General features: G+C 38.0%; 1 protein-coding gene and 1 long non-coding RNA gene across 2 annotated transcripts; one reads left to right on the top strand and one right to left on the bottom strand.

Annotated features, from left to right (window-relative positions):
- Positions 1-6,619: 6,619 nt before the first annotated feature.
- Positions 6,620-68,696, top strand: PROS1 (protein S). The gene is made up of 15 exons (XM_055567858.1): positions 6,620-6,942; positions 21,642-21,799; positions 24,894-24,918; positions 29,120-29,206; positions 32,022-32,144; positions 32,263-32,394; positions 40,543-40,668; positions 44,052-44,173; positions 47,065-47,180; positions 50,887-51,076; positions 56,569-56,736; positions 58,192-58,360; positions 60,422-60,570; positions 63,576-63,801; positions 68,218-68,696. Exons 1-15 carry the CDS (start codon positions 6,867-6,869, stop codon positions 68,376-68,378), a joined length of 2,028 nt encoding a protein of 675 aa, XP_055423833.1. The 5' UTR covers positions 6,620-6,866; the 3' UTR covers positions 68,379-68,696.
- Positions 68,697-73,343: 4,647 nt separating this feature from the next.
- On the bottom strand, positions 73,344-108,314 carry LOC129644782 (uncharacterized). Its single transcript, XR_008710987.1, has 3 exons — positions 108,215-108,314; positions 92,046-92,178; positions 73,344-74,203 (listed from the first exon to the last, which is right to left on the bottom strand). It is a non-coding gene; the product is annotated as an uncharacterized LOC129644782 (long non-coding RNA).
- Positions 108,315-113,149: the final 4,835 nt, after the last annotated feature.

The raw sequence follows: 113,149 nt of genomic DNA, 5'->3' as shown, positions 1-113,149 counted from the left end.
TCTCTTCCACCCATGGACTACAGGACCCCTGACTTTCCTGTCCTTCACTATCTTCCTGAGTTTGTTCAAACTCATGTCCATTGATTTGGTGATGCCATCCAAACATCTCATCCTCTGTCGTCCCCTTCTCTTCCTGACTTGAATCTCTCCCAGCATCAAGGTCTTTTCCAACAAGTCAGCTTATTCACATCAGGTGCCAAAGTATCGGAGCTTCAGCTTCAGCATCAGTCATGCCAGTGAATATTCAGGATCGATTCCCTTTAAGACTGATTGGTTTAATCTCCTGGCAGTTCAAGGGATTCTCAAGAGTCTTCTACAGCACCACAGTTCAAAAGCATCAATTCTTTGAATCTCAACTTTCTTTATGGTCCAAATCTCACATCCGTACATCACTATTTGAAAAACCGTAGCTTTGACTAGACAGACCTTTCTCAGCAAAGTGACATCTCTGCTTTTTAATACGCTATCTAGGTTTTTGCTGCACTCAATATGCCAGCAAATTTGGAAAACTCAGCAGTGGCCACAGGACTGGAAAAGGTCAGTTTTCATTCCAATCCCAAAGATAGGTAATGCCAAAGAATGTTCAAACTACTGCACAATTGCACTCATCTCACACACTAGTAAAGTAATGCTTAAAATTCTCCAAGCCAGGCTTCAGCAATATGTGAACCATGAACTTCCTGATGTTCAAGCTGGTTTTAGAAAAGGCAGAGGAACCAGAGATCAAATTGCCAACATCTGCTGGATCATTGAAAAAGCAAGAGAGTTCCAGAAAAACATCTATTTCTGCTTTATTGACTATGCCAAAGCCTTTGACTGTGTGGATCACAATAAACTGTGGGAAATTCTGAAAGAGATGGGAATACCAGACCACCTGACCTGCCTCTTGAGAAACCTGTATACAGATCAGGAAGGAACAGTTAGAACTGGACAAAGAGCAACAGACTGGTTTCAAATAGGAAGGGAGTATGCCAAAGCTGTATATTGTCACCCTGCTTATTTAATTTATATGCAGAGTACATCATGAGAAATGCTGGGCTGGAAGAAGCACAAGCTGGAATCAAAATTGCCAGGAGAAATATCAATAACCTCAGATATGCAGATGACACCACCCTTATGGCAGAAAGTGAAGAAGAACTAAAGAGCCTCTTGATGAACGTGAAAGAGGAGAATGAAAAAATTGGCTTAAAGCTCAACATTCAGAAAACTAAGATCATGGCAACCGGTCCATTACTTCACGGCAAATAGATTGGGAAACAGTGGCTGACTTTATTTTGGGGAACTCCAAAATCACTGGAGATGGTGACCGCAGCCATGAAATTAAAAGACGCTTACTCCTTGGAAGGAAAGTTATAACCAACCTAGATAGCATATTGAAAAGCAGAGACATTTCTTTGCCAACAAAGGTCCATCTAGTCAAGGCTATGGTTTTTCCAGTGGTCATGTATGGATGTGAGAGTTGGACTATAAAGAAAGCTGAGTGCTGAAGAATTGATGCTTTTGAACTGTGGTGTTGGAGAAGACTCTTGAGAGTCCCTTGGACTTCAAGGAGATCCAACCAGTCCATCCTAAAGCAGATCAGTCCTGGTTGTTCATTGGAAGGACTGATGTTGAAGCTGAAACTCCAATACTTTGGCCACCTGATGCGAAGAGCTGACTCATTAGAAAAGACCCTGATGCTGGGAAGGATTGAGGGCAGGAGGAGAAGGAGACAACAGAGGATGAGTTGGTTGGATGGCGTCACCGACTCGATGGACTCCGGGAGTTGGTGATGGACAGAAAGTCCTGGCGTGCTGCAGTTCATGGGGTCGCAGAGTCAGACATGACTGAGAGACTGAACTGAACTGAACTAGGTTTGTCATAGCTTTTCTTCCAAGGAGCAAGCATCTTTTAATTTCATGGCTGCAGTCACTGTCTGCAGTGATTTAGGAGTCCCCTAAAATAAAGTCTGTCAATGTTTCCATTGTTTCCCCATCCATTTGCCATGAAGTGATGGGACTAGGTGCCATGATCTTAGTTTTTTGAGTGTTGAGTTTTAAACCAGCTCTTTCACTCTCCTCTTTCACCTTCATCAACAGGCTACTGCTATTTTGTGACATTGTATTTTATTTAAAGAAATATGTAATATCTACTTTTCTGTTATATTCTTTGGAAATAAGTAAATGGCAGGTACATTTCTATAGAAAGAAATGAATGCATTATATGTAGGGATCCATGTGTCCATTCAGTCTCCAGTTACATATACTTATTTTCAAATTCTAGTAAAAGAAAGAGAGGGCCCTAGGAAGTTCAGTGTATCCAAGAGAAAATAATGATTTGGGATTAAGGTACCTCTAGTTTTAAAATTAACTTCTGTCTTTTACTCATTGATGAAACCCTAATCCCAACTCATATAGCTTACTGGCTCTGAACTCAAATAACCTCATCTGTGAAATGGGAATCACAATACCCACTTTGCAGGGCTGCTAAGATGATGAAATGAGAAAAATAAAGCTCAGGTGCAACTTTTAGCAAATAACAGCAGATGTCTGAAGTTGGTGATAACTGTCCCATAAATATTTACAATATATCTCCTCCTAGCTCTGTCTCCAAACTGTTAGGTATCTTGTTCTCTGTTCACATTGTCCTATTTTAATAACTTCAGTTTTCTTTCCAGTTTCTCCAGAGTGTATGACCTCTACTGGCTTTCCTAACTGAACCAGCCATTCCTCCTCAGTGCTAGACTGCCTCTGCCCAGAGTGCCCTTCCAGATACTGTAACACATCTGTAACTACAATTAATATGGTTAGCACTTCTAAAATTCTTACCTTCCTCAGTTTCCACAATTGTATACTATTTTGGTTATCTTCTGATTTCACTGATTATTCCTGTATCAGCTTCCTATTTATATTCCTTAAAATCTGACTTTGTTCCTCTACTTTTTCTTAAAAAATATGTTCTCTTGGAGAATCTAATAACTATTAGACTTCTGTACCTGAAGAGCTGTACTATACTTACTGTCCTTGAGCATTTCTGGAACTATGCTTAACCCCTGCTGTACTTCATGTCAGGCTAATTCTGGTAGTGGTACATTACCAAACATTTCTGATACCAATATACAGTTGGTCAGTTAGTTAACTAGCTGACTGTTAGTTTTTCATTATATTAAATGGTTTGGTGGACATGTGCTGCTCACTATTTCTAGTTCTCTTTTACTTTTACAAGCACATGAGATAGATACTCCCACTGTCTTGAAGACATAAGACCTCCTTTGTTCAGTGAAATATGAGTGTGGAGGATGTATTACCTTTTGGTGAAGGCATTTAAGAGCTGGTCCACAATTCTTCATGTTCTATCTTCTTGTGCAATGCTAACTATGGAAACCTACTTTACCTCTGAAGTACTACAACATAAAAATAGCATGGAATGATGAGGCAACACATGGAAGACAGCTGCCTACAAAGTCCTGTAGTAGACTGCCTGTAACCAAGAAATAAACACTTATTTTAAGCCACTGTAATTTTGTGGCTGTTTTGCCACAGTACAAACCTATTTGTTCTAAGTGAAAAAACAGTCTTGCTGTCATCACTCTAATTAAGACTCTTGCTTCATTTTCCAGACACTGTTGAATTTGCATCCTAAATGTTACCTGGTTTCTTTTATTTCTCTCCAGTTTTACTGAGCTAAAATTAACAAATAAACCTGTAATATATGTGATGTGTACAATCTGATGATTTGATGTATGTATACATTGTGAAATGACTTCCACAATCAAGTTAATTAACACATCCACAGCCTCACATTCCTTCTTTTTTTTTTTTTCTTTCTTCTTTCTTTTGGGGGAGGGGTAAGACTTTGCTACAGTCTTAGCAAATTTCAAGTATACAATACAGCACAATTAACTTTAGTCACCATGCCGTAAGTTAGATCCTCAAAATGTATTCATCCTATAACTGAAAGTTCGTACCCTTTATCAGCTTCTCCTCATTTCCCCACCTCAAAACCACCATTTGACTCTCTATTTCAATGAATTTAACTTTTTAAAAATTGTACACGTAAGTGATTACATCCAGCATTTGTCTTTCTCTGTCTGGTTAATTTAACTTCACATAATACCCAGGTATAAATGTGAAATATACATAGATAGGTAGATTTGGGTATAAATGTTACCAGACTTATACTGTTAAATTGAATTTAGGTGAATATTTATGTACCAGTCACTGTTCTAGGCACTAGGAAAATAGTTGTGAACAAAACATTTAAAAATTCCTGGCCCTGTGGTTGTATTTTACATTCTAGTAGTTGTGGACTAAAAAAAATGAACAACATGAGAGTTGCAAGTTAGATTTTTATTGGGGGCAAAATGAGGACTACAGTTGGGGAGAGAACATCTCAAATAACGCTAATAAACTCTTCTAAAGAGGTAGCAGAAAGGTCAGTATTGTATGATTTTTGTCAAGGGAGGGTATATGCAAGCAAGCACAAATTTTGGCAGAGGCTTACTGCTAGTAACACAGAGCGTCTATCACTGTTAACAGTTTTAGTGGTTTTCTAGATATGAGAAGATGCAAGAATTTGGCATCATAAAATCTGAAAATATGTAACTTTCTGAAGGTCCATTCTGTCAATTTTTCCCAGAGCACAGAGTGCCTCATTCCTGATCTCCACCCTGAACTCTGTTCAGGGTGTGTTGAAGGTCAGCAGCTTCAGTGGCTAATGACTTAATCTTTGTAGAGGCAGATGACCAGTACCAACTTTTAGTAGACATGGTAGAGAGTAAAGAGGATGTAGATAATAGATATAATAAGTGGAAAAATATATTAGTAGAAGATTATATGGAGAAATGTAAAACTGGGTGAGGGAATGGGATTAGAACCAGGAAAAGGGATTAGTTTGCCAGTCAAATTTTGGATAAGATTTAATTACAAATTTAGAAGTGTACTGAAAACAAATTTTGACTAATTGAAATTGACCAAATGCTAATCAATATCGAGCTAAAGGTGAAATTATCCTCACAGAGTGAATTCATGCAATAAATTAAAAACCTGAAAAATTTCTCCAAAGATGTATTATTAAATTTTAAAGCATTTCAGGATATAATTTTTCAAAATTCAACATTACAGTGTAGGTAGGACACACAATTTTTCACCATTGACAACCAATCCTAGGACTGTGATGTACATTTGTGGTCTTAAAATGACTTAAAAGTTTCACATTCGGTTGAACTTTTTTAAAGATCAAGATTTTTTTTAGGTCCCTTGCATTTCGCTAACATTTCTTTCTTCATACTCTATATTTTTTAATGTCTATATGGGTGATGCTTTGTTATGATTGCTGTTGATTCATGATATTTGAAGTCTTCCCTTCTGAAATATTGATATCTCAAAGCCGATATTCTACTCTTAATTCTTCCTCACGAATGAGCAATGCTGTGGCTTAAATGCATTTAAATATTCAGTAATTAAATATAATACTTAAAGGTCATTTTGTTTTATGTTCTGATTGTTAGCACACCAAACAATTCTACAGAGATTATACATATTTTTAATTAAATCGCCTGGGTTTGGAATAAATCTTTATAGACTGACATGGTAGAGTCAGACATAGCAAGAAGGAAGTTAAAAGAGGGAAGAATATGGATATGTTCAACAACTCCTTTGCACATTTTCAGAAATAGTGACACATATAAACTTCCATCCAGCTGGATCACAGAACCACAGAAAGCTAGAGCTGGGAAACACCCTTGGGAGAGCATAAGCCTACTGACTTTGACACACATAGAAAATCAGTTGATATATTCACTAGGTAGAAATACTGGAAGTGATACTAGGAAGTGTGCCTTAAGTACGTGCTACCTTTTAACACACTAATTGCCTCACGTGTTCTCTCTCTAAATTCTTTCCTCAAAACTGTAAAAACTTACTATTATCTCCATTTTACAGATACTACAACTAGTAAACCACAGAGCATGGCCACTCTAATCTAGGCGGTTCAGCTCTAAACGCAGTCTTAAATATTAATAACATGTTTCAAATGTGCATGCCTAAACACAAAAAGCAGAGGTAATATGCAAAAACCGATAGAATGATATATGATAGAATATATGATATGATAGATATGATAGAATATGATAAAATATGATAGAATCCGATACATTCTTTTCTCCTCAGAACATTTTTTTTTTTTGCTATACTTTCTTTACACTATAAATGCAAGAACAAAATTAAAACGTAGATGACCAAAACTATCACTCTAGCTTTCATTAGCTCTGTTCTCCGTAGCCAACTTAGAATTCTCATTTGCTTCCAGATTTTGGTTAACATCTTCACCGCCAACATCAGATTTTTTCCTTTTAAGTTTTAAGCCTGTATACTCCGATCTTTAAGAGTCAGACACGATGAGCGACTGAACTGAACTGACTGAACCCTGATCTTTGAGTCCTCAGTTTTCTGGGCGACTCAGTCTTCCACTCCAGCTCGCTGGAGGTGCTGGAGATGGTCGTTTTAAACGCTTTTGCTTCCCCTTCTTGGCAAACTTCATATTCCGGAGACTGGAACAAAGCGCTGGAGTCTGGAAAGGGCCAGGAAGAATGTCTCAACAGTGTTTACCAGGCCTCCAGTTCTCTCCCTGAGCCCTGCCCCCAGCTCTGAAACGAAAAGCTTCCAGGAAATGTCCCTGTTATCACTTCCCCGCCTGCTGGGGGGCTGGGAGCGGGCGGTCCCCTCCGCCCCCGGCTCCGCTGCTCCGCTGGCGCGCTGGCTCGCAGGCGCCCCCGCGCCGCAGTCCTTAACTAGCGGCGCCCGGGTGGTAGCTCCGCCGCGCGCCGGGCGCAGGGGTCCCCGCCGCGACGCGCCGCCGCTTCTGCCCGCGCCTCCGCCCGTTTCGCCATGAGGGTCCTGGGTGGGCGCACGGGGACGCTGCTGGCGTGCCTCGCCCTAGTGCTTCCCGTCTTGGAGGCGAACTGTAAGTAATCAATAGCGTCTTGTCTTCTTTCCTCAGCGGTGCCAACTGAACTACGAGCCCTGTTGGACGGGTTTTCTTTTCTGGGGCTGCAGCCTCCCAGAAAGTTTCCAGTAAATGCTTCCATCAGCAGTGTATCTAGCGGGCGTTGTAATGGTGGGGCAGGGTCAATTGGGAGTCGTGTTGCCTACGGGACAGATTTCTAAAACAAGAGTGATACTAAACATCAATGAAGGAGTTAGAACACCTACCTACCAATTGCCCCTAACAGTTGAAGTTCTCAGTCAGATGACAAGGATGAGCACACTGCAGTATAAAAGAAGGGAGGAAAGGCAACCCACTCTGTCTTCCATTTGTACAAGCGCCTGACCCCAACCGGCACCCCCTGGCTGCAGCCTACCTCCCTTCTGCAATTTCTGGACTTTGATCTTGCTTTGCTTATCTCAACATTGACAAACGAATTGTTAGGAGATGACTGCGCGTTTGCATAGCAGATGTCATTTTTTTTAACCTTGAAGTTAAAAGGACTATTAAATAATGTAGTTTTCAGATCGTTTTTTACTGACAGTTTTTGGCACTGAGTGCCACTCTTCCGAGATCATCGCAGGAATTCTTTTTAGTTTATCTTCGTGTGTCCTGTTCTTTATGTGTCCATGCCTCGATTCAAGGCAGGATGTTGAGTTTTCTCTAAAAGAATATAGTCATATCAAGGTATTTAGTACGTTTTAGTTGCCACTTAGTTTGTTCTCTAAAGTTTAAGCACATTCACTGGTCAAAAATGCTTTCTTGTGATATGTTTTATTCTCAGGAAATGGCATGATAAACTGAATTACACCATAAATGGTTAAAGCTCCATTGTAAGCTTCACAAAGATATAATTTCAGGAGAATTAAATAGGAATTTACTGACATTCCTTGGTGTTTCAGCGGTAAAGAATCTGCCTGCCAGCGCAGGAAACACGGGTTCCATCTCTGGGTTAAGAAGATCCCTTGGAGGAGAGAAGGACAACCTTCTTCATTTAAAAAGTGCCCTAACTAGTCAGCCAGTCACCAAGTAACTGATTGGATTTTGTAATCTGTCCCATTTCCAACAGCTGAATGAATAGCAATTCTGCTAACAGATTTGGTGGGTCTTTTTTAGGAGCAAGAGTCTGGTCTGGTGGCCCTCTGTGAAGGAAAATCTATGTAATTGAGTCTATATGTAGTCTTCACCCTTGCCACCATGGCTGCTTTTTTTATGAGTATTGAACAGACCACTAACCTGAGAGAACAAAGCAACAGCCAGAAGCCCATATGTACCCACAGATTCTCCAGGCTGGAGGGACAAGTGGAATAAGGGTGATTTACCCACATAGATTCTGAACCTTTAACCTTTCTACAATGGAGTGAAGCAATAGGGACAGGCTCTTACTGGTTCTAGTCTATTAGCATAATTCTTGTTAGTCCTCTGGTCCATTTTTTGGAATGGACTTTAAAAGGACACATTCAAGAACACTGGCTTTTAAATCTTCATAGAAGTGGTAAAACTGTAACTTTCTGCAATTATATGATATTTTCCATCTTTCAAAATAGCCTACTTGGCATTTTCTCATGAGTTTCACAGCGATTCCGTGATGCACTTTCCCAACTTGAGGAAAACATTACGCTTCCTCTCCGCCTCTATTAAAGTTATTAGCCATTCTTTCACTTCCTATTCTCACTTGATCTTCTTGAAGAAACAGTTGGTTCCGTAGGTCCCCTCTCTTCTCACCATCCCATGGGTATTGGGGACAGAAAATGTTAATGGTGATCCTATTGTTAAGCCAACTGTATACATTTTGACACTGTTGAAACTTATCCTTTTGAAATTGACCTCCTTTTATGTCTAGAAGCATTATCTTCAAATTTTCTTTCTCTCTCTACATAAGTGTTACTAGTTCTGTTTCTGTTGTTTTGATGATTTCTGCTTTTCTTTAAATGTTAGAGTTTCCTGGGGTTCCATTTTGACCTTCTGTCCCTATTGGACATCTTTTCCCAACTTAAACCACTGGCTATATCCTACTATCTCTTTATATTTTTAAACCATGCTTAATATAATGTGCTTAAAAAAATACACCTATAGCTTCACTAGCAAGAGACCATATTTTGCTTTATATTTTTCTAATCCCTTTTTTCTATAGGTACATTCTTAGAAATTAAAATATGTAAGTGAAAGAATGGAATTTTGCCCTTAAGAGTATTTGTAACATGTTATTTCACCTAAGAATGATGATTGTTTTTATATCAATAAATTAAAATCTATGTCACACTTTAAAACAGATTTACAATTTTCCTTTACAAATGTTCATCATAATATATTTAAACAAAATCATATTTTTGGACATTTATATTATTTCCAGTGTTTTGCTTATATCAACAGTATTATGAGGAACATATTCATATATATTTCTTTACATATGTCCATGTTCATTTTCTCAGTTTAATGTCCTAGAAATGGAATTGTTAGTTGAATATCCAAAGAGTGCACCTTTTTTTTTTTACTGGTGGAAAATCTTACTCTCTAATGTAATGAAAAATTCTGAAAATATCTACCCAGGGGAAAAGCAGAATAATGATAACAAAGTACAGAAAACAACCAAAGGGAAAAGTTAGTTTGGCCTGTGGTAGACAGCCTCCAAGGTGGCCCCCAATTACTCTTTTTTTTTTTAATTGTATTGGAGTATAGTTGATTCACAGTGGTATGTTGGTTTCTGGTGTACAGCAGAGTGGTTGGGCTATATATACATTTACAATATTCTTTTTCATTTTGGTTTATTACAGGATATTGAATATAGTTCCCTGTGCTATATAGTAGGACCTTGTTGTTTATCCATCCTATATATATTAGTTTAAGAGTGTGACTATTAAATGGTTTTAGACACATATTGTTATTATTTTGGTTGGTGCAAAAGTAATTACATTTCAGACTCTGAATTTTAATCATTGTAACTAGAAGGCAATGGCACCCCACTCCAGTACTCTTGCCTGGAAAATCCCACGGACGGAGAAGCTTGGTGGGCTGCAGTCCATGGGGTCGCTAAGAGTCGGACACAACTGAGCGACTTCACTTTCACTTTTCACTTTCATGCATTGGAGAAGGAAATGACAACCCGCTCCAGTGTTCTTGCCTGGAGAATCCCAGGGACAGGGCAGCCTGGTGGACTGCCGTCTATGGGGTTGCATAGAGTCGGACACGACTGAAGCGACTTAGCACCTTAGGCTCAAGCATATCTTCATTAATCAAAATAGGAGCGATTACAATCAATACAATATTGCCAATGAGAAATAAGTTTGTTTATTCCTGTAGCATAAAAATCCGGGCTTCAGGATTCAATGAACTCTTGGAAAGCAATTTCTGTGTCCTTGTGGTTGTGGAAGCATTTTTCCTGCCAAATGTTGTTGAGATGCTTGAAGAAGTGGTAGTCGGTTGGCGAGAGGCCAGGCGAACATGGCAGATGAGGTAAAGCTTCGTAGCCCAATTCGTTCAACTTCTGAAGCATTGGTTGTGAGATGTGTGGTGGGTATTGTCACTGAGAAGAATTGGCACTTTCTGTTGACCCGTGCTGGCTTCAGGCATTTCAGTTTTTGGTGCATCTCATCAATTTGCTGAGCATACTTCTCTTATGTAATGGTTTCATAGGGATTCAGAAAACTGTAGCGGGTTGGACCAGCAGCAGACCACCAAAGAGTGATCGTGACCTTTTTGGGGGGTGCAAGTTTGGCTTTGGAAAGTGTTTTGGAGTGTTTTCTTGGTCCAGCCACTGAGCTGGTTGTCCCTGGTTGTATAAAATCCACTTTACGTCACAGGCCACAATCTCATTGAGAAATGCTTTGTTGTTGTTGGGTAGTATAAGACACTTCAAAATGATTTTTTTTTAATTTGATTTCAGCTCATGAGGCAGTCACTTATCAAGTTTTTTCACCTTTCCAGTTTGCTTCAAATACCAAATGACCGTAGAATGGTTGACATTGAGTTCTTTGTAGCTTCTCATTTAGTTGTAAGAGGAACAGCTTCAGTGATGGCTTGCAACTGATTATTGTCAACACCCAATGGCCATCCATTGTGCTCCTCATCTTCAAGGCTCTGGTCTCCTTTGCAAAACTTCACTGCACTGCATGTTCATTAGCAGTTCCTGGGCCAATTGCATTATTGATGTTGAGAATGGCTCTGCTGCTTTATGGACCATTTTGAACTCAAATAAGAAAATGGCTTGATTTTGCTTTTTATCTAACATCATTTCCATAATGTAAAATATATATAAAATAAACAAGTAATAATTCATTAGCAAAAAGTATAAAGCAAGAAATGCACATTAAAATGATGTAAAACATAACTACATTGATTTCAGAATTTATTCCAATATCAAATGGCAAAGTTCAATAATGCAAAACTGCAATTACTTAATAATAGATATCCTTTGGAAATCTGATTTCAAAAGTAGATTTTAAGAGTACCTAATTCCTTTCATCTTTGCCAACATCGGATTTTAACTTCTTTTAAAATCTTTGTCAAAGCAATAGGTATAAAAAACGACTGACTTTTTGAGGTGTGAGGAGTAGTCCATACTATTTTTTAATTCATCCTTTAACTTTTTTGGTTGGGAAGATCCCCTGGAGAAGGGAAAGTCTACCCACTCCAGTATTCTGACCTGGAGAATTGCAAAGAGTCGGACATGACTGAGCGAATTTCACTTTCACTTTTTTATTTCTATATCATATTTTAGTTCTCTACTTCTTTATCATGACATACTTTCATTTTATAGATGCCAGATTTTCTCAATTTATTTAGGATATTATTTATAGATTTTTGGAAGTTATCTACTATGTCTCCAGTTACCTCTATTTCCTTTTGGGTCTATTATGTTCCTCTTGCCCTTCTCTTTCATGCTACTAATTTTATGCAATTATCTAGTGATTTTTAGCTGTTATTTCATAATTTTTGAAGACAGTCCTAAGTTGATTACATTGACTAGGTAGCTGGTTTAGAGTTCTTCTATGGTTGTTCAGTTCAGTTCAGTCATTCAGTTGTGTCCTTCTCTGCGACTCCATGCACACCAGGCTTCCCTGTTCATCACCAACTCCGAAAGCTTGCTCAAATTCATGTCCATTGAGTCGGTGATGCCATCCAACCATCTCATTCTCTATCGTCCCATTCTCCTCCTGCCTTCAATCTTTCCCAGCATCAGGGTCTTTTCAAAAGAGTCAGCGCTTTGCATCAGGTGGCCAAAGTATTGGAGTTTCAGCTTCAACATCAGTCCTTCCAATGAATATTCCGGACTGAGGTCCTTTAGGATGGACTGGTTAGATCTCCTTGCAGTCCAGGGGACTCTTAACAGTCTTCTCCAACACCACAGTTCAAAAGCATCAATTCTTCGGCCCTCAGCTTTCTTTATAGTCCAACTCTTACATCCATACATGACTACTGGAAAAACCATAGCTTTGACTAGACAGACCTTTGTCAGCAAAGTAATGTCTCTGCTTTTTAATACGCTGTCTAGGTTGGTCATAACTTTCCTTCCAAGGAGCAAGCATCTTTTAATTTCAAGGCTGCAGTCACTGTCTGCAGTGATTTTGGAGCCCCACGAAATAGTCTGTCACTGTTTCCATTGTTTCCCCATCTATTTGCCGTGAAATGATGGAACTGGATGCCATGATCTTAGTTTTCTGAATGTTAAGTATTAAGCCAACTTTTCGATTCTCTTCTTTCACTTTCATCAAGAGGCTCTTTAGTTCTTTGCTTTCTGCCATAAGGGTGGTGTCATCTGCATATCTGAAGTTATTGATATTTCTCCCGGCAATCTTGATTACAGCTTGTGCTTCATCCAGACCAGCATTTCTCATGATGTACTCTGCATATAAGTTAAATAAGCAGGGTGACAATATACAGCCTCTGTGGTTGTTGAAGGAAATGGCAACCCACTCCAGTGTTCTTGCCTGGAGAATCCCAGGGACGGGGAAGCCTGGTGGGCTGCCGTCTATGGTGTTGCACAGAGTCAAACACGACTGAAGCAACTTAGCAGCAGCAGCAGCAGCGGTTGTTAAGGTCTATGTTTCTAAAGGGACAATGTTTTTGGGAAATTTATGAGTTCTAGGTACTTGGGCAGGCTTCTGTTTAAGCCTTTGTGGGTATTGGTCGAGGGTGAATTGATGCTTTTGAACTGTGGTGTTGGAGAAGACTCTTGAGAGTCCCTTAGACTGCAAGGAGATCCAACCAATCCATTCTGAAGGAGATCAGCCCTGGGATTTCTTTGGAAGGAATGATGCTAAAGCTGAAACTCCAGTACTTTGGCCACCTCATGCGAAGAGCTGACTCATTGGAAAAGACTCTGATGCTGGGAGGGATTGGGGGCAGGAGGAGAAGGGGACAGCAGAGGATGAGATGGCTGGATGGCATCACTGACTCAATGGACGTGAGTCTGAGTGAACTCCGGGAGTTGGTGATGGACAGGGAGGCCTGGCGTGCTGCGATTCATGGGGTTGCAAAGAGTTGGACGCGACTGAGTGACTGAACTGGACTGAACTGAATTGTCAAGGTAAAGAGGACATTACTCTTTGAAATAACTCTTTCTAGTTACACTACTTGATCCCACACAATATATGTTAAATGTATCTTTCCTTATTACTTGTTTTATTTTCCTTCTTTTCCTCGATTTCTTATCCCAATCATTTTTTCTCCTTTCCAAGGTTATCATTTTACTCCACTATTATTTAGACTGTGTCTTACAGCCTTTTAGAAAGTCCACAGGGAGTTCTGAAAGGTTGGCAGAAATTATGTTGAATTATAAACATAGTCAATGCTAGTCAATGCTTTACCAACATTCCAAATAATCTTATTTCTACATCAGCACTTAAAAAATAGTAATATCCTAAGAGTCTCCCTGGTGGGACTCCCTGGTGGCTCAGATGGTAAAGAATTCACCTGCAATGTGGGAGATCTGGGTTCTATCCCTGAGTTGGGTAGACCCCTGGAGGAAGGCATGGCAACTCACTCCAGTATTCTTGCCTGGAGAATCCCATGGACAGAGGAGCCTGGTGGGCAATAGTCCGTGGGGTTGCAAAATGTCGACACTACTGAGTGACTAAGCACAGCACAAGAGTCAAAATGGAAGCCTTGAGATCTAGTCTTCCTCAAGTTTCTAAGCATGAGGAATACTTATTGCTTATTGGGGAGGTCTGGGAGATGGTGCAGGAAGAGGGGTATTGCAGAATTAGGCCAGCTCTCTTATTGTTGCCTTTTGCTTTTCCAAACATAAATACAGACACAGGCCACTGAACTAATAATATTAATTGACGCCACCCTAACAAAATAGGTCAAATAGAACAAAAACAAAACATTTACTGGGCTGTAACCTCTTGTTACATGACATCAAATCAGATGGTGTTTTGGTGCCCTAATGTGTAGGAGGTAAAAAAGACAAAGCAAGCTGACTACATAAATATCTTGCTGCACATCCTAAAAAGAGACCTCTTGTTGTAGCCTCAGAAAGTATAACCAATTTACAGTATAGTTGTTTAGAGGAGAAAAGAAAAGGCTATAGAAATTTCCTCTTTAGACCTTGCCAAACTCTAAATTCTGAGTTCCTTCAAAAATACCTTAATTTATCACTTGCTGAGAGCAAACACATGAAAAATAGCAGAAATGGACAATATATTTTATTTCAAGGTAATAAGCTGCCTGTTCTGTCTTTTGGGTAGTTTTGGAAGGAGTAACTAATATGTACCCCTGTCTTTGTCTAGGGCTAAAGCAAAGGTTTAATCTTGGGGATAATTGGCAGAGTGTTCGATTTACTCTTTTTTCCTAGACTAGGGGCTGTAAATTAGTTACAATTAAATCTTCAAGTAAGGAGAGGTTCATTTCACTTCTGTTGTGACTAAACAGTTCAAGCATTGTTTTCCTACTCATTTGATCTGTTCTAGAAGGCGGGGTGGGGGGGGTGGTCAATGATCACATTTTTTAAAATGCCACTGCTTTCCTACTTCTAAATGCCAACCCTCATTTCTCCTAATCCAAATGTTATAAAACTCACCTTTATATGTATACTATATATTTCACAGGTTGTCTCCTCTTCTTTCCTAGATTTAAACCTTATCCAGACCTACCTCTTATGGTTTCCCTTATAGCTCAGTTGGTAAAGAATCCACCTGCAATGCAGGAGACCCCGGTTCGATTCCGGGTCGGGAAGATATGCTGGAGAAGGGATAGGCTACCCTCTTCAGTCATTCTTGGGCTTCCCTTGTGACTCAGATGGTAAAGAATCCACCCGCAATGCAGGAGACCTAGGTTCGATCCCTCGGTTGGGAATATCCCTTGGAGATGGGAAAGGATACCCACTCCAGTATTCTGGCCTGGAGAATCCATGGACTGTATAGTCCATGGGGTCGCAAAGAGTCGGACATACCTGAGTGACTTTCACTTGCTCACAGACCTACCTCTTACAGTATTTGATTCTCTTAAATTGTTTCTTGTCAGCCTTTTCATTGCTTAGTCCTCTTGAAAGACAGAGGCATCGTTCACCTTTACAGAATACTTTTTAAAATGTTTTCCCAATCCTTAATGTAATAAATGAGAAGAATCAGTTGCTCAGCAGTGTAGTCAAGGCTATGGTTTTTCTGGTAGTGGTGTACAGATATGGGAGTTGGACCTCAATAAGAAACAAATGTGAAATGTAGAGAAGTGTATTAGCTAGTATTTTAGCTCTCTTTTAAAAAAAATAAACTTTACTTTAAAAGAATGGATGTATAACATATGTACAGACATAACATTTGTTTCTTAAGGCTAACACAAGCTTTTCTGAAGTTGTAATAATGATGTAGCCTGATGAATGCCTAATTAAAAATATATCTTTGGTTTTTTTCTTAGTCCTTGCAACCTTCATATTTTTTAATACCCCTCCTCAACTGTAAATATTCTATTGTATAAATCTTTATAATAAAAATCAAAGATTTTTACATTTAATATGTGATGATTAATTTTTTCAGTCTTTAAACTTTTTATGTTGTATTGGAGTATTGGCCACCTCATGCGAAGAGTTGACTCATTGGAAAAGACTCTGATGCTGGGAGGGATTGGGGGCAGGAGGAGAAGGGGACGACAGAGGATGAGATGGCTGGATGGTATCACTGACTCGATGGACGTGAGTCTGGGTAAACTCCGGGAGTTGGTGTTGGACAGGGAGGCCTGGCGTGCTGTGATTCATGGGGTTGCAAAGAGTCGGACACGACTGAGCGACTGATCCGATCTGATCTGATCTGATAGCTGATTAACAATGTTGCAGTAGTTTCAGGTGAACAGCAAAGGGACTCAGCCATACATATACATGTATCCTTTCTCCCTCAAATATGTGATTATTTAAAATAAAATTTGTAAAATAAAATTTCCAATTATTATTAACTAATGATTTTTCTATATCATTTGGAAAATAACAATAGTAACTTCCTATATCAATCAAAAATAGCAATTCTATTTTTACCAGTCTTTGTGTAAGCAAAGCATGCCATTTCAGCAGTTGAAAGATAGGAGAAGGCAATGGCACCCCACTTCAGTACTCTTGCCTGGAAAATGTCATGGACAGAGGAGTCTGGAAGGCTGCAGTCCATGGGGTCGCTGAGGGTCGGACACGACTGAGCGACTTCACTTTCACTTTCACTTTTCACTTTCACGCATTGGAGAAGGAAATGGCAACCCACTCCAGTGTTCTTGCCTGGAGAATCCTAGGGACAGTGGAGCCTGGTGGGCTGCCGTCTATGGGGTCGCACAGAGTTGGACACGACTGAAGCGACTTAGCAGCAGCAGTGGCAGAGAGATAAGAAGCACAATTACATCTCAAAGTGTTATCTAATTGTTCTGTTTATGCATTGGATGCCATTTCCCTGACCCTGTCCCACAATGAAGAAGAAACAAAGATTCAAACACTCTGCGAAACCAAACACTAGCCTAAAATTCCCTTCTCACATACATTCTTTTAGGGACAGTTTTTCATTCTTGGGATGCCAAGAGGGGCTAAAAGAAGAGACAGAAAGCAGAATTTAAAAAGATGAGTTTTAGGAGAGAGAAATGTGAGAACTATCTCTGCAAAGGTAAGAGATTCAGAGGATGAACTAGCCTAAAGTTTGGGTCTCCTCCATCTGCTACCTCACCTGCATCTGACTGATTGGTTTTGGACAACCTGCAGTTCTGACCCCTCTGAACAGAACATAGCAGGCTTGAACACCTAAGTGGGAAAGGGGCTTTTAACGTTTTTCTTTAACTCTTGATGGAGGTCAAACTGAATTGAACAGTGAGGGAATTTTCCTGTGAGAAGAGTCAATGATGAGCTTCCCTGATGGCTCAGCTGTGAAAGAATTTGCCTGCACTGCAGGAGATGCAGTTCTGTGGGTGTGACCCCTGGGTGGGGAAGATCCCGTGGAGAAGCAAATGGCAACCCACTCCAATATTCTTATCCCATGGACAGAGGAGCCTGGTGGGCTATGATCCATGGGGTCACAAAGAACTGGACATGGCTTAGAAACTAAACCACCACCACCACAGAAGCAATGCTAACTCCACTATCCTTATGACAGGTGTTAAATGAAGTATGTACCAACAACAATAAATTATTTTTTGTTGTTTAATCAAATTTATGCTGAAAAAAATTTTTGCTCCCACAGAAAACATTGAGGGAGTCAGTGGTTATGTTATTGACATAATTGTTCAGCTTTTGTGGTCGTTATTTTGAAGAAGGGATAACTCAGATAAGGTAAAAAAATCAAGCAAATTCAGTCATGTTTCCAATCTCGGACTACTCATAACTAAATATAACCTAAATTTTTTAATCTGAATGTAACACTTTTCAAGCATGTTAGTTGGCTTTTCACAAGGATTTTCTTGAAAAACTTCTTAATCTAAAAGAAGTGAAACAAATGATTAGAGACAATGTGATGATGCCAAAAGAGAATGGGTTTTGGAGCCAGGCTTGATGAACTTTGTTCTCAGTTATGTGAATTTGGTAAGATTAAACTCCACTTCTCTTGAGTTGTAGTTTGTTATGTGTTTAACAGCGAGATAAGGTTAATAGGAGATAATACAAAAAGAGCATGTATGTGCTTACGGTGCCATATTTAATATTATGATAAATAATGAAATTTTTTAGACACTCGTACATGCAACCAGGATAGATATCTGGGGACAGATAGACCCTGAGCCAGTGATAAGAACACTTCAGAACATATATTTGTCTCATCCTACAGTTCTGTAGTTTTAGTTTAGATCTGTGATGTCACATTTATATGTTTTTGACAAGGAATGGTAGATAACTTTGAAAACACATTCTGTTAGATGAGTGGGTTTATTTTATAACAGACAATATGTGTCTTATTTAAGATACCAAGTATGTCCACTACACAACCACATAATTTATATTTTTTTAATCAAGTACATTGTGGCATTTAAGTGGTAGAATACATAGAAGAAAGAGCACTGGAGGATAGGTATATTTAAATTCTTGTCCCCATGTCCATCAACAGATGAGTGGATAAATAAACTGTGGGACATATATACAATGGAATGTTACTCAGCCATAAAAAGGAACACATTTGAGTCCATTTTGATGAGGTGGATAAACCTAAAGCCTACTATGCAGAATGAAGTCAGAGAGAGAAAAACAAATATCATATATTAATGCATATGTATGGAATCTAGAGAGATTGTATTGATGAACCTATTTGCAGAGCAGCAGTGGAGATGCAGACAGAACAGACTTATGGACACAGTGGGGAAAGGAGCTGCTGCTGCTGCTGCTAAGTCACTTCAGTTGTGTCCAACTCTGTGTGATCCCACAGACGGCAGCCACCAGGCTCCCCCGTCCCTGGGATTCTCCAGGCAAGAACACTGGAGCGGGTTGCCATTTCCTTCTCCAATGCATGAAAGTGAAAAGAGAAAGGGAAGTCGCTCAGTCGTGCCTGACTCCTAGCAACCCCATGGACTGCAGCCTACCAGGCTCCTCCATCCACGGGACCCTCCAGGCAAAGTACTGGAGTGGGGTGCCATTGCCTTCTCCGAGGGGAAGGAGAGGGTATGACAAATGGAAAGAGTAGCATGGAAACATATGTACCACCATATGTAAAACAGTGGGAATTTGCTGTATGATTCAGGGAACTCAAACTGAGGCTCTGTGACAACCTAGAGGGGTGGCTTGGCGTGGGAGGGTGATTCAAGACGGAGGTTCAAGAGGGAAGGGATGTATGTGTACTTAAGGCTGATGCACGTTGATGTATGGTATTAACAAACACAATATTGTAAAGTAATTATCCTCCAATTAAAAATAAATAAATTAAAAAAATTCCTGTCTCCTTAGCACCACTTTGTAGTTCTATGATCTTGAAAAATACATGTAACTTCTTTCAGCTCCAATTTCTTCAATAAGAAAATGGAAATGATAATTCTATCCTGTAGCATATTTCTTTATTTGTGTAGGATCAAATGAAATCACTAATATGCACTTTGAAAGTTGTTATACACCATCCCAGTTGAAAGTAGTATTGGGTTGAACCTAGGTAAACTAAAACAAACTTTCAAATTCACACAAAATTTATTTAGACAGAATCATTTTTTAAATTATTAGCTTTGTTATCCTTTAGGTCAGAGGTGTAACAATTTTCATTTTTAATATTCCTCTCATTATCAGAGATAATGACACTTTTCCCTCTTTTCTGAGAAGCAGTAGCAAATAGTAGTGGATGGTTGCAGGTCTGAGCATTGGGGTGCCTGTGATCTAAGTTGTGCTTTTGTTGTTTATAAACTTAATAACTTAGAGCAAATATCTTGTATGCTCTGGATTTTCATCATCTCTGTAGTAATGGAGTTTACTGTGTTTTCTTCTGATTTTATAAATTTATGTGAGCATTTTTTAAAACTATCACTTTAGTTCTCCCTGACAATTGACAACTTCCCCAAAGATAAGTATAATATGTGTTACTACACAAGGTCTGTGTCATGCAATGAGGCTCTTATAGGGAAAGAGATATACTTAAATATCAATATTAACCTCTGAATTCTAAAGTTTGATATTCTGTAAGGAAGAAATGCTAAGGAGTGATGTTTATGGTTTGTTTTCTAATTGCATCTGACCTTGATTATTCTGTTATTACATCAGTATATTCATCTTTAATACAAAGTGTTACTGTTTTCCTCAGAAAGGCTAACATATTTTCTTCGACATTCAGAAAGGCTTCCCTGGTGGCTCAGATGGTAAAGAATCTGTCTGCAATGCAGGAGACCTGGGTTTGATCCCTGGGTTGGGAAGATCCCCTGGAGAAGGAAATGGCAACCCGCTCTAGTATTCTTGCCTGGAGAATCCCCATGGACAGAGGAACCTGGTGGGCTATAGTCCATGGGGCCACAAAGAGTCGGATATGACTGAATGACTAAAGCTTTCTTCTTTTCAGAAGGGCCAAGTTTTTGCTATATTTATTATCAGGTAGCATGCTTAAAACTATTTCAAATAAATGAGATAATTTTAATCTCAGACCCTTTCATTGTTGGTCGGGCTGCCATTTTTCAGTTAGCAATGCACTTGGTGGCTGGCATGCTCACAGAATAGCATCTTTTAGATGCACACAGCCTTAATTTATCTTGAGCTCGAGCAGCAATAAAAATGGTGAGTGATATATGGGAAATAGATGGGGAAACAGTGTCAGATTTTATTTTGGGGGGCTCCAAAATCACTGCAGATGGTGATTGCAGCCATGAAATTAAAAGACACTTACTCCTTGGAAGGAAAGTTATGACCAACCTAGATAGCATATTCAAAAGCAGAGGCATTACTTTGCCAACAAAGGTCTGTCTAGTCAAGGCTATGGTTTTTCCAGTGGTCACGTATGGATGTGAGAGTTGGATTATAAAGAAAGCTGAGCACTGACGAATTGATGCTTTTGAACTGTGGTGTTGGCGAAGACTCTTGTCTTCTTGTAATACTCATGTAAGGTATTACATGTACACTGTACACATACCTGTATTGGTTGCCGTATTGTATTATTTTTTATTTAATTTGCAAAAGTTGTTTATAAATTCTAGATGTCAATCTGTTGCTTGATTTTGAACTTTGTTATTTTTATCATTATTTGTCAACTGCTTAAAATTTTTTATATACTCAAAGTTACCATTTTTTTTTCTCTTTGCCTTCTGTATTTTGTGCTTTGCATATGGTTTTCCTTCTGCCATGGGTTTTTATTTTCTCATTTGTATAGATAACCAGGTGTTTTAGCCTATCAAGTATCTTTCAAATAGTTGATTGAACTGTACTCCTACATTTCTCAGAGATCACACAAGTTTTCCATTAAAACTGAGAAAGTTTGTTACTCTAAAGATGCTGTGGCTATGACTTTTGACAATCATTTCAGCATGATGTTTTTCCCAACATTGTCATAATGAGGTAAACGTTGAATTTTCGTTAGTTATGTTTGACCTCAAGCACAAAGTTGAATACTTTGTGCAAATCATTAGACAAGTGCTATAGCTATACACCAAACTGCTCTTTGGGTTGTTAACCAAGGGGCATATGTATCTGCATTCCCCCCCGCCTCAGTTTAACACTACTTTGAATGCCATGCAATTTACAGACAAAAAATGATTTAAATTCTCACGTTTAAAAAATATTTTAGGTGGAGAAATGAAAGATTTGTTCATGTAAACATATTTTTTTCCTTCAGTTTTGTCGAGGCAACATGCTTCACAAGTCCTGATTAGGAGACGCCGTGCAAATACATTGCTTGAAGAAACGAAAAAGGGCAATCTTGAAAGAGAATGCATTGAAGAACTGTGCAATAAAGAAGAAGCCAGGGAAATCTTTGAAAATAACCCAGAAACGGTAAGAACTCATGAAAAGTGGTCAGTTAGTATACCTAGACATATAGTTACAGACAGAACATTTCTAGCTTTAGTCTCTGTTCCCTCGTGTTCCTTTTTAAAGTTAATGATTGTGTATATCACTTTCTGTGGGCTCAATCCACCCACCAGTGCAGGAGACACAGGAGATGTGGGTTTGATCCCTGGTTCGGGAAGATCCCCTGGAGAAGAAAATGGCAACCACTTCAGTAATCTTGCCTGGAAAATCACATGGACAGAGGAGCCTGGTGGGCTGCAGTCCATGGGCTCCCAAAGAGTTGAACACAGCTTAGCAACTGAACAATGACAACAGTATCACCTTCTGCATTTTCCCACTGAAGCATTTCAGGAGGAAGTGCCTTCAAGGGTGGGCATGTTAGGGAAATATTATTTGCCGAAAGCAATGTGCTCTGACCAAACTATAATTCAGTTATACCTAATTATCACAAATAGTATGAATTTCATGGTTTGTAATTACTTTCTCTCAACCAGTATTTTGTACTGTTGGGTGAGGGGAAGGCATCTCTAGTGTGCGTGTGTGTGTGTGTGTGTGTGTGTGTATGACTACATTGTTATCACTATGCCTTATTAATTCTCTCCATTGGCATTTTTAACTAAGCTTTAGAAAACAGGACCTCTAATTCAAAGCTTGGTACATAATAGGTATTCAGTGAATGCTTACTGAAGAATTCATTTCAATACCGTGTTTCCTAAGAACACTTTTAATTTATTCCATAAACTCTTGGGAAGTTTCCTAAGGCCACTTTAAATCATCGATAATCCCAGGGGGTAGAATGTATATCTTTAGTGCATACATTTTTCCAAGTTAGTCTAGAAAACTATAAAGATATTTGTCTTACACAAATAAGAGACCCTTAGAGCTGATCTTTAGCCCCCCAATTCTCCTAGAGAAGCCTTTCTCTAACTTGTTCTGTGGGTAGCAAGAATATAAATAGTGCCTCTAAGAATCAGGATGAGGGTGACTTTGAGAATTAAAATTTGATGACCTTTGGGGTTACCCTAGATTTTTTTCCTGGATGAACTGTATATCCAAAAGGAAACAAGGGAAGCATATGTATCTGCATATGTATCTTCAAAATACCTCCTTTACTTCTGACTTAGCTCCTGGGACCATGAAACTAGATAAGCAGTAACAAGCAGGAACTATTTGTCTATAGTGAGAGAACTTGTCCAGGACAGCAATAACTTGTGTTTTCTGGAATTACCCTTTAATCCTCTTACCTCCACATACTCTAATAGGTTCAAAGGGAGTTTTTCCCAAGGTACCCATTTTTAACACTCTCCAAGATTAAAACCAAATGTTTCTCTTAGTTTTGCTGTCTTTTGTGGAAAAACAATTGACAAGGCAAAAATACTTTATTTCATACAAGGTAACAGTGTACTCTTATTGTGTAAGAAGCAAATACACACACCACACACATATACATAAATGTTTCTTTTTATTATGGAAATTGAAACTATATCCCAAAGTAGAGACTCCTCTTTTCAGTGATTATCAACCACCTGCTATTCTTGTTCTGCCTATTCTGTACCCCATTCACTCTAATTTTTGTTTTGTTTTGCCGGAATATTTTAAGACAAGCCTGCATGCACAAGATTTCATTTTATTATATCCCCCATCAGTACTTAAGCATGTATTTCTAACACTAAATGTATTCTCATAGTTTAGCCTCTGAGTAGCAAATGGGGAATGAGACAGAAGACATGTGGAGGGGAGGGGAAGAGTGGAGAAAAGAAACTCATTTATGTGCTTCCTCTCCTCCACTCATTCTGATAATGGTGTTATGGATCGAAGAAAAAGAGATGATGGTGAGAGTGAGGAAGAAGTGGGAGAAATGAAAGAAAAAGCATTTGTTATTGTTTCCCACTTTCTTTCCTTTCCCAAACACTCCTTGTCTACATCCCTCATACCCTGATCCACACTCCCAGTCACCACCTTATTGCTTATCTCCCCATTGTCCCTAATACAGTCCTTTCCCCATTACATTATCTCGTGTTGAACCCATTCATCATTACCTATGTCCTGGCTTTTGTTCTGTAGAACAGGGGTTCCCCAACCTCTGGGATCTAATGCCTGATGATCTGAGGTAGAACTGAAGTAATGATAATGGAAATAAAATGCACAATAAACATAATACATTTGAATCATCCTGAAACTATCCCCATTCTCTTGGTCTGGAAGAAAAATTGTCTTCCATGAAACCAGTCCCTGGTGCCAAAAAGATTGGGGACCGCTGCTATAGAGGACAATATCAATGTCTGAATTGCCTAGTGGTTGGATCTCATTCTTAGAAATTAGTAGATAAGTGTTGTGTAGGTTTACATGTGAGAGGAGGAAGGAATAAGGACTTTAATTGTATCCTGGATGAAAGTTATGCTCTGTACTTGAGGTTGTTTTTGTGTAGAAACGTTGGTTTCTCATGAGGAGTTCTTATGCTATTAGTGCTGCGCATTAGATATTTTATGGCTTAAAAAGGCTTTTGTGAACCAGCCTGGGGACCTTTCCATCAGAAAATCATTGTTAACGTTTTTCTCTTTTTGGTCAAGTGTGTTCCTTAGTCCAAATTACTGATTAACAGAAAAATTTCTTGGTACATCACCAGTTTATAAGTAAGGTATTACATGTACATAAGATGCTAAAAGATAAATGCCCACTTCAAATTATGTTATTCAGCAGTTAATCTAGTGTGTGTGTAATCAACATGATGTCAAATATATCAAATGGGTATCTAATCATCATGGAAAAATGAAAGGATTTACAAAAAGGGGGCATATGTAGTCACATTTAACATCTTCAATGGAATCTGTTTTCAGTTTAGAAGTCTTTGAAGCATGATTTAATTGATCAGTATTGCTTTAAGCCTAAAAACATTTTATTGGCTTAATGCTTCTGGTGTACCTTTTACTATAGAAAAAATGTTATATTGTAATGTGAAAATGACAGTTATATGTAATTTATTGCATCTTTAATATAAAACATGTTTTAAAATTAAATGTTAACTTTATAGTGAAATTTACCTTTGTTAAGATATATTTTTTCTTTTCTTTTTTTCTAGGAATATTTTTATCCAAAATATTTAGGTAAGTTTAAAGGATCTCAATCATATAATCTTAGAAATGATAGAAACTTAAATATGATGAAGTCCAATCCTCTGTTTATATATATTCCACCCCATACAATTTCATTAGTCTTGGGAGTAATTTGCTATCCTTGCTGTCCTTTTATTTAAAGACATGTTCCCAACTTTCACTTTTCTTTGCCAATCTTATTTGGCAGTGTAATAGAAAAGCTGAAGTCCTAAGAAAAATAATAATATGGTGTGGGCTCTAGTCTCAGACCTAAAAGTTCCTGCTATGTCAGATTAGGCAACTTATTTAACTGTTTAGTTTCTGTATTATATTATGTTATAACTTTATTTTCTATCTTCAGAGCTATTGGGAATATCAAATAAACACATGAATTAGATAGATTTTTAAAAATTATGTCGAACTTTCTTCAAATGTAAAGTATAATTCAACTGATTTATATAGTTGAAAAAAAAGTATGACCTTTTTTATTATGACTTATTTTTGATTCACATTTTATATTTTGGTCTTTATTTAGTTATATGTGATGAATTCCACTGTTGAGTACAGAAATGCTCTACCTTAATTAAAACCTTTTTGTCATTTGATGTGTATATTTTGTAGGCCAGTGTTCCTAACTGGGAAAAAGAAATGTTTATAATCCTGTCTCTGGTAAACTTAATAGTAATTTCACTAATTACCACAGCTCATGCTGGGGGCTCCTTACAGTGAGATAATGTTACCCAAGAAATTAGATCACTATTACATATTTTTTGGACAGTGTTTGGATTTAGAGTTGTAAGAGTTCAGGAAACATGTTAGTCTATCCACATCCTCCGTGCAGTGCACTGAAAACATGAAATTTGGGCAAAAATACTCAGGGCTTCATTATATAAAGGTAAGTTTTTAAATTGTGTTCTTTTCCTTAGAAAATAGAGTAAACAACTCTGCCATCTGTGTAGGCCTGTAAAATATCACCGGATAAAATGGATGATTAAATTTATGAGAGGAAAACTTCTTGGGAAGAATGCTACATTCTGAGCCAAGATGTAAACATCAGAAATAGCTTTTAGTTTTTAGTTCTTGCCCAACTGGTGGATTAGTTCAGACTGCTGACTTCTCTTAAAATCATCTCAGAAGAAGCAATAGCTATTCCAGGTGCTAATAATAACAAAATATAATGAAAAAAAAGGTCAAGGAATGTGAGCAGTCCACAGATAGACTGAAGGCGGCCTGACCCACTGTGTGTGTGGAGACCTGGGGTGCTGACTTCTGAGGCAGCAGTAAGAAGACACATTGGGTATTTTTAAAATACTGAGCATTCAAATCGAGCAAATTTTTAAAAGTACTATAGAGAAAACCCTGAGCAACAAAATAAGGAAGTAACAAAAATAGGGATAGAAGTAAATGGAAAACAAACAGAGGATTAACAGTAGAAAATCTCACTTTGAAAATGAAACGTAAGGAAAGTAAGTTAGATGAACCTCTGGCAAGAATAAACAAGGAAAAAGAAAAAAAGGGAAAGAAGGAATACCAAAACACAAAACGTAGGTTAAAGGGAGGAACTACTATAAACCCAACATAGATTGGATTTATAATCATTAAATAAAAATTATAAAATAAAATATAATCATAATATGTTACAAAAGATAATCGTATGGCAATATGGGTATAGTAGCGTCATATTCTAGAACCAAGATTTCTTTCTAGTGTGTTCTGTCCTGACCACTGGAACTTCTCCTGAAAGTGCCTCTCTCTCCGGCTTTCTTCCATGATGGTCCAAGTTTCTATTCCTAATTCCAATTCTTGGGAGAGCTTCTGCTTCAGGCTACAAAAGCTAAGATCTCTCTCTAGTTCTCCCCTTTGTACTCATTCATTCTCTCCCACTTCCTGCATTCCTGTTGGACAACAAGAAAGAGAATTGGGAAAGTAAGGGATAGGATTACACTGCTTTGAGTAACCATGCAGCTCACTCTTCACAGTGTACTTCTAAAAAAATTAGAAAAAAAATTCCAAAAAAATGTTTTCAGTGTATTAGTATGGACTCGTATATAAGGTGGTTTATGGGTTAAGCGTACTTTGTAGTCTAGCCTGGGGTCATAATCACCATATGAAGCATTTCACCTGAACCTCTAGCTTAAGGGTTTTGAATTTTGGCTGTCAGATTTGTCCAGAACTGCAAACGAGGCTTTCTTACAAGCCAGAATCCTGATGAAACGTTCACACTAGAGTAAGATAATTCTGGGAGTGGGAGATTCAAGAGGAGGAACAAATGAATTCAGGGAAAGAATACTCAAGACCTAAGATTGCCTAGGTCTCATTGGGTCTCCAGGAAGAGTACAGTGTAAGTATAAACTATTGTTTTTGTGGGAAAATATTATACCCTACCTTGGTAGGCTAAATAGTGACCACCCCCCTCCAAAGATGTTCATGTCCTATCCTTAGAACCTCTGAATGTTACCTTAATTGTTGTCTTTGAAGATTTAAGTTAAGGATTTTGAGATGAGAACATTATTCAGTGTAGTTATAAATGTTCTTATGTAAGGGAGGCAGGAGATCAGAGTTTGTAGTAAGATATATGACAATAAAGCAAGACTTGAGAATGATACGAGGTTGGAGCCATGAGCCAAGGAATACTGGTAGCTTGTGAAATCTGAAGAAACAGAGGAAATAGATTCTCCGTTAGAGTCTTTAGAAGGAACGCAGCCCTACTAACACCTTAATTTTAGACTTCTGATCCCTGTAACTGTAAGAGAATAAATTTGGGTTATTTTGAGCTGGTGAGATTGTGATGATTTGTCACAGAAGCAGTAGGGAAGGAATATACACACAGACTTCAAATGAGCCTTTGCACCCATCTGTAATAAACTGTGTTCTCCAAAGATGACTGCAAAAATATTTCCTATCTCACATATTCTTCTGCAATGTCATCTTGCCACTTTCCGTCACTAAGTGGAGTCTATCCTTTTCCCCCTCCCCCAAATCTGAGTGGACCCTGAGACTGCTTTGATTAATAGACTATGATAGAAGTGACGCGGTGCCTCTTAATTGGCCTGGCAGCTTCTTTCTTCTTCCTCTTGGAAGCTAAATACCACGAAAGCAGTGCCACTTTAGGACTCTGTACTCAGGGAAACACAAACATGTGGAGAAGCCCTGAAGCATGGCATATACTGCGTGGAGACAGATGCCAAGAAGCCTGCGCTGTTAAACATGTGAGTGAAAAGTCATCCAGAAAGTGGATCTTTGAGCCCCAGCCACCCTGACTGGTCCCGAGTGCAGCAGAGACAAACAGTTTAAATAAACCCTTTCTAAATATTTGATACATAGATCATAAGTAATATAAAATGATTATTTTATAAGCCACTAATTTTAGGAGTCTTTACTCAGCAAAAGATAACCAAAACACCTCCTTTTTAGTGGGTTAGTGACTGTCCCGGGAAATCCTATGGACAGGAGGCTGGTGGGCAACAGTCCATGTGGTTGCAAAGAGTTAGACGCAACTTAGCAACTAAGCACTTACAACTGTCTGTACAATGAACTGATATATACAATGTTGTCTTCAGTGGCTGTTAAGACATGTTATGTTGTTGGTCTTAAATGACCTTTGGTTAAAGTCCATACGTATTTTATTTCTGTTTTTCATCTTATTTCTGCCAGATTGCTGAATCTAATTTCACAAAGTTGTGTTGAGAAATAAAATGAATAAAGTAAACCTGCTTTGTAATATTGAGGCATTATACAAACATTATTTTATTAATCTCTATGCAACATTGGAAGAATTGGAAGTTGCCTACAACAACCAGAAACACTAACTCATTCTATTCACTTAATAATAGACAATTTCTAAATTAGGCTCTGGTCTACAGATTTAAGGGTACTTTAGGTTTCTGCTACAGAATTAAGAACATAGATTTATGTGGCAATAAATTTCTTTTTGCTAATCCAAGATATTTTCCCCTTCTGGCTTTAAGGCTCTTTTCCAAAGAGAAGCTTCTATAAATATGTTTTTCATGATGGTGTATATATTGCAATCTTGCTTGTAGATTTTTGATTTTTCAAAAAGGTGGATGGAGACATTTAGGGTTGACATTTTGATTGCTGAATCATGTCAATACATAGAAGCATAAATACCCTACTGCTCTGGATAATTTCTACCATGATTTCAGATCAAGTTTAGTGTATCAGCTCTAAGATGACACTTGTTTGTGTTTTACAGCTTGTCTTGGCTCTTTCAGAGCTGGATTATTCACTACTGCTCGTCTGTCAACTAATGCTTACCCTGACCTGAGGAGCTGTGTCAATGGTAAACACCTCTACCATCAGTTTAAAAAACAAAACGACAAAAGCTTGCAAGTAAAGTACACCCATATAAATATAACTACTGTTTAAAAATCAACAAATGAGTCCTTGAAGGGCTGGCTGTAGGCCAAGTTAGGGAGTTTTCTCAAAATACATTTGAGGAATAGTGTTTTTTGGGGGTAGGGGGTATGCCACATGGTTCTAGCACTGGGTCAAATTGGCCAAATAATTATTTCTTTCAGTGTTTGTTTATTATTTACTTAGTTTAAACTTTTAAGTATCATATAACATTTGTATGTATCAGAAATGTACAAGATGAGTTCTTCTTTTTGGCCATGTTGCACAGCTTGTGGGATCTGAGTTCCCCCATCAGGGATTGAACCCAGGCCACAGCAAGGAAGATCCCTAACCACTGGACTGCCAGGGAACTCCCTGAAGGAATGTGTTTTTAGATGTAAAGACTGCTTAAAATGAATTTTCTAGCTAACTTTTAAATTGAAGTTGTCCTTATTTGCCAAGCTTTACATCGTTGGCTCCAGAATTTTATTCCCAAGAGCTTTTTGACTGTTGTTACATAATCATGTACTTATGAGCAAATGTTACAGTTGACTAATATATTACAGGGGAGCCACATTTATTTTTCTGACTTTTGGTATAAATGTGGAAATGTGGAATTATTGGTATATTATTGGTATACCACATTTGGTATAAATGTGGATATAAATGTGTAAAATATTGTGATATCAAATTAGCCTTTTCCCTCTGAAGTTCACATAAGGCCTAGTGATAAATCTGGTAGATTATTTGTCTCTAGTTTATCAGTTTCCTGACATGCAGAGACAAAGGTGAAATTGAAACATGTAAATTGGAATGTTTGTCCAGTGACTATTTTACATGCAGCATTGGTACTATTGAGATATTCACTTATCTGCACTTTCTATAATTCAAAATTAGCTGTAACTTCACAAGTAAAACAGTTTGCTTGAACATGTATATTTAATTCATACTTTATTTTTTTAATTTACCCAAGGACAGAAAAATAATTTTATAATTTCTTGATTAACCTGTTTTCTATTCTTTTAACTAGTATCTGGACTTCCTAGATATCCCAGTGGTACAGAATCTGCCTGCCTATGCAGGAGATGCAAGAGATGTGGGTTTGATCCCTGGGTTGGGAAGATCCCCTGGAGTAGGAAATGGCAATGCACTCCAGTATTCTTGCCTGGAGAATTCCCATGGACAGAGAAGCCTGGTAGGCTATAATCCATGGGGTCACAAAGAATCAGACACGACTGAGCAGCTAAGCACACACACATAACTGCTGCTGCTAAGTCGCTTCAGTTGTGTCCGACTCTGTGCAACCACATAGACGGCAACCCATCAGGCTCCCCTGTCCCTGGGATTCTCCAGGCAAGAACACTGGAGTGGGTACACACATAACCAATACCTAATAAATTGCTAATTTTCAGAAAACTTGCTTTTAGGAGGACATTTTTTGAAAAGTTCAGTGATTAGATTTTAGTTAAATTTTAAAAAAGTGTTTTTTTGCAGTTAACAGTTTGCTTTGCTAACTTAAGGAAAATGTCAAGGAAAGATGAAAGGAATTTTCAGAGTTGGCTAGGAAGGCTGGAAAAACAGGTGCGGGAATACGCAGGAGCCAGGAACCATTGCAGTGTCTAGTGAGGTGAGAGAGACCCTAAATAAATCAAGAAATAAATGGGCATATCATTTAAGATAGTGATAAAGTGCTGTGACATTTTATGAAAGAAATATCCTTGCCTTAAAAAATCACAGTATTCTGCTGCCTGTTGCCCAATGTCTGAAAACCATTTGACTAGAGTTCTGTTTATTTAAAGCAGGAGAATAAATCTGGTCCCTGTTATTCCGTGCTGTGCTTAGTCGCTCAGTTGTGTCTGACTCTTTGAGACCCCATGGTCTGTAGCCCACCAGGCTCCTCTTTCCATGGAGATTCTCCAGACAAGAATACTGGCGTGGGTTACCATTCCCTACTCCAGGGGATCTTCCCAACCCAAGGATCAAACCCAGGTCTCCTGCATTGCGGGTGGATTCTTTACAGTCTGAGCCATCAGGGAAGGCCCTCTGTTATTCTATGTTATCCCAAATTGGAAGTCTCAAATTTTTCTGTTGGTACTGAATAATTTCATTGTTCTGCCTACCTCATGAAATTGTATTAAGACTCAAATAAGGTAATATATAAAAAGAATATTAAATTGCAATTATTGACTATTGTGTATATTTGCAAGCATAAAAGTAGTTGTGGGGCTTCCCTGGTGGCTCGGTGGTAAAGAATCCGCCTGCCAATGCTAGAGATAAAGGTTCGATCCCTGATCCAGAAGGATCCCACATGCAAGAAGCAGCTAAGCCTGGGCACCACAACTATTGAGTTTGTGCTCTAGAGCCTGGGAACTGCAACTGCTGAAGCCCACAGTAGAGTCTCTGCCCTGCAGCTAGAGAAGCCACTGCAATGAGAAGCCCGGGCGGCACAACTAGAGACTAGCCGCTGCTCCCAGCAACTAGAAAAAGGTCCGAGCTCAGCACGAAGATCCAGCAGAACCAAAAATAAATAAATAAAATTATTTAAAAAAAGAGTGGATTTAAACAAAAAGTAGCTTCCTTTTTCAGAAATAATTATAAAAGTTTAATAGATCCACTTTTCTTCTTGAAAAAGTATTTGAAGGACTCAGTAGTATTTTTTCCCATATACCATAGACTTTGTTCATGAGATTTCTATTAAAGGACATAATTTCTATTGTACTGTGGTGTGTTATAAAAATTAAATAGATATGTATTTCCTTTAGCCATTCCGGACCAGTGTAATCCTCTGCCATGCAGTGAAGATGGATTTATGACCTGCAAAGATGGCCAAGCGACATTCACTTGCATTTGTAAATCAGGTTGGCAAGGAGAAATGTGTGAATCTGGTGCGTATAACATACCCAGCTGGTATGGGTATGTATAACATACCCAATCTGAATTGACTTCCTGGAAAGTTCTCAGAAGGCTTTATTACTTTGAAAGTACTCTGTTTTTTCCCTTTAGATATAAATGAATGCAAAGATCCTGTAAATATAAATGGAGGTTGCAGCCAGATTTGTGAAAACACACCTGGAAGTTACCACTGTTCCTGTAAAAATGGTTTTGTTATGCTTTCAAATAAAAAGGACTGCAAAGGTAAGAGTAAAAAAAGGCATTTACTGTGTAAGTGCAAAAATTCAGTTAGAGGAATTTCCCCAGGAAATTCATGGAAAACTCTTGAGTTTTAAGTGTTTATAATAAGTATGCATTATTATCCACCTTGAAGCCTGTGATTCTGTGGGACTGCCTTTAGTTTATTGTTGATTGGGTATTTTTTATTTCAGAGTATTTTGTTGTTTTCTTATTGTGTATGTATGTGTGTATTGATACATGCACATGCATATGTTCTAATGAAGAATTTCATTATATGGTGATAAAGTGAAGTTTTAATTCAAGTCTTCGCATATTACAGTATTTGCAAAATCATTGTTGATCCTATTTCTTGTTATTATATTCTTTATTTCAATAAGATCTACAGTTTACAAATAAATCACCACAATCCTTAGTAACTTCTTTCATTGTATTTTATATTTCCTTGTCAGAAATAGCTTTCTAATTTCCAATATAAACCCTCCATCCTGCACCTCATTTCCTGTTTTGTTTCTGAAAAAGATGAAACTCTGGTTTTTCTTTTTCTTTATACATTTACGATCACATCACTGGTCATAACTTTTTTTTTTTAATTTAAAACTTAAATAATTCCTGTCAGTTAATTTAGCTTTTTAAGTCATTTTGCTAGTGTGTTTCTTTTTAAATTTATTTATAGGGCAACAATGGAGAAACAGACATAGAGAATAGACTTATGGACATGGGGAGAGGGGAGGAGAGGGTAAGATGTATGGAAAGAATTACATGGAAACTTACATTACGATATGTAAAATAGATAGCCAATGGGAATTTGCTGTTTGGCTCAGGAAACTCAAACAAGGGCTCTGTATCAATCTAGAGGGGTGGGATGGGGAGGGAGATGGCAGGGAGTTTCAGAAGGGAGGGGATATATGTATACCTATGTCTGATTCATGTTGAGGTTTGACAGAAAACAGCAAAATTCTATAAAGTAATTATCCTTCAATAAAAAGTAGATAAATTAAAAAAAAAAACAACTAAAAAAAACCAAGAAATATTTTTCCCCCAAATTTTGCCTTTCTTTTTTCTGCATGATATCTTTTCCATTAGGTTGCTTAACTGTCTTTTACTAAATCTTCAGATATAAGTGCTAGGTATGCGGGTAACTAAACATGACATTTTCCAGCCTGGAGTTGCTTTTAGAAAATGGGAGCAAGTTTTTCTCTCTTCTTTCTTCCTTCCCTTTTTTTCTTCTTTCCTTTCTTTTCTTTCTTCATCCCTCTCTTCCTCCCTACCCCTTCCCCATCGTCTTCTCTTTTTGTGATGAGGTGAAAAAATTTAGTAAGTTAAAATGTAAAGTTGTCTTGTTCAGCTCTATTCATAGTCTGCTTTCATAAATCCTTAAATTGAATTCATATTCAATGAGTGGTCTGTCCTTCACTGCACTGCAGTGTTTGGCATAGTTCACTATTGTTCTTCAGTCGCTCAGTCATGGCCGACATTTTGCGACCCCATGGACTGCAGCACACTTGCAGTCCTAGACAGGCTTCCCTGTCTGTTATCTCCCAGAGTGTGCTCAAACTCATGTCCATTGAGTCGATGATGCCATCCAACCACCTCATCCTCTGTCACCCTCTTCTCCTCCTGCCCTCAGTCTTTCCCAGCATCAGGGTCTTTTCCAATGAATTGGATTTTCACATCAGGTAGCCAAAGTATTGGAGCTTCAGCTTCACCATCAGTTCTTCCAGTGAATATTCAGGATTGATTTCCTTTAGGATTTACTGGTGTGATCACCTTGCAGTCCAAGGGACTCTCAAGAGTCTTCTCCAACACCAGAGTTCAAAAACATCATTTCTTAAATGCTCAGCCTTCATGGTCCAACTCTCACATCCATTCATGACTACTGGGAAAACCATAACTTTGACTAGACGACCTTTGTCAGCAAAGTGATGTCTCTGCTTTTTAATACACTGTCTAGGTTTGTCATAGCTTTCCTTCCAAGGAGCAAGTGTCTTTTAACTTCATGGCTACAGTCACCATCCGAAGTGATTTTGGAGCGCAAGAAAATAAAGCCTGTCACTGTTTCCATCGTTTCCCCATCTGTTGGCCATGAGTGTTGGGAATGCATGCCATAATCTTTATTTTTTGAATGTTGAGTTTTAAGCCGGTTTTTTCACTCTCCTCTTTCACCTTCATCAAGTAGTAGTAGTAGTTTAGTCACTAACTCGTGTCCAACTCTTTGGACCCCACAGACTCTAGCCTGCCAGGCTCCTCTGTCCATGGGATTCTCTAGGCAGGAATCCTGGAGTGGGTTGCCATTTCCTTCTCCAGGGGATCTTCCCAACCCAGGAATCAGACCCAGGTCTCCTGCATTGCAGGCAGATTCTTTACTGACAAAGCTATGAGGGAAGCCCAGTGAAAATCACTCAGGCGTGTCTGACTCTTTGGGACCCCATGGACTGACTATACAGTACAAGGAATTCTCCAGGCCAGAATACTGGAGTGGGTAGCCTTTCCCTTCTCCAGGGGATCTTCCCAACCCAGCGATCGAATCCAGGTCTCTTGCATCACAGGCAGATTCTTTACCACCAGAGCCACAAGGGAAGCCCCACCTTCATCAGGAGACTCTTTAATTCCTCTTGGCTTTCTGCCATTAGGGTGGTGTCATTTGCATATCTGAGGTTGATATTTTCCCCTGTTATCTTGATCCAGCTTGAGCTTCATCCAGCCCAGCATTTCCTATGATGTACTCTGCATGTAAGTTAAGTAAGCAGGGTGACAATATATAGCCTTAATGTACTCCTTTCCCAATTTGGAACCAGTCTGTTGTCCTATGTCTGATTCTGATTGTTGCTTCTTGACTTGCATACAGGTTTCTCAAGAGGCAACTAAGATGATCTGGTATTCCCATTTCTTTAAGAATTTTCCACAGTTTGTTGTGATCCACACAGTCAAAGGCTTTAGCATAGTCAATGAAGCAGAAATAGATGTTTTTCTGGAATTCCTTTGTTTTTTCTATGATTCAGTGGATGTTGGCAACTTGATCTCTGGTTCCTCCAAATGGTGGTTTAGTCACTGAGTTGTGTCCGACTCTCTGTGACCCCGTGGATGTCAGGGAATGTTTAACAGGAGGATTCCTACATGCTGTTTCTCATAAATCTTCCGTTTCTTATTAGTTTCTGTTATCAGAAGCCAGTGGAGGGGCACGCTGCTCCCAGGACTGAGGTCATAGGATGAAACAGGCTTGAATCTCCTTCAGTAAACATTCTCCTTTGGACAAAACTGCTTAGTCTCGATCCTCTTTCTTAAGATATGGATTGTCTCCTGACCTTGTGACCATTATTAATCCCTTGTTCCCTTGGTAACGGTTGCTGTAGGTTTGGTTTTGAAAGGTTGTTGCTGAATCACGCAAAGATGCCGGGATTCTTGGCCCCCGGAGGAGAAGAATTCAATCCGGGGCCAGAGACGAGGCTTGATCGCTCAGAGCTTGTGTAATAAAGTTTTATTAAAGTATAAAGGAGATAGAGAAATCTTCTGACATAGGCATCAGAAGAGGGCAAAAAGAGTACCCCCTGCTAGTCTTCAGCTGGATGTTATATAGTCACTAGCAGTCTGTTAATGAAAGAAAGGAATGTCTTAAAACTCAGAATGGCACCAGGCCCCTCACCCATAAGATGCATTTTGGGATAATCTTGGCACCAAATGGTTCATCCTGGGCCGTAAAATGATTAACTTGAATCTTGTAGAAGGACAGATTACCATACAAATAGTTTTGTTTACATAGATCAGAGCAACAATATCTAAGTATAACATACTGGTTTTTCAAGTAGGTTCTGAGCCATTAGGCAGGACCCACTTGAAGACAGAGTTTGGGGTAAATGCATAGTGTATTAGCATAGCTTAAGACAAACATTTCCATAAAAAATGCATTGGTTATCTCAAAGTTTGAGAATAGTTAACTTCAGGTGAAACCAGGTGTCATGGCAACACAGTATTTTAAGAGAAACCTCCTTTTACATTTGTATAGAGAAGGAAAAAAATCGCTAGTTTGTTTCCTCCTGCTGCTTAAGAGAGATAAAAATGTCTAACACTTGCAGGCTATTTCCTCTTTTTGGAGACCCCTGGCCTTCCTGCCTGTTACCCTCTCAGTTTTCTGATCTTTATCATTGTCAAAAGAAATTTCTTGTACAACAGCCTATATATACTCACAGAAAGATCATTAAAGCACCTTTGCTCCATCAGAGCTTGGATCCCCGTGTCTGTCTGTCTTTCTTTCTCTCTCTCCCTCCGGCTCTCTCTTTCACTTTCTTATCGTCAGCTCCGGACCGCCAGGTCCTAGTCCATTAAAGGACCCCAACACATGGACTGTAACCCACCAGGCTCTTCTGTCTATAGGATTCTCCAGGCAAGAAAACTGGAGTGAGCTGCCATTCAAGAAAACTGGAGTGAGCTGCCATTTCCTCCTCCATGGGGTCGTCCGACCCAGGGATTGAACCCAGGTCTCCTGCATTGTAGGCAGATTCTTTATCAACTGAGCTACAAGGGAAGCCCTCTGGTTCTTCTGCCTTTTCTAAATCCAGCTTGTACATCTGGAAGTTCTCAGTTCATATTCTGTTGGAGCCTAGCTTGAAGGATTTTGAGCATTACCTCGCTAGCAAGTACAATGAGTGCAGTTGTGTACAGTTTGAACATTCTTTGGCATTTCCCTTTTTGGGGATGAAATGAAAGCTAACCTTTTCCAATCCTATGGCCACTGCCAAGTTTCCCAAATTTGCTGGCATATTGAGTGCAGCACTTTCACAGCATCATCTTTTAGGATTTGAAATAGCTCAGCCGGAGTTCCATCACCTCCACTAGCTTTGTTCGTAGTAATGCTTCCCAAGGCCCACTTGACTTCACTGTCCCAGATGCCTGGCTCTAGGTGAGTTGATCACCCTATCATGGTTATCCTGGTAATTAAGACCTTTCTTGTACAGTTCTTCTGTGTATTCTTGCCACCTCTTCTTAATATATTTTGCTTTTGTTAGGTCCATACTGTTTCTGTCCTTTATTGTGCCCATCTTTGCATGAAATATTCCCAAGGTATCTCTAATTTTCTTGAAGAGATCTCTTGTCTTTCCCATTCTATTGTTTTCCTCTATTTCTTTAAATTGTTCACTTAAGAAGGCTTTTTTAAAAATCTCTCCTTGCTATTCTTTGGAGCTCTGCAATCAGATAGGTATATTTTTCCTTTTTTCCTTTTCCTTTCACTTCTCTTCTTTGCTCAGCTACTTGTAAGGCCTCCTCAGACAACCATTTTGTCTTTTTGCCTTTCTTTTTCTTGAGGATGCTTTTGATCACTACATCCTGTATAGTGTTACAAACCTCCATCCATAGTACTTCAGGCACTCTGTCTATCAAATCTAATCCCTTGAATCTATTTGTCACTTCCACTGTATAATCAAATGGAATTTGATTTAGGCCATACCTGAATGGCCATGGGGTTTTCCCTACTTTTTTCAATTTAAGTCTGAATTTTGCAATAAGGAGTTCATGGTCATTTGCTGGCCTTGTTTTTGCTGACCGTATAGAGCTTCTTCATCTTCAGCTGCAAAGAATATGACCAGTCTGATTTTTGTATTGACCTTCTGGTTATGTCCACCTGTAGAGTCGTCTCTTGGGTTGTTGGCAAAGGGTGTTTGCTATTACCAGTGAGTTCTCTTGGTAAACCTCTGTTAACTTTTGCACTGATTCATTTTGTGCTCAAGGCCATACTTGCCTGTTACTCCAGATATCGCTTGACTTCCTACTTTTGCATTCTTGTCCACTATGATGAAAAGGACATATTTTTTTTTTTTTTGCTGTTAGTTCTAAAAGGTCTTGTAGGTCTTCATAGAACTGTTCAACTTCATCTACTTCAGTATTAGTGGTTGGAGCATAGACCTGGATTACTGTGATTTGAATGGTTTGCCTTGGAAATGAACCAAGATCATTCTGTCATTTACTATGATATCAGTTAAAGTGTAGTTAAGTGACTTTAGGGTGAACTGCATAAACTTACAATTTCTTATCAGCAATTATACAGTTTTAGATTATATATCTTTCTTGTTTGCCTATTTGGAGGTGTTTGAGGGTAGATAATTAGAATACCAGTATCATTAGAACACTAGTTACAGAAAATCATCATAATGAAAGGATACCATGTGCATTCCATAAGCAAATAATACCCATTTGTACTTGAACATCTAAATACTTGAAAGAATTTGTGCTGCTAAAGAATTTATGATTTACATTTAATTAAGAGCAATTTAATCCTTAGCCATTGAGTTAATACACATTAACCAAAAGTTCTCTTAGAAATGAGTGTCTCTGTTGATCAGTACATATGTTTTTGTATGGTTCATTTACATAGTGTTTTGTTCACAATGCATAAGCAATAAAGTACAAAATTAGTAGAAGAATATATATACAATTGTTACAACAGGGCCTTTACTTAAAATGTGAATTTGGTTGGGATTAAGTTGCCAGTAAATTTCCAAAAATGCAAGAATAAAACTTTTCATCAGACATTAGAAGTCAGTGTAGAGTCATAAAATATATATACTATAACCCACACTCATATAATTTAAAGGAGTTCTTGTAATATGCCTCAAATCAAATAAATTTAGTCATGTTTTTACATCCTGTTGAAAATATGGATTTTATAGCTCTTTTTTAAAAATTAAGTATTTTTTGAAGTAATTATAGATTCACATGCGGTTGTAAGGAGTAATAAAAGACATCCCATGTACCCTTTACCCAATTTCCCCAGACAAGAATACTTGCAAAACTATAGTACCTCATAACATACAGAATATTGACATTGATACAAGCAAGATACAGGAAAATTTACTTGCCACAGTAAATTGATTCATTTTTTTTTGTGCAGGTTATTTATTTAATTTTTTTGTGTGTGCAGGTTATTTTAAATAGAGAAATGTCTGAAAATTTGGCCAATTTTTGGAAAAATTAAACTATCAGCTTTTTAGAGTAGAAAATCTAGATTTTATTCTGAGCTTGTCTTTCCTCAGAGAGTACAGATGAGAAAGTTCGTTCAGTCACTCAGTCCTGTCCAACTCTTTGCTACCCCGTGGACTGCAGCACGCCAGGCCTCCCTGTCAATCACCAGCTCCCAGAGTTTGCTCAAACTCATGTCCATTGAGTCGGTGATGCCCCACAACCATCTCCTCCTCTGTCGTCCCCTTCTCCTCTCACCTTCAATCTTTCCCAGCTTCAGGGTCTTTTCAAATGAGTCAGTTTTTCAAATCAGGGTGGCCAAAGTATTGGAGTTTCAGCTTCAGCATCAGTCCTTCCAATGAATATTCAGGACTGATATCCTTTAGGATGGACTGGTTGGATCTCCTTGCTGTCCAAGAGACTCTCAAGTCTTCTCCAACACTGCAGTTCAAAAGCATCAATTCTTCAGTGCTCAGCTTTCTTTACAGATGAGAAAATTTCACTATAATAATTATATCACTATTGAACTATTTCTATCACTTGTTTTTTTCACAGGCACTTATTCAGTAACTAGTTGCAATTTGAAATTTCTGAAATATTAATTTAATGTTAAAATTTATCCTGGATTAGCTGTGGCTTCATAAATAGTTTAAGACCTTACCCAATCCCATTTTAAATTTGAATCACTTGAATAATTTACGCCGTAATAGTAGTATGCAGATTTAGCTATTGTCCATTTCCAAAGGAAAGGTGTAAGAGTGATGAGCTATCTCATTTTTATCCCATTTTTTATATTTGTGATAATACAGAGTAAGTAAGCTTTTTTTTTTTTCAGTGTAGATAAGCTTTTAAGACTGTATTTCAGAAACATGTGTTTAGGAATATATGTTAAGAATATGATGAGTCTCTTCAATTTATTTTCATACTGTAACCTGGTAGATAAGAAAATAACTAAAGCCTTTTTTTTCTTTTACGTGATTACAAGGAAATAGCAGACACCAATCAAACTCCCTATGCATTTGTGGAAAGAAACTGTATTAACTGAACTAAAATGTGATGATAGATTTAATATTTTGCTATTTCCAGTCCACTTTGTTGTCTTAGATATATGAAACTAGAACCAGGAAACACAAATCAAGTGTTCTTTGCTAGTGTCTAATGGTATGGAAAAAAATTTTTTTAATACACTTGTTTCATTTGTAGATGTGGATGAATGCGTTTTAAAGCCAAGCATTTGTGGCACAGCTGTGTGCAAGAACATCCCAGGAGACTTTGAATGTGAATGTGCTGAAGGCTACAAATACAATCCCGTATCAAAGTCTTGTGACGGTAAAGTTCTGTTGGTATTATTGGTGGTGGAGGGGGTGAGTTGGCACCCTGATTTGAAATGAGAAGCATTGGTTCTCCTTGATATCAGTAATCAGATGTTCTCAGCTGGTAAAATCCATGCTATAATTTGATCAGTGGGGTAGTGATGACTTCCTTCCAGATTAAAAGTATGGACCCATGCATGATCTTCAGTGCTGTGCAATCTGATGGCCCTCTAAGCTGTATTTGAATTGCAGACCTCCCATATATGATAGAAGCAAAAGAAACACATAATATTCAAAAATAAAAAGAAACTGAAAGGAAACACACACACACACACACACACACACACACACACACAGAAAGGAAGACAAGTTTAAAACAAGGTGGTTAGAAATGTTTGGTTTTATGCCAGGCTTTTCAGTGATTTTCTCTGTGTGTTTAAGTGTGTCATTTTATTGTAAAATAGTAAATGATCTAATTCCATTATAATTAAATGTATGTAAAAAGAAAATCTCATCATAACCAGATGAGAGCCAAGCTCTAAAACCATAAGAAGCAGTGATTAGTGATGTCTGGATTTGGGAGAGCTCCTTGAAGCTTGTGATTATTTCATTTCACTCCAGTGCTGCTGCCCAGGTAGCTTAGATGTGTCATAGGGTTATTTTTTTTTTAATCATGGATATGTACAAATTATCTCACATCCTCCTCTGATTTTTTTAAAAATTTTAAAGTGAGTTTAATATCATGACTGAAAGTGAAAGTGAAAATTTCTCAGTCATGTCAGACTCTTTGCAACCCCATGGACTATACGGCCCATGGAATTCTCCAGGCCAGAATACTGAAGTGGGTATCCTTTCCCTTCTCCAGGGAACATTCCCAACCCATGGATCGAACCCTGGTCTCCCCCATTGCAGGTGGATTCTTTACCACCAGGGAAGCCCAATATCATAACTAAAACTAATCAAATTAATAGTAATTTTAAGTGTACAATTCAGTGATATTAATTACAGTCACAGTTATGCAGCCATTACCATTATCTGTTCCAAAATTTTTCCAAACAGAACTCTGTAGCTGTCAAGCAATAAATTCCCCCTCCTCCCTTTCCCAATCACTAACAACCTCCAAACCCTACTTATCTCTCTGTGAATTTGCTTAAATTGATAATAGTCTTAGAATAGATTTTTTCAACTATTTATACTCCTTTTGAGATTTTGATGTCTTATATCCTCACGTACTCAATAAACAATATCTCCTCCCACACATCATTTCTACTCTCCCACCCTTCCAGATAGAAATTACCATGGTCAGCCCTAAGCATTTGCAGATTTATTATTAGCCAACTTCATCACATTGTATTGTATTGTAGTTATATTCATTGTATATGTTGAATAACTACAAATTGTCATGAGGTGGCCAAAGTATTGGAGTTTCAGCTTCAACATCAGTCCTTCCAAAGAACACCCAGGACTGATCTCCTTTAAGATGGACCGGTTGGATGTCCTTGCAGTCCAAGGAACTCTCAAAAGTCTTCTCCAACACCACAGTTCAAAAGCATCAATTCTTTGGCACTCAGCTTTCTTCACAGTCCAACTCTCACATCCATACATGACCACTGGAAAAACCATAGCCTTGACTAGACAGACCTTTGTTGACAAAGTAATGTCTCTGCTTTTTAATATGCTATCTAGGTTGGTCATACCTTTCCTGCCAAGGAGTAAGCGTCTTTCAATTTCATGGCTGCCGTCACCATCTGCAGTGATTTTTTGGAGCCCCCCAAAATAAAGTTTGCCACTGTTTCCACGTTTCCCCATCTAGTTGCCATGAAGTGATGGGACCAGATGCCATGATCTTAGTTTTCTGAATGTTGAGCTTTAAGCCAGCTTTTTCACTGTCCTCTTTCACTTTGATCAAGAGGCTCTTTAGTTCTTCACTTTCTGCCATAAGGTTGGTGTCATCTGCATATCTGAGGTTATTGATATTTTTCTTGGCAATCTTGATTCCAGCTTGTATTTCATCCAGCCCAGCATTTCTCATAATGTACTGTGCATATAAGTTAAATAATCAGGGTGGCAATAAACATTCTTGACGTACTCCTTTTCCTATTTGGAACCAGTGTGTTGTTCCATGTCCATTTCTAACTGTTGCTTCCTGACCTGCATACAGATTTCTCAAGAGGCAGGTCAGGTGGTCTGGTATTCCCATCTCTTTCAGAATTTTCCACAGTTTATTGTGATCCACACAGTCAAAGTCTTTGGCATAGTCAATAAAGCAGAAATAGATGTGACATACATTTATACAATATTTTATTACTTTAGTCATGCTATTCAATTTCAATAGTATTGAGGGCTCACTAATTTTGGGGTTCTATTTTAAGACATTCAAAGGGGTTCTCATTTTAAGGGGAAACTATGCTATAGCAGTGTTTGAGTTTTGGAATTTTCAAAGATCACAGGGTATATTCATCTAAAAGTTCAAGGATCTTACATATTTCTAAAGTGTATCTAAGCTGAAGCATCTTATTACAACTTTTCAAGAATGATTTTCTTAAAGTATGGATTGGGACAGGGACCATAGAGAAGATTTCACGAAATGGGAGGTAGTAGCACAGTGATATTTTTTGTTTTTTTATATATTTGATAAGTTAAGAAATAAATGTATGCCCTTAAATTTATTGCCACCATAAATCATTGCATTATGGAAAGTGATATTTTCTTGATATAGTCATTTAATCTCCAACTACATTGTTGTTTAGTTGCTAAGTTGCATCCAGCTCTTTTGTGACTCCATGGACTATAGCCAACCAGGGTCCCCTGTCCATGGGATTTCCCAGACAAGAATACTGGAGTAAGTTGCCATTTCCTTCTCCAGGGGATCCTCCAGACTCAGGAACTGAACCCACATCTCTGGCTTGGCAGGTGGATTCTGTCTCTGTGAATCACATTAACCTTCATTTAAAAGGGATCTTTTCTTCCCTTCCCTTCCTTGTCTTCCTGTCCTCACCTCCACTCCTTCTTTTCCTCTTCCTTTTCTTTTCTTCAAAGCAAAGAGTTAAGAAGAAAGTGTCAATGGAATTTATATGATCAGATTCGACAGTTACATTGAGATTCTTGTTTTTTCCTTCAAAATCAGAAAATTGGCATAGTTGTTATATCTTTATTAATTATTAATTACTGAAAGTTAATCATTAAATTTGTTGATTCAGGTATATAAACAAATTGAAACTATATTTGTGACTCATTTAAATTTCTGTGGCAAGTGTATAAAGGTGATTTGATGTCAAAGAATTTCTTTCACTAAGGATTTATTATCACTGAGTATCTTATACTAAAATCAGAATAGTCCTTCTTCTGTTGGGTTGGACATTTAGGAGACATTAAAATTTATTTTCTCTTTTCCCCCAGATGTGGATGAATGCGCTGAGAACTTGTGTGCTCAACTTTGTGTCAATTACCCTGGAGGTTACTCTTGTTACTGTGACGGAAAGAAAGGATTTAAACTTGCCCAAGATCAGAAGAGCTGTGAGGTAACACTTTGCAATACTAACCTTCGCATCCCTTTTTAAAATTGAGATCCAGTTACTTATTTCCACATAGTTGAGGTAAATAAGAAGACAGATTTCTACTATAGTTGCTATAGTTCAAAACAGGCTATGAGTCACAATCTATATACTAATTTTGACCACGTAATTTGGTAAACATTGTGAGGGACTTCCCAGGTGGTGCTAGTGGTAAAGAACCTGCCTGCAGAAACAGGAGACATAAGAGATGCAGGCTCATTCCCTTGGTCAGGAAGATCCCCTGGAGGAGGGCATGGCAATCCACTCCAGTATTCTTGCCTGGAGAATCCCAGGGACAGCGGATACTGATGGGCTGCAGTCCACAGTGGGTGACAAAGAGTTGGGCACAACTGAAGCGATATAGCATGCATGTGGATAATTAGTGACTGGATTAAGAAAAAGCTGCAGGGCCACAGTTCAGAGAGTGCTCATCTGTATAGCCTGTACTTTTATAAAATGCAATGTGTATGTTTACTTAAAAAACTATAAAAAGCTAAGGGTTACACTTCTCTTTGTGAGAAAAAATCTTCCATAGAAATTTCAGTGGAAACACTTTTCAGTGTCTACTTTTGTTTATCACACTCTGACAAGTTTGATCATGGCTTAGACATGTTAGTACTTGCAAGAGTGTGCATAAAATCTCAGGTGGAAACAATTTTGTCAGAGTAGGATTTAGTTGAGGTTTAAGTATATCGAAATTCAGAGGGGTCAATTTTGTTATTATCTCTCCAACTTCTAGGTTACTCAAATTCAATTCATAATTGATCCAGAAATTGAATGTTGCGGGGTAGGTTCTAATATTTCTTCCACTGAAGAAATTTTAAGCTCTTTTTTTTTCCCCCTAAGTAAGGATCACATTAGTGATATTTAGTCCAATTCATGAATCTCTTTTAATTTTTAAAAGTGAAAGTGAAATGTCATGCTTATGAAGTAGACATTAAAAAAAAGAAATACCCTTAACTGATTATTTAATAGTCATTGATTTACACGTACTCTCTATCTGCTACCAAGAGAAGCTGTATGTGTTTTAAAAATGTCAACATTTCATATTATGCTACCTATTTGGTAAAGGAAGGTAAGGAAAGCTAGTTGGTATATGTAGTAACTCTGTTAGTGCTTCATTGAAATGTATTATGTACATGTCTATTTTGTAATTTGATATCCTATTATTTCAGTATTTTTTGTAGTTACACATTGCCATCCTCCTTGGAATAGATTTACTGAAGTTCTAAGAGGAAATGAGATATTATTTTAGGACCTAGATTTAATACAGTGCTGTTTGCACCGTTCTCCCCAGAATATCCCTAGAAATATGCCCAAGAACTTCTCCTTAAAAAACTTTACGTTTAAATGTTTGTTTTTACTCTTAAAAGAAAAAAAAAAAAAAAAACCCTAATAATAGTTCATTCATGTGTGCTAAGTCACTTCAGTAATGCCTGGCTCTTTGTGACCCTGTGGGCTGTAGCCTGCCAGGCACCTCTATCTATGGGATTCTCCAGGCAAGAATGCTGGAGTGGGTTGCCATGCCCTCCTCCAGGGGATCTTCCTGACCCAAGGATCGAACCTTCGTCCTTTATGTCTCCTGCACTGACAGATGGGTTCTTTACCACCAGAGCCACCTGGGAAGCCCTGATAGTAAATCCTCTGACTCTAAATTTTTTTTTTTTTGGTAAATTCCTTGAAGATTATGATGATCTCTTACTTTATATTTATCCTGTTCAGGTTTTTCAGCATTTCCTTTGATATATAGAGAGCACACTTTTGCTCAGAAAAAATTTGGCTTAATAAGACTTTAAAACAAATGGAGGGTGCGTGGGAGGGAGGCTCAAGAGGGAGGAGATTTATGTATAGATATAGCTTATTCTGCTATAAAGAAGATGCCTGCAATGCAGGAGACTTGAGTTCACTCCCTGGGTGGGGAAGATCCCCTGGAGAAGGGCATGGCAACCCACTCCAGGATTCTTGCCTGGAGAATTCCATGGGCAGAGGAGCCTGGTGAGCTACAGTCCATGGGGTCACAAAGAGTCAAATGCGACTGAGCGACTAACAACATCATAGCTTATTCACTCTATTTTACAGCAGAAACTAACACAACATTGTAAAGCAATGGTACTCCAAAGAAAAACAAATAAGCTAGGTACAAATAAATAAAACTGGCTCAGTGGTAGGGAATCCACCTGCCATGCAGGAGCCCGCAGGAGACACAGGTTTGATCCCTGGGTCAGGAAAATCTCCTGGAGGAGGGCATGGCAACCCACTCCAGTATTCTTACCTGGAGAATCCCATGGACAGAGGAGGCTGGCGGGCTACAGTCCATAGGGTCAGAAAGAATCAGACATGACTGAGGTGACTTAGTATGCATTCTTGGAGATTACACTGATGGACTATACAAGGAAGTAAAAGATATTGCTTTGTTATTACCGTGGGTATTCTGCATTTATTTTATTGTATCAGAGAGGATATGTTTGACAAGAACACTGCTGCTGCTGCTTCTGCTAAGTCGCTTCAGTCGTGTCTGACTCTGTGCGACCGACCGCATAGACGGCAGCCCACCAGGCTCCCCCGTCCCTGGGATTCTCCAGGCAAGAACACTGGAGTGGGTTGCCATTTCCTTCTCCAATTCATGAAAGTGAAAAGTGAAAGTGAAGTCGCTCAGTCGTGTCCAACTCCTAGCGACCCCATGGACTGCAGCCTACCAGGTTCCCCCTTCCGTGGGATTTTCCAGGCAAGAGTACTGGAGTGGGTTGCCATTGCCTTCTCCAGACAAGAACACTAGGAACCAGAGAAAGCATGATATCCTGACACATACAACCAAGCAGTAACCAATGCTTTTTCTTATTTTTTTGCCTTTTCTCTAGGCTGTTCCAGTGTGCCTTCCTTTGGACCTTGACAAAAATTATGAATTGCTTTACTTGGCAGAGCAGTTTGTAGGGGTCGTTTTGTATTTAAAATTTCGTTTGCCAGAAACTACCAGGTGAGGTACCAATGTCAGTGATAATTATAGAAATAGGCAGGTCAGGACAGAAAGGAGTCACTGAAAGGTTTTAAATCCATGGAATTTTATTAACAATCATATAATTTAGGTTCATTATCAATCAGATGATATTGGGCACCCTAAATTTCTTTTTTTCCTTCACATATATTTTTCACGCTTGAATCATTTGGGGTTGTTCTAGGCTGATCTTCCCTAGTGATCATTTTACCTGAAGCCAGAGTTCTTCCTATTCTAATGAATACATATTTTTAAGAAGCTGGAAAAGAGGATTTAATGTATTTGTGAAATTTTCATTCTTTTTTATGCTTTCTAAGTAATGGGAATAATTCAAGAAACTGCTTTTAGAATATAATTATATTCATAATTATTAAGGAAACTATGATAAGATTGCTGAAGTAGTATATTAAAGAAATGTGTCACATGATTTTAGTTGACTGAGTACTTTATCTCCTCTTCCTGTAGTTGGGTTGACTTTGGAGAGTGAGTAATTGCTTCTGTTTTTGAGTCATGATGCTACTTTATCAAATTTTCTCAGAGCCATACATTGTTGGAACTAGGGGAAAAAAATTGGAATTTTGTTGGAATAATGGAAAGGAAACATTTGAGACTGATTATAGAATCCAAATTTTAAAATATTTTAATTAGATAAGCATGTATATTTAGAATTTAATCCATTAGATATATGAGTGAATACTCATTAAATAATTCAACTCAATTCATAGAAATTTTATTATTAAGGAACACTGAAATTTATTCACTGATATAATTGTGCCCTTTTAGCACTCTAATTTCCCCCAAAATGTGGTTTTCCCCTTTAACATCTGAGAGCAAAGAATATCTTCTAGTGATATAGATTGGAGACAGCCTTTCCTTGCTATGAGAATAATTATGAGAGAGAAGAATTAATTATCTCAGACGCTTTCAGAGGTATTCATTTCTCACCGTTCACAAAAGCTTGGGCTGTAACATCAGATAAAATTGGTCAAACAATTGTTTTCTTTCAGTATTTATTATTTAGTTTAAACTTTTTATTGAGGTATTATATGTGTTTGTATATACACACACATATACACACAGAGAAATATATACATGTAATATACATATATCTTACATATACAGCTTGATGAACTTTTATAAGCTGCCACCTGTATAAAAGACACAAAGAACAGCTAATGCTTTTTGCTTCTTTTTTCGCAAATTTCTTCAACTCTGTTTCCCAGGATCAAATACTTATGCTGCCCCAAAGTTAACAAGTTCACTTTTTTCACTCTACAATACTTCTGAAAGAGAATGAATTGTTCCCCAATGTACTGAATCAGTATGCTGATGTATTCCAGACAGAAAATATGCAGAACACAACTCTTTGAATTACTGGTTTAGCATGTTTTTACAAAGAGAAGGAAATTATCTCCATAATAGGATCAACTTCTAGAAGATCCTGACCATACACAGATTCAGGTTTTGGCAAGATAATATATGCTTCACATCAGCAAAATGTGATGAATATGAAAGAGAATAGAAGTCCTTACTCAGAGCAAAATGGTTCTTTTTAAATATAATTGGAGTTCCTTAAATTCCTAGTATATTGTGATCTACCCAACAAGCTTTACTCCACGTTTACCTCTTTATAATATTTCCTTGGAATTCTCAAGGCTAGAAAGTTCATTCTATCACTTTTTCTTTGTTCTATTTGAGGTAGGTTTGTGCCCGTTACAAATGATGCCTCTGTTACTATTACTATTGTATACAGAAAAGGAAAGAGTCTGGGATTCTTTCTTGCCATATTTGATAATTATCTGAAATCTTAATTTTTTAATTTAAATTACCTTTATTTTAACTTAACTCAGATGACTGGTAGTTATACAACTATTTTTCCTGTTTCCTGTTTACCTTTTTTCAGTCACTTTGCTTTACTGGTCCCTTGGAAACTTTAATGCTGATTTTCATTAAAGTATCGTAAGGCCATGAATTGATATATGTTATTTTTCAGTCCAGCATTCTTAAGATTTTTATCCTTCCCTGTAGTAGCTATATCTATGTTCAATGTCTTAATAGCAGCAGGCATTGTCAGAGCTCAGTTCAGTTCAGTTCAGTCGCTCAGTCGTGTCCGACTCTTTGCAACCCCATGAATCGCAGCACGCCAGGCCTCCCTGTCCATCACCAACTCCCGGAGTTCACTCAGACTCACGTCCATCGAGTCAGTGATGCCATCCAGCCATCTCATCCTCTGTCGTCCCCTTCTCCTCCTGCCCCCAATCCCTCCCAGCATCAGAGTCTTTTCCAATGAGTCAACTCTTCGCATGAGGTGGCCAGAGTACTGGAGTTTCAGCTTCAGCATCATTCCTTCCAAAGAAATCCCAGGGCTGATCTCCTTCAGAATGGACTGGTTGGATCTCCTTGCAGTCCAAGGGACCCTCAAGAGTCTTCTCCAACACCACAGTTCAAAAGCATCAATTCCTCAGCGCTCAGCCTTCTTCACAGTCCAACTCTCACATCCATACATGACCACAGGAAAAACCATAGCCTTGACTAGATGGACCTTTGTTGGCAAAGTAATGTCTCTGCTTTTGAATATGCTATCTAGGTTGGTCATAACTTTCCTTCCAAGGAGTAAGCGTCTTTTAATTTCATGGCTGCAGTCACCATCTGCAGTGATTTTGGAGCCCCCCAAAATAAAGTCTGACACTGTTTCCACTGTTTTCCCATCTATTTCCCATGAAGTGGTGGGACCGGATGCCATGATCTTCGTTTTCTGAATGTTGAGCTTTAAGCCAACTTTTTCACTCTCCACTTTCACTTTCATCAAGAGGCTTTTGAGTTCCTCTTCACTTTCTGCCATAAGGGTGGTGTCATCTGCATATCTGAGGTTATTGATATTTCTCCCAGCAATCTTGATTCCAGCTTGTGTTTCTTCCAGTCCAGCGTTTCTCAGATTGCCTCAAACACATGGCTATATCTTTTAAACTCTCCTTCTGTGTATTCCAGTATAGTGATTTGTGCAATTAGAGTTTTGGAGAGCTTTTAAAATTAAACTAACAGATACATTTAAAAGTTTTTGATTTTACCTTCCTTTACCACACATGAAGACTTAATTATGTTAGAAATCATTCAGATACTATCTTGTATATCTCTGTGAGTGATTCCTTCCTGACATATATGAAATCATAGGGAAAATTTGCTCTTTGATGGATGAACCAATCATGGATTAAACATCTTTTTTTATCATATATGGATCAGATCAGATCAGTCGTTCAGTCATGTCCGACTCTTTGCGACCCCATGAATCGCAGCACGCCAGGCCATACAGAAGAAAAAAAAAGAATCTTCATGTTAGATTATATAGTATATAAAAGGCTCTGAGACAATATGCCCAATATTTGTACATGTGTATTCCAGCATTTAAAAGAGTGTTCAAAACAAATGCCAAAAGATGAAAAATTTATCAAAGCATATGCTCATTTGGAAAAAAGTTTCCACGAATAAGCAAGAAAGTAAAACAGCTTGATTTTAAGTACACATGGAGCCAGAGATAACACAAGAAGAGCTTAATCCTGCCCTTTTTTATTTTTTCTAGTGAAAGAGTTGTCTCTTTCAATATACTGCTATTTGCCAGTTCAAGAGTAAAAGAAAAACATGATCTTCAATATTTCTCACTATTCAGGCTCTCTCTTTGTCCATTGTTCAGATTTTCAGCTGAATTTGATTTCCGGACATATGATTCAGAAGGTGTTATCCTGTATGCAGAATCTTCTGATCACTCAGCTTGGTTCCTGATTGCGCTTCGTGAGGGAAAGATTGAAATTCAGTTTAAGAATGAAAAGACAACCAAAATGACAACTGGAGGCAAAGTTATTAATGATGGTTTATGGCATATGGTACGTTTTGCAGAACTCATAAAGAATCATTCCATTCTGATGCAGTTTGTATAAAATCATTAATCATTACTTTAATAGTGATACCAAACCAAAATAAGTTTGGGTTTATCTGATGTTGTGTGAAGTGTATTCTACACACTGTAAATACCTGAAATGGTCTGAGAAGTTATTCTCTCTCAACAGTATGGATTTCCCATAACTGAAGTTGTTTTCAGTTATTAGCTTTGTTAAAAACAACTATTTTGTCTTTAACTTTTTACCTTTTTTAGTGGCTGTCACTGGTGAACTGTGATATTGCACCTATAAGGTCAAGGGTTGATCTGGGACAACTACACTGGATAGCCATCAATATTTTTAATGTCAAAGAGAAATACATGTAGTAACAAAATTAAAAATTTAATTTAATTTTAAATATTATCATATAGATTAATGGATTTGTACAAATAAGATGCACTAGCTGAAACCAATTAGAATGCTTAGAAACTAGCATTTTTAGATAATCCCTAAAAGTGAGTCTTTATTTGAATAATCAAGACTAGAACTTTAATCTACTATATTCAAATGGAACTTATCTTGGAGAAGGGATTACTGTTAGTCTACAGAGGGGAGAATGTCAATTAAATCAATGCTACTTTCAGTAGAGAAGATCTGAGAAGATCAGCTTCACCTTAGAATGTGGTGCCCCAAAGAGACACTTTCTTCTTTTTTTTTTTTTAATTTTATTTTATTTTTAAACTTTACATAATTGTATTAGTTTTGCCAAATATCAAAATCAATCCGCCACAGGTATACGTGTGTTCCCCATCCTGAACCCTCCTCCCTCCTCCCTCCCCATTCCATCCCTCTGGGTCGTCCCAGTGCACCAGCCCCAAGCATCCAGTATCGTGCATTGAACCTGGACTGGCAATTCGTTTCATACATGCTATTTTACATGTTTCAATGCCATTCTCCCAAATCTTCCCACCCTCTCCCTCTCTCACAGAGTCCATAAGACTGTTCTATACATCAGTGTCTCTTTTGCTGTCTTGTACACAGGGTTATTGTTACCATCTTTCTAAATTCCATATATATAAGTCTATGGGAACTGACAAGAAAGGTCCATGTTAAGCAGCCATGTAAAGTCATCGCTAAATTATTTCATTATATCTATTCACTCTTGCAATCATATATTCAATAAGGATTTAGTAAGCATGTTTAAAATGCTATATTCCTGAGTCCAAGGGGCTGAAACCATAGTAAGAGATTGTCCATGTTCTTTGAGGTTAGACTCTCACAGTTTAATAGTAGATGTGGCGTTGTGAACCAATATGGTGTAATGTGAAATATGTTACAGGAAAGTGTAATAAATAGTTGGGTGCAGATGTGGTTCACCAAAAAGGGGGCTATCTATTGATTGGCAGCCATGGATTTTGGGCTCCTAACTTTGAAAGAATTGTGGCTTCACAGGATCAAATGCAACTGTCAGAGAAGTTGTTAAAATTCTTTGACTTATGTTGCTTATTACTATAGCTTTTTTACCACCTCTCCTACTACATCTGTATCTGTAATATTTCATGCATACAGCTATTCCTCCAGTATACACTTTCATGCCAGATGTCCCTAAATCACCTATCTAAAACCACTAAAATCACTTTTGCAGTAAAAGAGAGTAAACAGAACTCTTTTTCCAATGAGTTTATACAAATTGAAAATATCAGCTGTTTGAAGGTGAATTTAAATACATTTCTAGGTAGGATATAATGTCTATAAAGAAGGTAAATATTTGTCTGTGAAGTGATCATGAGTTGCAAGTAGTATTTATTGAAGAATTGTTCATGAGCTATATCCTGTTAAAGACAGAATACGGGTTGAATGGAAGGCAGCTGTTCAGTTTCATTCATCTCCTATATTTATTATTCTTATTAAAAAGAAACTATTATTTAATGATATGCCCATGTTTTAGCTAAGCATTTAAATTAAAATCTCCCTCTATAAACTGAATACAAGTTTTATAGAAAAAATAAAATTTAAGAACATTAGCAAGTCAGAGAGAAACTTTGGTAATAAATTTGGTGCTGTTGTTTTTTTCTTTAAATTGTAATTCAATATTTTAACAATTTTTGCATTTTCCACCCCACTGATAAATAGGATTTCTTTTTTCACTCCATACCGTTTATATTTAAAAGATAGTATGGTAGCATGGTAGTCCTACTAACTTATAATCCTGATGAATTGTTAATGAATTATACTGTTTCAAACAAATTTATGCAGCACAGGAATTATTTAAAATAAATATTTTAAATAAGTATTTTAATTTTAATTAATGACAAAGTGATTAAATTAAACTAACCTATAAACTGGACTATTCACTTATAGCAGTTGTTTCACTAATTTTAAATTATTTTAAAATTTTAAATAAAATATGTTAAAAATAAGAAATTAAAATGTATAACTTAGAATTGTTTTATAATTCAGGTAAATAAAATTGAATGTGTAATGATTGTCGTTAGAATGGCTATAACCTGTAGGAATATTTATTCTTATAAGTGATTATTGATAAGTGATTATTATATTTCATAGCTGGGTATAATCCTAATATTGGTGGAAAATGTATAATTTGTATAATTTCATTTATCCAACAAAATATTTTATGAGCACTTTCTGTGCTATTCCTTCTTCTAGGTGATGGGGATGCAATAGTGAATAAAACAAAAGTCCTTGCTCTTATGGAGCTTGCGTTTTGGTGATGAGATGAAAACCACAAATGTGTCAACAAATAGCTATGTCAGATAGTGATTAATGCTATGAGGAAAAAGAAAAGCAAGGCCAGGCAGTAGAGAATGATGATGGTGAGTTTGCATATGGAATCAGAAAAGCCATCTCTGATGGGATTACATTAAATCAGAGACTTGAGGGCACATGACATCAGACATTTTGGAAAGAAGATAATTCTGTGTCACATGAACAGCAAATACAGTCTTAGGCTAGAGGATGTGTTTATTTTTATTTGAGCAGCTACATGAAAGTGAGTGTAGATGCAGTGGAGTGAAAGAGGGAGAGAGTAGTAAAAACTGAGGTCAGAACTGTGGTCTGGAATAAGACCTTGAATTTTATGTTAAGTAGAAAGACCTTAGATGATTTTGAGAAGTGATATGATCTAATTTGCATGTTAAAAGATGATCCTGGTTAGGACCTAATGACTTTGTGGAAACTGTAGAGAGTAAAGATAGTGGCTCAGTGGTAAACAATCTGCCTGCCAATGCAGAAGACATGGGTTCAATCCCTCAGTTCAGTTCAGTCACTCAGTCATGTCTAACTCTTTGCGACCCCATGGACTGCAGCGCACCATGCTTCCCTGTCCATCACTAACTCCTGGAGTTTGCTCAAACTCATGTGCATTGAGCTGGTGATGCCATCCAACCCCCTTCTCCTCCTGCCTTCAATCTTTGCCAGCATCAAGGTCTTTTCCAAGAATCAGTTCTTCGCATCAGGTGGCCAAAGTATTGGAGCTTCAGCTTCAGCATCAGTCCTTTCAATGAATATTTAAGACTGATTTCCTTTAGGATGGACTGGTTGGATCTCCTTGCTGTCCATGGGACTCTCAAGAGTCTTCTCCAAAACCACAATTCAAAAGCATCAATTCTTCAACGCTCCACTTTCTTTATAGTCCAACTCTCACATCCATACTTGAGTACAGGAAAAACCATAGCTTTGACTAGATGGACCTTTGTTGGCAAAGTAAGGTCTCTGCTTTATAATATGTTGGGGTTGATCATAGCTTTTCTTCCAAAGAGCAAGTGTCTTTTAATTTCATGGCTGCAGTCACCATCTGCAGTGATTTTGGAGCCCCAAAAAGTAAAGTCTGGCACTGTTTCCATTGTTTCCCCATCTGAAGTGATGGGACCAGATGCCATGATCTTAGTTTTCTGAATGTTGTTTTAAGCCCAGTTTTCCACTCTCCTCTTTAATTTTCGTTAAGAAGCTCTTTTTAGTTCTTCTTTGCTTTCTGCCATAAGGGTGCTGTCAACTGCATATTTGAGGTTATTGATATCTGAGGTCCAGTCCCTGGTCTGGGAAGATCCCACGTGCCTCGGAACAGCTATGCCCGTGGGCCACAACTATGGGCTTCCCTGGTGGCTCAGACAGTAAAGAATCTGCCTGCAGACCCGGCTTATATACCTAGGTCAGGAAGATCCCCTGGAGAAGGGAATGACTACCCAGTCAGGTATTCTTGCCTGGAGAATTCCATAGACAGAGGAGGCTGGCAGGCTACAGTCTGTGGGGTTGCAGAGTCAGACGTGACTGGGTGACTAACACTTGCACTTTCACAAGGATAAAACAGGATATGGGATTCGGAGACTGTTGCAATAACACAGTGAAAAGATGACAGCTTTGACTGCGGTGTTGATAGTAGGAGTGCTGAGAAGTGGTCAGATTCGGGGTATATTTTTAAGATCCAGCCTTTAATTTAAGATAGACTGAAAGCTTTTGGAAATTCAGCATAAAGGGGGCCATAAAGACACCAAGATGAGTTATTGTCAGTCTGTGGTTTTAAACTCTATCACATCCAGTATACTGCTCTAAATATTATATTAAAAAGAATATAATTTATTAAAAAATATGTTTCAATATGTAAATACTTAAATTCAAGTATAATATTTGTCAAAACTTGCTCCTATACATAGAATAACATAAAAGCTACAAATGAAGGCTTATGCTGGGGTGTTATTTTACTTTAGAGGATAATTTTTCCTTTCCTGTAGTAGTGCTTTGCTATGCCTATTGTCTCGTTACCCCGATTGATAAGTAAATGCAGAGTTTGCATTTTGAGTCCTACAGTTTTACATGAGGAAATTGCAGCAATGGTTCTTCAAATTGCCTTTATAAGAAAAAAAATTTTATTGTTTACCACTACTTCCAATTTTTTTAGAAACCCAAACTACTTTCAAAATTGGAAAAGCCCAATTTAATTTAATGTATTATGCTTTCTTATGACCTCAACTACATGTGAATTTTGAAACAAAATATAATTTGTGTTTAATAAACATAATACTGAATGTACTAGCTTCTCTTAATTTATATTAAAATTTATTTACATTATTGATTTCATATTTATACTATCAGACAAATGCAAAATAAGGGCACTTAAAATTTTCCCAAGATTCTGTAGAGTGACTCTCTTTTTTTTAAACTGTTAATTTTATGGCACACTGGGATTGAAAGATATATATTATAAATGAATGTTTAAATGTGATAGAAAAATACTGATTTTTAAACTTTAAAATAAGGTGTTGATTTAGTTTTGATCAAGAATTATCACACTAAAATGCATTTTTATCACCTTTATACTAATTTGACATGTGAAATGTATTGGAACAAATTAACAAGTGCATTAAAATGATTACTTTGGAAATTTATGTACTGGAATAATAACAGGATTTTTCAGTCTTAGTGTTTCGTATGAAATGAAGTAATGTTTGGTTGTTTGATAATTTTTGTCTTTTTAATTGTAGGTCTCTGTGGAAGAATTAGAACAGAGTATTAGTGTAAAAATAGCTAAAGAAGCTGTAATGAATATAAATAAGCCTGGAAGCCTTTTTAAGCCCACCAATGGGTTTCTAGAAACCAAAGTATACTTTGCAGGAGTACCTCGGAAAATGGAAAATGCACTCATTAGACCGGTAATGATCCAAGCTTGTATCATTCATCATGGATGAAATCTTTCATCTGTAATAGATTTGAAAATGTATTTTTCTGAGAGTCAAATGAAGCTATTTTGTTGAACACACCAACTGTGAAAACTTGAATTGAACATGGAAAAATAACATTATCAGCCTTTGAAATTATAGTAAGGAAATAAGAAAATGAATGTAGTGTTTTTAAGCCTGTTTAAATTCCCAGTATTACTCATGGAGAAGTAGATTTTTAAAAATTCTTCAAGCATCAGTTAAATATTACCATCATAATAGTCCATACTCAGCCATTAGACATATAAATGCATATATTTGAGTCCAAAAGTACATTATTTTCTAGAAGCCAGTCAAAGTAAGACTTCCTTAGGTCTGTTTTAGGACTAAAATTTGGGAGACAAGTATAGCATGTAAGGTGGAATTTTTAAAAGAAAATCTTTGATGGGAAATAAAACTGCCGCCTGTCATAAATTGAAGCTAGATATAATAGATGATTTTTCTATATGTGTTGGAGAAGGAAATGGCAACCCACTCCAGTGTTCTTGCCTGGAGAATCCCAGGGACGGGAAGGCCTGGTGGGCTGCCATCTCAGGGGTCGCGCAGAGTCGGATACGACTGAAGTGACTTAGCAAGAGCAGCAGCAACCTCTGTGGAAAAGGTTTCATGAAGGAGACCGATCACTGACCTTGAGGAGTTTAAAATTTTTCATTTGAAGTCATGGATCTGCCAATTTCACACTTACTGATTTAATTTAAATATTTACTATTTTATATATATTTCAGTTGCCTTAGCTTTTAAAAGATTTGTGATATGATATAAAATCTGAGTTAGTTAACTCATGTTAGAGTGAATATATCTGTCCTTTGAAATTGATAAAATCAAGACATTTTAAAAGTAAAATAAATTATTCAAAAAGAATCAACTATTTATGAAATGGCTACATGTCTGAGTGTGGCAGGATGCTTTGGTGAGACTGAAGAATGCAAAACACTTTTGTTCCTGAAGAGGCTTGGTGTTTGACGGCAAAACAAACCTATGTTGTAAATACAGTTAATGAAAAACAAAAGCAGCTGAGAACCCAGAGCCACAGGTAAAAGTGTACATGGAACTAGAAAGCAGAAAAGTTAGTGCCAGATGATACAGGAGAGGCAGGTGGGGCTTAAAGGTGTTAAAAATCATTAAGATCCCAGTGAAGGTCTCTAATGTTATAAATGCACTTTTACTGGAAAAGATTGTCATCTGCAGGAGACCTTGAAAAAAATTTAGATAAAATTCTAAATATTTTAAAATGTTATCAAAGAAAGAATTTTGCCCTTAAATGAAAACCTGTATCCAGTAATATAATCAATAAATATAGTAATATCAATAGATATAGTAATATAATCAATAAAGCCCCCCTTTTCTAAGTTTAAAATGCATTCATTGGTCTATATTTTATATTGTTAGATTAACCCTCGTCTAGATGGATGTATTCGAGGCTGGAATTTGATGAATCAAGGAACTTCAGGAGTAAAGGAAATCATTCAAGAAAAACAAAATAAGCATTGTCTTGTCAATGTGGAGAAGGGTTCCTACTATCCTGGTACTGGAGTTGCTCAGTTTAGCATAAATTATAGTAAGTGATCTCCTATTGTATCTTTCTCTTCTCACTAATGTTTAAATTTGTTCATTAACAAATAGCAAAAATTCCTTGCTGTTTTGAATTGAAACTAAATCTGCGTCATATCTAAAACTGGTCATATTAATTGCTTTTTCTCTTGACTATGGGTTATTTTTCTGCTGTATTTAATAATGTTTGGCTTAAATGTGGGTGTCAGATAAAACAGTAGAGACTGAGATAAATCATATTAACATTTGGAGATAAGCATATCTGTCCATTTGCTAGACTCTTAATGAGAGGGCTTGAATCAATCTAGTCAAGAGTTAAACTGCTTAGATTTTCTTGTTTTCATGACTACCCTTCAAATTCCTTTAATATACATTGTGCTTAGGGTAATGGCTGGTTTGCCAGAGGACCTCTCTTTATCAATTTATACTTTTACCAACAGAAGAAAGTTTATGCTCAAGTTTTGTTTCTAATTAGAGAGTTGAAAAAGTAAATCTTGTAGTTTTAATTATCCCAGTTTCTATTGAAATTGAATATTTCACCATATTTTTACTAGGTATTTGTGTATCTTAATTATTTTGTTGGCTTCTGTGTCATTTTCTGTTTTATGAGTTCATTATTTGAGCTACTAACAGTATTTAGTATGAATTTAGGGTTAATTTGAATATCTCTCATTTAAGAAAAAGTCATATTTTAACTTTATTTGCAGCCTTAAAAGTATTGCTACAGTTTTAAGGAAGCATCTTACTATTGCTCTCTGTTTTCTTAATGTAAATTAATACAATGTCATTAACTTTAGCTCTGTTCTGAATATAAACATTTAAAAAAAAATATGTTAATTGAGTTGATGATTGAATATAGAAAAAAACTAGGCCCATGATAATTTGTTCCAATGGAAAAAAAGCTCTGAAAAGAAAATGAAGATAGTTTTATTGTACCTGAATTTACTTTCATAAGTAACTAACTAGTTGTTTCACAGATAACATAAACGTGGCCTACTTTATAATTAATATTTAATGCTACATTATAATTTCTCCATATCTGCATGTTCATTTTGAGTTTGTTAATGTCCTACAGTAAATTTACTTACTTCAAAATGATTATACAGGTTTTTTTTTTCCTCTTGGGTGGACTTTAAAGGATTATAGTGGAAAATGTAATAGTATTAGATGTGGCTAAATGGAAGAATATCTTGTCAAAGGAGAATTATTTTCTCCATTCACATTCACCCTTTTAAAGCCTCAAAGTGGTATTTGGACTATTGTTATACATTTATTTGTATTAAATGGGGAAGACTTCATTCAGATCTTAAGCTAATATTTTCAGATTATTAGTTTACAAATTATTTCAAATTATTAGAAATCAAAACTGTTTTGAAATCATATTAGTTCAGCAAATATTTGTTAAGTGACTACTGAGGAAAGCAGTAATGATAGAGACTTGCAGAGCTTGCCCTCTAGTTGTATCGACTATTGACCTAGTAATTAAGAAAAGAATGTTAAGCATTATGATAAGAGAATGACAGAAGAGTTCCTATTAGAATTTCAAAGCTAACTGTTGACTTCAGAATATTTCTCTCTTATCAAACCATCCCAAACCCCTATGTATAGAGATCAGACTTTTCTTTCCCACTGCTCTAACCTGACTCCTATAAGGAAGAGAAGTACTGGGCTGGGGTTGGCAGCTGCACTCAGATTTTCCCTCAGAAATATTACAATAAATTTGTTGAACTTTCTTGTATTTTATAATACAACCACTCTGAGATTTGAGCATTGGAGAGTATGTAAGACAGAAGGGAGAACTGTTAAAGAGCAACTGGAAAATTCATAATAATTCTAAACACCACAATTCAGTTAAGGAAGAACTAAAGGATGAGGTTCCATATGAGTGTTTCTTGCCTGCATTAAAAACTGTTTTCTTTTGCTCTGTTTTGCCTAGGTTATATAGATCATTGGGAAAGAACTAAATTCTTTAATATCACTCAAAGATGGCTTTGAATATTAATAAGATTAATTCCTCTGGTGCACTTAGGAGTACATTGATCCTGCTTCTGTTTCATTGTTTAAACAGAGAATGAATCCAATCCTGAAGCTTGGCAAATCAATGTGTCCTTGAATATTCGCCCATCAGCGGGCACCGGTGTTATGTTGGCCTTGGTTTCCGATAACACAGTGCCCTTTGCCTTGTCCTTGGTCGATTCCACCACTGAAAAGCTTCAGGTAACTTTACTCTGAACCTTTATGATCCTTATTTTTTAATTTTTAAAAAATCAGTAACATGGATAGAATAACTGTGTTTACCTCGAAGTGGTGTTTTGAAAATGAAATAACTTACATAAATTATTTGGCATGTCATTAAAGATTGAATAAATATTCATTATTGTTAGCTTTTTGCTGGCTTATTTCCACAGTTTGAACTGAGTGGTTAAGGGGATAGGGGAGAATGGAAAAACCTATGTATTGTATCTATAGTTTAGATTAGGCAGACTCACTGGAGCCTTCTCTGAGTACATAGAGATCCACCCTTATTCAGAATCTTTGAAGTATCATGGGAATTTATCTGTACTAACAGAACAGAAGTCAGTCTGATTGCAATCCACTCTGAAATATTCAGTGTCTAATTATAATTTTTTGTGCTTTCTGGTACTCTTAATCTTTTCTTCCCATAAGTAAATTAGGAAAGACTAGGGAAAACTAAAACCAGTCTGCTTGGCTTCCCACTGGCAACTCTGCCTTGAAATTAGAAGGAAGAGCAGGAAACACTCTCGGATAAAATAAAACATGAGAGTTATCAGAAGGTCTGTATTATTCAGCCTTCTGTTAGAGGCTCATGATTCTGTCCTTGTGTCTTCCACAGTGGATTCCAGCAAGTTACAGCAAGTAGCTTTCGTGTGTGCCATGGTTGACTTGGATGTTCTCTGGGGCTTTTAGAAAGAGACATATAATTGAATAATGCCTGTAGTGATAAAAAGAGATGCTGTTTGCAACTTCAGGGTTGGTTATGGAGAGTTTCTGATGGTTAACTGTAAGCAACCTGAACAAATCCTGTTAAGTTTTGTCTCCAGTTGACTACAGGAGCTTGCTACATGTGGGTTTCAGCTAATTTGTTTTTTTTAAAAAGCAAAGCGGAAATCCTGCCTTCAACACTAAATTCAGATAGTAGAGGAGGTTAACACGTGCCGTGTCCTTGATATTTATTTTATCTTGTCTATGTTTTTTGTGTTTCTGTAAATACTTCAGACTGTCTTTCTGCTATCTGGAAAGCATCATAACACCCACCTCCTTAGTTTTGATTTTATTTTCTCTCCCTTTTTATATTTCCTCTATATGCTAGTAAGCTATCTGCATAGATGACTCTTGGCAAGGTGGGTAATATAGTGTATCAGCAGTTTAAACATTCAGAAAGTAAATAAATAAACAAACACACATATATATGTATGTATATAACGCTCGAAATTCTCCAAGCCAGGCTTCAGCAATATGTGAACCATGAACTTCCTGATGTTCAGGCTGGTTTTAGAAAAGGCAGAGGAACCAGAGATCAAATTGCCAACATCCACTGGATCATAGAAAAAGCAAGAGAGTTCCAGAAAAACATCTATTTCTGCTTTATTGACTATGCCAAAGCCTTTGACTGTGTGGATCACAATAAACTGTGGAAAATTCTGAAAGAGATGGGAATACCAGACCACCTGACCTGCCTCTTGAGAAATTTGTATGCAGGTCAGGAAGCAACAGTTAGAACTGGACATGGAACAACAGACTGGTTCCAAATAGGAAAAGGAGTTCGTCAAGGCTGTATATTGTCACCTTGTTTATTTAACTTATGTGCAGAGTACATCATGAGAAACGCTGGACTGGAAGAAACACAAACTGGAATCAAGATTGCCAGGAGAAATATCAATAACGTCAGATATGCAGATGACACCACCCTTATGGCAGAAAGTGAAGAGGAACTCAAAAGCCTCTTGTGAGTGAAAGTGGAGAGTGAAAAAGTTGGCTTAAAGCTCAACATTCAGAAAACGAAGATCATGGCATCCGGTCCCATCACTTCATGGGAAATAGATGGGGAAACAGTGGAAACAGTGTCAGACTTTATTTTTCTGGGCTCCAAAATCACTGCAGATGGTGACTGCAGCCATGAAATTAAAAGGCGCTTACTCCTTGGAAGGAAAGTTATGACCAACCTAGATAGCATATTAAAAAGCAGAGACATTACTTTGCCAACAAAGGTTCGTCTAGTCAAGGCTATGGTTTTTCCTGTGGTCATGTATGGATGTGAGAGTTGGACTGTGAAGAAGGCTGAGTGCTGAAGAATTGATGCTTTTGAACTGTGGTGTTGGAGAAGACTCTTGAGAGTCCCTTGGACTGCAAGGAGATTCAACCAGTCCATTCTGAAGGAGATCAGCCCTGGGATTTCTTTGGAAGGAATGATGCTAAAGCTGAAACTCCAGTACTTTGGCCACCTCATGGGAAGAGTTGACTCATTGGAAAAGACTCTGATGCTGGGAGGGATTGGGGGCAAGAGGAGAAGGGGACGACAGAGGATGAGATGGCTGGATGGCATCGCTGACTCCATGGATGTGAGTCTCAGTGAACTCCGGGAGTTGGTGATGGACAGGGAGGCCTGGCGTGCTGCGATTCATGGGGTCGCAAAGAGTCAGACACAACTGAGCGACTGATCTGATCTGATCTGATATATATTTGACAACCTCTGATAAATACTCTGTAACTTACAGTCCTGGTTTTTCTTTCTCAGAGACTTCACTCAGTTTGTCCCAAGTCTGCAGGATTTCTTGTGTGGCACAAATAAACCTTTCAGTCTTGCTGGATGTGCTTACTATAAAGCACTTTAAGTTTTCTAAGTCTTTTTCCCAACAAAGAATAATTCAACTCCTTCCTTTTCCATATGTAAGTTTTAAAATTGGTAAGGCTCATAAAAAGAAGTTTATTGCTTAAGATACTACTTAAGTTCCCATTGGTTTCTTGAATTTTCAGAACCTGCTGTACATTCATTCACATCTTAGCTAAACCTGGAGTTTGTAAAACTAATGCATATTCAAAAATAATGATTATGATAATAGAAGTTTTTTCATTTAAACTTGAAGGCTCTATCATATTTTCCTCACCTCATTGAAATTCAGTTTTTTGAATTTTAAAAACCACAGTCTCTTTTATTTGGCATTACTGTTAGTATTTGTTTATAACGAGTCTTTGTTCTTCAGGATATCCTGGTATCTGTTGAAAGTATGGTAATAGCTCGGATAGAGGCCATAAGTCTGTGTTCTGATCAGCAAACCTTTCTGGAAGTCAGAGTCAACAGAAACAATTTGGAATTATCGACTCAACTTAGAAAGGATAGCTTCCACTCTGAAGACTTTCAAAGACAATTTGCCATCTTGGATGAAGCAATGAAAGGAACAGTGATCACTTACCTGGGTGGCCTTCCAGGTATCTTCTCACTTTGTCTTCAGTTTTAAAAAGTGTATTTTCAATGAAATTGATAGTATTTTAAATATACAATTTTAGTAAAACAGCATCTGTATATATATACAGCATATGTAATTGTAGTAAAGGGGCATCAGAAGGGAAGAGAAAATTCCAGTAACCATTATTCTTTTCCTGGGAGCTTTCATGAACACTTTATTGGTCATTTTTATTTAATTTTTTTAATGGTAAACTGAAACTAACCAAGTTTTGATGCATTTGACTATCCTAGCCAGAAATGATTTGCCATTTTTATTTTATACTCACAGTTGTCTTCTGAGTTTAATATTTATTCTTCAGTTCAACCATCACTCACCCAATATTTATTAAAACCCTATGTCTCAGGCAATAGAGACTCATCAAGAAACAAATGGATACAATCTCTGCTGTTAAGACCTTTACCATCTAGTGACAGAGGCAGATATTAAACAACTGATTATGAAAATATTAAAAAAATAAAAATTTTCATAACTTCTATGAAGGAAAAGTTGGGGTTGCTTTTACAGCCTGAAAAAATGAGGCCTTGATCTGGTTGTGGGGGCCAGGAACAAGCTCTCTGAGGAAGAGAATAAGATACAACTCTGATATTTGAAGGATTAAATGAAGTTTACCAGGTAATGAGGGTGGAGATTGGAGCTAGTATGCAAACTGTCCATGGCAGAATGGAAAGGGGTTGACATGCTTGAGGAATGTATAGATCAGTACCATGAGAGCACATTGACCAAGGGGGATGGTCGTGCAAGAGGAGGCTGTGAAATGGGTGGTGGGTGGGATTATTATAGACCTGGTTCAGAGTTCTGTGTCTTATTGGAGCCGTAAGAATCATTAAAAGATTTTAGACAAGGAAGTGGTATATCAATGATGCAGTTCAAAAAAGTTCCCCTGCATGATGATAGATCGTGGGGGAGATATAAGTGGATGAGATGAGTTGGGGGCTAATGAAGCAGTTCAGATGAAGAAGCAGTTGCAATAACAGTGTTGACAACTATACTGCCTCAAATGGTGCTTAACAAACAGTCTGGGCGCTGTTCAGAGTGCTTCAAGTGCATCATTTAATGTTTAAAGTAGTCCTATGAGGAAAGTACTTTTGTTGTCTCCATTTTGCACTTGAGGAAGCTGAGGAAGCTATTGGACTAGGGTGATGTTAGTGGAGATAGTATACAGTGAATAGGTTGGAGATATATGTGAGAAGCAAAGCTAATAGAAATTAATGATTGAAAGAATCTCTTAGGTATTTGGCATGAGCAGTTGCATAGGTGAAGATTCCATTTACCAAGATAGGGAAAACTGGAGGAAAAGTGGTTAATATGGGAAAATATGACATTGGCATCAACATTGTACTTTAAATGACAAAAAAATTGAGGCAGAAAGTTTTTTAGAAACATTTTTGAATAGTTTGGTGTCTGAACTTCTACTGATCTTTAAAATACTTGAACTGCTCAGTGTGTTCATTTCCCATATATGGAAGTTTTCTCTAGGTTTTGGGGGAATATAAGTAAATAGACTAGAGCAGAATCCCCTGGTGGTCCAGCGGTTAGGATTTGGTGCTTTCATGGTTGCACGTGCGTGCATGCTAAGGGGCTTCAGTCTTGTCTGACTCTTCGGAACCCCATGGACTGTAACCCGCCAGGCTCCTCTGTCCATGGAATTCTCCAGACAAGACCACTGGAGTGGCTTACCGTTTCCTTCCCCAGGGGATCTTAGGTAGCCTTACCAGGGATCGAACCCACATCTCCTGCATTGGCAGGCACATTCTTTACCACTGATCCACCAGGAAAGCCCTTTCGTTGCAGTGGCCCAGGTTAATCCCTGGCAGGGGAACTGAAATTGCCAAGCCAAGTGGCACGGCCAAGATACATATATATATAAAAGATATAGTAAATAGGTTATAAAAGTTATAAATAGATCTGTTAGATAGATATATCCATTGATAGGTATACATGCATAGTTACATTAATGTGGTTAATTATTAGGAAGTATAATTATGGTTCAAATGAATAAATTCTAAATACATTGAAATCCACCTACTACCTTATTCACAAATTAGTTGAATGTAATTTTAGGAAATCAAACAAACAATGAAAGAGTTCAGAAGAACTAAAAATGTCAGAATTTCTGTGATTCCAGGACTTTGTCAACAGCACTGAGGACTAATTTTAAGCAAGATGTGTTTAGAAAGCATGAGGAAAAATTGAGGAAAAGTTGAAATTGAGACATTAAGAGTGTGAACAAAAAAGCAAGAGAGCTCCAGAAAAACATCTATTTCTGCTTTATTGCCTATGCCAAAGCCTTTGACTGTGTGGATCACAATAAACTGTGGAAAATTCTGAAAGAGATGGGAATACCAGACCACCTGACCTGCCTCTTGAGAAACCTGTATGCAGGTCAGGAAGCAACAGTTAGAACTGGACATGGAACAACAGATTGGTCCCAAATAGGAAAAGGAGTACATCAGGGCTGTATATTGTCACCCTGCTTATTTAACTTATATGCAGAGTACATCATGAGAAATGCTGGGCTGGAAGAAGCACAAGCTGGAATCAAGATTGCTGGGAGAAATATCAATAACGTCAGACATGCAGATGACACCACCCTTATGGCTGAAAGTGAAGAAGAGCTAAAGAGCCTATTGATGAAAGTGAAAGAGGAGAGTGAAAAAGTTGGCTTAAAGCTCAGCATTCAGAAAACGAAGATCATGGCATCTGGTCCCATCACTTCATGGCAAATAGATGGGGAAACAGTGGCTGACTTTATTTTTGTGGGCTCCAAAATCACTGCAGATAGTGACTGCAGCCATGAAATTAAAGGCTTACTCCTTGGAAGGAAAGTTATGACCAACCTAGACAGCATATTAAAAAGCAGAGACATTACTTTGCCAACAGAGGTCCATCTAGTCAAGGCTATGGTTTTTCCAGTAGTCATGTATGAATGTGAGAGTTGGACTATAAAGAAAGCTGAGTGCCGAAGAATTGATGCTTTTGAACTGTGGTGTTGGAGAAGACTTGAGAGTCTCTTGGAGTGCAAGGAGATCCAACCAGTCCATCCTAAAGGAGATCAGTCCTGAGTGTTCATTGGAAGGACTGATGTTGAAGCTGAAACTCCAATACTTTGGCTACCTGATGCGAAGAGCTGACCCATTGGAAAAGACCCTGATGCTGGGAAAGATTGAGGGCAGGAGGAGAAGGGGATGACAGAGGATGAGATGGTTCGATGGTATCACCGACTCAGTGACATGGGTTTGGGTGAACTCTGGGAGTTGGTGATGGACAGGGAGGCCTGGCATGCTGCAGTTCATGGGGTCGCAAAGAGTTGGATACGACTGAGCAACTGAACTGAACTGAAGAGTGTGAACTAGGAAATGGAAAATTTCTTAATTGATATGCAAAAGAGACATGTTAAGTCACATATTATGAATTAAAAATCAGGTGAAATAGATGATTCCAGGCATATTTATAACAATGGTATAGCCTATGCTAGTCAGCCAGACTTGAAACCATTTCTTAACAAATGATGAGCCCATAGAAAAGTATGGATTCATTCACTACATTGGCAAGTTAGAAGTGGGAAATTTGAAGTATATATATATATAAGTATATAGTATATATTTGTATAAGGTACTGAGGAGGAAGAATAAGAGCTGAAAAATATCCATTAGGAATTAAAATTTATGGAGATGAGATGCCAAGAAAAGAGGAAGCAAGTAGAGAGATGGCTGTTTTGAAGATGAACCATAGTTCTCAGGAATCCAAGGATGTTGCCTAAATATTGAGTTTGATAAGGAGAGTAAAGTATAGGAAAGCCTTGCGCCCTGTTCACTGAAGTATTATTAAAACTGTTATTTTTCCGAACACCAAACATTACATGACAGTGAATTCCCTATTATGACCTGCTACTGTATGCTCAGCAAGACACTATTTCTTTGGAAAATACAGAAATCTACTTATATTCCAGCAATTATAAAACAGACATATTTATCATGGCATTTTAAAAAAGATTTCCAAATAGCTATAATTTTGAGTTGAAAAAAAGTCTTAATAATGCTTAACCTATTGCTCAGATTTAAGGAGAAAATAAAATAGAACACCACAAGTAAGAATATGCTATTTTCTACTCTTTCTAAAGCATGTTTATTTATCTGAGGTTTGGCTGGAACTTTTACAAAATCAGAGGAACACAAGCTCTGCTGAATTCAGTACCAAACACAACACCTTATAACACAGAAGTCACCTAATATGAACTTATTGAACAGAATTACATTATTGACTTTTCCTTTAGGATTAGAATTTAATTGAAAATGAGCAGTCTGACTAATTCCTCTAACTATAAGCATGTAAGATGCTAAAAGTCTTGGGCTAATATTTTAATATTCTGTTTTAACAGATGTTCCATTCAGTGCCACACCAGTGAATGCCTTTTATCAAGGCTGTATGGAAGTGAACATTAATGGTGTACAGTTGGATTTGGATGAAGCCATTTCTAAACATAATGATATTAGAGCTCACTCGTGTCCATCAGTTTGGCAGAAGACAAAACATACTTAAGGCATTTTTTCTCTGCTGATAATACCTTTTTCCTGTGTGTAATTATACTTATGTTTCAATAATAGCTGAAGTGTTTTACCTACAATGTGCATATCTTGATTATTTTGTGGTACTTTAACCTTCCTGGAATTTTAAAAAGGTCCTTTTTCAAGAAAACAAGATTCTCTTGTGATATGAATCATATTAAAAATATTCTTACCTCTGTTGCTGTCTAGACATTAATGAAACCTATAAAAATTTTTAATTTGAATTTTTTGTGACAAATGACATTTCTTCTTTTTTATGTTTGTAAAAGTAAAGTTTAATTTTATCATCATGAACTATGGTTTAAATATCTGTTTTGTTTGTGTGTGGGGGGGGTGGCGGGGGGAGGAGTCAAGGAAGTTAAACCTTTGTTAGAATCCAAACAAAAGTCCCTGTGACTAAATTCCATTGTTACCAGTCCTCCCAAGTCAGTCTTCAAATAAGGGACCTTCTGCCTGGTGTAACTCGAACCAATAGGAGACTGAGTTTGGTTCTTCAGAAGCAAAGGAAAGTTATCCTTGGATCAGAGAATGAGAGGTGGGAGTTCCAGCTCTAGAGTACAGGGTCTTCTGACAGGCTGTGGGCTGGGCTGCTTTACAGGGATCGCCTATGTAAAGTGGGAGGAGGGTGGGATGCTGTGGGAGGGGGTGGAGTTCTGGCAGAGCAGACAGCTTTGCTGCTCATGCTCCAGAACACAGTGTGGAGCGGAGCGTCTCTGCACAGGGCCCACCACCTCCGCCGTCTTGAATTGAGGGTCCTGCTTGGTGTTTCTGCGCACAGGCGCCTTACCTGAGGTGCTGGCACAGCCAGCTCACAGGAGGAACTCTGATCTGAAGGGCCATGTATGAGGCTGCTGTATGTGCCCCCTCTAAGCAGTCCCTTGTGAACAAGTGAAACGGGCACAAGTGAAACTTAAGCACAAAGGAAAAGAAAAAGGTTAGACTTTATTTTATTACCCAGATTCTGTTTTTATATCCCAGGAACTGTTAATGGGTTTTGCTGCTGACACTGTTAATCAGAGGAGATACTTTGTTTTCATTTTTTCGTAATGAAAGCAGAAGAGTTAAGTGTGAATTGTTAAGTGTGAATTGAGTGGAAGGCCTTAAAGCTTTATTCCAAAACAGTCCGTCAGGGAAACCAGCTTTGACTTCATCTTTCTTTCACCTGTTTTCACATTTGAATTAGATAATGAGTGGGCTATTACTGAATTACATAATGAGTGGGACAAATTTTCATAAGAGCAGCACATGAATTTTGCTGGTTAGTGACTGGATTTTATGAGGCTAATATATTGTGTTGGAATGGGTGTAGAAACCTGGCGTGGGTACATTCCTTAAATCTGGCTGTGTGAGTCACACAAGTGTAGATGAGGAAAGGCAGAACCTAATGATGGAAAGAACAAATGAGAGAATGAATAATATGAAACATGTTTCTGGTTTTCCCTGAATCAAACCTTAATTACCAGAGTACAATCCCAGAATGTGATCGTTGAAGAATAAAAGGAGCTATGAAAACTAGAACAAATTTTAATGAAAGGATAAACCACAGAGGGACACAGTTTATACTGTGTCTGTCTAATATCCTAGCTTTAAAGTAAGGAGGTAAGATTTATATATTTACTGTTAATGCATTTCAAGTGGCAGTTTTATTCTTCTCACACCTACCATTCACATTGGGTATGTATTAGGTGTTTCACTGACAGTTTTAGAAAGTAAACTTTTTTCCACTGTAGACATTGTACATTATGTAAGACGTAATTAACTGGTGATATTTTGAAATTTTATATTAATAATATCTATATTCTATCAAATCTTTGAAGAGAACATAAAATTACATAATATTCATGTAACTCTCATGCAGCACAGTAGTTCTTTAAGATGGACAAATGAAGCTGTAATATTTGATTAGCAGTTATGGTTGAGTTGTGGACTGGAGCTCAGAAAGGAAAGAGAAGCAAAAGTAACATGCTGAGTGTTTGACACATACCAGAAACTGTGCTAGATCATTTTACTGGATGTAATTTCTCCCCTGGCTACCACCATGCATAGTGGATGGTGAATTGCAGTGAGCAACTATTGATAATTACAGTGGTGTAAATAAGTAAGGAAGTAGTAAAACTGGAAGTAAATGGAAATTCTTAAAAAAGAAGGAAGGAAAAAATGAATTTTCTTTCAGAAGGAGTTCTCTAATTCTCATTTAATCATGCCCAGAAACAAGGGTAGCTATGGGGGTCAATTTCACTTTTCCCACGAAAAACAAACTTTCCAACATGCAGTGATCTTCACAGAGGTTCCAGATACTCATTTATAAACAATATCTATCTTTGAGATGCACTTAAACAATGGCTTAGAAAGAGAAAGGGTCTAGATCTTTGATCTTGATCTTTACCAGGATACACAGACTCTTAAAGAGTGGTAGAGAACAGTGGTTTCATGAAGGACAAATAGGATATTTGGTGCTTTTTGAGCTGTGTATCATGAGAAAATCTAAGTGACAGGGTCATTACAGAGTCCCATACACCTTACCATTTGCAGAGATGGATTGTATATCAGTGAAATAATGGTTAATTTGTGAGAATAGAGTTATTCACCTTTTTCTCTTGTTGGAAATTGTAATTCAAGTCTCAGTCTCATATGTGTAATTCAAATCTCATATGTGACTTTTATAACGTATTTCAGATTTTTTATTTTTCGTTCTGGAAGTGGTGCTATTGCTGGACAGAGGACTTTTTTCAAAAGTGTGTTTAATAATTGCCTTTATTTCTTTTAGAAATCCCTTAGACCTTTAATCTCTATGGTCAGTGTAGAAGAAGACTATTATTTAAAATAATTTCCTTCAGATGTCTTGATATTTTTACTGATAGTATGAGCTTGGGAGAAGACAGGGACTCTGGAAACTCCAAGGACAAGTGTTGTAAAAATCTAATTTGTTAATCAGCAAACATTCATCAAGCACCTAGTCTGTGCATGTGAAACTGAAGATGGTAAAATGTCTAAAGAGTTAATTTCAACTGAATAGAAAGTGACGGTACTCAATAGGCCCATGAAAGTTAAAGTGTTCATTTCTCAGTTGTAATCCAGCTCTTTGCAACCTCATGGACTGTAGCCCACAAGGTTCCTCTGTCCATGGGATTCTCCAGGCAAGAGTACTGGAGTGGATAGCCATCCCCTTCTCCAGCCCAGGGACTGAACCTGGATCTCCTGCATTGCAGGCAGATTCTTTACTGCCTGAGCCACCAGGCCCATGGTAGGCCTCAAACTCGTGTTCCTTGAGCAGTCCTTTTAGACTGTCTCAGGAATTGAAGCAATGAAACTGAATCATTATTCCTATATAGGAGTAGTTTGTTTCTTACAAATAAAACTGGTTTGACAGTGATCTTGCACATGGGTTACTTGCCGTAGCAGGCTTCTAGCTTTCGCAGAGAACTTATATTTGAAAATTAGTTCTTCTCCTGTAGGAGAGGCATTGGTCAGAGGTTCATCCAGTGGTGGGCTTGGGTCCAGCTCAGCCCATGGTTATCTTGCAGTCATGTTTACAGAGTGTGAAGGTGAGGAGCAATTACATGGAACAGCATCCTATGAGGCCAGATTATCAAAACCAATTATTGAATCAAGGTATGTGAAGCGAAGAGGATCAGAAATAGAGGGGAACTGAGTTTAGAGCAGTTTGAAACAAGTAGCAGGGCATAGAGGCTGGGAGACATTTCCCGAGCCACAGTCTACTACTTCATCAGTACTTTGGACCTGCAATTACCTTGTAGGTAAGAATAGCATCCAGAGAACTTACTGACTCAGTCTTCGCTGACCTACTTCCCACAAGAAGCCCTTTCCAAAAAGAATCCTAATTCTGTGAGAGAATAATGTGACAAAGTTTGAACTTTACTAGTGAGAAATCATCTTTCTTGATCAAGTTTTAAATGGTGGAGTCTGAAGTCTCATTCTGTAACTTGTCTCTAGGTGGGAGAACCACTTGTTTAACTGATTATTTCTCTAAACTGATTTGAAGAAAAGGAAGATGGGGATAGAGCTGATGTAGGAAGTATCTAACATTATTATCTGTGGTTCACAAAAATAAACACCTTACTTATTTAAATATAAACAATAAATATAAAATAAATAAAATGCAATGAGTATAAAACTTTAAACAAAGCATTTTGGACACTGGAGCTGAGGCTGGAGCCTTCAGAGGTGAGAGGATCTTCCTGAGCCAACTTGGCATGTATAAGATAGCCAAAGAAATTAAGAGCTGGCTGTTCTGAAAAACAGGCAGTCTCAGACTTCTTTATATATGTAGCAGGTTGGCAAGCTGAGATTCAAACCCAGGATGTCTGACTCAAGAGTCTACAGCCAAATTCAAAAGTTTGTATTTCACCGATATTCTTAACTAGTTATCCCATCATAATATATGTTAGTAAATAACTAGGTAGAGAAATATTATATTGTTATATAGTGAATGTTATATTGTTGAAGTGGAAAAATTTTGTCTCTAACTGTACATATAACCTGCTGTGTCAGTAGAGTCTTGGTAATAATATCAGCTTAACGGTTTTAAGACAAATGTATGTTATTTAATTCAGCTAAACAAATGCTGATGATGACTCTGAAAACTGACCTACAGTGGACCCTCTGTAGGTTCTGCATAGGCAGATTCAATCAGCCATGGATGGAAAATATTTGGGAAAAAAACTTATTCCAGAAAGCTCCCAAAAGCAAAACTTGAATTTGCCACACACTGGGTAACTATTTACATAGTATTTATATTGTATCAGGTACTATTAGGTTGGTATAAAAGTAACTGCGGTTTCAGACTGTGAATTTTCAATCATTATAACTAGGCTCACACACATCTTTATTAGTCAAAATAGGAACCATTTCAATCAACACATGTTTGCCAAAGAGAAATAAGTTTGTTTATTCCTGTAGCGTAAAAATCCATGCTTCGGATTTGATGAACTCTTGGAAAGCATTTTCTGCCTCCTGCTGGTTGTGGAAGCCTTTTCCCTGCAAGAAGTTGTTGAGATGCTTGAAGAAGTGAGAGGTTGTCATTTGGTGAGAGGTCGGGTGAATATGGCAGTTGGGCAAAATTCGTTCAACTTCTGAAGCATTGATTGTGCAACATGCAGTCGGGCATTGTCATGGAGAAGCATTGGGCCCTTTCTGTTAACCAACACAGGCTGCAGACGTTACAGTTTTCTGTACACCTCGTCAATTTGCCGAGCATACTTGTCAGATGTAATGATTTCTCTGGGATTCAGAAAGTTGTAGTGGATCAGACGGGCAGCATACCACCAACACAGATCATGACTTTTTTTTGGTGCAAGTTTGGCTTTGGGAAGTGCTTTGGAGCTTTTTCTTTGTCCAGCCACTGAGCTGGTCATCACCAATTGTCATATAAAATCCACTTTCCTTTTCACAAAAAATGGTTTGTTGTTGCGTACAGAAAGAGAAGACGACCCTTCAAAATGACAATTTTTTTGATTTGTGGACGTTCATGAGGCATCCACTTATCGAGCTTTTCCACCTTTCCAATTTCTTCAGATGGCAAAGGACCGTAGAATGTTCAATGTTGAATTCTTCAGCAACTTCTTGTGTAGTTTTAAGGGGATTGGCTTCAATGATTACTCTCAGTTGGTCATTGTCAACTTCTGATGGCTGGCCACTGCACTCCTCATCTTCAAGGTTCTCATCTCCTTTGGGAAACATCTGGAACCACCACTGCACCGTATGTTCATTAGCAGCTCCTGGGCTAAATGCATTGCTGATGTTGCAAGTTATCTCTGCTGCTTTATGACACATTTTGAACTTGAACAAAAAATCACTTGAATTTGCTTTTTGTCTAACATAATTTCTATAGTCTAAAATATATATAAACAGCAAATAACACGTCATAGCAAAAAGAATATAAAGCGAGAAATGCACATTAAAATGATATATAACATATAAATGGTAAAAGTATAAATGGTAAAGTTAAAAAATGTAAAACCGTAACTACTTTTGCACTAATCTAAATATAAGTAGTCTGGAAGTTATTTAAAGTATACGGGAGGATGTGAGCAAATACGATGTTACTTTATATAAGGGACTTGAGCATCCGTGGATTTTGATATCTGTAGGGAGCTTTTGGAACAGGTCTTCCTCAGATACCAAGGAATTACGGTAATTAGAACTCTAGGCTGGATACTGTCCTAGGAAAAAGTGGAGAAAGTGCCCTACTCCTGTTGTCAATATATTTACAGTTTAGGGGATACCAGACAAATGGAGAAGTAATTCAAATATGAGCCCAAGATTGGTAAGAGCTGCACCAGAGAAATAAACATTTGCAGGGGCTTATGAGGAGGCAGAAATGGATTTGAAATGGAAAACTAGTGAGGTGCTATTTTGAATTAGGCCCAGTAAGATAGAACTTTTCATTAGTTTCTCTGCCTCCAAGTCCTATTCCCTGCAATGTTTTCACATGATGTCTGACAGAGATCTTGTTTCACTATCATCCTCAACACCCAAAAGATTTTTCCTGTCAATCATTGCTAGAAGTACATATATTTAATCCTAAGCTTTCAAGGACTTTCATCTTTAAACCAGTGGATCTCAAACCCAAAAATGTTTATTAGATTCCCTGGCCCCATCCCTGGCAACTAAATCAGGATTCCCATGGATAACCAGAGTAACAAGCCGTAAGTCCAGCCTCTGAGTACCACTGTAACCTCATGCACCTTCTTCCCCATTCTTATTTCTCCCATGTGCATGTGAATGTGTACATACACACTTAAACACACACACACTCACACACATGCATGCAAGCATGTGCACACAGATATAAAGCAAAAACAAAAATGAGAAAAATAGGAACAGGAGAAAAGGATAGAGAGGAACAGGGGTGTGTATGTGAACAAAACAAGTAGGGGAGAACAAGACAACAAAGAAAATGAGAGAAGATACAAAGGAAACGAAAGCAGAGATTCGGTGAAACATTTGATAAGATACAAGATAAAAAATAAAGGAGAGGAAAGAGATGAAGCAAAGAGTACAAAAAGATAGTGGGTGAAGAGGATAAGGTAGATAGGGAAAAATACAAAAAGAAATATCTTCTTCCCTGTAAACACAGATCAAAGTAGGTAATGATAAGTTGAGATCTACAGAGAGATTAAAAAGAGAGATGATGAAGAAATTTAAAAGAAAAGGTGAAAGAAGAAAAGGTTAGGGAGAACAAAAGGAAAGAAGGAAAAAAAAAAAAAAAGAGAAAAGACCAGGTAAATTTAGAGAAAAATAATTGGGTAACACAAAGGAAGATGAGCCAAGCACAGAGAAAGCCTGGGTTAAGTGCTAAATATACAGTCAACAACGGTGTGAAGGCAAAGTGGGCTTACATTAAACTGTTGCTGCTGCTAAGTCACTTTAGTCGTGTCTGACTCTGTGCGACCCCATAGACGGCAGCCCACCAGGCTCCCCCGTCCCTGGGATTCTCCAGGCAAGAACACTGGAGTGGGCTGCCATTTCCTTCTCCAATGCATGAAAGTGAAAAGTGAAAGTGAAGTCGCTCAGTCGTGTTGACTCTTAGCGACCCCAAGGACTGCAGCCTACCAGGCTCCTCCGTCCATGGGATTTTCCAGCAAGAGTACAGGAGTGGGGTGCCATTGCCTGCTCCGAACATTAAGCTAGTGATTCTCAAGCTGGCTGCATAGTAAAATCACCTGTGAACCTTTATTTTATTTTAAAAAATATTTAATTGGAGTATAATTGCTTTACAATGTTCTGTTAGTTTCTGCTATACAGCAGTGTGACTCAGCTGTAAGTATATGTATATCCTCTCCCTCTTGAACTTCCCTCCCTCCCACCCCACCCCCTGATCCCACCCCTTTAGGTAATCACGGAGCACCGAACTGAGCTCCCTGTGCTTTACAGCGGCTTCTCACTAGCTATTTCTTTTGCTCATGGTAGTGTGTATCTGTCAAGGCTACTCTCAATTCATCCCACCCTCTCCTTCCCTGGCAGTGTCCACAAGTCCATTCTTGTGTCTACCTGTGGACCTTTAACCACACTGACCACTCATGTCCTCTCTTCCAGCCCTGCTCCACCCTCCAGCCTCCAGGTTAGGATTCTCATTTAACTGGTTTGGTGTGCTATCTGGGCAACAGAGAGTTTTGACTCTGTAGGTGATTCTAAGGTGCCTCACAGAGATATGCATCTCCCAGGAAGCGCAGTGGATGGGATGGGCATGAGAGTCGAGGCCACCTCAAAGAAGAGGTCCTGGTAACCCCTTGTACATACCCACCAGGAAATAAAATCACCTGCTATTTCTCAGGAGTGTTCTTATTTTAGTCATTTAGTAAAAGCTATATTGTACAACCCATTTTTAAAATGTGACTTATTTTGCCATGTTTTTGATAAAAAAGATTTTATTAACAACATACCAAAAAAGTCCCTCTTCTACTATAGGAAAAGTAACTTATTCTAATATGTAATATACTTTTTATACCTTTTGAAAAATAATGGAAGTATAAAAGAACTCACTTTAAGTGTACTTTTCATACAGAAAATAAAAGCCTGAAAATTTGTATGGTTCTAAAACAAACCACATTTTTGGCAGAAAACACACACTGGCAGATAACTCTTTTTCTAAATCTTCTTCCATTATTAGGAAAATATTGCTTTGGCAGTGGGTCTGCTGAGGCAAACTCTTCTACAAGTTTCATGCTGTGCTTGTTATGGCTCTTAAAAATGTTTTAAAAACAACCCCTTTTGGATTGAAACATCCAATTTTCTCTTGAATTTATATGAGTTTAGAGAGTTTTGGTAAAACTTACGTAGTTCTTTTGCAAATTATCACATTTTCTGATTTTATTGTTCAATTTGGTTATATCAGAAGTTTGGAATATAAACAAGTACTCTTGCATGGATATAACTACATGGATTTCTAGATGAACTGGACTACATTTATGTCAAAACTGTCATTTAAAAAAAAACTTAATGGAACCCAACAATCAGATTTCAAAAATTTTGACATGTAGATATGAACAGTTATCTCAAGTCTGCCATTGACAAAGCTGCAATTGGAAACTAAATTATTTTAGTTAATCTCTACTGAGCACAAATATTCTAAAATTAGGGAAAAATAAACAAAACTCTATGCTTTCTACAGATGCTTTTGTTATAAATACAATACATGGTGACATATTGGTGGATGAGGTAATCAAGATGACGTGACCCCCGTTTGATCTGAGAGTTGGACCTGGGCAATTGAAGTTTCCTCCCCGCATCCCATGTGCTTAAAATATACACTCTCCACTGTTCCCACAGTGGGAGCCATTTTCAAGAATGCAGCCTTGAGAGACCAATGTGCTGTTGAGACTATTTGGATGGTAGGTGTGATTGAACCCAGTTGGGGCCTCTTCCAAAACTTTTAAGATTCTGGCAGGTGGGTGCAGAAATCCACTTGTCTTGCAGCTGCCCAAGACAGCTCATTAAACCTCCCATCTGCCAATTGAGAGTAGCCTGCCAATTTCTTTGGTTTCTCCCTGCCCTCCACATATGGGGCCAGTTTCAGATTTCACCTGGGTTACTCTCTCCCAAGGAAGTTTCTAGCTAACAGTTGGCAAGCTAGCCAGGAGACCCAAGAACTGAGTGCTGGGAAAGAGCTTCTTTGGAGGAAATTCTGGATTAGCCGTTGACCTCCATATGGGAGAGTGGGAGTGGTCTTAGGTAGGATACTTGTGGACAGATGTCCTTGAAAACACCAGCTGGTCTAATGCGCTTGTTTGAGGAACTGTGCAGAGTGTACTGTGGCAGAGAAAGCAAACGAATGGCTGCCACAGTGGGCTGGTCTCTACTGCGGGCAAGTCACTGGATACCGACGCCCAACTACAGGCTGAAGCTCAAGTTAGAAAATTGGAAGAGCTGAGGTTAGAGAAGGACGTGTGGGTGTCCACTGCCCTGCTTACTTTGCACTGGCAGACAAGGTGGAACAACAGGATATGAAGGTGGAAACCTTAGTGTGTGTTTTGCAAAGCTTGGAGGATGCAAACTGCCATGAGTCAAGGTCTTTCCTTGTGACAAAGCCCGATTAGGACCCTAAGAGGCTGAATCCCTGGGAAAGTTAGGAGAGTGCAGAGGGGGGTGCTGTGGTAATAGTGAGATGGAAGAAATCTCCAATGCCCTGTCTGACCCCTGATATAAAAGAAAGGAAAAACACAGCAATAGGGACCCAAGCCAGTGGGGCAGCTTCTAACTCAAGAAACATTCATGATCAGAAAATATTTTCTCTCTGAGGTTATTGATACAGCTGCCAAGTTCCAGCAAAAGGCCAGGGAAAGCATCCAGGCTGGTTGGCGTGGCTGCGGGATACAGAGGGTGATGGCATTTCTTTGACCCAGCAGGAGGCAGAGAAAATGAACATCATCACCAAACACACTCTGCCCTCCAGCAGCACCTGCATGGTGCTGTGGGGAGGGCAGTCAGGGACTCATTCCCTTACAGTTGGATTATTCTATCCTGCAGAGAGGCTTGGTTAATGAGAGGGAACTCCTGGTCATGTGGAGTCCTGAAAATATATAGTGTGCCTTCCTTCTAAGTCACTTCAGTTGTGTCCGACTCTTTGTGACCCTATGGACTGTAGCCTGCCAGTCTCCCCTGTCCATGGGATTCTCCAGGAAAGAATGCCAGAGTGGGTTGCCATGCCCTCCTCCAGGGGATCTTCCCAACCCAGAGACTGAATGCAGGTCTCTTATGTCTTCTGCAGGTTCTTTATCACTAGCACCACCTGGGAAGCCCTGAAAATATATAGAGGAGACACAACAAATTCTTAGGGAGTTGGGAAGGAGATAGGCAGACCATCTACGTCCCTGTCTTTGCAGGCCTTGGTCAGGCCACATTCGCTTCAGGGGTGGAAGCTGAGATACACCAGTCCACCCCCAGCACCTGGTATGGGGTGCAGATATCCATACTGAGTCCAGGTGTGGGGCAGGACATTTAGGATGTTGGGCAGCCCATTGCTGATCTGGGGAAACAAAAATTTCAAGAATGGGCACAGGCTAGAGGAAAATCCTGAGACAGAGGGAACTAAGAGAGCCAATAGTCTGCCCTAATCAGCTATGAATAGTCTGGTAAAAGTAACCCAGAAGCAAATGTGGTTTGACTTCATTGCTCCAGGTCCCCAACTGAACAGAAAGACTGATAACCCAACACTGTGTTGGTCAGCCTACGGAAAGTCTTAAAATCTGAATAGTTCAGACCTGTCTCACCTGCCCCTAGCATCCCGTTGCTCTGGCCTGCTCCAGTAGCGGCCTCAGGGCTACAGTCCTGTTAGGGGTGGGTGTCACCCATAGTCTGAGCATATTATGATACAGACCAAGACTGCCTCCAGGTGAGGGCCACCGGAGGCAATCGGAGGCCTCCTGTTACACTCACTATATGCTGGCCCCCACCAGAAATAAACAAAAGGTGATGATTCTGTGGACACTAAAGCTGAGTGTAGTCTAATACATGGTCACCCTCAGACGTCTTCTGCACCCCGCCTCCAGTGCCATCAATGGTTACCAACGGCAAACAATCAGGAAGGACAGTCCCTTTGATAATGACAATCAGGCATTCTCCCACATGAGAATGCCCCAAACCAGAGAACATGGTGGACACTGATACCCTACAAGGTCTAACTCTGCAAACCTCTGTTGGTGAATTCTGCCTCTGAGTTAGAGCAATCAAACCAATGCCAAAGAAAGTGCCAGCTGGGAACATAAGGAATGAAAGAAGCTCTCCAGGCACTGCATTGAGGGGGCACTGTACACCTGCCCCGGGTGCCTTCAACAGCCTGGCGTGGATGGTAACAAGCCAGATGGCAGTGTTGGCTGGTTTGGTTCCTGCTAAGGGCAAGGAGGAGACGAGCTGCTCCAGGCCTCTCTCTCTGGCTTGTAGACAACCATCTCTCTTCTGTATCTTCTTGTTTCCCTTCTTACACATCTGCCTCCAAATTTTCCTGTCTTCTAAGGACAACAGTCATACTGGGTCAGGCCTCACTCTAATGACCCTGTTTTAACTTAATTACTTCTGTAAAGATCCTGCCTCCAAATAAGGGCAGATTCTGAGATAATAGAAACACAGGAATTTGGGGAGAGGACAGTTCAATTCATAACAGTTCTGTAGCTTTCGTAAAAGTTTTGATTTGGAAGGAGAAAGTATAGGGTAAATCAATAGACATTCAGGCAGTAGAGTCATGTTTATAGGTTTTATGCTGTCACCATAGCCCCCAAGTTTTGACTTAAAATGTCTTTTGGCTTGAGAATATCTGACCTCAGTAATTATTCTATAAAAATATAAAACTGATGTTAGAGGAAGAGTAAGTGTATGAGCTGGGTGGAGAGAAATGGTGTGTATGGGGGTTTGAATATGCCCTGCTTAACTAGTTTTTAGAATAGGTCTACTAATATTGTTATAAAAATCCTTTCCTCATTTTAGCAGCTGTTTATATTCCTGCCTTGCTTTATCCATACCTCTTCCTGTACCTATTGCTATTGCTAAGTCACTTCAGTCGTGTCCGACTCTATGTGACCCCATAGTCGGCAGCCCACCAGGCTCCCCCGTCCCTGGGATTCTCCAGGCAAGAACACTGGAGTGGGTTGCCATTTCCTTCTCCAATGCATGAAAGTGAAAAGTGAAAGTGAAGTCGCTCAGTCGTGTCCGACCCTCAGCGACCCCATGGACTGCAGCCTTCCAGGCTCCTCCATCCATGGGATTTTCCACTACCAATAACAATTAAACTGCTATAGGGTACAAGGTGCCTTTTCTAATGAAAGGAAGACATGTCCTATGGCTAGAGTCTAGAGGCTACTAGCTGCAGTGAATGAGAGCTGAAGAGCCTGGTGCTGTGTTTAGTCGCTGAGTTGTGTCTGACTCTTTGCAACCCCATGGACTAAAGCCCACCAGGCTCCTCTATCCATGGGGAATCTCCAGGCAAGAATACTAGAGTGGGTTGCCATGCCCTCCTCTAGGGGATCTTACCATCCCAGGGATTGAACCCAGGTCTCCCACATTGTAGATGGATTCTTTACCACCTGAGACACCAGGGAAACCCAAAGAACCTGGAGACCTGGGCTAAGAGTGAACCACCTTAGCTCCCCAAGACTGCTTAAAGTAGAGACAGTGCTGAAATGGCAAAATGACTTTGTTGGGTGAGGGGACCCCTGACTGGTAGCCATTTAACCACCAGTTTGCAATATTCTTCAATATTCAAAAACTAATTCTTGCCATCCTGTCTAAGCTGGCTCCAGCACATCACCCTTAAGTTTCCCAAAATGTGTTTTCAGTGTAGTCCTCCAAACCCAACTCATTATATACCATATTCATTTCTGGAGGCTGCTGTAACAAATTACCACAAACTTGCTGACTTGAAAGGACAGAAATGCATTCTCTCAGTTCTAGAGGCCAGAAGTCGGAAATCTCGCAGGGCTGTGCTTCCTCTGGGGGCTCTAGAAGAGAATCTACTCCTTATCTCTTCCAACTTCTGGTGGTGTCAGAATTCCTTGGCTTTTTTGGCTGTGAACACATCACTGCAACCTGTCTTCCTCTTCATATTGCTTTGTTCTCAATGTGTATCTTATCCTCTGTGCATCAGTCTCTTTCAAGGATGTTTGCCATTAAATTTAGGGCCCATTGGGGTAAAATTGCCTCATCTCAAGATATTTAATTTCATCACATCTGCAAAGACCTTTTTTTGCCAAGTAAAGTAACACCCATAGGTTTAGGGGATTAAGATGTGGCCATATCTTTTTTTGAGGGAAGGGAGCACCAATCATCTCATTACATTTATTACATGTACAAAATTCATATTAAATTGGTGCTAAAATTTGAGAGAACAGAGAAGATGAGGGAATACAATATTATGAGTATGAATCCTGGAGTCATACTCTTTGGTTTAAATGCCAGTTCCATCACTAACTAGCTGTGTGAACCTGGGCAAGTCACTTAGTGTTTCTGTGTCTGTTTCCTTATCTGTACAATGGGATAATAATAAAGCCTAGCTTATTGAGTTGCTGTGAACATTAAATTGCCCATAGTAAGTGATATATCAGTTCAGTTCAGTCACTCAGTCATGTCCAACTCTTTGCAACCCCATGGACTGCAGCACACCAGGCCTCCCTGTCCATCACCAACTCCCAGAGTCTACCCAAACCCATGTCCATTGAGTTGGTGTTGCTATCCAACCATCTCATCCTTCTGTCATCCCCTTCTCCTCTTGCCCTCAATCTTCCTCAGCATCAGGGTCTTTTCAAATGAGTCAGCTCTTCGCATGAGGTGGCCAAAGTATTGGAGTTTCAGCTTCAACATCAGTCCTTCCAATGAACACCCAAGACTGATCTCCTTTAGGAGGGACTGGTTGGATCTCCCTTCAAGGGACTCTCAAGAGTCTTCTCCAACCCCACAGTTCAAAAGCATCAATTCTTTGGCACTCAGCTTTCTTCACAGTCCAACTCTCACATCCATACATGACCATTGGAAAAACCATAGCCTTGACTAGACGGACCTTTGTTGGCAAAGTAATGTCTCTGCTTATTAATATGCTGTCTAGGTTGGTCATAACTTTCCTTCCAAGGAGTAAACATCTTTTAATTTCATGGCTGCAGTCACCATCTGCAGTGATTTTGAAGCCCAGTAAAGTAAAGTCAAGTCAGCCACTGTTTTCACTGTTTCCCCATCTATTTGCCATGAAGTGGTGGGACCATATGCCATGATCTTAGTTTTCCGAATGTTGAGTTAAGCCAGCTTTTTCACTCTCCTCTTTCACTTTCATCAAGAGGTTCTTTAGTTCTTCTTCACTTTCAGCCATAAGGGTGGTGTCATCTGCATATCTGAGGTTATTGATATTTCTCCCGGCAATCTTGATTCCAGCTTGTGCTTCTTCCAGCCCAGCATTTCTCATGATGTACTCTGCATGTAAGTTAAATAAGCAGGGTGACAATATACAGCCTTGACATACTCCTTTTCCTATTTGGAACCAGTGTGTTGTTCACTGTCCAGTTCTAACTGTTGCCTCTGGACCTGCATACAGGTTTCTCAAGAGGCAGGTCAGGTGCTCTGGTATTCCCATCTCTTTCAGAATTTTCCAGAGTTTGTTATGATCCACACAGTCAAAGGCTTTGGCATAGTCAATAAAGCAGAAATAGATGTTTTTCTGGAACTCTCTTGCTTTTTTGATGATCCAGCGGATGTTGGCAATTTGATCTCTTGTTCCTCTGCCTTTTCTAAAACCACATTTTTTTATTGTTGTTATTATTAGAAGAAATTAGGCTGAATTCATAGAATTTATTAAAACCTTGGCATTGCAATTGTTGATGGTCTTACAGGACTAGAAACTTGTCATGTGGAAGTCCACAAACTGGCTTGAAAGGAGTGATCCTTGCAGATCCAACTTGATTCATTGTTACATCCCAATTTTGTCTCAGATCTGTCTTGAAAATGGTAATAGGCTGTTTTGTTCTTCCTGGTTCCATTTTTGTGCTGAAGAAGGGAGATTATACCTTCCACTTGATCGAAAATGGCTCAAATCTGTCCCTTTGTTTGACAGTACCAAGTTTAGAAAAAGGGCAGAATCTGAAAGCTTTGAAAGATATATTTATGCTACATGTTTGCACCATCACAATTTTTACCAGCACCTCTAGAACATACATTCTAATTCATTATGATGCAAGAATAGAAATGCTAATCCACCAAAAGTGTGAGAATTCTTGCTGATCCACTAAGCACTCATGTTAACGTTCATTTAATAAAAGAAATAGATTCTGACTCTGTTGTAAATTATGTGAGGGGGAAGGTAAGGAATGTAGGAAAATAATTAACTAGCATAATTCATTTAGATGTGTTTCCTCTGAAAGCATTAAAATGTCTTTGTTGCTTCCTGCAGGAATTACTTTAAAGCATTGATATATTGTGCTTTTTCTATATAATTTTCTGATAGTTGATTGTGTGGTTTATAAAGTAAAAAGAAGACTGTAGAATTTCATATTCATGCTAGCCCTCATTAGTAAACCATAGATTTATTCAAACAAAAATTATTTTCTATGATTAGTCAATTATATAGATAGCTATTATTCAATGCTTTTTTCTTCTGCCTTTTAATTTTTAAAATCCCTTTTATTAAAAACAAATATAAGGCCTCTTTGTGTGGACAGAATGACAGATCTACATAACTTAAATAAGAGAATAAATCAGTTTAATTAATACAGCTGTGTTTCTGATAGCAGCTTTTAAATATACTTTGTTATTACCTACATATTTGACTGGAAACTGGAAAACATTAGGCTATTAGATCTAGAAAAGTGGACTCACATGACCACATGAGGCTGTCAGGAAAAAAACATATATTTCAATATTATTCTAGAGACTGTCCATCACTATGTGTTCATGAAACTACTCAGTAATACTTCAAATTTAAGAAATATTTAACTCTATTACCTTCTTGATAAAATATACCACATATACAGTATACCCCAGGGCTGAGAAAAGAAGCACAAAATACTTATTATGAGTTGACCAAATTTAATAATATGATTAAATGCTTTTCATTTTTATTCTTAATAACTTGGATTGTAAAGTAGCACTTTGCATTCATCCACTTTCTCTCCACTCGTTTTCAATTAAGTAAAACCCATGGTGGGCTTTCCCCCATGGCTCAGCTGGTAAAGAATCTGCCTGCCAATTCAGGAGATGCAGGGATGGGGGTTAAATCCCTGCATCAGGAAGATCCCCTGGAGAAGGAAATGGCAACCCACTCCAGTACTCTTGCCTGGAAAATTTCATGGACAGGGGAGCCTGGTAGGCTACAGTCCATGAGGTTGCAAAGAGTCGAACATGAACGAGTACATGCACACCGACAAAACCCATGGGAATGAGGGACAAGTGTGACAGATTGCTACATGTCCTCAGGTTTTTTTTCCCTGGGTGCAGGCCTCTTCCTTACCTGCAAAATTCTCCTGTTGTAGGAAGAAGAGTAAATCCCTATTATAGAACGAAAGAGCTAGTCTTATTGTTAATCTCATTTTAAAACAGATAACGTCCCTGTCCAGCTTTATGTTCAAATTCCCAGGTCCTCTATAATCTTTGCCCCTCTGCTGTCTTCAGCCATCATCTCTACCTCATCATGTCATTTATTTCCTAGCCCTTCACGGGTGCCATTTAATCATTTGTCTTTGTTTTGCTTTTGCTTATTATGTTTTTCTTTCTACTATGAGAGCCCTCCCCATCTTTATTCAAACTTTCACAAATCAATCCATCTATTCTCCCTTGTAGCACTTAACTACATTTTGTATATACTTCCATGTATACTGTTTAGTTACAATGTGTCTTTCCATGGACTATAATTTTTATGGAAGGAGGGACATTACTTGTACCCTGCTGCTGCTGCTGCTACGTCGCTTTAGTCATGTCCGACTCTGTGTGACCCCATAGATGGCAGCCCACCAGGCCCCACTGCCCCTGGGATTCTCCAGGCAAGAACACTGGAGTGGGTTGCCATTTCCTCCTCCAATGCATGAAAGTGAAAAGTGAAAGTGAAGTCGCCCAGTCGTGTCCGACTCTTAGCGACCCCATGGACTGCAGCCTACCAGGCTCCTTCATCCATGGGATTTTCCAGGCAAGAGTACTAGAGTGGGTTGCCATTGCCTTCTCGTACCCTAGTGCCTGGCATTTGGCAAGCATTACATTTTTTTGAATAAATAAAGTTTATTGCTTATATATATTTGTTTTACTTCCTTTCCAAGCAGGTTGTAAACATTTATGTATAGGGAAAACACTAATCTTTTTGAATCCACGGCTGCTTCCAGACAACCTCCTTACCTTCTAAAATACCAATGACCCCATGGATACTTGAAAAAAGCTAGGCTCATGAAGTGAAGCTAGGCTCACCAGTGAAGATTATAGGGAGAACAAGAAATAAGATAAATAAGAATGAGGTGTGTGAGTTTTAGTAAGTCCTTTTTTAGCATGCTGAGATGAGCTATACTATGCTTCACCATCATCTTGTCTAGAAGAGAGAGCATCTTGAAGTTTTTGGAGCTGCGTGTTTATAGCAGAACATCTGCAGAAGGTGAAGGGAAACAATGAAGACTGCTGTGTTTGTGTTCTGCCCATAAGGAAGCAAGAATGAGCCGTCCTTACGCAAATACGAACAAGATGATTTAGGGTAAAAGTCATTGCACTCTAAAGAGATATTACCAATTTAAGGAAGATGTTGACATGCAAAGATGCACTCTGTTTTTCTCCTCATTCTTGGAATTTCATGTCCCAGGCAAAACACATGACTCGTGTTACTGCTGAACAGCCATATCCACAAATCTTGCCGGAACTGTCTCAAAGGAAATCCTCAACTTTTATATCAACATGGACATGTCATTATTTTTCAAATACTCTTACATAGGAGTGTTTCATCATTACTTTAACATCCCAGTGAATAATTCAAATGAATTCTACTGAGTCTCACACACACACACACACACACACAATCCCTCCAATTATTTACATTTAACAGACTTGTTTTTCTCCTTCCTGACTTAAGTGCCCAATATCTAAGTACATTTTTTTCCTTCTCTATATTTTCTGTTTTTGCTTCTGCTAAGTCGCCTCAGTCGTGTCTGACTCTGTGCGACCCCATAGACGGCAGCCCACCAGGCTCCCCCGTCCCTGGGATTCTCCAGGCAAGAACACTGAAGTGGGTTGCCATTTCTTTCTCCAATGCATGAAAGTGAAAAGTAAAAGTGAAGTCGCTCAGTCATGTCTGATTCCTAGTGACCCCATGGACTGCAGCCCACCAGGCTCCTCCGTCCATGGGATTTTCCAGGCAAGAGTACTGGAGTGGGGTGCCATTTGATATTGCTTTTATTTTCTCTTTCTACCTTTGAGGATAAATTCGTATTTCAGTGAATTTTGTGTCAGGTCAGCAAAGTCAAAATAGAACTCCTCATGGTCTTAGAGTATCCCACTTCTCTTCCCATTGTTTCATGCTAACCTTGACTGCTTAACTTTTTAGGGTCTCACTTTCGCTCACTATTTTTTTATAAATTGAAGTAAAATTCATATAACATAATTAGCTACTTTAAAGACATTTGGTTGCGTTTAATGCATCCACAAAATACTAATCTTTTGCTTCTCTCCAGTTTACTCCTTTTCCCATAAATTTTACAAACTTTTACTATGTCTTCATGCCTGAACTCAACCCTGCACCTTCAGCCCTCACTGGCTTGCATGTGTGCATGATCATGTTTTCTAAAGTCCAAATCCCCGAGAAGACAGAGAGCCCACCATGTTTCTCAGCCTGCTTAGCTTTCTACCCTCCTTCATGCCCTCCTCCTCCATGCAGAGGAAAGCAGAGTTTCTCCCGCCCATGATTTATCCTGTCCAATGCACTCCTGTCCTATTTCCTCCACATTTGGATACCCTGTGCCACCAAATACTGCATTCCTTCCATTCTTAATCAGTACTTTTCTTTTATTTTCCCTAGTCTAAAAATTTATTCATGATTTCTCAATTCTGAAAAAGGTCTTTCGTCAGTTCTTATCTCTTAGCTGCTACCGGTTTTTCTCTTTCCCTTTATCACTGCTGAACTTATTGAGAGAGTGATCCAGATTCTCTTGCTCACTTAAGAAAATCTTATGTTTACAAGTTAACTCACCACCCACTCAGCTATTCCACTAAAACTGCTCTCATACAAGTCACCATTGACCTCCCATTTGCCAACCTGAAGGTCTTAATTATAACTCTCAAAAATGTTTTAACCAAATTGGGCCCTGTGGACCAGGGCCTCCTATCTCATCTGAAACACTCTTACTTTTTGGTTTTTGTGTCGTTTCTCTCTCAAGATTCTTTTCCAGCTTCTCTGAGGGGGGAAAAAAGTTTTGTGATGGGGGGGTGCAATTCTGGTAAAGTCATCCTTTAAATGTGAATTTTTCCAAATCTTCACCCTAAGCACAAAACTACTTTGGAGTTCTGAGTTTTATCTTAATTCCGGGTAGATTTTATATTCTAATCAGTATTATATCCACCATTGTTTACTTTATAAAAGGTATAACTGAGATGTCAAATGAGGTCATCTTCTTTAGGATTTATTATTATTACTATTTTGCTTGAACTTCATCCTATGTACGACGGGTCCCTTTCCATCTCTGGGACCTTGGGATGTGATGTGTGTGGGTGGCGGGGATGGCACTTAAACTTTCCTTAGTCGCTTCTGACTTTGAGTTCCTGCTGCTTCTGGCATAGTTCATTTTATATACTATTACACTATCCTTCTAGTACTATCCATACCCGTGAGGACAGTGTCAGTCCAGACACAGAAGATGACTGCTTTCTCCAAATTTTTCTGAATATAGCTCATACAAGGAATCTCTAGGTGTAGCAGACTTATTAAAGGTTTGATGTTGTGGGGGTGGAGAAAAAAAGGTTCCTCTCCCCTTCTAAGTTTTTTCTGGCTGGTCTAAGAATTAAGTTAACATGCGAAATAATAACATGAAAAATAAAGTTTAATTTTGTATGTATGGTAATCTCACATCCACGGGGGAAGGGTAGAGAGCCTACAATATAAGGGGTCCAAAGACAGAAAGGTTAAGTGAAGTCTATATGTCACCTTGAGATAAGGAATGGGATAAGGGCCTGGAGCTTCCAAGGACAGATGGATTATTCATAGGGCAGTAAGGAGAGAAAAGCAGATGTTGGATAATTAGATGTTTACCCTGCCATATATATGGACCACTCAGATAAAATTTATATCTAGTTGTAACTCTTATTTGGGGAAATTGTGTTAGTCACTCAGTCATGTCTTACTCTCTGCAACCTCATGGACTGTAGCCTGCCAGGCTCCTCTGTCCATGGAATTCTCCAGCAAGAATACTGTAGTGGGTTGCCATTTCCTCCTCCAGGGAATCTTCCCAACCTAGGGATTGAACCCAGGTTTCCTGCATTGCAGGCAGATTCTTTCCACCTGAGCCACCAGGGAAGCCTATTTGGGGAAGGGGAAATTTAAATTCTCCTACATAATTAAAGAATAAATGGATTCTCCTACAGTTTCTCTTCAATCTGTAGGGTCTCAATGCCTTTAGCTCAAAATAACCCTCATGCAAAAGTTTTGGGGCACATTTTTGGGGAGGCTTATTTTGAACCCCTTTGATGTACCAGACGTCAATTAAGTGTATCATAAAAACCCACAAATTAATACTAACCATTTCTATTCATAAAATTCTCAGTTAATTTGCCATATGATACTTTTTCATTTGCCTCAGATTTTTCTCTTCCTAATGATTTTTTCGCTTCTAGATATTTCAGGTTGTTTCCATGTCCTGGATATTGTAAATAGTGCTACAATGAACATTGGGTTGCTTGTGCCTTTTTAAATTATGGTTTTCTCTGGGTCTATTTCCAGTAGTGGGATTGCTTGGTCACATGGTAGTTCTTTTTTAGTTTTTTAAGGAACCTCCATATTGTTCTCCATAGTGGCTATATTAATTTACATTGCCTTTTCTCCACAGTCTCTCTAGCATTTGTCTGTAGATTTTGTGATGTTGGCCATTCTGACTTGTGTGAGGTGTTATCTCATAGTTTTGGTTTGCATTTCTCTAATAATTAGTCATGTTCAGCCTCTTTTCTTGTGTTTGTTGGCCATCTGTATGTCTTCTTTGGAGAAATGTCTATTTAGATCTTCTACCCATTTTTTGATTGAGTTGTTTGTTTTCTTGATATTGAGCTGCATGAGCTACAAAGGAGGTTAATCCTTTGTCAGTTGCCTCGTTTGCAAATATTTTCTCCCATTCTGATGGCTGTCTTTTTGTTTTGTTTATGGTTTCCTTTGCTGTGCAAAAGCTTTTAAGTTTAAGTAGGTCCCATTTGTTTATTTTTGTTTTTATTCTCATTACTCTAGGAGGTGGGTCACAAAAGATCTTGCTGTGATTTATGTCAAAGAGTGTTCGGCCTATGTTTTCCTCAAAGAGTTTGAATCATTTCCTTAATCTTTTTTTAGAAACTGAATTCTTTCAGCAAGCACTTATTGTGAGGCTAATTTTTAATTTATTTTCCATAGAGAGTGTTTGAAATTCTTTGCCATAGAGTTAAATGGATGCTTTATGAGAAAACCTCCTTTATCCCCTGTGTTAGTCACTCTTTGGTATCCAACTCTTTGTGACCCCATGGGCTGTAGCCTGCCAGGTTCCTCTGTCCATGGAATTTTCCAGGCAAGAATACTGGAGTGGGTTGCCATGCTCTTCTCCAGGGGATCTTCCCAACCCAGGGATCGAACCTGGATCTCCTGCATTACAGGCAGATTCTCTACCCTCTGTGCCACCATAGAAGCCCATCTCCTGTGAATTAATGTAAATTTTTGCACTGCTGAGTTTCCTCATTTTTACTTATTTTGTGCATATTCCATTTGTAGAGTTTAGGCTCTTTGAAGATGGCTTCTGGAAGATCCCCTGGAGAAGGGAATGGCTACCCACTTCAATATTCTTGCCTGGAGAATTCCATAGACAGAGGAGCTTGCTGGGCTACAAGTCCATGGGGCTGCAGAGAGTTGGATACCACTGAGTGACTAACACAGGGGATAAAGGAGGTTTTCTCGTAAAGCATCCATTTAACTCTATGGCAAAGAATTTCAAGCACTGTCTATGGAAAATAAACTAAAAATTAGCCTCACAATAAGTGCTTCTTGCTGAAAGAATTCAGCACAACTGAGCACAACTAACACTTTCCAAAGATTTATTTCTGCCCTCGACTTACGTTGATGTTTCATTCTGTATCTTCATTCTGAACACATACCTGGCATTGCAAAACTAAATAAAGCCTGAAATTGCACTTTTATTAATTTGTGTAAGTCTGTTTCTCCTGTCATTCTTTTACCTTAAATAAAAGGATTATCATTTACTTAGGCATTTTCTCTAAAAACCTCATTCATCTGTGACCTCATACTTCTTTTTCCCCTGCTCACCTCATAATTTATTTCTTTGGTGACCAAGTCTCGTCAGTTCTACCTCTAGAATATTTTGGGGATTTGTTATCTCTTCTCAATTAGTGGTAATTTCTACTTCAACTTTCTAATCTCCTTGTATTCAATTTGTCCTTTTTTATTATTATTTATATTTTTTAAATGAAGGTCCATCAAGTTATTTTTGTGCCTTAAAACTGTCTTTGACTGGCTACTGCCTAGAGGAGGAAGCTCAGACTCATCTTGCTATGTTTCCTTTGTCATTGTCCACCTTAAATTTTTTCTATGCTCTCCACAATCCAGTACTCTGGATGCACTTCTTTTCTGAATACACTCTTTTATTGAACAACTTGTATGTGACAAGCATAACTCGAGGACTGAGTGGTGGGAAGAAAATCACCAAAAAGAGTATTTACTCTCTAGAAGCTTCATTTTAAGCTTTCACTGATTTGATCATGCTGTTTTCTTTGGATAAAATATCTTCCCCTTACTTACCCCTCTCAAATTTTTATTCATTGTTCAAGTCCACACCTAATGCTATTTCTGCAAAGACCTTCTGTGTCACTCTAGAAAGAATGAACCTGTATTCTGACCAGATGTTTTTATGCTTTTGTGTATTTTTGTTGACACGAGCTCCTAAATGTTTCTCAGAAGTGTCTGGTGCTGTCCATCTTCAACACCACTACACCTGGCCACCCTCACCTTGCTCTTCTACTGCCGCAATCATTTGTTCCTTCGTTGTTCATTATCCACACGCTTGCTCCTTTTATTTGTTCTGCTCAGTGACATAGTCACCACTTTCTTGTTGAAATCTCTTCAGTGGCTTCTGCGGCTCCTAGATGAAGATCAGTGTTACCAACTTGGCGTTCTACTCTGGACGGTCTAGCTCACATTACCAGACTAATTTCATATTTGTCACGCTCTTATTCTTTCAAGTCACTCCTGACCTTACTCAAATGACTTCTCAAATGGTCATCACAGGACTTTAATATATGTTATTCCACCAGCCCTCTCCTTTCACTGTATTTAGCTCACCCAGACTCTGCCATCAAATCCCAGCTTAATCATCATAGATCAGTTTCCCCATTACATACTTCATAGCACCATGTTTCTCTCCTTCGTAGCTTTCCTCTTCGTAATAATTATTTATTAATATCCATCTACCCTACTAAATAGTGTATAGCATTAAAGCAGAAATGGCATCTTTCTTTTCCCTCCCTTGGGGTTTCCCTGGTGGCTCAGGTGGTAAAGAATCTGCCTGCAGTGCAGGAGACCTGGGTTCAATCCCTGGGTTGGGAAGATTCCCTGGAGGGGGAAATGGCAACCCACTCCAGTATTCTTGCCTGGAGATTCCATGGACAGAGGAGCCCGGTAGGCTACAGTCCATAGGGCAAAGAGTTGGACATGACTGAGCAACTTTCACTTTTTGATGCCCAGTTTCTAAGAGAATGTTTCTCTCCTTCCATCTCTCGCTCTCTCATTCAATATACATACTGAATGAACAAGAACTTAATTATTTTATAGTAAGATTGTAAGCTCCCTGCTTGCGAACAAGACCCATGGATTCCTCATATCAGCATCCTCAAAATCAAACACAGTGATTGAATCATAGTCAAACATTTATTCCAGGCATACTGTACTGAATTAGGTTTTAATTATTTAGCATGGTCACAAATGTGAAGTCAAAGAGGGGTGCATGGTATTTAGAGATATGTAAATGTGGTTCAAATTAACCCACTGAAATACAAATAATAAAATTACTATTATTCAGAGTATAATTAAGTTTTATATTATTTTTCATTAATTTATATTTCTTAATTCATCTTAAAGTATGTATCATTTTTCTGGCTTTCCATAAGGTGGTAATTGTTCTATTGTATTGTCCTTTCTTAAGCATTAATCTCTGATATAAAGCTTCAGTGGTACAAAGCCATATGGAATTTGCCATTTTCGCCAAGGTTAATCAAGATCTGTTCCCCTTCTTTAACATTATTCCTTGGCTTACATTATAACCAGTCAATTTTAAAAAATTGAATAATCACAGTGGAGTGAGAAATCATTTTGTGTATTCTGCTGAATTGTCTAATTGCATCAAATTCATTCTTGAGTGAAGAGCACACACACGTTTGTTTGAAAGTGCTCCCCTGGAAACAGATGAGGGTTTCCCCTCACCAGCACAGAGGACATGTGTGCATGCTCTGAGAAGCTGGACAGAGCATGAAGTAGAACGTGTATGTATGTGGTATGCCCTAGTCTTCATGGATCCCTTCTGTTAACACCTTAACACTTTGAAAAGGACTTCTGAGAGAGGAGAAAGTGAAGCTGAGACAGCTGATGTTGTAGAACAAGCACTGACTTAGAAACAGGATCACTGACACACACAGAGGGAAGGGATGTGACACAGTATAATAGACTCAGTTCAGTTCAGTTCAGTTCAGTCTCTCAGTCGTGTCTGACTCTTTGCGACCCCATGAATCTCAGCACGCCAGGCCTCCCTGTCCATTACCAACTTCCGGAGTTCACTCAGACTCACGTCCATCGAGTCAGTGATGCCATCCAGCCATCTCATCCTCTGTCGTCCCTTTCTCCTCCTGCCCCCAATCCCTCCCAGCATCAGAGTCTTTTCCAATGAGTCAACTCTTTGCGTGAGGTGGCCAAAGTACTGGAGTTTCAGCTTTAGCATCAGTCCTTCCAGACTAAGACAATATAATAGGGTGGAATGACTTGGGCTTTGGTAACAAAGGTCTAGATTTGCCTTCCAGGTTACTAGCTATGTGACTGTGAGTTTCTATAATACTTTTTGAATTTCAGTTTTGAAATCTTTTGAAGGTTTCCCTGGTGGCTCAGATGGTAAAGAATCCACTTGCAGTGTAGGAGACCTGGGTTCGATCCCTGGCTTGGGAAGATCCCCCGGAGAAGGGAACGGCTACCCACCCCAGCATTCTGGCCTGGAAAATTCCATGGACTGTATAGTCCATGGGGCAGCAAAAAGTCAGACACGACTGAGCGACTTTCACTTTTGACATCTTTAAAAAGAAAATAATATACCTATCAAAACATCACTGTGACAAGTAAATGAGCTTTTACATGAAGAGATTTAAATACAATGTTTGGTCTGTAACAGAAACTGAGTAAATGTTAGCTATCTTTTAGATGATAATAATACTGTTTTTCATCATAATTAGCAAAAAAGTTATCTTAAATTATTCTAACCAGTAAAACTACCAATGGCCAAATCAAAGTTCTATCCTTCAGTAAACGGTTTAGTTGTTAATAGCTTTCCCTATGTCACATTCAGTTTAACCCTTTTCTGTATTCAAAGACAAATACACTGTTCGTTCAGGATATGCCTCCCTTTCAAGTTTTCCCTTGGTTTGTTCTTCAAGGTCCCAAAATGAGGTGCTTCATGTCTTCCTTCAGATTATCTCCTGAAAGCTGAATTGTTTCTGCCCTTACCATTCATCTCTCCTCTTAAAGGGGAAGAATTTTCTAACAGATCCTAGGAGATGAATCTTCCTAGAATCTTCTTAAGAGTTTTGTAATCTTTAGAGCTGTAGAGTGATACTTCTTTTCTATTAAAGTTCATTGAAATAAACTTTTATATAAAATATTAAAAATTTTATGAATACATTAGAGAAAGTTACTTTATTAAGTGAAAAGAAATGATAAATTGAGACCAAAAAATTAGATGGAAAGCTGTGCTCATGTCTAGTAAAGCAGAGATGGATGGGTGCAGAAACAAAAATAAAATAGACATGCAGAGAGAAGCAGAGGGAATAGTTCACGAGGCTCCAGAGGCCCGGAGAGACAGAGCTGGATGATCTGATTCCGGGTCTTTAATCCTTATTAAAGATGCTCCTGCTGCTCTAGGTATGAGGTAGCTTTTGTTCTAGGTTGGGTTCTCCAATTTAAGGAGACATTAAATAAGTTGTTTGTGAAATGCCCCTCGTGATAGGTCAGTTTCTTCAATATAAAGAGACATTAAGCAAGGAATGCATATGCAAGTAATTTATTAAGGAAGTGCTCCCAGATAAACTGGAAAGGGAGAGAGGGAAGTTGGGCAGAGAAGGTAAGCAGCAAGGGTGCTTTTTCAGGAAAGGGTGGTGACAGCCTGATTCAGCAGGGGAGTTCTGGAATCTAAGTTACAATGCACTGTTTGTCCTGACTCAGGCAAAGTTGCTGGGCTTTCATATTCCCTCACCAATCAGACATTGGCTTGCAGCCATCCTGGGAGGCAGTGCTGGTTGTAAACATTCAAGCACTTCCTGCTCTCTGCTTATGCTGGCAAAGATACTTCAATAGCTCAAGGCCCTCCTTTTAAAGAGGATGGCTGGAGTGGTCTCCACAACTATAAGGGAATAAATCTCCTTTGTTTTAAGCCTCCACATTTATGGTAATTTGTCACAGCGGCCAGAAAAAAACTAATACAGATTTTATTATAGAATCAGTGGACAAAAAGTACTCTATCAAATGCTACGCTGCTTTCTAAATTCTTAATTTCTGTAACTAATCCCATCGTGTTCTTTGGATCACTCTTTGAGTAACACTATACACTTACATCCACACTGCACACTTATATCCATATAACGGATGCCTTTTGCTTCCACCATCTCAAGTGAGTTTCAGTCAAAAGAATATTGACTGAAGAGTGCCTTCATTCTTCCTTGTCCTGAAGATAACAGACATGTGTCTATAAAGATGGCCAGTACTCCTTCCTTGATATTATTACCCACGGCTAAATCTACTAGAAGCCATGCGTCTCTTTCATAAGGGTTGAAGATTCAGGAGAATTTCCATCTGTAGCACTACCGTTGGTACCTGTTATATCCAAATGCATGGTGGCTGAATTAAATTTTTTGTGGGATTTTGACAGGCAATTAAGTAACTTGTGGACTGGTTTTAATGTGGCTCCACTTTCTTTAATCATTAGAGTGTCTGGGGCTTACCTTGTGGCTCAGCTGGTAAAGAATCCGCCTGCAATGCAGGAGACCTGGGTTTGATCCCTGGTGTTGGGAAGATCCCCTGGAGAAGGGAAAGGCTACACACTCCAGTATTCTGGGCTGGAGAATTCCATGGACTGTATAGTCCATGGGGTCGCAAAGAGTCGGACATGACTGAGCGACTTTCATTTTAGAGTGTCCAGGATTTCTTCAGGCTTTCTACTTTATTATGCCTATTTACTGGATTTGTTTTGTTTTTCATAATAGACACTCATAACCAAAATTGTAGTACTTATCTTTGGGTTGGATAATCTCCATCTCTACTTAGCACATTTTTTTCCTTTCTTCGTTAGGATATTTACTTATTAAGGCATTTTTTTTTCTTTTTTCTCATATATGGATATCTTCTTTATTACTAAATTTCACCAGAATAAACTTATTTTAAATGAACTATTATAAACTCATTAATCTGTTGTTGAATGACACTATGTTAAATGGACCGCTTAAGACCACAAATTTAGATTCATAGCTATGTTCTTTCTGATTTTCTATCTATTGATAATTTTATATATCTTTTCAATCTCGTAATTTGTGTTGGTGCTTTTTAAAAACATGTCACCACACAGAGATAGTACACAGTTATTGACTCTACTTCCCACACTGTACATTTCATACCCACGGCACATTTATTTTGCAACTGCAAGTTTGTACCTCTTAATTTCCTTTATCTCATGGGCCTGATGTTTTACAGAGAAGGGGAAAGAAGAGTAAAACTAGGACTTTGTCTCACAAAGTTGATTGGTGTATTTAAAATTTATAATCTGAAATAGTATGTTTGAAAGTACTTGGCATTTCTTAAAACAATTATAAAGACAATACAGTTTAAATGAAATGACCCCATTTCTCTCTCTTTACACAATCTACTAAAGGCAAAAATTTCAAAAGCTCATTTAATACTTTCAAAAGTGAGAGAAGTCGTGAACAGAATTGCATTTCTCTGTGGCCTTTGCTATACTTAAATTTATGTAATGTGGTATTTCTGAAAAAATTTTAAAGGCTTAAGAACTCCTGTATTTAAATCAATAGTCAGTCTCTTACCAACTTGTGTTCTTGATTTTCATATTCTGACCTTAAAGGAAATTTTTAACTTGTAAAATATAAAGTTGTTAAAATAATCTTGTGATGTGAATGACTATACCCATCCATCAGTAAAATTAGAGATGAGGCCTGAAAATTAAGTAGAGGAGAGTTGGAGCTACTGTTTGATTTTGTACTTTAGAAAATAAGCACAAACGATTTGAGAAAAGTACAATATTAAACTGAGTGTTTAATATTTCCAATTTAAATTGCTCTGATTTGCCCCATATGGGCACTTAAACTTGTCCATTCATGTCCATATTTTTTAGTGAGATAAAAGAAGGAATTATGGTTATAAATTATCCTTTTACTTGTAACTTGTGATTTTTGAAAATAATTACATAAAGAACAAAATCTGGCTATGAAGTAACATTAAAAAAGGCGCTTTGGTCTGCTTCATGTCTGTTGTTTTAACATATGATGCCCATAATATTGAACAGTTCTGAAAGGGGAAATGTTATTTGCTCCCTGTGGCCTTCTCAGCTAACTTTGATTTCTTTCTGAATTCAAGCATGCACTTTCCAAGTCCACTGCTAAATAAGTGTTTCGGGCTTACATTTATTGGATGAGTTCATTGCAGCTTATTCTTTCTAGGCTCTTTTCAAGAAGATCAAGTTTATTAGAATGGACCAAAGCAAACAGCACACTTTCTCTTTTGGTATTTTTTTAACTTTCAAATAAACTGGTATGTAATTAGTTTACCACACGATGGCGCTATATGAATGTTGCATAATGAAAACAAGCTTTTTTTTTTTTTTAAATCATTTTCAAACTGCATAATTTAACAATCAAAATTATCCATTAAAACATGAATGTGATGTAAGTCGATTTTCCTGTTTCACAGAACATCCTTCTATTACAAATATTATAAGTATATGCTCTTTGTATTAAGGATTCCTCTCCCCAATCATAGGCTGATAGAATTAATGGTAATCAGTGAAAGCAGGTAGATATTAAAGGCATAGTTGTTTTGATTCTATTTTTAGTAAAAAGAATGCCTGTTCTGGTGGCTCAGATAGTAAAGCGTCTCCTTGCAATGTGGGAGACCAGAGTTCGATCCCTGGGTTAGGCATATTCCCTGGAAAAGGAAATGGCAACCCACTCCAGTACTCTCGCCTGGAAAATCCTATGGGCAGAGGAGCCTGGTAGGCTGTATTCCATGGGGTCGCAAAGAGTGGAACACGACTTTAGTAAAAAGCCATTTATACTCAGTAGTAAAATAGTAGTGTTAACTCTTTGTCAATAGATAACACTTCCAAACCTCATTATTTCATTACTATATTATTTTATTTTTCTCTTGTATTATGCTCAGAGGTAGCTAATAAATAATTATCATTTTAAAATTAAAAGATAGGTGAGAAACAATGAAAGTCTTTGAAGGGGACAATTTTGAGGGCAATGTTAATACTCCTATTGACCAAACTGAAATTAAATCAGTGGGTAGGAGCACACTTATTTTTTCAAAATGTGAGATAACAGAAAGCAAATAAGATAAATTCGATTGTTTTTATTTGAGTTAAATGTTATATCCTATTTTCTACTCTGATAAAACCTAGGCTTTAAAAAAATTTATTCCTATATTCATACATTTTTCATGTGACACCTTTTTTTTTTTCCATTGTTATATATCAAGCACCTTTTTAGGTTTGAGCTGTTTAAAGTGCTTCAGTCAACTTAGCTTGTGAAGGATAATCTGTTTATGAGTTCACTCTATTAGGAAAATATTCCAACTAGTCCATTTAGGTTGCCCTTTAATAAACAGGAATTCCAAACTTCTATACAATCTCCATACACCATCTTGTTCTTTATTTCTTTTGATCTTAAATATACCTGAACAGAATCCCATATCCTGTCTTACTCATGTTTGACCACACTTGACATGTGTTTCCTCAGCCTTCTTGGATAATAGAAGTCAGTCATTGATAGGAATGCCTCTAATTATGTCCTAAATCTTCAGCAGTGACAAAGTAAGCCCAGAACTCGTAGCTGTCTTGTGGATGCTTCTGAGAATGAATGACTGTCAACCAGTTTCTCTTTACTGATTTATTTGGATGTGTAAACTATACTATATACACAATTACAGAGGTTATCTATTAAAAGAAAAAGAAAATTCGTCTACCTGATTTCACCTCTGGATAAGTCTGTTCTCTGTTGTTTAGCTTGCTGACTTACACACTTTTGTGTGCAGAACATCAAATTCCTCTTACCTCCTTCTCTTCCTCTTCCTTCCCTTCCTCTCTCTTTCTCTCTCCTCCCTTACTCTTAAATTTGGAATTCTAAGTTCTCAAAAGCAGATGAGAATGACAAGGAATAAGGAGGGGAAACACACAATTGTCAAATTACAATCTCAAGGGACACAGTAATAAACATCAGCCTGGGGTTATTTTGGACTAGATTGCGTGGTTATTACAGGCACGTACAAACCATATGTAAATAAACGTGTGACCCGCTTACATATTGATCTTGGAAGTCATAACTAACTTATTAAGTGCTGCTCAATCTATCATGAAATTTCTCTGTCCTCAGCATGAAAGATAAGCCCTATTAAAAATAACGTCAATATTTTCATTTCCATAGCTTTAAATATGGAGCCAAAATAAGCATTTGTGAACTGATGCTTCATCCTGTCATCCTCATCTATTTGGCAAGGATAATTACACTGCTGTAACCAGTTAGAATTCTCTCTAGTTCTAATTCTAAAATGACCCATGTTACTATGATGAATATGTGTTTTTATGGACCTGGCTTCATTTCCTCATCCTCAGGATTGGGTGATTGTGTTTCCTCTCTGGATGAATTAGAGTAGTATATCTGAGATTATATTTCATTAGTTTTATTGCTGCTTGTTAAAGTTTTATTATCCTCTCTGTTTTATATTTCAGGCTGGCAACACTTGCCAGCACTGCTAAGTGATTTGATATATATGAATCATAACTTTGTGACCTAAGAATATGCTGTCTGCAAATATAATGGTGTCTTAGAAGTGATATTTTATAATGCTATTAAACATATGTATCCATAGAATAGCTATTCCAAATTAAGGAACCTTATTTCAAATTTTCTTTCATCACAGTTAAAGTATTCAGCATTTTTCTTAAGTGGTACATAATATACTTTAGATAAGAATTCATTCATTCCGGATGATTTTCATTCAATTCGTATGTTATCCACTATGCAATTAGAATTCAACAATGTCTATAAAGCCATCTTGCACTTAGGTAAAAGCCACTTGGCGCTACTTAGGTTGATGTCTCTTTACTCTGCTGAATAAACAGTTAAGTAGGTATAATGGATAGTTACATATCACATAATTGAATTGGAGCTGGACAGGTTGAGTAAGGAGTATATATTCTGCCATAGTTACAACTCGTACTCCTTCAAATGCAAATACTGTGATTTCTTATTCTATAAGTGAAGATTAAGAATACAGCACTCCCTAATACACAATAATGATTAAAACATGTGCAATTATCATAAAAGACATGATTCAAATAAACTACCTGAAATTAGACTCTTTAAGAGCAAATTTGCTTTAAATTTTTCATTTTCAGAAAAAAGTAATATTTTAGTTTTCTAGTAAAGAGACTATTATCTGCAACCACTGTCAATAACTTAGTCTCCTCAAGGAGAATGATTAGTGTATGAATATTTATTAAGGTCCATTTCTCCAGTACTCTTGCCTGGAAAATCCCATGGATGGAGGAGCCTGGAAGGCTGCAGTCCATGGGGTTGCTGAGGGTCGGACACGACTGAGCGACTTCACTTTCACTTTTCACTTCCATGCATTGGAGAAGGAAATGGCAACCCACTCCAGTGTTCTTGCCTGGAGAATCCCAGGGACGGGGGAGCCTGGTGGGCTGCCGTCTATGGGGTCGCACAGAGTCAGACACGACTGAAGCGACTTAGCAGCAGTAGCAGCTGCATGTGCCAAAGAATATTTTTGTATTTTCACACTTTATGTAACTAGCAGTTGATATAAAAGTTTCTACTTAGGTGTTTACCATCAGTAACCTGAAATTTATTGGACATTTGAAATGGCAGCCCACTCCAGTATTCTTGCCTGGAAAATCCCATGGACCGCGGAGCCCGATAGGTTACCGTCCATGGGGTGGCAAAGAGTCGGACACGACTAAGCAACTTCATTTTCACTTTCACTTTAGAAGAAAAAGAGCATATTCTGTATTTTTGCAGAGTTTTTCTTTCTTGGTAATTCTCTAACCCTTAAAAAGTTAGATAAAATTTGATTAATCGTTAACTTCTCCGTCCTAAATGCAAAATAGGACGAAAACAAACTGACGAAAAGAAACAACACGGAAATGTCAGTTTACTGGTTCTTGGGGCAGACAGAAATCCCACGCTTGCCTCCTGGTGAGGGGCAGTGCAGAGCCACAGATCGGCCAGTAGGTGGTGCTGCACTCTGCCCTTGCATCTCATCTCAGGTGCCAGGGAAGCACCGACGTTTGCATCTCCGAGATCAGGGGCCTCTTGAGATTTCTGTCCTGAGACTTAACTATGGAGATTTTTATTGTTTTCCACTGATTCCAAAAGCCCAAGGGATACTAAACAAGGATGATCTGTAGATCGCCTGAGAAGTCTTTCTTATGAAGAGCCTGGAGTTTGAGAATAAAATAAAACATAATACTGATACATTCTTTGGAAACGAAGTGTTCACATGTGATGGGAACAAGAGATGTTAACGTGTGAATGCTTTACGCTGCCCCACTTTTGTTCCTTCGTTTCTCCTTGCCCCTGACCTCCAAGGAGAAGCCTTTCATTTCTTATGTGACGTTGATGCTACTATGGGCCATTGAAATAAAACAACAAAAAAAGCAAGTAATAAAAAGGGGAGGATGGAATATTTACTTTGGGAAGAGAAAAAAGAATAGTGATTGGAGAAAAGTGAAAGAGGAAGGGAGGGCAAAAACTCTTGCAGGAGTGAAGTTAAGTAGCATGCTGGGTTGGGAGTTGACAGTATCAGCGAGGAAGACTTTTAGGAGTGGCCCTATCCATGTGGGAATGTTAAGAGTTATAAAAGCGGGGGAAATGGATATTTAAGATGATTCGTAGTTTTTTAAGTCTGTTTTAATGATTTGTCTGATTCAATGACATCTTTAAATGGTTTGAATGTCTTTTAATTCTTTCCAGTTACTCTACATTTGGCCCTCTTTATCCAAGTTTCTTTATCTAAGGATTCAACCATGGAAAATATTCAAAGAGAAAAAAATCCCAGAAAGTTTCCAAAAGCAAAACTTGAATTTCCTGTGCACTATTTACATAGCATTTACAGTGTATTAGATATTAGAAGTAGTATAGAGATGGTTTAAAGTATATGAGAAGATGTGCATAGGTTGTATGCAAATATTGCACAATTCTGGTATTGAGAGTGGTAGTGTTCTGGAACCAACCCATGGAAGATACAGGGGGATGACAGTATTATGTGTCTTTGACCACAAGTCTGAGCTGAACCTGGATCACCTGGGCTTGGTTGTTACTCGTGCTATGTGCTAGGCTAAGTCGCTTCAGTTGTGTCTGACTCTGCGATCCCACGGACTATAGCCCGCCAGGCTTCTCTGTCCATGATATTCTCCAGGCAAGAATACTGGAGTGGGTTCCCATGCCCTCCTCTAGGGGATCTTCCCGACTCAGGGATCAAACCCACATCTCTTATGTCTTCTGCATTGGCAGGTGGGTTCTTTACCACTAGTGCCATCTGGCAAGCCATGGTTGTTATTGGGTTACACTATACTCCTAGAAGACATCAGGTTGCCAAATGTAAGAAACTCTTGTGGTCATTTTGCTTAATCTCCTTGTGGGGAGCTTGCATCCAGCCATCCTTCCAGAGATTGAAAGGATGAAAGGGTGATGGGGCCACTTACTCTTTACCTTGGTATCCTCTGCCCCTTCACCAGAAAAGCAATTTTCCAGCATCCTTGGATTAAAGTTCATGAGTTAGAAAACTCTTGGAAGAGTTAGAAAAACTTCTGTTGAGTGCAGGAAAGTGAGTGTATAAAAAAGCTGTGGAAGGAGATTTGACTCAATGTCGCTGCAAACTGTGAAGTCCTAGGGATTCCACTGAAATGTTCACTGAGAGTATCCATTGCTCAGTGTTTCATATAGAAGGAAGAGAAGCTGTGGTGAAAAGAAAAAGCAACAACAGTGATTGTGCTTTTCTCAGTAGCAGAAATGGTAACCGTTATCTTCCATTGTCCCTTCTCATGTTGGTCAAGTGCTAACTCTACCCTTCATTTTCTTCTGGCTGTCTCTCCAGTGACTGAAAATTCAATGTATTTAAACCCAGATTCATGCTTTTCTTTCATGAAATTTCCCTTCAGACTTCCCTTGGCATTATTTACCTGTTTTCTCAAGTTTGAAATGTAGAAATCTTTTATTGTCATCTTCATTCTTGTCCAATCTTTCATGACTGATCATTTCTTTCTTTGTAAGATTTCTCAGATCCTGATTATTGCCAGTGAAATGATTTTATTCAGGGTGTTTTTCCATATGGAGAAGACTGCCCTTTTCTTCTCTATCTAATTTGTTTAAGAACAAAAGTCTCTAGTCTCAGAGCAGTGTTGGCTCCTCACTTTAATGCTTAGGCCTCTCTCCTTTACCCATATGTGCTGAGTAATTATTATATTTCTTGTGGGAACTACTGTTTACTAGTTTACTAAAATGTGTTATTTTCTATATATACCACCTTCCCAGGTGGCTCAGTGGTAAAGAATCCACCTGCCAATGCAGGAGATGTAGGAGATGTGGATTCCATCCGTGGGTTGGGAAGATCCTCTGGAGAAGGAAATGGCAATCCACTCCAGTATTCTTGCTTGCAAAATTCCATGGACAGAGGAGCCTGGAGGGCTACAGTCCATAGGGTCACAAAGAGTCAGACACAGCAGAGCGTGTGCGCACACACATGTTATTCTCTATGCATCTGTCCTATATGCTTATTTTCTGTGCATCAGTCCTGTATGTTTATTGAATGCCACGAAAGTTAGTCTTCTTTCTTTCTTTCCTAAATGATTGTCTTATCCTTGAATATCTCTTTAAATGGTGGTTTCATAACACGTTCTCATTATCTGTTGAAATTAATCAAAAAAACATTTTGGTTGTATAATGCAGGGTGAGAGGTGTAGCTGACATCAGTGAGCAAGAGGAAGGGACTACAGCCCTACCTCTCTTACTTTTTCTCAGAAGTCCTCCTTGCAAGCAGAGAAGAATGGTGAGTGTCCCAGGTGGCAGAGGTGTAGCCTGAAGCATCTGTATCAAATACATTTGACGTCCCCTGTTTAATCATACAGATTCCGGGGACTTATTCTTATCTCCATGGTACCAGTATTTGCTTTAACATAAAAACAATGTTTTAAATTATATATTAGTTTAATGATTTCTTTTATTACTCTGTGCCTCTCAAATCTTACAACAAAATGGATGATCCAGGAAGATTGCCTGATTAGGGCATTTCTCATCCTTTCAAAGATACCTTAATTTGAGCTGATAGTGAGGCCAGCACTATACAGAAAATACATAGTATATTAATGGCTATTAAACAATAGTGGGGAATTACCTTTTTTTTTTTTTATATATATTATAGCTTTACTGACTGAAATTGTGACTACCGTAGCAGAAATGTAAAATTTAAAACCTTTGTTTGGCTCATAATAATTAATGTTTTATTTGTCTACTATGTGCTCAAATTCAGTGACCATTTCTATATATCTTTAAATTATAAGATCTGATTAAATTGTGTTTTTTCTAAGAGTTTAGTTTTACTTTTAAAGAGATCTATGTGAACATAATGTTTGAAATAATAATTTAAAAAGTAAAACAAAAAACTTGTTTCACAAGCTTAGGACAGAAGTAATATTAGAGTAGTGACATAAAATGGAGAAGGAAATGGCAACCCACTCCAGTGTTCTTGCCTGGAGAATCCCATGGATGGAGAAGCCTGGTAGGCTGCAGTCCATGGGGTCGCAGAGTGGGACATGACTGAAGTGACTTAGCAGCAGCAGTGACATAAAAACTAACAAATAATATGCATATAATATGGTAAACAGCTTTAATTGTTTGCATGTAAACTATTTAATATTTGCATTTATGTATGTACAATGTCATTAATATTGTAACATAATTATTATTTATAATTATTTTAATAGTTGAATTAAAATAATTACAAAATTATAAATTAAACATCACAATTATTAACATTATAAAAATTAATATTATGTTTACAGTCTCATTAAGCCATTTTTTATTTGCAAATGTAATGGCAAATATTTTAGTTACTAAAAAGTTAAGTTAAAATGAATACAACAGGGACTTTCCTGGTGGTCCAATGGTTAAGAATCTGCCTTGCAATGCAGGGGACATGGGTTCAGTCCCTGATCAGGGAACTAAGATCCCACATGCTTGAGAGCAATTAAGCCCAACCTCTGCAGCTACTGAGTGCATGTACCACAGATAGAATCCACACACAACCAGGAAGGATCCTGTATGATGCAATGAAGACCTGACATAGCCAAATAAGATAAATATATATATTTTCAAATGAATACAGCAAAATGCACAAAATTAAAAATATCACCCTCATTACCCACTTAGGAATTTCATATTAATACAATGTGTTATCTTAAAATAATTGAAATAATTTAAATGAGATTCTTATATTTATTATAGACTAGTGTATTAGACTGGTAAAGTCTTAAAAAAAAATTTTTTTTAACTATTATCAATTACCCCAATGTTTTCTCTCAAATTCTGTTTGAGTAAACTGGTCTTGGTAAATTATTTTCTATTTTTATTTCTACATTTAAGTTTACATCAGTATACTAGATTTTCAAATTTTTCAGCTATAAAAAATTATGTTCAAAAGCATCTAAGTGATTCCAACTTTCCATAGCTTCACGGTGTTATCTGCATCTTTTCAGATGTAGAGATTGATCCTGCTGCTGCTGCTAAGTCGCTTCAGTCGTGTCCAACTCTGTGCGACCCCATGGACTACAGCCCTCCAGGCTCCCCCGTCCCTGGGATTCTCCAGGCAAGAACACTGGAGTGGGTTGCCATTTCCTTCTCCAATGCATGAAAGTGAAAAGTGAAAGTGAAGTTGCTCAGTCGTGTCTGACCTAGTGACCCCATGGACTGCAGCCCACCAGGCTCCTCCATCCATGGGGTTTTCCAGGCAAGAGTACTGGAGTAGGGTGCCATTGCCTTCTCCGATTGATCTGAGAGGGTATAAATTAGTCTCATTCTGCTTCCCTGGTGGCTCAGGAGGTAAGGAATCCACTTGCAGTGAGGGAAACCTGGATTCAATCCCTGGGTTGGGAAGATCCTCTGGAGGAGGGCATAGCAACCCGCTCCAGTATTCTTGCCTGGAGAATCCCATGGACAGAGGAGCTTGGTGGGCTATAGTACGTGGTGTTGCAAAGAATCGGACGTGACTGAGCGACTAAGCCAGCACAGCACATTTCAATTTCTGTAAAGTGGACAAATATGGACTTTGATGCTGAAGCCTCTAATCGTGATTTTTACACCAAATGCTATCAGTTCATGTCTGTTAAAGTTTCTTTAAATAACTGGAGATACAGGTTTTACCAGGAGTATTTATGGCAAGTAATCAGTGCTCAAAGCTTTATATAATAACAATGTCATTTCAGTCATTACTGTTGGAATTCGGAGGGAGTTTATGGAATTACAACAGTTACCTTTATAATATGATGATGAAGATAACTACTTACTCCACTCACAATTTCACATTTGCAATATTTTATTTACAGATTGCCTTCTTTGAATAAGAATTTGTAGTAGCTAAATGTTTTCCAGATACCAAAAATATCCCTAAAACTAATTCTGAGACTTTTGGAAATAATAGTTTGCAATGCTTCTTACTCTTTGTATGCATTAGTTCTTTCATCTTTTCCCAAGTTACTTCTGTTATTGACAGAAACTTTTGTAGTTATAAAAGTTTTCTGAAAATTTACATTGTTTTTCTAAAATCAAAGTATTTAAATATATATCTTACTTAAATACATGTATTAAACAATTTATATTTTAAATGCCTTGGAAATTAAAATAAACAGGTTAAGACTATCTCCTTCCTCCACCTGTCAATCAATAATGCATATTGCGCTTCTATCTGCATTAGAACTGTGGAGATTGCTCATTTGATTTAGGACAAGTTCTCTATTTTTTTTTATTTTAGTATTATAATGATATTAATAGTTTCTAACTTTATTGAGGTATAATTGATATATATTTTCATGTATTTAAAGTATATAATTTGATAAATGTTGACATGTACATATACCCCAAAACAGTTACCACAATCAAAATACTGAATATATCCATCACCTCCAAAAGTTTTCTCAGGCCCATATCTTCTTTTAGGTCATGGTCTCTGCTTGATCAAATGTTACAAGAACACTTCAGGATGGTTGTAGGATATTTATCTTTCAAGCCTGTTAAACTACCAAACAAAAAGCCTACTAAGTGAGAAAAAACCCTCTATTTTTAATCATTATTTTATTTGAAAACTTATCATGCCTAAGAACCTGGTGTTGTCATAGTGATACTTTTCAATGAGTAAGAATTTTTCAATGAATGAAAATGATAAAGCTGAGAGAATAAGAAACTAGAAGTTACTTAAGATCTTTGTTTATTTTCCCCCCAAACTTCCTCCCATACTAGGCTGTGTCTAACTTCAGTCAACTGTAAATATAAAGTTTGTAACTATACACAGTAAAACTGAAACCATAAGGTTTTATATATTTTATGGTAAATAGTGTAGTCGGTTTTCCTTACAAACTCGGTGACTTCATGGTTTCCAATTTCTTCTTAATATAAGGCAGGGGTTCTCAACCTTGGCTGCATATTAGAATCACCTGGGGAACTGTTGAAACACACTGATTCCCTAGCCATCATAGATGTTCCTTCTTAATTGGATTAGGGAGGAGCCCTGGCACTTGTATATAATAAAAGCTCACAAGGTGATATAATACACAATTAGGATTGAGAAGCACTGAGGGTGGGGTTTTTATTTGAATTATATAGAGGAGTCCCATCACTGTACCCTGTCTGCACTGTGACACAGCATAGGTTTTGAAAAAGCTTTCCCGCTAATTCTAATCTTGCAATAGACCCCAGTGGGAAAAATAGGTTCCTTCATGTGCTTAGTTCTGCTGTGCATTTACAGCTGTTTGGAAAAATAATGTTGGTAGGAGTTTGGTTTCAGGTAGTGAGTGAGTGAAAGTTGCTTAGTAGTGTCCAGCTCTTTGCGACCCTATGGATTATACAGTCCATGGATTCTCCAGTCCAGAATACTGGAGTGGGTAGCCTTTCCCTTCACCAGGGTATCTTACCAAACCCAACAATCGAACCCAGGTCTCCCACATTGCAGGTGGATTCTTTACCATCTGAGCCACAAGGGAAGCCCAAGAATACTGGAGTGGGTAGCCTATCCCTTCTCCAGCAGATCTTCCGGACCTAGGAGTTGAACTGGGGTCTCCTGTATTGCAGGCAGATTCTTTACCAACTCAGCTGTGAGAGAAGCTATGAGGGGAGTTTGGCTTATTAAACCACGTAAAAATCAGTCATTGTCAGCAAATGATCTCTTTACTTCATGGCATATTAACACTTTAGTTTGGTTTTTTGTTTTACTACAGTTACAGCTGAGATTAGGAACCTTTGGAATCAAAACATAGGACACATGTTTTGATGGAGAGAATAGGGCAACCTTAGAGGGTTTATAACAGCAGAATTGCTGGGAAGATTCGGCATCATAATTGTATCTAGAGTGAATCCTGTGTCTATTTTTTATAAGTATCTCAAAGTTTTATTTAGAAAGCTGTTCCTATTGAGTCACTAAATATTCTGAGATCTTTGTCACTTTTGGCCAAACTCAATGACTTTGAACCATTCAACTTCTATTACCACCATCTGATTAATCTGAATTTTTTCCATGATGATTTGTAATAATAAAGAAATTGGGAGAAGAAAGATTATTTCTTTGTCATATTGAATTCAGCACTTGTGTAAGGTGAGAACAGTTTAGTTCAGTTGCTCAGTCGTGTTCAGTTCTTTGCAACCCCACCAAACACAGCACGCCAGGCCTCCCTGTCCATCACCAACTCCCGGAGTCCACCCAAACCCATGTCCATTGAATTGGTGATGCCATCCAACCATCTCATCCTCTGTCATCCCCTTCTCCTCCTGCCTTCAATCTTCCCCAGTATCAGGGTCTTTTCAAATCAATCAGCTCTTTGCATCCGGTGGCCAAAGTATTGGAGTTTCAGCTTCAACATCAGTCCTTGCAATGAAAACCCAGGACTGATCTCCTTTAGGATGGATTGGTTGGATCTCCTTGTAGTCCAAGGGATTCTCAAGAGTCTTCTCCAACACCACAGTTCAAAAGCATGAATTCTTCTGTGCTCAGCTTTCGTTATAGTCCAACTTTCATATCCATATATGACCACTGGAAAAGCCATAGCCTTGACTAGACAGACCTTTCTTGACAAAGTGATGTCTGCTTTTTAATATGCTGTCTAGGTTGGTCATAACTTTCCTTTCAAGGAGTAAGCACCTTTTAATTTCATGGCTGCAATCATCATCTGCAGTGATTTTGGAGCCCAGAAAAATAAAGTCTGACACTGTTTCCACTGTTTCCCCATCTATTTCCCATGAAGTGATGGGACTGGAGGCCATGATCTTAGTTTTCTGAATGTAGAACTTTAAGCCAACTTTTTCACTCTCCTCTTTCAGTTTCATCAAGAGGCTCTTTAGTTCTTCTTCCCTTTCGGCCATAAGGGTGGTGTCATCTGCGTATCTGAGGTTATTGGTATTTCTCCCGGCAATCTTGATTCCAGCTTGTGCTTCCTCCAGCCCAGCGTTTCTTATGATGTACTCTGCTTATAAGTTAAATAAGCAGGGTGACAATATACAGCCTTGATGTACTCCTTTTCCTATTTGGAACCAGTCTGTTGTTTCATGTCCAGTTCTAATGGTTGCTTCCTGACGTGCATATAGGTTTCTCAAGAGGCAAGTCAGGTGGTCTGGTATTCCCATCTCTTTCAGAATTTTCCATTGTTTATTTTGATCCACACAGTCAAAGGCTTTGGCATAGTCAATAAAGCAGCAATAGATGTTTTTCTGGAACTCTCTTGCTTTTTATCTTTTTGTACCTAATTAAATTTGGGATCTAGCCATGACCATTGGTTACAGTATCATTTACAGATGTCTCTACCTACAGGTTTGTAATTCAACTTTCCAATATCAGGGCCTGATTTTTGGGAAGGACGCAAAAAAAAAAAAAAAAAAAAAAAAACCACCATCAAAGGAATAGCTTGAAGAACAGCTACAGTGACTTCTTTGTGGACTTCAAACATCAATCTGTTTGATTTTGTGAGTTAACATGACCTTTGTGTTACTTGAGTCTTTTAATACAGCAGTGATTGTTTGATTTCACAATATGGATTTGTCTTAAATATAACTGCAGGCTATCTGTGTTGCTGGGTGGTAAAAATGTGCTGGGTAACTCCCTTTTTGTAAAAGGAAAACTCACAGACAGAAAGCTTGTGTATATCATATCTAGTGATTTGGTCACAAGCTCAGAGAGAGTAATGACTATTTTTCTCAGTTTAGAGATATATTTTGTTTTTATTAATGTTACTGGTATAAAACTTAAATTTTGCAACATTCTTTAGGCAGTTTAGAAGACTTCCTTTTACTTCGTTCTGTTTTTACTATATTAGAGAGCTTCTGAAATTGAAAGTAATTGATTGGTTTACTTTGAAAATGTATCATTTCTTCAGTGACCATTAAGCAGATGTAAAAATCTATTCTTGGCAATCACATCACAAGAATCCCTATGAAAAAGTCTATACCAGAGAAACAACTGGCTTATTTCCTGTTAATTTTAAAATTATTGGTTACAGAATAAAGAATAGCATCAATAACATCTTTTCCTTAATAAAGCTCTTAACTTCATCTGCTGCTATTTGCTGACCAGTAAAAGTCTTTTAAGTTATTGTTTTTATTGTACACTTGGTGGAGAGTACAAAATACAAAAACAACATAAGAAGTATAAAATTTCACCCCAAATAATAGGAATCTAAGGGGGTACAACATATATAAAGTAAATTCACTTTCACAATTAATTTAGCTGCAATTATTTTGTTAAAGCTAACACATTTTCTCTGAAATATGAATGATTAATACTGAATAAGAGACAACCTGCTTATTTACTATTACTTAATTTAAAATTTATAAAAGAAAAGGACTTTATACATTAATCCATTAATAAAATGATTATTTTATATTTATTATTGTGTGTGTGACAAAGAGAGTTTTAGTTTTTAATTTGTGGCTATTTACCCATGCATATCTTTCCATAAAAAGTAGGGCATGGTAAAGATAGAGGTGTACATCACTTCCCACTTGTGGAAATGGACACTGGCCCTCAAACCTGTTTCATTTCTTTATCTTGATTACTATTTAGTAGAAACTGACACACAAAATGATGTTGCTGCAATGGTAGCCTAAACCTTCTCATTGATTAAGAGAGTAATTTAGTTCTTGGGAATGGGAAGATGGGTATATATCATGAGAAACTGTTTTAAGTTTCTAAAACTTAATGTTTTCCTGAGAAATTCATTCTTCCATCTTGTCATTTTACTTACTCAAAGCCAGGAAAAAGGAAGAGGTCATGGGAGATATAATTAAGTAAAATAATTTATTTAAGGTATATATAAAGAGTATACTGTAAACAGCAACATGATTTTAACATTTGAGGTATATTTTAGTCCAACCCACAACCCCCCAACAAATACCTCTGACAAAGCAAGTAATCCATCTGAAGGGACTAGAATATTAATGTGATCTTTCAGCAATGGTTTGAGGCAGTAGACAACTTTGAAAGGAGATGATGGATTTCCTAAAGAAAATCTCAGCAAATATATTATTTATACAGCTTCATCATATTTCTCTCATCTCTTCCTTGTCTTTTTTCCCTCATGTATTAGCATTTTTTTACAGCCCTGTCCTGAATATACTGACTCCTAAAGATTAATGAAAGTTAAAAAAATTCAAATATAGTTTGAATTAAACTACATTGTTCTTATAACAATAGAGTTTTTAGTATAATAGAACAGACACCAGAGATGTATAAGCTGAAAAAATATGAATAAAGGATAAATACTGTACACAAAGGAGCAGATTAGTGTCATGGTTAAGAGTCATAATGCTTCTGTTTAAATCCTGGCTCTTCAACTCACTAGCATATGACATTTGGTAACTTTCTTCTATGCACCTCAGCTTCTTTCCTTGTAAAATGGGACTAATAATGTACTTACTCACATAATGGTTGTGAAGATTAAATAAGTTGACATATGCAAGATGTGCAAGCCTTAGCTCTTTTTAAAACAAAATTAATTAGAAAAGCACTTTAAATTGATGTGTATAAATCTGGGGGGAAGGTAGAAAGGAAATAATGTGGATTTTATGTTGTAGTTGAGGAGAAGGGGGTGTCAGCTTATTTCTGTTAACTATGGAAAGGTTCAGGAAGGAAGGAGGAACACTGCACAGGCTGATACAGTGGCCTGCTGGGAAGAACTTATGGGGAAAAGAGTGGAAAAAAAGAGTTTGGCATTGAAAGCTGGAGATAGGTCAATATGAACTCAAATGGTAAAAAAAAAAAATGTTAGATTTAATCAGAAATGTTATGAGGTATCATTTTAAGAGCAT

This window comes from Bubalus kerabau, chromosome 2, assembly GCF_029407905.1.
Source record: "Bubalus kerabau isolate K-KA32 ecotype Philippines breed swamp buffalo chromosome 2, PCC_UOA_SB_1v2, whole genome shotgun sequence".
NCBI classification, from domain to species: Eukaryota; Metazoa; Chordata; class Mammalia; order Artiodactyla; family Bovidae; genus Bubalus; species Bubalus kerabau.
The sequence above is the reverse complement of the archived record's forward strand: the minus strand, read 5'-3'. Positions and strand labels throughout refer to the sequence as shown.

What these genes read in the sequence shown, in the direction of transcription:
- PROS1 (XM_055567858.1), top strand. Translation starts at nt 6,867, where the DNA reads ATGAGGGTCCTGGGTGGGCGCACGGGGACGCTGCTGGCGTGCCTCGCC. An exon ending in TTGAAAATAACCCAGAAACG is followed by an intron (nt 21,800 to 24,893) that starts GTAAGAACTCAT and finishes CTTTTTTTCTAG; the next exon opens with GAATATTTTTATCCAAAATA. An exon ending in TTACCTGGGTGGCCTTCCAG is followed by an intron (nt 63,802 to 68,217) that starts GTATCTTCTCAC and finishes CTGTTTTAACAG; the next exon opens with ATGTTCCATTCAGTGCCACA.